This window comes from Cnephaeus nilssonii (assembly GCF_951640355.1).
Source record: "Cnephaeus nilssonii genome assembly, chromosome: 6".
Lineage (NCBI taxonomy): Eukaryota > Metazoa > Chordata > Mammalia > Chiroptera > Vespertilionidae > Cnephaeus > Cnephaeus nilssonii.
This window is the reverse complement of record NC_137077.1, coordinates 47889222-48030639: the sequence shown is the minus strand read 5'-3', so window position 1 is coordinate 48030639 and position 141418 is coordinate 47889222. Positions and strand designations below refer to the sequence as shown.

The window sequence follows — 141418 nt, the reverse complement described above, 5'->3', positions numbered from 1 at the left end:
AATATAATTTGTTTTCATATGTATACATCATCCCTGTCTCTCTTTCCAGGCCGGGCATTTATATATATGGTCAGTATATTTTCTTAATTATTGGCACTTGGCATCTCCTTTCCCTGCTCCAGAATGGTCTTTTCTGATAAAACTCACAAGCTTTGCATTCCCACAAGCTCTGCTGCTAGAAGAGTGAATCACAAGAACATTGTATGCTGGGGGTGGTCTGTGTGTGTCTGTGTTGATGTGCATATATTCTAATGAGCATCCGGTTTTAGACTAGTGTACAAATATTTAACTCTGAGGTATGTGTCCACAAAGCTGCTTTTGTCGTTTCACAAGTCAGTGGGTTTTGCTTGTGAGAATTAGGGGGTTGATTTGATCTGAGGCCTCTTAAAAGAAATTTATTTTTCACATTCCAAGTTTACTTAATAGATGTGACGTGAAGAGAATAGTGAGAATTTATTTCATTTTATTATTTTGAAAATTTTAAAAAAAAATTCACAGACTATTTTTATTTTCTAGAATGAATTGAGAGCCAATGGCAGTGAAGTCAAAATTCATAAGTTGGAACAGAAGGAGAACGTGCCCCCAGGTCCTGAGGTCTGTATCTCCCATCAAGATGGAGAAAAGGTGGGTTTAAAAGTCTAATGTCCAGTTGCCAAAGAAGCATGTGTTCTAAATTAGATGCTTAAAATTAGAAACCACTCTGACTCTGGGCTGTAGAGTGTCTGGGAATTTGGTAACAGCTGCCAAGACAGATTGTTGTTTTTGCAGGTCACATAATTTTGGTTGGGGAGCTCTGTAACTTATAGCTGACCAAATAATGAACCTTCATTGGAAAATTCTTTTGCTCAGCAAATGCTTAAAGGGCATAGAGCTAAAGTGATTTTTGAAAATCTGTTTTGATTAGAAATATTATCTTCAAAGTATTTGTATATTATTAACTCATTTTGTGCAATAAAATTTCATTCTTTCACTCAGTATTTTGAAAGGTGGGCACTATGCTAAGCATGGGAAATACTAAGCTTAAAAACTAAATATGAACATACCATTCTATGTGGTCTTTATCTGCAAGGAAGCTAACAGTAGAAGGGAGATGAGTAACAGGTTGGCCATCATAAAGCAGTGTGACCTCTGCTGTTAGAGGGCTATTCAGGGCTGTGGAAGCTGAGACTAAGGACACTTGCCCTAACTTCCTCAGGAAGGTCATGTCTGAGCCAAGTCCTGAAAAATGTGTGGAAATAGGCAAAATGAATAAGGAGAAGTTTGAGTAAAGAAAGAGAAGGGTATTCCAGACATAACAGAGGTTGGAAATTGGAGATCTAAACTAAGATGACTTGGCTGAGCAGGGGAGGTACATACAGGCCATGATGAGAGACAAGTGGAGGGAGAGGGCCAGGGTGGGTCTTGAAGAGCTTTGTATGCTACCCTTAAGAGTTTGGGATGTAGGCCTGCAGTGGTGGAAAGCCAGTGTAATTTAAGCAAATTAGATTTGTATGTTATGCATTTATTGTTAGATGAATAGCTTAGTTGGAATAAGTAACAATATGCCTATCAGGTGAATTTATCATTTTCTTTTCCAATCCATTACCCAATCCCTTTTATCTTTTGGTCAATATTATAGTGAAATGTTAAGTTAGTTAAGGAGAAAGAGCTTTCAAATCTATTACAGTAATTAATCTTAGGAGAAAAACCATTGTTTCTGTTGTACATATTGACACCTGGAAGCCATTCTTCCAAAAGGTGAAGATATCATTAAAATAGTTCTCAAACTTATTTCACTCCAACAGACTTTATTTTTTAAATATATTTTTATTGATTTCAGAGAGGAAGGGAGAAAGATAGAAACATCAATGATGAGAGAGAATCATTGATCAGCTGCCTCCTGCACTCCCCGCACTGGGGATGGAGCCCACAACCTGTGCATGTGCCCTGAAGGGGAATGGTTCATAGGTCGATACTCAACCACTGAGCCATATCGGCTGGGCCCTCTAAAGTTTGCTGTATTGACAGAACAGCAAACTTTACAGGAACTCATGAAATACACTACACACTTGGTTGGACCAAAGTAGTCACACAGAAAAATGATCTCAGATTAATGGCTACATAAGTTGAATCATAAAATAGAACAGGAAAAAAAATTTAGAAAAATTAAATCACTTTACTTTACAAAAAATCACAAATATATGTTGAAATAATAAGACAAAATACTTGGCAGTAATGTGTTTCATAATCATAAAATTACCACATAAATTACATACATCCTTGCAACAGTGGGCTCAGGCATCAGTCACATGAGTCACATGTCCTGTATCAAGTGAGTTCTCTCATAAGGCTGCCTGGGTTTCTCATTTTTTAAGTGGAAGATTATGTCTTAAGAATAACAAAGTAAATATGTTTGGAATTTTTTCTTATGGCTTATAAAAAAAGACATTTAAAGGAAAAATATTCCCAGCATTGAAATCCCCAGTGTACCCTAGGAGCATAGTTTGAGAAATGATCCTCTGGAAAACAACACATGGATTGTCCCTATATCTAATTTCATGTTTTCTTCTTGATTGGATTCATGCTGGTTTGAAACTGGAACTCTGAGCTGAACTGGAGGATCAGAACATTTTAATTATAACCTAAAAGAGCTTCAGTGCAACTGAATCACGAATTGGGGAGTGGGTGGGGAAGAAAGGTGTTAAAGATAGGCCATCGTCTTTAAGCACACACTGTAGGTTCATCAACGCTTGGCTGCCTTAAAATTCATAACATTTTTCAGAGCCTCAGCTATCCTTTTGGTTGTTTGCCTAGTTTTGGTTAACCAATACCTAAGAACTATTTGAACTTTGATTTGTTACAAAAGGACATTAGTGTGAGGGCAAACTTGCCTCAAATAGAATATTTTGTAAAGGCATTGTTCTTCCCTTTCTTGTCCTGTGAATGAATTTGTACTTTCCTTTAATGAAATGTTTGAGCAAAATCTCACGTGCTCTCTCCTGGCTGTTCCTGCAGTGAAGTCATCTGGTTGGACATGTACAATGATGTCATGATTGGCATTAGCTTTACCTTTTAGGTTCAAGGTGAGCAAATTAGAGGAGAAAAGAAGAACATCCTGGGATAGATACACCCACTAATTAGCAAGAATTGAAGAGCTTTTTATGGCCATGCATGACTTTCAGAAATTTTATTTCATATCATTAAATGAAATAATGCATGTAAGGTGATCATTTCAGTGAGCATAGTAAACACTCAGTAAATATTGGCTGTTATTATACTGGTTCACTTTATACCGTGTCAGAATTCCTGTAATGAAAAGAGAGTAGTGGGGAAGAACCAACCATGCTGAAATTCAGGTGCAGTCAGGCAACAATTTAATGTCCAATATTTTATCATCATAAATGTATTCAGTATGTTAGGCAGCCTGGTATAAACTCTCAGCATCGCACGTAAAGTCCCTGACATCCGAGTGAAAGAATTATTACAGATAGAGCCCATACTCGGTCCCTCATTATTTTGAGTGTGGAGGAAGACACCAGAAAGGCTGGGGACCAGGAGAAAGGACAGAGAAAGCTAGTAGAAAGTTCTTTATTTAACTTTGATGGTTTCTGGGGGGAAATATGCACCTACACATAAGATCTGTCATCTTGTTAAACACTGCTATTTTGAGACTGGGATTAAAAAGGGAAACTAACCTTGAAGGTAATACCAGAGGTTGGTTTTAGATACATTTGTTGTACAGCTATCAGAAAGTCTTCTGTGCTAGCAAGCTGGTTTCAGCAGCATGTATTTGGTTGGGAAATAAGGAATTAGGAAAATTAAAGAATAATAATAGTTTCTATATATAAAGACTTTATTTTGCCTTGGAGTGAGTTATGGTTTATGGTGAGGAGCTTTGCTCTCCATGATAGAGGGTTTGTTTGCCCCCGCCCACCCCCCCTACACCCCACCCCCCGCCCCAACCCGGCCCTTTTTGTTTTTTGAGAATTGAAAGATGTGGTTTAGAAGTTCTTTCATAAAGACAGATGATGCAGAATTTTGGCAGTGGAGTGCAGTCTGCTTCTGGCCTTACTCTGTAATTGAGAGGCATGTTAATATCCTCATAAAAGACATTTTGCTGCCTCTTGTTTAAATGCTCAGCTGTTCTGGGGCCCGTTATTTCCCCCAGGCAGCCAGTGACTGACTGGAGTCAGCAGGTTTCTATGGCACTAGCAGCAGCTTGTTCATTTATTTTTAATGTGATTCTTAATCCCACCCCTCTTTTTTTGTAGGTTTCTGCAACTGAGAATAGCCTGGCAGTCCGTTCCACCCCTGCTGAAGTTGACTACCGTAAGCATTCATTCTTAGATCTGGAGGGTGTCCCCATTGCTGTCAGTGCTGAGAAAGTAACATTAAATTCAGCCAATCAGATCTTTCCCTTGGTTTTAAGGAGTGATGCTTGAATACCCTTCACACATTTCATGGCTTAGGGAGAAGTTAAATTCAACTATATATTACTAACTTGGGGCAAACTGAACACTTTTTTTAAAAATATGGGAGAGGGTAGAGAGAAAGAAACATCAATGATAAAGAAACATGGATTGCTATCTCCTGCAAGTCCCATACCGGGGATCAGCCAGCAACCCAGGCATGTGCCCTGACCAGGAATAGAACCAGTGACCAGTCTCATTTCATGGGTTGACACTCAACCACTGAGCCACACCAGCCGGGCAAAAATCTTTTCAGGTTTAAAACTGTAAGAACTAATTTTGAAGTTTCATTTACAATATATATATAACATATTTTTATTGATTTCAGAGAGAAAGGGAGAGGGAGAGAGAGACAGAAACATCAATGATGAGAGATAATCACTGACTAGCTGCCTCCTGCATGCCCCGCTCTGGGGATCCATTGAGCCTGCAACCTGGGCATGTGCCACGACCTCCTGGTTCATAGGTTGATGCTCAACCACTGAGCCACGCTAGCTGGGCTGAAGTTTCATTTTAATAAAAGTTTAGCCAAAGATTTCATTCATTTACAGGGATAAAGAATTAGTATTTGAGTAACACATTAAATATCTTTCCCTACTTATCTAAATATGTACCATAGTCTACCCAGTCTAGACAGAGTCTAGAGATTTTCCTGTTTTGTTAAATTTCATCATCTTTTCATCCTATTTTGGAGTGATTTTGAGTTTCACTTTGCCCAAAGATAAAAAACTTTGGTTTTCTCTTTACTATATCCACTTGGACTCTGATCTGCAGTATTATATCTACACTAATAAAAGAGAAACATGCAAATTAACCATCACTCTGCTATGCCCACCAGCCAATCAGGAGGGAATATGCAAATTAGAAGGGCAAAGATGGCGGCCGCCCAGCTGCTCCAGGAGCAGGAGTGGCCGGGCGGGGCAGGATGCCTGCTATGTGAGGGAGGGCGGGGAGGGGGGGGCGAAGGGATCTACAGGAGGGCACTCCAGCTGCAGCAAAGACAAAGACTACAGACTCCAGCTGGAGTCTGCAGCGAAGCAGAGAAGACAAAGATGGCAGACTCCGGGCAGAGTCTGCAGCGAAGATGAAGATGGCAGACTCCGGCTGGAGTGAAGGCCTGGGTCCCCAGTGCCGGAGGAAACCCGGTGCTGGAAGCCAAGGGAAGGAAGGCCTATTGCACGAATCTCTTTGTGCAACGGGTCTCTAATATATACATATTTGGATTTCTACCTTCTCCCTGGTTAATTAGTTTATTAGACACTTAAAAACTCAGCAACTAAAGTAGAGCTAAACAAGTCTCTAGTAAGCCCTACCTTATAATTTTAGAGAGAAACTTTTGCTGCTTGAATCCAAGAATATTTATTTTGCAATCATTTTGCTTGTATAGAAATTTTTCCCAGGCTCAGTTGGTTGGGTGTTGGCCCATGCACCATAAAGGTTGCAGTTCAACTCTCGGTCAGGGCACATGCCCAGTTTGCTGGCTCAATCCCTGGTCGGGGGCGTATAGGAAGCAGCTGATCCAAATTTAGCTCTCACATAGATGTTCCTCTCTTTCCCTCTCCCTTCCTCTCTCTCTAAAAATTAATTTAAAATATTTAAAAATATTTTTCTGAGTTTTGACTAGGTTTGCAAAACATTTTTTTTAAAAAAATGAGCCTTAATCTTTTAGTACTTTGTTGACTTAACTCTATATTATTAAGAATTATTTTATGTTTCCTTAGTAGCTGTATAAATGGCTTTTCTGTGCCTCGTCTTAGTTTTCCACATTATGAATGTATTGGCAGGAAGTTAACTTATGCAGGTGACACGTCAGTGATTATGAAAAAAATTTCATGGAGCCTTTTTCCATAATCTTTAGCTATGGATATCTGCTATAGGACTAACCAAAAAGATAGTGTCAAATCTCTCTCTCATATACGTTTTGAAATTTCTGCTCTCAAGCACCCCAGAAGGAGTTAGTGGGAATGGTAACTACCAAAAAGTCATCAAAGTCTATAAACAGCCTTTAAAAATGACAGAAGTGCCCTGAGGTCCAGCACCCTGTCCATCCCAAGCCACTAAGTTGTTTGAGCATCATCCCCTGCACTTAAAAGTCACCAGTTCAATTCTGGGTCAGGGCACATGCCACCATTGTGGGCTTGATCTCCGGTAGAGGGTGTGCAGGGGCAGCTGATCAAAGTCTCGCTCTCACATTGATGTTTCTCTCTCTCCCTCTCCCTTGCTCTCTATCTAAAATATAAATATTTATTTATGTGTAAATATATATATAGAAAAATATATACACTGAGTGGCCAGATTATTATGATCTCTGAATGCATAATAATCTGGCCACTCAGTGTATATCCTATATAATAAAAGGCTAATATGCAAATTGTCCCCTTGACCAGGCTGGCCGGACACCACCCATGCACGAATTCATGTACCGGGCCTCTAATATATATATATATACTGAGTGGCCAGATTATTATGCATTCAGAGATCATAATAATCTGGCCACTCAGTGTATATTAAATATATATATGTCTTTTTTAAATGACCAAAGTTACAGGGCAGAAAGTTCCTTATATAGGGTGGTTTGGATTCTGGCTGTTTATGACAAAGGGTGAGAAAACCTCCTAGCTGAGAACCTGATTTGTGAGAGACCCTAAGACATAGCTTTTAGCATTAGAATATTCCATAGGAGAAAAGCAGTGTTTTTCCTGGTGTTGAAAGGACCTGTTTTAGTGAAGGTCCTTTCTTTGCTTTGGGGAGGAACGTTTTCTCTGACTTCCCATGAGGTCTACAAAATGTCTTCCTTTTGTAACTCAAGCAGGTAACTCCCAGGTTAAGAGTGAGGTCCAGCAACCTGTCCATCCCAAGCCACTAAGTCCAGATGCCAGAGCCTCCAGCCTTTCTGAGAGTTCTCCTCCCAAAGCAGTGAAGGTATGATGGCAATTTCTCTGTGAGCCTTTAGGCATTGGTTTTCTAGTGGAGTTCATTGCACCTCTATCATTATGTTCATTATAACCTGTTTTTACTTTCCAGGGGATAAAAATACCAAATAAGGATACACTTAAGGCCAGTCACTTTTCCTGGAAGTCTTGTTACTTCTGCTCAGATGTTTGGGTCAGGAGAGGGGGGGCTCACTAGTAGCACTCAGTTTGAAATCTGGAAAACTCATGAAAGTTTTAAGAAAACCTGAAGTTAAAGAAAATAAACTGATTTTTAAAGTCCAAATTAATGGGTAAAAGCTCACAAATGGAAAATATGAGAAATCCGTTAAACTAAAATCAGCCCATTGGACAGGAATGTGCAATGTCAACTTCAAAAGAGTGGCTCCCTGGTTTGGGGAACTTTACCATCACATGATTAGTGGTCAGCATATTTAAAGAAAGAATGTGTACATTCCAGAGGGGGTTGGCTAGCCCATTTGCTGTAAGAAAATGGACATTCAAGTAACACTTATGTTTTGCTATACTCTTATATGTAAAGGAATGTAGAAAATTTTTGTACTTCAAGAAAATTTTACTTGTCTATTCAACCTATGATCTCATTTTTACTCATCAATTTAAAAAAACCATCTTTTCCCTTTCTGCGAACAAATATATCTTATATAATAAAGAGCTAATCTGCAAATGGTCGTCATGCCCTCACGCCTTCACAGCTCAGACACTCAACCCTGGGGAGAGAGGAATGGGGACCAGCCAGGCACAAATAAGCTCGAGAGAGAGGAATGCGGACCAGCCAGGCTGTGGCCCAGGAGAGGGACAAGCCGCCCACCTCGCGGTCCAGGCACCAGTGGCTGTGGCTGTAGCCCGGGAGAAGGACAATTTGCACACCCCATGGTCCTGGGTCCCTGCAGCTGTGGCCCAGGTGAAGCCACCCACCCATGGTCCCCTGTGGCAAAGCCATCCCGGGTCCTGGGTGCCTGCAGCCGGCCAGAGGGAGGGAATCCTGGGTCCTGGGTGTGGGGCAAGGCAGAGGCGGTTAGGGGCGATTGGGCCAGCAGGGGAGCAGTTAGGAGCAATCAGGCCGGTAGGAGAGCAGTTAGGGGTGATCAGGCAGGCAGGCAGAGGTGGTTAGGGGCAATCAGGCAGGCAGAGGTGATTAGGGGCAATTAGGCAGAGGTGGTTAGGGGCGATCAGGCAGGCAGGTAGAGGGGTTAGGGGTGATCAGGCAGGCAGACGAGCGGTTAGGAGCCAGTGGTCCCGGATTGTGAGAGGCAGTCGGACATCCCCCGAGGGGTCCCGGATTGCAGACCGGGCTGAGGGACCCCCTCCCCATGCACGAATTTTGTGCACCGAGCCTCTAGTATTCTCATAAAAATAAACAAAGGTTTAAAAATATCCAACACCTATTGTGGGCTGATTATTATTAAAACTGACTTGTTTTCGTTGAATGCTTTGCCAATGTTGTGCTAATTGACTCATTGGGATTAATAAGCAAACATACCTACATTTCTTTAGAGTCTTTCTCCTCTGGTGCTCTCTTAAGTTTCATTTCAAAACTAAGTTTTGAGAGAAACTCAGCAGGCAGAATTAGTTTTCAGGTAGTTGAGGCTGCCCCATCCTCATGCGCACATCTGCTGTGCTTGTATCTCTCAACTGTGGGCATGATTGGTCCTTTAATGAAAGTTAGTGCACAAAAAGGATGAAGAGAAGAGGACACAGGTGAGGAAAAGGGAGAGTCCAGTATTTAAAGGGTGGGTTAAAAAGAGGGAGGATGGGTAAAGAAGATAAACATGAATGTTTAAAAGGAAGCAGAGATTCATGAGGACAGTAAGATGTATTGAAAAGGAGCAGAAGGTAAAGGAAGTAGCAAGAGAAAGTGAGTATAGGGAGAAAGAACTGAGTTATAGTGATCGAATCCGCACATGTATTTGACATGGCCCTCTTCTGTGCTGGCCTTAAAGATCTGCTCATGCGTCAGCACTTTCCTTTTTCCAGTATTTGGAGTCCAACAAAGTAGCAAATGCCACAGGGTTAATTTCCTCTTCAGTAGCAGCCCTGTCCAGATGTGAGTCCTTGGGTTATAGTTCTGGATTAAGAACAGCTAGCAAATCTGACTTGTCCGTGGGTTCTGTGTGACTGAGGGACTAGGGAAATTCTATGGCTAATGTAAGAACTGAAATCTGTTCTTGAATATTTTTGAATTCTCAATCCAGTCCTAAGTCCTTCCCTCAACTGCTAGATCAGCCTTCCTAGCTATTTCCTGATTCAAACTCCAGGGTCTGAGCTGATGAGCGATGAGCCATAAACATCTCACTTAGGTCTTCCTGGCATACCATGGAGAGGGGCTGGAGGTAAAGCTCCCTGGGCACCTTCCCCAGACCCATGCCTGCTGCTTTGGCCCTGGTCACTCAGCAGTAGAATGCAGACAGGCCTGCCTTCACCAGCCATATACTGCAGGTTCTGAACATTGTCTAAAGACAGGAGTAAACTGGCCCGCTGCCCATGTTTGCCCATGGATCAAAGCTCAAATGGTTATGGTGTACAGAGCCCGGGGTGAGACCCAACCACATCCCCACTTTTGTTTAAGAGCAGTTTGTTTTCTCTTCCTCAAAGGTACCCTTTACATTCTGCAGGCAAGTATTTAAACACTTTGGCATAACCTGTCTCACGGTTATAGACCATGAGACAGAAGGTGCTTCTCCATTTTGGGAAATTACATACAGCTAAGAATAAACTTGTTCACTCAGAATAGATTTTTGGGCCTCACGAAACCTGGAAAAACTCTTTCTTCGTGTCTTGTCGTTTATTGAAAATAGGACATCTAAGTCGAGGCTCGACTCATTTCAAATTTTAGCTTAATTTAAAAAACACACACAATACTGGTCTTTAAAAGTAAGGATTTTGTATCATTTGAACACTGGCTAAATAACTTAGTTGATGAGACTTGGTGCTAATAAAGTTGAAGTTGCAGATTCCTTCTCAAAAATGTGTTATTCTGGGTGCAGAGCTCAGTGGGCCCTGTGAGAAGGATCAGAACCTTTTGACTCAAGAGACCCAGAGGTCTCTTAAGCTTTATGTGTTCCCATTGAAAGAAGTTACCCCCTAATGTTCCCAGAGGGAAGAATAAGGGGGAAGTACAGGGCGTTGTAGCTGGCCCTGGAACACCTGCCTGCCCCACTGTGTCCGGGACAGCCCTGTGCCCGGCCTCCTTGGCTGCTCCCGCTGATGAGTGTGGAGAGAAAACATGGCAGACTGCAGGAGAGGGTGTGCACTATGGCACCCCCTCCCCGTGCCTGCCAGCTGACCCTTCCTCTACAGGCAGGGTCGGAGGTCTTAGGCTCTTTTATAGAGTGATCAGAATTACACTAGAAAGGCATCCAGACTCTTTTCTCATTATCTACATCATTACTGCTTCCTCAAAGCACTAACCTTTCCTATACATGTAGAGCAATCTGTTTAAGATGTGAATATCCCCAAAATGCTTTCAAAATGTTTCACAGAAAGCTAGGGGAATGGTTACGGCTGTATAGAACTGGCCCAATCATTTACTGTGTGGCTAAGAAGTTTAATTTAATTACCTAGCTGTTTTGCACAAATTGGAAGGAGGGAATGACAGGCATTTTGTGGTGTTTGGGGAACAGACATCTGACATCCATACAAAATTTCCTCCTGATTTCACTATGTCTAAAAGCTAATAGTTAGCTGTTGCCTCCCCCCACTACAGACACCCATATATAACCCCCAGTGGAAATATTAGACTAAGAAATATACTTAAGATAGGAGACTGAAAGCAGGTAGATGAAGTCATGCAAATTTGTTGGAAAAATCGCTTTAAGTAGATGCTGATTAGCAGAGGCCCTGTAAGATCCCTCAGGTGGGAAAGACATGACAGTGTTTATGAACATCAATTATGTATATATTACCTCATTCATTCCCAAATATCCTGAAGTTATTATCTACATAAGACTGTATTTTGTTCAAACTGCTGTAGTAAGATTATTTCCATTTGGGTTAGCATCTGCTCTCTTCTCCCAAAGAGTTTCCTTTAGTTATGGAAATTTAACAGTGCAGGAAAAATTTTAAAAAAAGCTTTGTGGGTTTGTGAGTCAGTAGCTCTGAGTTTTAATTTACTGACTGTGAGAACTTTGATAAGGCACCTGATATCCTGGCGAGTTAGTTTCTACATGAGAAAAAGGGTGAGGGGAGGGGAGATGGAAAAACATCTTACACGCTGAAAAAATATATATATTGTAAAGATTTTCAAACGTCTAACATTCTAATATTGGCAGTGTTTTAAATGTGGCTATGCCAAGTCCGGGCATGCCATGAAGGCACGGGCCGGATGTATGCCAGACCTACCATAATGGTAGAGATTTTTGGGCATTGACTACACTTCCTGTTGTCTGAATAGACATGGGGGCAATTACAGAAAAGTGGCTGAGAGCCCAGGACAGAGGAAATAAAGGGGAGGCACAGCCACAGCTACTCTGACTTGGCGTTATACCATGTTGCCATCCTCTTGTCTTTATGAAACTGGAAGGGCCCTTGGGCAGCTGCCAAATAAACCTTAAATAATATTTTAAAATAGGGTTTATGTAAAAAATGAATAGGAATCATGGGGATCTAGTAGGTCTGGTTAGTTAGAAGCTTGTGGTTAGTCAGATATTTGAGCAGCAATCTACAGACATACCTCGGAGATATTGTAGGTTCGGTTCCAGACCACCACAATAAAGTGAGTTGTAATTTTTTGCTGACGGAAGATTTTGCCTTTATTTTGTAAAAAAACACACAACATCTGTGAAGCGCAATAAAGTGCAATAAAACAAGGTATGCCTGTATGATTTTGATATTAAGGAGGAAGAATGATTTTTCACTTGGGTGGGTGAAGGCTCCGCTCCGTTCAAGGGAGAGCCATTGTGGGTCAAGGGTAGAAGGTAGTAAGACATTAAAGAATTGTTAATGAAACACTTCTTGTGTGGGTGAAGGCTCATGAAAGCCTCTCTCCTGAGCTGGGGCATGTGCCAGCCTCAGGTAGATATGGCTGAGGCTGATTTTGCCACGATTAGCAGAGTTCGTTGAAAAAGAAAGAAAACGCGGTCTTATTCGTGGATCTGAGTCTGTAACTGAGTTACAGCTCAGCCGCAGTAAAGCGCTCCAGGGCGCACCAAATGCTGTGTATTCATTGAAGGTTCCTGTTTGTCTCTTCCAGCTTCTGCTTCCTGCTCCCGGTACCTAATTTCTGCTCCTGCCTTCCACTTTCCTCCTAATGTGAGCTCAACTTTCAGCTTTCTCTCAGGTTCTCCCTTCTAGTCACTGGGCTGCACCCCTCTCCCACAGTGTGCCCTCTCTCTGTATGTACAGCAGAGGGGTGTTCTTTAACCTTTCATTCCACTTTAGCGGAATAATACCCATTTCCTCCTATACCATGGGGAATTTGTCTCCTGCTCTGTCTTTACTGACCAGAATGAATACTTACTTTTCTAAGCCAAGTGTTAAAAAAAAAAAAAAATACAGAATCCACCCAGCAGCTGAAAAATATTTTCAATCTGATAAATACATTTGTCCTATTACTTTCACATTATGTGAATTGTGAGTTGTACCAGCTCTCTCCAGTGGCTTCAACTGTACTATTATACTGAATCATTCTGCATTTTAATGTATCTCCTGCTTGCTAGATAAGGGCCTAGTCCTTTTAGAGAAACCTAATTAAACTATTCAAGGACACCTCCACTTAGGTCCTATCTTGTTAGAAGTGTTCATAAGAAAAAAATAATTCGGAGCTCCAAACAATGCCTTAATTACTTCCAATGGCATTCAATATCGCAACATTTGATCACATTTGAATACCTCCCTTATGCTTGGTAAACTAGGTTGTAGCCTGTGGTCTTTGATTCTTTAAGTTTTTCTTTGTAGGACTGTACCCCTAGGAATGGAGGGGGGGTTGTTATTAAGGAGCCATTTCCACTCAATTTTGCTCCTTCATTCTTAAATACTTTGGTGCTCTTTGGGAGTTTCCCACTAATTTTATTGAACTCCTTTTTACAGCTCTTCCCCTTTACTTTCATTTCATGCCCATTTTCTATTCTCGTTTCCTGTCCAAATCTGCTTGAAAAACCATTCCTACTTTTTGCCTTACCTCCTAGTGAATCATGTGACAAGTGAACCAGCAGTGTGAAATTTTTATGGGTCTATTTTCAGGTTTTTTAAATCAAAATTCTATCTTGCCCATACCGGGTTTGTTTTAAGCTTACCTTAACCATTCGGGTCCTGGACCTTGGAACTCATTTGCATTATTAACACCACACTGGTCTTGGCAGCAACGGGGCCACCCACGTGCCTGTGAGAGCCTCCTGGCCTCCTTAACCGAAGCTGCTTCTGCATTTACTGGTTGAGGTATTTCTGTTTGGGCAAGTGAAGGGTTACACACACCTAAGGACTTGGAACCCCCACCCCTAGGAGCCATGTAACCATTTTTTATTACGTAAAAACTTACAGTTTTGGATTTCTGGCTTTCATCAGTGCTTGAATACCAAGTATTTTATGCTCTTTAGAATTGGGTTTATTTACCGGCTAGAACACCTGTGCTCACCCCACCCTATTCCACACTTTACAAACAGTTCATGATTCTCACTCGGTTATGACTTCCCATTTTTTTAGTTTTATTCTCCATTGTTTTGTGTGGGGGTTTTTAAGGTGTTAGAACTTATAGCTTTATTGGGCTATGCTTTCTTCTGGAGTCCTAATAAAATAGTTTGTGGCTCTTTTAAATTGTCCCATTTATGTGTCAGTTTTGACTTAATTTAAAAAGATTGTGCCTCGTGAATTGAGCAAGTCAAGATTATAAGCAGAGGGAACTAAAAGATGCTTTATCAAAGTGTCTTTTCCTAATTCCCAAAGCCAAATGCTCTTCCTCTCCTTGAAAATTTTCCCCTTCAGAATTTGTTCTTATAAAGTCTGTCCTGTTTTCCCTTGGCACTTGAATGAAACCATCACACTTCTTCCTTCTTGTGTGTGATATTTTCTCCTAATTTCCTGTCTGCAGAAACATTTTGTATGTGCCATTTTGTGTGTTGTGGCCTGTCTAAGCCCTAGACCCACCCATCCTCAGTGGCTGCTACGCTTAGGGCAGCCAAACAGTCTGGGAAGGGGATTCAGGACAGCCTCTTGGCTTCAAAGAGCCAGCTGATACAATCACAGTGGACTTAGGGTTCCTGTGAGAATTAACAGGCCAGGTTAGGGAGCCCTTAGATAGCAAAGTAAATTTCAGGGCCCATCTCAGCAGAGTACTAACTCATCACTGCCTATGCTAAGTGAAAGTTGTCCTTTTCCTTTTCCTAGAAGTTTCAGATACCTGCAAGAGAGACCTGTGTGGAATGTCAGAAGACAGTCTACCCGATGGAGCGTCTCTTGGCCAACCAGCAGGTGTTTCATGTCAGCTGCTTCCGTTGCTCCTATTGCAACAACAAACTTAGGTAAGTGAGACTAAAGCAAGCCAACTCTCTGTATAGTTGGACCCCCCGGAAGGGAGTCTTTGGCTTTTAGAGTGCTGATACTAACAGCTATTGTGCTGATAGGGTGCTATTGGACGCCCCTGAAAAAAAGTAAAAAGTACTGTTTAGTGACAAGTATTTCATATCAAATGGTTGCGGTATTTGGAACTTCTTGGTGCATTGATGTATTAATTTACATGTTAGGACTGAAGCTTAAATAATAGAGTGGCAGGTAAGACCCCCTATGACCTAATTCAATAGAATGTTTTCCCTTTGTGTCATAGAATCATAAAGTTAAGGAATTTCAGGGGGATAATTATCTAAGCTCCCACTTCAGACTGTCCCGAGTGCTGTATAAATGGTAACAATAGCAATAATCATAGGCCCGGAAGAGCATGTATTTTTCTGTATGTTGCTTTGTTTTCTCTCTGAGAAAAATAGTCATTATGTGTATCATTTCTTCCAAGTAACTCAAAGTATGGATGTAAATGTGGCCAATTGGGGGAATATTCCATATTAACTCGTTGTAATTACGAAGCCAGGATGTCACTTCCTCCAGCTTTCCTTCCAGAGCAAGCCTCCCTTCTCAAATGCCCTTGGAAGGTGTCCTGGCATCTGCACGACAGCCAGTTCCAGTGTGAGATGGCTCTAGCTCGACAACATTCCTTCCACTGAGCCAGTGTGTGCCTCTCTAACTTCTACTCATTGGTCCCTTTTTTCCCACTTCATTTTTTTCCCCTCCAAAGCACATTTTTCTGAATTTTTTGAATTTTTATATTTCTCCTGTGGAAAGGCTGCTGTTTTTATACCTCCTTTAAAATGTCTCACCCTGTGAGAGACACCAAATCTCCTGCAGGCCTGTCCAGCACGGACATTATGTTAGACTTACTTCCCGGCAACTGCGCACTGTTCTCCTGTTAACTGTATTCAGTCACTCGTATCTGTTGAGTGCCAGCTTTTTGCAGCACATTGTACCCATTCCTGTAACAATGTGCTTTTAAATTATAACACAAATGGGAAACTAGGAAGAAGAAGATTCAACTTTTACAAAGGAATATCATTGTAAGTAGTTATAGGTTGTAAATACTTGGGAAATATGTGAGTGATCAGAGATATGTGGGATTACCTAGGCAAGAGTTCCTAGATAAAGTTCTGTTTTTGTTTTGTTTTTTTAACAGTTTTGACAAAGGGTAAGGAAATCATTTGAAAATGAAAAAATGTACCAGGTAGAAAGATGTCTTGTGAAGGTTCAGGTCTGGAAGGGGGCATGTTTTTTTTTTTTTTTAAATATATTTTATTGATTTTTTTTACAGAGAGGAAGAGAGAGGGATAGAGAGCTAGAAACATTGATGAGAGAGAAACATCGATCAGCTGCCTCTTGCACACCCCCTACTGGGGATGTGCCCGCAACCAAGGTACATGCCCTTGACCGGAATCAAACCTGGGACCCTTCAGTCCGCAGGCCAACGCTCTATCCACTGAGCCAAACCGGTTTCGGCAAGGGGCATGTTTTTTTATAAGGATAATAAAACTGTTATGCTTTAAAAGAGTAGAGAACCCAGCTGGTGTGGCTCAGTGGTTGAGCATCCACCTGTGAACCAGAAGGTTACAGTTCAATTCCTGGTCAGGGCACATGCCCGGGTTGCTGGCTTGGTTCCCAGTAGGGGGCATGCAGAAAGCAGCCGATCAATGATTCTCTCTCATCATTGATGTTTCTATCTTTCCCTCTCCCTTCCTCTCTGAAATTAATTTTAAAAAATATTTTCAAAAGAGTAGAGAAAAAAATAAATAAATAGACCTTATTGCTACAAAATATAAGTAAGTAAATAAATAAATAAATAAATAAAGCAGATAATCCTAGGTGATTGTTGTGTTTTTATATTTTTCTCACTTGTCATCTGAAAATACTGCAATTGCCAGATTTCAGCCTGCTGGTGTAAATAAGAACATACAGATTTGTTAACTTCATGCTCTTTTTCTTTTAACAACAGTCTTGGAACATATGCATCATTACATGGGAGAATCTATTGCAAGCCTCACTTCAATCAACTCTTTAAATCTAAAGGCAACTATGATGAAGGCTTTGGGCACAGACCACACAAAGATCTGTGGGCAAGCAAAAATGAAAATGAAGAGACACTGGAGAGACCAGCCCAACTTCCAAATGCAGGAGAGACCCCTCAGAGCTCAGGGGTAGAAGATGCCCCCATTGCCAAGGTGGGTGTGCTCACCGCAAGTATGGAAGCCAAGGCCTCCTCTCAGCCAGAGAAAGAAGACAGGCCAGCGGAAACCAAGAAGTTAAGGATCGCCTGGCCGCCCCCCACTGAACTTGGCAGTTCAGGAAGTACATTGGAGGAAGGAATAAAAGTATCCAAGCCCAAGTGGCCTCCTGAGGATGAAATCAGCAAGCCTGAAGCTCTGGAGGATGTAGATCTGGATCTGAAGAAGTTGAGACGATCTTCTTCACTGAAGGAAAGAAGCCGCCCATTCACTGTAGCAGCTTCATTTCGAACCACTTCCGTCAAGAGCCCCAAATCCTTGTCCCCACCTTTCAGGAAGGGCTGGAGCATGTCAGAGCAGAGTGAGGAGTTTGTAGGAGGAATAGCAGCAGGAAGGAAACAAGTGGAAAATGCCAATGCCTCTGAGAAGAATGGGAGTGTGGGAAAAACAACCTGGCAAAACAAGGAATCTAAAGGAGGGGAGACAGGGAGGAGGAGAAGTAAGGAAGTCTATGGTTTTGAGATGGGGAGTGAGAATCTTGTAGAAAATGGTGCAAACTTAGATGAAGATGATAGAAACCTTTTCAAACAGCAGTCTCCACTAGAACCCAAGTCTCCAAATTGGTCCAGCTTTGCAGACAACACCTCTCCTAAAGAATTCACTACTCAGAATCAGAAGTCCCAGGATGTGGGATTCTGGGAGGGAGACGTAGTCAAAGAGCTGTCTGTAGAGGAGCAGATAAAGAGAAATCGGTACTATGATGAGGATGAGGACGAGGATGAGGAATGATAAACTGCTGTGGTGCTGGGCCTTATCTTGTGCTAGTGTTAGTGAGCCACTGCCCTTTATCAGAGTGATGTATGTATACAGTTATCTTAGCATAAACTGTAATTTATGTGGAAGTAATTTGGGGAAACAGTTCTTGCTTCAAAAAAAAAAAAAAATCCCATACTGCAGCTTATCTCTAAATGCTAGAGATAACATTACCTAAATCCTCTATTTTAGCCATGATAATATACATAAGTGCTTTAAGATCTTATAAAAGAGAAGGGGAATATTCCAACTGAAATAGTCCAGATTCCACTGTATTCCCGAAAGGCAATATGAAATAGATAGATGATTAGTATAGTACATTGTTACACTAAAAATTGAATCATACAGAGGGATTTAGGGGCCTAAACAATATTACTGTATGCACTTTAGTATAAAGGGCACAGTTTGTATATTTTTAAATGAATACCAATTTAATTTAGTATTCAACTATTAAGAAATCAAATATTTAGTCTTTTTTAAAATTTTAGATTAACTACCTTACTCAGATATATATGGGGGATTTATTGCTTTGCACTCCTGCTCTTTAAACCACATCCTAAACTGGATTCTTGAGATATAACACAAACATCTTTCTGAAACACCTTTTAAGCACCTTCAGTGCTTGGAGAGATCCACTGTCTCCTAAGAAAACTATAGTATTTGCCAACAAGTGTGACTATACCCCAAGTGATTGCTTTCTTCTCTGTGGTATCTGTGCTTCTCATAATTTGCTAAAAGATACAATATTTTATTAAGATCTTTTATATTACTGTTTGCCATGATTCATGTTACAGCAAAATGAGTTTAAAGAAGGAATAACAGGGGGAGGGGGAAACTGCCTTAAACAACTTGAGCTCAGACCCCCAAACCATATATTTCACTTCAGATCCCCTTTTTGGGACACTAAGTTTTTAATTCCTATCAGCTCTGAAATGTATTGATTTTTATGGCAGACAGTATTCCCAGGGTGCAATTAAACCAATTATAGGCGTGTGTGTGTGTGTGTGTGTGTGTGTGTGTGTGTGTGTGTGTGTGTAGGGGCGGGGGGGGGGGGGGGTTCCTAGTGTTATGTTGTTGGAACATTATAAGCTTGAGTACATTTGTTGTACATAATTGATATTCCAAATTATATGTGGTGAAGGGAGGTGTTTTAAGCTATAGGCTTTTCTTTGTACTGCATTTTTAGAGATTTAGCTCTAATATTTTTTAGAGATGTAAAATGTTCTGCTTTCTTACAGTCTTGCTTAGTCTGAAACATTTTTATTCAATAAAGCTTTAAATTTACATTTGAACTTTTCAATGTTCCTTTTTCATTATTATTTTTTTACATTGTTACAGACTCTCCGGACCTACTTTTACCTTAGCAGTTTGGAAAGAAAAAGATCTGATGTGGGTTTAAGTGAAGTGCTATTAATATACCTCACCACTAGGTGGTGGTGTTGGGATGATTTTGGGGGCTTTCATCCTGAAGGTAGACAAATTTTTCTTGAAAATTGAAAGCAACTTGGCAAGAGAATTAATGTGTACATTCAAAATGGGCCGTTTGTTTTACCAATTCAGAATATAATGGTGGGTTTTTATTGTTAATTGTACTTAACATTAATAATTTACCTTACAATTAGGCCTAAAATGCCAAATGGAATTTCCAAATGCCTCTGCTGAAATGGACTTGTTTTCCACTCTGAGCAAAGGCATAGTTGGTTGTTTGATTTCCTTGCCTGCACAGGCAATCGACCCAATTGTTAAGGCACTTTTTTTTTTTTTAAATGGGAAGTGTGGATTTTCTTGGAGAGAGGCATGCTTTTTGAGTCATCTGTTATGTTTTCCAGGGGTACTGTGCGTTTCAGGGTTTTGCCTGGTTTTCTAACTACTTTTTGCTCTTGCTCCACCATAAGCTAAAGTCGGTTAGAAAGCCTTGTTCACTGAACAGTTATCCAGAAGCTCCTGTTGACCTTCATAAAATATCCAATCCTGGCTTCAGTTTAGCCACTCTTACTGTGACACACTGCTACTCTAACCTATCTACGTGATACAATATCTCCTGACTTTATACAATAAAGTCTGAGTGCCTATGGCTGGCATTTATGGCTATCAGTTGAGTATGTCACCATATATCAGGTACATGGGCACTGAGATTACACTTAGAACCCTTTTCTATGCCTTTCAAGGGCTAAGGCAGACATAGGTATAAAGAGTAGAAACAAGGACTAGCTCCATAATTAAAATAATAAAAGAGTCATTTTAAGAGAATGACCAGATAAACATTCTTAGAAAAAACAATAAACATTCTTAGAAAAACAAAAATGACAGCCAAATAAAAAGTGTTTATTGTTTATTCTCTCAGCTCTCCTGAATGAAGGCAACTTGTTTGGACTTGATATGTTGATGGTGGCAATAGGATGATGTTTCTCATTTGGTGAAGTGGGAAAAGGAGACTCTTCAACACCATTGTACTGGTGGGATCACTTCTGGACAAAGCTTTCATTACATATTTCATGAGCAATAAGTTTTGTAACAGCCAAGAGGTTGAGAAATAGTACAAATGTGTTTTTATTTATTTATTTATTTAAAAAATATTTTATTGATTCTAGAGAGGAAGGGAGAGGGAGAATCATTGATTAGCTGCCTCCTGCACAACCCTTACTGGGGATTGAGCCCGCAACCCAGGCATGTGCCCCTGACCGGAATCGAACCTGGGACCCCTCAGTCCACAGGCCGACGCGCTATCCACTGAGCCAAACCAGCCAGGGCTACAAATGTGTTTTTAAAACGTATATATATACGTTTTATATATGTGTATATATTTTTGTGTATATATGGTTGTGTTTTTTTAAGAGAGGGAGAGGGAAAGAGAAATACTGATGTGAGAAACATTGATCGGTTGCCTGCTGCACGCACCACCACTGGGGATCAAACCTGCAACCTGGGCATGTGCCCTGACTGGGAATTGAACCTGCAATTCTTTAGTGCATGGGACTATGCTCAACCAACTGAGCCACATGAGCTAGGGATGGGGATAGATCTTGAGACCAAAATCATTGTGTGTTCCTGCATGCCAAGTTAGCATGTTCTCTGTTCCTTGGGGCTCTGATTTGAATTACCATGGGATCATGGAGGACTTACTTCTTTTAAAATGTATCTTGAATATAGATAGGGTAGTTAACATTAAGCTATTGTTGGGTTTGGAGAAAAATGGTTTCAGGCACTGGTTCTCAGACCAACAGCAAAGGCATCACCTATGAGTTTTTTAGAAATTAGAAATGCAAATTCCTGGGCCCTACCCTGAACCTCCTGAATTAATCTCTTTGGATGGGCCTCAGGAAACTTTTAATGAACTCTCCATGTAGGAGATGGAACAAGCTAATGGCTGAGCTGGGGTGCACTAAAGTTTGAGAACCACTGAGTTAAAGCAAACCTAATGTACTCCTTAGAATGGCTGGAGTTTTGTTTTTTTCCTTTTCTCTCTTTGAAACCCTTTAACTGCTGCCATACTAGTGATAGTTACTTTATCTGTCCTTAGATAAGAGGTAGAGATTTAGATTTTTAACTTCTTTTAAAACCATTCTAGCTCGCCTCTGGTGGTGGAGAAGAGTAGGCGGGTCCAGCTCAGATGAGAGCGGGGAGTGGAGAGATGAGTACAGCCAGCCTGGGAACGGGAACGGGAACAGCTTTGAGTAGCCCGGGCTGAGAAAAAGGAATGTCCCTATTAGGGAGCTAGCCCCGAAATAAGGGGTGTGGCAGTAGGTGGACAGGCAAAAGAAGCGTGGCCGAAACTGATAGCAAAAGAGGGCGGGACCAGCGTTCTGAGGCCAGAGGGGGTGGGGCCAGGGCTGGGGGAGGCGGGGCTGGGTGAGGGGCGGGGCTCTGGCGGGGGCGGGGCTGAGGGAGGCTCGGGAAGGGGTGTGGCCAGTCTGGAGGGCGGGGTCCGCCACGAAGTCCGAGGAATCCGCGGCGAGCGAGGTGGGCGGGGAGGCGAGAGGGGCGTTGGAGAGGCCCGGCTTCGCGGAGGAGGCTCGGGAAGGGGTGTGACCCGGGCTGAGACGTGCGGGGAACGAGAAGGGGCCGGAAGGGGGCGGCCACCGGCCCGGCCCCGCCCCGGGGCCGCCTCCCCGCGGGTTCCGTTGGCTGTGGCGGCGGCTGAGGCTGTGGCGGCCGCGGGGCGGGCGTAAGATGGCGACAGCGGCGGCGGGCGCCCTGGGCCTGCTGTGGGGCTGGCTGTGGAGCGAGCGCTTCTGGATGCCCCAGAACGTGAGCTGGGCCGACCTCGAGGGCCCGGGCGACGGCTACGGCTACCCCCAGGCCCGGCACATCCTCTCGGTGTTCCCGCTGGCGGCGGGCGTATTCTCCGTGCGGTTGCTCTTCGAGCGGTGAGAGCCGGCGAGCGGGCGGCACGGGCGCCGGGGGCGCGGGCCGGGGGACGCCGAGGGCCGGAAGCAGAACTGCAGGGAAAGCCCGGAAGCAGGGGCTGGGGTGAGGGGTGCAGGGGGAGCCTGGGCCCCGGCGGGATGCGCGGAGGGTGGCGAGGTGGCCGGGGAGCCTTGGCACAGACAGGGAGCTTGGGGCGTGGACCATGCGAGAGCGAGAGCGAGAGCGAGGAGGATGCTGGGCCCATTCAATGTCAGGTTCCAGAGGCCTCTTGGCGGGGTGTCTTCCCGACCTCCAAGGATTCTCCAGACGGGGAAACTGAGCGTGAGCTGCGGCCGAGAACCCGAAGCGAAGGACAGGAAAAGGGCCACGGGAACCCGAGCTAGTTGGGGCCATGCAAGCTGAAGGGGCCAGCGCAAGAGCCAGACGTTCAAGCAAAAGGGGCGGATTCATGGGGATCTAAGATTTAGTTTCTGAGAGTTGACGGGAGCTGGATTATTCAGGCCCTAAGTGTTGGTTTGTCAGCTCTTGGACATGTGCTTGTGTTTCAATAATATTCCGCCAGGGCCCGTAAGAGAGTAGGGTGTGGTGGAGCCCGAGGCTTCCAAAGTATGGAAAGTTGTCAGCTTGTTGCTGATGGGGCCTTGGAGGCCAGGGATGGAAGGGGGAGTGGTCATCTTGAAAGGATGGAGAGCCCTAGGGCTCATGAGAGAAAACTGCTTGTATTGAGTCAAACTTCTGAGTTTAGCAGGATCACGACATCTTTGTTAGGCCATGATTTTGGAAAAGTGATTTCACCTTTCTTTGAGTGACTGGATTGTCTCTAACTGTCTAAGATGTGGTGATTTTATAAGGTGGACTTACAGCTGTGGGTGATTTTGACCAAGTCTACTCAGACTCTGGAAAGGAGACTTCTTTCCACTAGGTCTCTGGTAGTGAGGTGGCACTTTGACACCTTTTGTTCACTTGGGCTTTTATACAGAACATGGATGCCCTTTCTGGGATGCTATAGATAAAATAATCTGTTACTCTCTAAAAAATTAGTGTTATCTCTTTGATTTGCCTACTACTTATGACACAGAATCTTTCAAAAGTATTTGCTATGTAGCTAGCTAGTCATTAATCCATTTATTCATAGTGTTTGTATATTATCATCAAAGTGTTCTGCTAGATTTCAAGTGCAAAATATGACGCTTTTAAAAAATGTTTTTATTGATTTCAGAGAGAGGAAGGGAGAGAAAGAGGGATAGAAACATCAATGATGAGAAAGAATCACCTATCAGCTGCCTCCTGCACGCCCACCACCGGGGACTCAGCCGGAAAACCTGGCATGTACCCTGACCAGGAATCGAACCATGATCTTCTGGTTCATGGGTCATCGCTCAACCATTGAGTCACACTAGCTAGGCTGATGCTTTTAATTGTAGCAAATGAAACCCAGTTGCCTTTTATGGGTCCTCGGGAACTTAGTGGTGCAGTTTTTTTTTTTTTTTTTTTTAAATATATTTTATTGATTTTTTACAGAGAGGAAGGGAGAGGGACAGAGAGCTAGAAACATCGATGAGAGAGAAACATCGACCAGCTGCCTACTGCACACCCCCTACTGGGGATGTGCCCACAACCAAGGTACATGCCCTTGACCGGAATCGAACCTGGGACCCTTCAGTCCGCAGGCCGACGCTCTATCCACTGAGCCAAACCGGTTTCGGCAGCAGTTTTTAAAGTATAGTCATTTTATAAATGTTATTGGGATGGAGATACAAACCACTTATCTCTCTTAGGAGTAACCTAGATCAGGTTAGTATGTATATGAAGGCTGAAAAAAGAGGAAGACAATGTAATGACTAAAAAGGAAAATACATAATTTAAAACCTGCCAAAAAAATTCATTGTCCTAAGAAAAGATTCTGTGCTTCTTACATAAATATATACCAATATGGAAATATCTCCACATTAGTGGCTAGAGGAAATAGCTTGTTGCTTCTAAACACCCATTTTATATAAACTTACATTATCTTCAGATTTCCAGAAAGTTCCCCCAGGTGGCTGAAGACTATCTCCTGGCAGAGCCACTGGAAAAGATCCTTTACCTGTGGGAATTCTATCTGAATGTTTCTATGGTGCTCCAGTGTCAGGAGAGTAGGGGTGGATGGGAATACTGAGCTGAAAGCATCCTAGTATGATATTTCTTGGCTAGTATAGATCAGTACTTTGTTCATCTCATGTTTGATCTTAGGAAAGTTCAACCCTAGAAGCAGTCTTGCTATTTTGTTTCTCTTTTAAGACAATACTTTAGCAATAAAACTGACTGCTAGATTACCAGTTCCTCTAATTGCTCTGGTCTTTCATAAAGGTAATAAATAGAAGCCATTCTTATTGAGTATAGAAAAAAGATATATCAGAAATATTGGTGGTGTCGTTTTTCCTACATTTTCTCATTTCTCAAATCCTACCTACTTAGTTTCTAGAAGCAGTTCTGTAGTTACCATAGACTATAAGAGCTAGAATTCCAACCGCCTTTTGCAAATAAACTACGGCCACTTTTCAGAGGTTGCATACTCTCCTGGGGGAAGAGCTAGAACCAAGATGCAGATCATTTCCCCCAGCCCAGGGCTCTTGCCACTGTGTGTGTATAATGTGGCCATCTTTTCCTGTTCCTTAACCTCCTTTCAAGGGTTAAGATTTAAACTCCTGGTTCCTAGTATTCTAAGATTTGGAGAACAAATTCATGCTCATCTTATTCTTCATTATTTAATATAATGTGTTTGACTTGAATTTTGCAATTTTTTAATTGTTCTGCATATTTTAATGAACCTTACACTGTAACCCCTGATAAGTTATCTCTATTTGTGTTGTTTTAAGAATCTCCCAAAGAATAAATATAGAATTTACAATCTGTTCTCACTTTCTCTTCCTTGTCATCAACCACAGTGAGTATTTTATTTTTTTAAGTTCACACATTCCCTGGTGAACTGCAGCCCATCTGGTAAGGATGACTTGAAAAGCTACTCGACCATTTATGTAAAGTGTTTATTTTTTTTTAATTTCTTTATTAATTAAGGTATCACATATTTGTCCTCATCCCCCCATTCCCATCCCACACCCCTCCCCACGCATGCCCCCACCCCCCTGTTGTCCTTAACCACTGGTTAGGCTCATAAGCATGCACACAAGTCCTTTGGTTGATCTCTCCCCTTTACCCCCTCCCTCTCTTACCCTCCCTCTGAGGCCCGACAGTCTGATCCATGCCTCCTTGTTTCTGGGTCTGTTCTTGTTCATCAGTCTATGTTGTTCATTATTTATGTAAAGTGTTTATATCTAGCTAACTATTATGCTGAAGAACTACAGGTAGGAGAGAATTACCTACCACAGAACAAGAGGCTTTCCTTTGTGGGCCTCTGTTGACTGGTTGCATTGTTATGGCCCAGTACCTTGCAAAAATGCCTTGGGTGTAGCATGTGGTCAGTAAATACTTTTTGATAGTTTGAGAAGGGTCCACCCTCATCTCTCATTTGCCCAGAGGAGTAACTGGAATCTAAATCTTCAATCTGAAATAGATGTTTGGCTTGATTAAGAAAGGCAAAACTATAATTCCTTTGTTTCTATTGTTAAATTTTACCATACTATATTTGCATGTTGTATACCTTCCTACATCTTCTCTTTCTCCTCTCCCCCCATACACAAATTCATGCTACCCTGTACCTATTAAAAGAGAGATAAACTTTTCCACCTGTTTTTTTAAACTTATTTTAATATGTTGATGGTTGAGATCTGAAGGAAAAAGTGGTTCAAACTAGGTCTGCTATGCCTTACTTAAATTAGATCTTAAAGGTAAATTGTTTGAAATTTAATATCTAGTCCCTTGAGCACTAGATTTAATAATCTTGTTCCTTGGGATTAAGTAGGAGCTTGAGTCTTAATATTGACACCATCAGAGATATATAGGCTCATTATTTTGAATATGATACTGCAATAGGAGCTTTATGTTGCCAGAAGAAAATTTTATGAATTATACAGGAGGTAGATTAAAACTCTCCTTGCTGCTCATTCATTATTCCAATCCCCTCTTCTCTCCTGTTACTTCCTAGGCAACCTCACTAGGCTGTCTAAAGAGCCTTCTCAATATCATTCTCACTGGGGACTGAACATACTCATTTGCTGGCCGTCATGTAACTGGCAACAAAGAGTAGTGACTCTGTGTGTTTGTGTGTGTGTATGTGTACGTTTCTTAACCACTCATTTCATCTTCCTCTTGTAAACCTTGCTACCTCTGCTGTATACTGCCTTTGTTTTCCTGTTCTCCCCCACTTCCCCTAAGAAAAGGATGAACTTTTTTTCCTCTTCCCGACAGACCTGCTGTCCCCCTCCTAGAACCATAGCAGGTCACAGCATTGTGACCCAGTGTTAGTAGAGCCTCCAGATAGGGAAGAGAGGCTTTGGGAAGAATGGACTTAGCTGCTGACTAGGCTGTAAGGGAGACTGCCAATTCCACTGCATCCCTAAAGGTGTTCTGTTGGGTGTTATTGAATTGTAAATCACAGAATTAAATCAGGTTTGCAGATCCAGCAGAGCGAGATTGAAAAAGATGGTCACATGACCCTGCTCTTATCTAAGTATCCACCTCTTAATAAGCTCCAGATGGTCAAAAGCCTAATGTGTTCCTCCTCTCTATGGGAAAACTTCTTTCCCAAGCCCTTTCTGGGTAGTGGGTATTGATGCTCTGCAGATAACCCTGAATACTGTCATGCATGAGGTCAGGTTCCTGGCTTATCCCTAGAGACAATATATTCGCCACTGAAAAGAAACGTGCTAGATATTTTTGCTTTAGCCACTTCCTGAGTCAGAAAACTAGGGTTTCCTACATGAGTAAAGAAGAAATTAATGAAGGAAGAGACAGCAAATGAAATCTGTACACACACCCCTCCCTCATAGAGTGGGAACGGAGAAATAATAACCTATTTTGGCTTCCTCTCAGGGGTATTTTTAGGCAAATAAATGCTGCCTTCTAAAGAATTCACTAAGTTATGAGCTTTTTATACTGAATCCACTTCTACTTAATTGAGGTGTTACTGCAAAAGGAGTTAACCATAATCACTTCTAATTTTTAAAAAAATCTAAAACTTGTTTCCTTAGATATGAAGGCAGTTTTTCTAGCTGTGAAGGAGAATTCTCTCTGAATCGCCTAGGACTATGCTGTGCGGTACAGTAGTTAGTTAGTACAGTAGTTAGTACAATAGCTGCTAGCTTTTTGGCATTTCAGATGTGACTAGACAGAACTGAGATGTGTTCTAAGTGTAAAATAAAATACATACTGGATTTTGAAGGCTTGATACCAAAAAATAGTAAAATATCTTAATTTTTAACATTGATTACATATTGACATGCTAGTATTTTGTATATATCAACTTAAACAAGTAATTATCGAAATTAATTTCACCTTTCTTTTTTACTTTTTAAAATGTGGCTATTAGAAAATTTAAAATTAGCTATGTGGCTCACATATTTCTGTTGAGCAGTGCTGCTGATAGTGACTCAAAACAAATGTTAATAATCAAAAAGAGAATTATATAAATTCACATTTGATTCAGTTTTTTAGGACCAAAAGGTAATTAGTCCTACATATATCAGACTATGCTTTAAAAACACTGAGTCTTTCTAAAAAAATTATAGTAAAAATGGGATTTCTAAAATGTTAATAGTCTATTTTGAGATATCTTTGATTGACAGTGCCTTTAGCCAAGCATTGGTCTGTAGTTTTGCTTTTCTGCATATATCTTCTCAGTTGCGTAGATAATGAGCTGTAAACAAACAAGTTTGTCAAGTAGTTAAGTATACATGGGCTCTGCACAGCCTTGGTAAGACAGAGAATAATCACACTATTATATAGCTTCTCAAAATTATGGAGTTTCTGAAAAAGGGTATTGCAGTCTTTAGCTTTTAGGGTCAGCATTTGTAGGAAGTCTCTATTATAGGCACAGAGGGTCTCAAACTAAATCAGATTGCTAGATATCAAACGATGTGCCAAGGATAAAAAGGTGAATAAGTCATGATGTCTACCCTCAGAAAGAGAGTAAGAAAATCAGTGGTTAGAAGACAGTGTAATAAATGTATGCACAAGGGTAAGTTATGGGGGTTTGGAGGAGGTGGATTCAGTTCCTTTTTAACAGCTATTAACTTAAATATAGGTCTAATGTCTCGCTAACAACACCCCCTCCCCTGTATGTTGGACTATGAAGAATGGTAAGAACTTTTTGAGAAAGAGTTTTTTGTTAACCTTTTTCTCTAATTCACCTCTTATTTGACACCTGGGTTTGTGTGTTTCTACTTTAAGCAAATACATTAAGTTGTATAATCACTTATCCATTTAAAAATGATAAATATGTTTGGCCCTGGCCAGTGTGGTTCAATGGTTGTAGCATTGGCCATGCACTGAAGGATTGCAGGGTCGATTCCTGGTCAAAGGCAAGAACCACGATCCCTGGCTTTGGTCAGGCATGTGTGGGAAGCAACCAATCAATATGTCTCTCTCACATTGATGTTCTCTCTCTCTCTCTCTCTCTCTCTCTCTCTCTCTCTCTCTCTCCCTCTCTCTCCCTCCCTCCCTTCCTCCCTCTCTCTCCCTCTCCCTCTCCCTCTCCCTCTCCCTCTCCCTCTCCCTCTCCCTCTCCTCCTCTCTCCCTCTTCCCCTGTCCCCCTCTCTCCCTGTCCTCCTCTCCCCCCTCCCCCTCTCCCCCGTGCAATAAAACTAAAAGTTAGTCTTAAATTAGTTTGTATCTGAAGCATTTGAACATACTTACATACTCTTAAGTAATTCTTCTCTCAAGACTTAGTTCCCTTATAATAAGGTAAGGTATAAGCAGGATGCTGATCCTTTTTTCTCCTCATAGTACCAGTAGGTACATTAAGTGGCACAGGTATTAGTCATAATTCTGTAAGGCCCTGTTATAGGTCTAAGTGAAGATAACTGTGCTACAAGTGGATAAGGAATGAAGGATACTCTGGTATAAATCCACAATGTGTGCCTTATCATGATTTAGAATAGTATGTCATAGAGGTCCTTTTCCTTTTAGTCTGTTTGTGCTTTTTTGTTTGTTTTTATTAAATTTGTTGGGGTGACATTGGTTGACATGATCATATAGATTTCAGGTGTGGGTTTCTGTATTACAAGATACTGCATCATATGCCCACCACCCAAATGTTTCTGCTTTGTTTTAAGAACACATTTGCCAATTAAAAAAAAATAGTCCTCAAGCCCAGCCAGCGTGGCTCAGTGGTTGAGCATCAGCAGATGAACCAGGAAGTTGCACCTCAATTCCCAGTCAGGGCACATACCCGGTTTGTGAGATCAATCCCCATTGAGGGGTGTGCAGGAGACAGCCGATCAATGATTCTCTCTCATCAATGTTTCTATCTCTCTCCCTCTCTGAAATCAATAAAAAATATTTTTAAAATAAAAAAAATACTCCTCAAAATAAAATGAAAAAAATTACACACAGACAATGCAAGAAGTACTGGATTTGGTGGTATACGTGTCCGACAAGTGCAGCATTTTGTACATAACAAGCACATAATGTATACAACAATGTGTACAACACATTTGCTTATATATAGAAAAATCCTATCCTCTTAAGAACTTACTCAGAAAAAATACATTAACATGGATGCATGTGTATATGGAATATACAAGATAATGAATGGCTAGGAGTCACTCACACATACATGAATAGTGTTAGTATAATTTAGAAATTCTTAAATATTTTTTTGTCCTCAGCATTCCTTTTCATTCTTATAAATTATTGAGGATTCCAGAGGAGCGTTTGTTTATGTGTGGGTTACATATACCTATCAATTTTTTTCACATTTGAAATTAAAATTGAGAAATTTAAGAAATGTATTTATCATTTCATTAAAAATAATAACCTATTACATGTTAACATAAATAACATTTTTGAAAAAATAATTATTTTCAAAATAAAAAATATTTAGTGAGAAGAACAGCATTGATTTTACATTTCACAAATCTCTTTAATGTCTGGCTTAATAAAAGATAATTGGATTCTCTTCAGTGGCTTCTGCATTCACTCTCTTATGATACGTTGTTTTGGTTGAAGTACATAAATACATACTCTTAAGCTTCACATAGATATGTCATTGGTAAAAGGAAGTATTTTTTTTTCTTTTATACAACAAGTAGTGGTTTCTTAAAGGTTGGTTGTGTTATAGAATCTGAAACCATATCAATGAGCATTTTATTCATGTTAAAAATTTATTAGTCTGCCATACTTTAAATGGATATCATGTATTGCTCATTTGAAAAATACTGGTTCACTGAGTTATATAGCTCTGGCAAATGTTATTCATTATACAATATTTTAAAATCATATTAGTTAATCTCATAACCAGTATCATCAGAAAACTCAAAGTTTATCATCAAGTCCAAAGGTGGATATAAGTTCTCTAAAATTCTAATTTTTACTTGAAAGTTTGAATTTTATCATTGGCAACAATATTTGTTTCTTTTAAGTGACAGGCTTATTTCCTTCATTTTCAAAAAAAATGTTTTCTAAATACCTAGATCTGAATAACCTTAGTTTATCTGTTGGCCATTCTGTCAGGTAAAATTGCTGTTCAATGAAAAAAGTGATTTGGTTCAGCACACAACTCCGTCAACCAGGTGCATTTCCTTGAGAGAGCCATATATGTACTTTAGTGTGCAGCAAAAGTGCTTTCTGTGTACTTCCCATTTTATCACAGAATACTTTTTAGCAGTTTAGTCATTGGTTAAGATTAATAAAATTAATCATTTACATTATTTCATCAAGGACAGTCTTAAGTGAAACTAGGTTTGTTTCTTTTTTAGCTAAGAGGACACAGCAAGGAATAATATAACTACTATCCCAATTTGGTGTCATTGCTTAGATTTGTGCTCAGGTGCCATCATTGCAAATATCAAGACAGTAACAAAGGCAAATAATATATTAATATTATTATGAAAATAATTTTGACTTTATGGGCCCCCAGAGAGTATCTCAGGGACTCTCAGGGGTCTGTGGACCATCCTCTGCTGTAATTGAATGAGATCACCTAGGGTTAGTATGTAGAGTAAGAAAAAAACCTGCATAGAACCCTGAGGAAACACTTTATTTTAGGAAAAGGAAAAGGAAAACGAAACCCAAAAGGAGATAAGAGGTATGACAGCCATACAGTATTTTATCTTAGTTAGCATTTAATAAGTATTTACTTTGTCCCAGGCACTGTTCTAAGTGCTAAACATAGTAACTTTATGAGGTAGATAGATACTGTTGTTATCTTCATTTTACAGATGAATGAAAAACCTGAAGCACAGAGAAAGTTAAGTATCTTGTCCCAGGTGACTCAACTAGCAGTGCATACCAAGCAGTCTAGTTCTACTGCCAGAGAGATAGAGAAAACTGGGAAGAGTATAGCAATGAGGAAGCTAAGAAAAGAGCATTTCAAGAGGGAGGGCATGGCCAATATAAAATGGTGCTGCGTGTCAGGTAAGATATAGGACTGAAAAACACCTATTTGATTTCACAATAAGAAGATCATTGACAACTTTGGCAAGAGCAGTTTCAATGGAGTGTAGGGACAGAAGCCAGAAGAGAGAGGGAGGAGGGTTGAGGAATGAGTGGGAGAAGAGAAGTCGGGAGGAGAGAACTTCAGTTGTGAGGTAGGAAAGAACCAGAGGGTGTGAGGGACAGGGAGAGCCTTTTTAAGATGGGAAAGACTTTAGCATATTTAAGGTCTAAGGAGAAGAAATGAGGCTGAAATGAATAGGGGGAAAAAGAGGAATAAATAGAATGAACTTTCTGATCAATAAGAGAATGCATTTAAAGCACAAGAATATTAATTTTAGATAGAGTGGTTCTGCTGCAGGCATTTCCTTCTCAGCCCAGATTCTTGAGAGTCTTGGCTATTTTCACTTCTTTCATGCACCTCCTCATATCTTTCACTGCTATAACTCATTAATATCTCTTAGAGCCTCCATTTTACTTACAGGAATTTCTTTGGTAAAGATTACCCAAAATCTCCAAATTGCCAAAGCCAGTGGATATTGGATTTCTACCTTATTTGATGGGACTTCTGTCCCCTTGGTTCACCTTTTATGCTGGTTGTCAACCAGGATTCTGACCTTGTTTCTCTTTTCAATTTGTATTGCTTTCTTATGTAGTCACACCCACCCCCCACAATTTTAGCTACCACCTATATTCTTATTCTCTCACTCTCTTTTTCTTTCTCAGATGTGTGTGTATCTCAAGTCCCTTTTCCAAGTTTATTTGCCTACTAGACAGTGTCCCATTTCATCACACACAGCTCATTTGTCACTCCCAAATTTGTTATTACCTTATTCTGTACTTGGTTGAGACACCGTAATCAACTTAGTTTTTGCCCATTTCAGTGTCCCATTTCATCACACACAGCTCATTTGTCACTCCCAAATTTGCTATTACCTTATTCTGTACTTGGTTGAGACACCGTAATCAACTTAGTTTCCCAAGCCAGAAACATGAAAGGCATGCTTGACTCTTCCTTTTCTTTTGCCTCTTACGTCTATTCAGTCACCAAGTTCTATCAGTTTTACCTCCTTGGTATATTTTGAATCCATCCTTTCTATTTCTATAGTCTTAGTTCAATGTTTTATCATTTATAGCATGGATTTTTTACAATAGCCTTTAGGTGATGACAGTTCTTTATTAATATATAGATCCATTCATCTCTTCTCTAACCCCTCGCCCCCCTGTCTGAAGCCTTTCAGTGACTATCAAACTATACTAGTAGGATAAGGTTCACGCTTAACATAACATACAAGGCACCTGTGATCTGGCCCCTAATTACCTGTATAGTTTTTTTTCTCCTATCACTGTTGCCACTGCCACCCCTACCTCTAATGCATTCCATAATTCTCTAAGTAGACTTTGTTTCTTATATCTCTGTTTTAGTACATGCTGTTCCCTCTGCTTGAATGTCCTTTCTACGCTCTCCTGGTGTTTTTTTTTTTTTTTTAATATATTTTATTGATTTTTTACAGAGAGGAAGGGAGAGGGATAGAGAGTTAGAAACATTGATGAGAGAGAAACATCAATTAGCTGCCTCTTGCATACCTCCTACTGGGGATGTGCCCGCAACCAAGGTACATGCCCTTGACCGGAATCAAACCTGGGACCTTTCAGTCCACAGGCCGACGCTCTGTCCACTGAGCCAAACCGGTTTCGGCCTGAATCTGTTTTCTATGGGACTCTGCATTTGCCTCTTAAGGGGTACATATGTTTTGGGGGATGATTTTCAAATGCTGCTTTTGTACTTAAGGATTAAATTCTAAACTGACTTCATCTGGCCCTAAAAACCTTTATTTAATCATCACCTCAGCTATCTCCTTTGTTTCTCTGTCTCTCTCTGTCTCTCTCTCGTGTGTGTGTGTGTGTGTGTGTGTGTGTGTGTGTGTGTGTGTGTGTGTTTAGTGGGGAGTATTCAGATCAGATTCAGGTAATTTAGTTACTCGGTATTTTCACCTAATGATACACCATCCTCAGTCTATATAAGACCTTTTTCTTTTTATTGTATTTTCCCCTCCATCCCATTCCTTATTTGCATTTCTTTGATGGTTATTTTTATTTTTATATATTAATTTTGACAAGTCACAATGCTTCCCAACTCAACCATGTTGCTACACATCTATATAATAAAATCCTAAGCAACCGTTAGGATGGAAAGACCAGAACGACCAATCACTATGATGCGCACTGACCACCAAGGGGCAGACGCTCAAAACAGGAGCTTCCCTCTGGTGGTCAGTGTACTCCCACAGGGGGAGCGCTCAGCCAGAGCAGGCGGGTGGTAAGGAGCAAAGGGTCCCGACTGCAAGAAGGATGTCCATGGGGAGCAGGCCTAAGCCAGCAGGTGAGCAGGCGGACATCCCCCAAGGGGTCCCAGACTGCGAGAGGGTGCAGGCTGGTCTGAAGGGCCTCTCCCCACCCCCACCCCCTCCACCCCAGTGCACAAATTTCGTGCACCGGGCCTCTAGTGTAGAAAATAAAATGTGTGTTGCACAGTGGGGTATATGAGGCCAAGGCTACAGGCTAAGTGTTTATGGCTACTACAGGCCCCATGGACTACCCTGAGAACTGAGAGCAACATCTCAGTATAAGTATAGCCAATCTATGTTACTTGCCATGATACACCAGTTGAGAAGCTTGATCTAGACTTTCTAATATATTTGTGTAACGTTCATATCCATCAATGATGTTGCAATGAATCACAAAGAGCAGTGTTAAGTATAGCTCCTGTCTTTGATATGAACAAGCAAAGTAGTAATTTCATCTTAATTAACCCAGGCTTAGGTCAGCTGCTACCATATATCTGGAGGGCAGGGAAAGGGCAAATTGAAATGATCTCTGTAAAGCAAGACAGATATATTACGATCAGGTTGGATCATTAGACTCATCATGTTTCTAGAATGGCAGGTGGAAAGGAGTATCTTCACATTATAGACCACTAAATGCTCACTTATTCAGACTTGAAGGCAAAAGGAAGTCTAGTCTTACAGATTATTTTAAAACTTGGACAACAAATTGATCCTGGAGAGGACAGAAAATCACAAGAGGCCCTGGCCGGCTCCAATGAATGCATAAATAAGTGGAACAACAAATCAGTGTTTCTCTCTCTCTCTGTCCCTCCCTCCCTCCTTCTTCCTCTCTCTCTCCAAAATCAATAAATAAACAGAAAGAAAGAAAATCATGAGAAGTTTGATTTCTCAGTGTCTTCCAGCACAGCAGTTTGTTTGCAAACTATGTTGTCAGTAATCCTTTATACTCTTAAAAATTATCAAGGACCTCAGAGCGTTTTTGTTCATGTGAATAATATCTATTAACATGTACTGTTTTAAAAATTAAAATGGAAAATAATTTAACATTTTATTAATTCATTTACAGATAACAATACATTGATTATATTGATAATATAACTAACACTTTATAGAAAAAATTTCCAAAACAAAAAAACTGTGAGAAGAATCGCATTATTTTACATTTTTGTAAGTCTCTAATATCTGGCAGCTGTATTCTCATGTCACCTTCCGCTTTCAGCCTGTTGTCATATAACCTGTGGAAGATTCCACTGTATACTCATGAGAGAAAGTAATTATTATGAAGTTATAGAATTATTATGGGAATAATTTTAATCTTGCAGACCTCCTAAAAGGGTCCCTGAAAGTCTCCAGAGCACACTTAAAGAGGTGCCAATCTAGAAGAAAGGATGAATGCCAGGCTCTTTGTCTGGAGTTTGACTAAACTATATGTCCATTTTATAAATTACATACTAAATACCAGGTAGATGATATAGAATGAATACATGATTGAGTCCGAACTTCTTTAAAGTTCTACTTTAAAATAATTTCACTTTCTTCATTAAGGTTATTCATTAAATGCATAAATCTATTTATTTAATTTTTTTAATCAGAAAAATTCTTTTCCAACCATAAGTCCTTATATTTGGTTTTGGGCTTCATGCTATAGCACAAAATAGGTGCCCAATAAATATTTGTCAAATAAATAAATTTTCTTAGGGTCTGTACAGCTGTAACTAACTGGATGCCAGTAACTCTATGTCTCTCAATGAACTCTGTGAACTATTGAGGGCAGGATGTGAGCTAATGACAACTGTAGGATATCAAGTCCCCTCCAATGTCCAGATAATAATAAAAATTATCTTGGCTTCCCTCAGGTGAGGAGGCTACAAGCCTATCCCTGTTGTATGAAAGAAGATTTTTGCTCTTCTCGCCTTCTGCTAAAGGTACCATCAGGGTACCCAGACTGAACTATTAGTTTCTAGTAAAATAATAATAGCCTCCTTTTATTGAATGTTTACTAAGTGTCAGGTACTGTGCTAGGCATGCATCATGTCATTTCATCTTTAAAATGAATTTTCACAAAGTCTCTTAGCTGTTACAATCTGCCTAACTCCAGAGCCTTTAATCACCTGACTGCTTCTGGATTGAGGAAGAGACCTACATCAAGGGGTAAGAATAGGAATTTTAAAGGCTGTTTTTTGTTTTTGCATCTACCTCTTCATACATTAATGTAGATGAGAAGAAATGGAGGAGACAGACAGAGATAATTCAGTGCTTTTATTGCAGATATGGCACCAACTCAAAAGCAAAGAGTGACTGCCTTAATTACTTTTCTGGATGCTGATCAATGCTGGGTCCAAATTGAGCTCATAGGGCAAGAGTGGGATTCACTGAACCTCTCACAAAACCTATTGAGCACAGAATCTTGGTAAATAAAAAACAAACAAACACTATTTGCTGTGTATTCTTTGTTCATGATGAGTTTAAACAGGAGTGGGGTTTTTAAATATTTGTACACAGAATAATATACCAGGAAATATAAGTTAAAGTATCTACTAGTATTGACTTTTGAATGAAACTTTTGTGTCACCTGTGTAAAAGAGAGGAAAGAATGGGTTACAGATGTGGCTAACTTTGTGCTCTGAATAAATGTTTCCCCATGGCTCAGGAACTTTGGTGATAAGGGTAAAAGTTTTTATAGAAGATAAACAAAGTTTCTTATTCTCAGTCCCTCCTTTAGAGATAAATTCTGGATTCAAATGCAGACCAAGAAAATAGGTCAAGAACACTCCATCTTAGGCCTCCCAGTCATATTTTTATCGGACTCCCTAAAATGCTAAGAGAGCTAAAACTGGTTTTGATTTATTCTCAAAATGACTACATGGAGCTTTTCCTAGAGCTGATTAATACTCACAAAAATCTATGGTTTTGGAGAAGCAGGAGATCTTTCTTGAAGAAACAAGGACTAGTTTCTCAAATATCTAAAAATTAGGAATGAATTACAATTAATGATAATACTATGTAATCTTAGATATAGAACAAAAATCTTAGAAATCACCTCATATAACACCTTTTAGATGATAAAACCAAGACTCAAGATTTAAGTGACTTGGCCAAATTTATATGACTTATTAGTGGTATAATCTAGGGCAGGGATTGAATACTAATAGGTAATTTCTTTCTCACCCTAGTTTCCTTATTTCTTTCTTCCAAGTATTTCCATAATCTTTTTATTAGGCAGGAAGGTGACCATGACCCAGGATATTTGTAGTTAGGAAGAGCTCAGCCTCAGTTTTACTTTTCCCTCCAATTAAGATCTTCTTGATATAAAAAAAACAAAACAAAAAACACTACCATTTATTAAGCACCTCCCTGGTTCCAGGGTCTTCACATACATTATCTCATTGGATACTTACAAGATTCTTCTAACATTTTAATGGTCACATGAATCATTTGGGAATCTTGTTAATGGAGATTCTGATTATGCAGATTATTCTGGGATGGGGTTCAAGATTCTGCAGTTCTAAAAAGCTTCCAGGAAAAGCCATTAATGCTGTTGGTCTGTGGACTTTATATTGATAGCAAAGATGTTGGTTGATATTATCTTCATCTTATGGATGAAAAACTGAGCCTTACAGAGATTTAATAAACTGTCCAAGTTCATACAGGCAGTAAGTGGTAGACTAGTGATTTGACCTAGGTCTTTCTGGCTTTAAAGCTCTAGATGTGATGAGGGAAGCCAGGGAAAAAATGGAAAGAGAGCTTATGACCCAATATTTCTTAAACAGGTCACTTCTCAAGTAGGCCAGTGGCAAAATCCAGGATAAAATAAAAAAGTCCTGGCTCCCAGACAGCTGATTCTCCTTTTTCCTCCCCATCAGTCCCCTAATCAGGATCTTTCCTCCTGATTAGCAAACCATATTTAGATTTGGCTTTTGGGCTTTCTCCATTACAGGTTTATTGCCAAACCCTGTGCACTCCATGTTGGCATCCAGGACAGTGGTCCTTATCAGCCCCAACCCAATGCCATCCTTGAAAAGGTGTTCATATCTATTACTAAGGTAAGTGGGCAAAGAAACAGAGAGGATTCGTATGAGGGATTGCCCCATAGGGCAAGGGAAGATAGAGAACAAGTATCTCCCAAGTGTAAGGATAGGATGGGATGATCTTTCCCATTTGGGTAGTCCATATACTAGGTGTACCAGTTAATAATGTGGATTTTTTTCAATAGATGGAGTTACACATTGTTGATATATATGCGATTTGATATGTATGCTATTTTGTTGTATTGACAGCAAGCTTCAAAACTTCATATGTCAAATTTGCTGAAGGTGTTAACATCATAGATATTTTTACATTTAAAAATGTCAAATTTTGTGCCAAAAAAAGAGCATTTGTGGGAGTTTTAATTCATTACTTTATTTTGAAGAAAAAGTTATCGTATACTTCGGGAAACTTATGGTGAATGTGCTCCATCTCAAGATACTTGTGAACGCTGGTTTAAACGCTTTAAAAGTGATGATTTCGATGTGAAAGACAAAGAACGTCCAGGTCAACCGAAAAAGTTTGAAGACCAACAATTACAAGCATTATTAGATGAAGATGCGTGTCAAACTCAAAAACAACTTGCAGAAAGATTAAACATTGCTCAGCAAACAATTTCCAATTGTTTACAAGCAATGAGAAAGATTTTAAAGGAAGGAAAATGGGTGCCACATCAACTGAACAAAAGACAAATGGAAAACCGAAAAGTCATCAGTAAAATGTTGCTTTTGTGGCATGAAAGAAAGGCTTTTTTGCATTGAATTGTGACTGGCAATGAAAAATGGATTTATTTTGAGAATCCCAAATGCACAAAATCATGGGTTGATCCAAGTCAACCATCAACACTGCAAGGCCAAATCGCTTTGGAAAGAAGACAATGCTCTGCGTATGGTGGGATCAGGAAGGTGTGGTGTATTATGAGCATCTAAAACCAGGTGAAACCATTAATACTGATCGCTACTGACAACAAATAATCATTTTGAACCACGCTTTGATCGTGAAACGGCCAGAATGTGCCAGAAGACACGGCAAAGTAATTTTGCTTCATGATGGCGCACCATCACACACTTCAAAACCAGTTAAAGACATGTTAAAAGATCTTGCCTGGGAAGTATTAACCCACCTGCTGTATTCACCATACCTTGCTCCTTCAGATTACCACTTGTTCCGATCAATGGCACACGCACTTTCTGAGCAGCACTTGAAAACATATGAAGAAGTGGAAAATTGGGTCTCTGAATGGTTTGCCTCAGAACAAGAAAAGGGAGAAACCGAGATGGCGGCATAGGTAAACACCTGAAATTGGTGCCTCGCACAAATACTTCAAAACTACAACTAAAAGACAAAACAGACATCATCCAGAACCACAGGAAGGCTGGCTAAGTGGAAATTCTATAACTAGAAGGGAAGAGAAAAGCACACTGAGACTCAGAGGAGCTGCGGAAGTAAAGTGCAGAGGTACGGAGGTGCGTGGCGCACGGAAAGGGCTGCCAACTGAGTACGCGGCTGACTTTTTCAATCCGCAGGGAGACACAAGCTCCCAACTGCTCTGAACTCCAGTTCCAGGCGAGACTCTGGGGACCCAGACTCATACGGGGAGAAACTGGACTGTCTGGCATCGGGTGGAACTTGAGGGCGGCTTTCTCTCAGAGGTGCTTGCAGTGATTACCAAGGGACACTGAGACCCGGGGACCTCTTAGGGCAGGGCTGACGGGAAGCCATTGCTGTTTGCTCCACCCTGAGACTCTGACCCACCCAAGCTGTGCGCAAAGGCTTTTGCATATGAATGGCCTGTTCCTTGGAAATCTAAACTTACCTAACAAACTGCAGCTGAGTCAGAGAAACCCAGAACATCCAAAAGAAGGCCCAAGGTCCCACAGCAGCTTGCATTGCTTCACAGCTGGGCCTCATCTGGACCCCTCCAAAACTCAAACAAAAAAGAGGAATCTGCAGATCTCTCCATAGCTCCTGCTGGGTGGCCTCAGGCAGAGGCTAAATTAGCACCTCCTTGGAGATCCAAGAGCCAGTGTACCCATGGGTCAGAGTAGGACCATCCAGATTACAACTCCTCAGATCCATAAGGGACACACTCAGGGGGCAGACTCAGTGAGCACCAAAGCCCCACTAAAGCAAGTCTTGCTTCATGAGGGTGTCTCCAGCACAGAAGTTCTCCCATCGCAGACACAGCTGATCCTCACAGCGAATTGGCCTGGAGGTCAATTCCTCCCAGTGATACCAACAACAATCAAGGCTTAACTACAACAAGACTGTGCACACAGCCCACAAAGGGGTGCACCAAGAGTGTCCACCTCAGGTAACTGGGGAGGCTGAACCACTAGGCCCTATAGGAAACCTAGCACACAAAGCCACTCTATCAACTCAGGGAAGCAGCCAAACTGCAGAGACAAAGAAACAGGTCACAAATGACAGAAATGGAGGAAATCAAACGACTGGATATAGAGTTCAAAACCATGGTTATAAAGTTTTTCAAGAATTTTCTAGAAAAGGATGATAAATTTAGTGAGACCCTCGAGGATATGAAAAAGGACCAACTAGAAATTAAGCATACACTGACTGAAATAAAGAATAATATACAGAGATCCAACAGCAGACTAGAGGATCGCAAGAATAAAGTCAAAGATTTGAAATACAAAGAAGCAAAAACACCCAACCGGAAAAGCAAAAAAAAAATAATTCAAAAATATGAAGATAGTGTAAGGAGAATCTGGGACAACTTCAAGCTTACCAACATCCGAATTATGGGGGTGCCAGAAGAAGAGAGAGAGCAAGATACTGAAAACCTATTTGAAGAAATAATGACAGAAAACTTCCCCCACCTGGTGAAAGAAATAGACTTACAAGTCCAGAAAGTGCAGAGAACCCCAAACAAAAGGTATCCAAAGAGGACCACACCAAGACACATCATAATTAAAATTCCAAGAGCAAAAGACAAAGAGAATGTTAAAAGCAGCAAGAGAAAAAACAGTTAATTACCTACAAGGGAGTACCCATACGACTGTCAGCTGATTTCTCAACAGAAACTATGCAGGCCAGATGGGCGTGGCAAGAAATATTCAAAGTGATGAATAGCAAGAACCTACAACCAAGATTACTCTACCCAGCAAAGCTATCATTCAGAATTGAATGTCAGATAAAGAGCTTCACAGATAAGAAAAAGCTAAAGGAGTTCATCACCACCAAACCAGTATTATATGAAACTAGAAGCCCAGTGCACGAAATTCGTGCACGGAGAGGGGGTTGTCCCTCAGCCCAGCCTGTACCCTCTCCAATCTGGGACCCCTAGAGGGATGTCCGACTGCCCGTTTAGGCCTGATCCCACTGGGATCAGGCCTAAACGGGCAGTCGGACATCCCTCTCACAATCCAGGACTGCTGGCTCCCAACTGCTTGCCTGCCTGCCTTCCTGATTGCCCCTAACTGCTTCTGCCTGCCAGCCTGATCACCCCCTAACCACTCTGCTGCCAGCCTGGTTGATGCTTAACTGCTCCCCTGCCAGCCTGTTTGCGCCCAACTTCCCTCTGCCAGCCTGGTCACCCCTAACTGCCCTCTCCTGCAGGGTTGAGCACCTCCAACTGCCCTCCCTTGCAGGCCTGGTCCCTCTCAACTGCCCTCCCTTGCAGGCCGGGTGCCTCCCAACTGCCCTCTCCTGCTGGCCATCTTGTAGTGGCCATCTTGTGTCCACATGGGGGCAGGATCTTTGACCACATGGGGGCAGCTATATTGTGTGTTGCAGTGATGGTCAATCTGCATATTACTCTTTTATTAGATAGTATAGAGGCCTGGTGCAGGAGTGGGGGCCAGCTGGTTTGCCCTGAAGGGTGTCCCTGATCAGGGTGGGGTTCCCTTGGGGCATGGGGCAGCCTGAGCGAGGGGCCTGTGGTGGTTTGCAGGCCAGCCACGCCCCCTGGCAACGCAAGCGGAGGCCCTGGTATCTGGAATTTATTTTCCTTCTACAATTGAAACTTTGTAGCATGGAGCGGAGCCAAGCCTGGGGCTCCCTCTGAGGCCGGCAGCCATTTGTGTTGGGGTTATAATTGAAACTTTGTAGCCTTAAGCGGGTGGGCCGGGCCAGGGTGTGCGGAAAGCTTTGCTTCCCCTGTTGCTGGCAGCAACCCTGGCCTGCTCTCTCAAGCTCCATTCTGCCGCCATTTGTTTGAATTTGTTTACCTTCTATAATTGAAACTTTGTAGCTTGAGTGGAGGCTTAGGCCTGGCAAGGGCAGGCAGAAAGCTTGGCTTCCTCTGTTACCTAGGAAACCTTGCTCTCTGTGGCTGTAGCCATCTTGGTTTGGGTTAATTTGCATACTCACTCTAATTGGATGATGGGCATGGCTTATGGGTGTCGGAGGTATGGTCAATTTGCATATTTGTCTATTATTAGATAGGATGCTTGCTGAAAGGTATTCTTTAAGAAGAGGAAGAAGAAGAAAAAGGTAAAGATAAAAATTATGAATAACAAATACATATCTATCAACAAGTGAATCTAAAAATCAAGTGAATAAAAAATCTGATGAACAGAATAATCTGGTGAATATAATAGAATCAGGGGCATAGAAAGGGAGTGGACTGACAATCCTCAGGGGGGAAGGGGTGTGGGGGGTGCGAGAAGAGACTGGACAAAAACCACACACCTATGGATGAGGACATTGGGGGGGCGGGTAAGGGCATGGGGTGGGGTGGGAACTGGGGGGAGGGGAGCTATGGGGGGAGGGGAAAGAGGAACAACTGTAATAATGTGAACAATAAAGATTTAATAAAAAAAAACAACAAGAAAAGTTCTATTGGGATGGTATCCACAAATTACGTGAAATATGGGGAAATGTGTAGCTAACAATGGACATTACTTTGAATAAAGCACTTTTGATGTTTCTCTTGAAATTATCGTGTTTTCTTTGATTACAAAATCCACCATTATTAACCGGTACACCTAGTAGCTATGAGAAGAACTTTATCTTCTCAGAGAAATACCTTTGGGCCAGGTCTAAGTCAGGTTTACATAATTTGAGTTTTAGGCCTAGCAGCCACTACCACCCCTTGCTCCCAGACAAATCATATTTTAATTTTGTTTTTCCCTGCTCCAGCTTTTGTCAGTATCTAGTTACATAATTAAGATGGGGACCGATAGCCTTTGCAGTTTGGATTTTTAATATTTTTTTTACTCAGCTTGGGCTGGAGGGAGAAGACAAAACAAGGACATATATAGGTGAGTGATAAAGGTCCTTGATGTGTGAAATAGTACTTTTGTGATGTGTGAAAATGACTTTTTTTTAAATTGTTTTCAGAGAGGAAGGAAGAGGGAGAGAGAAACATCAGTAATGAGAGAGAATCACTGATTGGCTGGACACCCCACACTGGGGATCAAGCCCACAAACCGGGCATGTGCCCTAATTGGGAATCTAACCATGATCTCCTAGTTCATAGGTCGAAGCTCAACTACTGAGCTACGTCAGCCGGGCTGAAAATGACTTTTGAGATGAAACCTGGAAAGATAACATCACTTAAGCCACTATAGTTATCACCCCCTTTGCCACTGAACTAGTCAAGAGATTTAATGAGATGTTTGAAGAAAAAGGGATGTTCTGACTCTGGTCATATATCTACAGTATCCTGATGAGAAAAGGCTGGAGGGCCTGTCAAAGCAACTGGACTGGGATGTCCGAAAAATCCAATGCTGGTTTCGCCATCGGAGGAATCAGGACAAGCCCCCAACGCTCACTAAATTCTGTGAAAGCATGTAGGTGTGCAGAGGGAGGTGGGGAGTGAGGAGACGGGAGGAGTGTGAGTGGACTGAGGTTTTCTTTTTGGAAATTACTTGTATTATTAGGACAACAGTCGATGAATGTGCAGGGCTAACTATATTTATTATAGGCAGGAAAGAAGAGCACGGGGAGACTAGTCACCCTTTCTTGGACGTGCTTGCCACTAAGCTAAATGTAGTTCCCTTCCCCAAATACATAGATTGGGAGTGAATTCCTGTAACTGTACTTATGTCAGTAGACATGCACACCCTTGTACACCTTGATAGCAATAGTACCAGCTTGCTCTAAATGGACTTTTTGATGGGCAGCATCCCTTTTCTGGGCATACTATACTAATTTCACTGGGTTTTTACTAATTCCCTTCTGGATACAGAGCACTCTATTTATCGTTGTGCAAAGAAAATATTAGGCATTATCATCAAGGAGTATGATATGGAAGAAAAGTTGATTAAAGCCAGTATACACTTGTGGAAATCTATTTTAAACAGCCAAAAGATGTCTCCTTTGACTTTTGCGGTAACAGTATTTGTCCCTATTATGGGGACTTATCTTCTTTTTCACCAGTAACTATCTTATCTCCAAATCTGCTATCTTGACTTCTTTAGCCCCAAAGACTTTCTTTTGAGTGAATATTCATCTAACCTCTACTCTTTGCCCACCCAGGTGGAGATTCACTTTTTATTTATGTATATTCTGCTACGGAATTAGATTTCTTTGGTCGGTGAGTGTGAACTTCCTCTGATCTTCTTTTGGGTTCTAATCATGCCCACATCTCTAGAGAATAATTGGTATTGATTAAATCAGCATAAGCACAATGGTTTACAAAGCACTTGACAAAAAACCTTATTCTTCCAAGGAGGAGACGGTTACAGAAATGGAGTCAGTAACTCTTTAAAGTGGGTAAAATAGGTATAATTCCTGCTTTTCAGTTAGTTGCCAGAGTCAAGGAATTTCAGATTTTTTTATTTCAGATTACATGTTTTTTATTTCACAGCACCGCCCTATTTTTCTAAATGATATAATTAAGGTTTCAAAATATATGAAGCAAAAAGAGGCAGAACTAAAGGATGGGGATAGACAAATACACATCAGATTGTGTATACTTAAAGATTTTAATACTCTCATCAGTAGTTGACTAAATCACTAGACAAAAAATATCACTAAGGATATAGTTTTGTACAACACAGTCAAACAATTTGACCTAATTGACACTTAAGAAGAACATTACACCAACAGCTGAAGAACATATATAATTTTTAAGTGCACATGGGATGTCAACTAAGATAGACCATGTGATAGGCCAGATAATAAATCTCTGCCTCCTGGTGCTTACTATAGGCTGTGTTCTTACACTGACTGTGCAAAAAGAGGAAGCAGAGTAAACCCACCCCTTATGTACCTCAGCCTAGGCCCTTTGTCTGGTCTGTATTGTGACTGGAAGGGGGGCATGGAGAATGAATGAATGAATGAATCTCAGTAAATCTTAAAATACTGAATTCTTACAAAATATGTTCTCTGATCATAATAAAATTAAATTAGAAATCAATAATAATAATGAAATACCCATAAAATGTTTGGAAGTTAAACAATTCTGCTACATAATCCGTGGATCAAACAAGAAATCAGAAGGGAAATTTTTAAATGTTTTTAATTGAACGATGCTGAAATTACAACATGCCAAAATTTATGTGATGCAGCTAAAGTATGCTTAGAGAGAAATTTACAACTTTAAATGTTTATGTTAGAAAAAGAGAAAGCTTTAAAATCAGTGATCTAATAAGATCTGGAAAAAGAAGAACAAAGTTAAATCCAAAATAAGTTAAAGGAAAGAAATAATAAAAAAATAAGTAAAAATTAATGAAATAGGCATTAGACAAACAATGGAGGAAACTAATAAAACCAAAAGTTGGTTCTTTGAAACATTTGATTGAATTTGATAAACCCCTCGAAAAAAGAAAACAAATCAATATCAAGGAGAAAAAGGGATTATCTCTGTAGACACTGAAAGGATAATAAGACAAGATTATGAACGATTTAATAGTAACAAATTCAACAACTTAGATGAAATGGGCAAATTTCTTACAGGACATAATTAAAACTCCACTAGAAGTTACTACTTTTGTCTTTTGAATCTTTGACATAGAGATCTTTCTCTTGGTTAACAAATGGAATTATTATCTTCCTGTCTTCCTGTCTCCTCCTTCCCAGGTGATGATGCTTTCAAAAACTATCCTAGAGCTCTCCCTGCCCTTATTTACCTCAAAGCATGATTTTTCCATTTGTAATAACACTTTAAGTCCTAGAAGAGAAATCTAGATATTTATTTACCCTTCTAGGATTTCTAAATTCTGTCAAGAGGGATTACTTTTCACCCTATAGCATAGAGAGAACAGGATTATATAAGTGAGCCATGGGAGAATTCTGAAGACTGACCTGGATTATCTGTTTTTTCTTAGTCACCTTGGTTTTGGGACACCCGACAGTGCTGGCATAGCTATCCATATCAGGTAGGATCTGAGCATTTATGTATGTGTATAAAATAGAGTAGGGGACAGTGCAATCACAGGACAGATAGCACATTTCCTTGGTATTCTTAAGGGATTGGGGGCTGAGTCTCTTTGAGTCATATATAAAGGGTATCTATTCCTGGGGTCCCCATAGCTGTGAAATCCAGTGATCTTTTTGTTCCAGTTCCCCATTTTATTCAGTATATTCCCCTAATTGGGCTGGAAACAAAAGCAGCTTTCTGGCACTTAATGAAGTGCTTTCTGGTTCAGGTGTCATTTTTGAATCAAGGGTAACTTGGAGTCCCCTTCATCTATACTATAAAAAGGTCAGGAGTGGAAGAAGGAAAGGCCTAAGTATATTTAATCCCTTAAAAAGCATTAATTGCCCAGAATTCTAGATACACTAATTTGATTGCGCTGTAGTATGTATTAACTTAATCTGATCTCTAAAAGATGAGAGCTGAACATATATATCCTATATAATAAAAGCCTAATATGCGAAGTGTCCGACCTGTTGACCAGTCACTATGACGCTCACTGACCACCAGGGGGCAGACGCTCCAACTGCTGGGGTCCAGCCAATCGGGCCGAACATGCCCTGGAGCCCTCCCGCAGTCCCTCCCCAGTTCGATCATGCACCAGTGGGGTCCCTCGGCCTGTCCTGCACCCTCTCCCAATCCAGGACCCCTCAGGGAATATCAGAGAGTCGGTTTTGGCCCAGTCCCCTCAGGCCAGGCTGAGGGACCCCACTGATGCACCAGTCCATGCACCAGGTTTAAGTCTCCATACCAACCCAAAGCCTGTTGTTAGCTATTAAAGATCTTGGAAGATGATGAGGAGAAAAGACTTAAGTCATTTCTTAAGTTTTTTATGGCTATTGGTCCTCCAAGGCAGAGATAGTTGCAGACATAGAATGAATCTTTGACTAGCTGGTATTCTAACTACTTCTTTCTCTCTTTCAGCCTCTCACAAGTGGGCTTTATTACTATTATATCATGGAATTGGCCTTTTATTGGTCTCTAATGTTTTCTCAGTTTACAGACATTAAAAGAAAGGTAAGGACACTGGTTCCCTCGATTCCTCCTTATTGCATCCTCCTTCCTAGCAGCTACCGTTACTGCCATTGTGATGGATTCTCTGTCCTGACTGGGACCACAAAAGAGGGAGAAAGTAGGTTTGATGGGACTATTAGCTCTTTGTAATGTTCTCAGAAATGAGACTTGACTAATGAAGTATATTTGAGGCCTTCAGGGTAGCCAAGTTGAGAACAGTTAACAAGCTAAGTGTACCCTTTTCTTTATTTTTCTCCAAGGCGCTTACATGTGTAAAGCTCAGGAAACTAGTCAGAACTTAGGGATAGCAAGGCGTGATCCAGGACAGGCCAGAATCCATAAAGGCTAAATTTGGCTTTTGCTTGGCATTAGGGGCCCTTGTTCTCTTTCTGCTTTTCCTTCTTGGTGACCCCACTTACTCAAAGTATTTCAACAGGAAGGGGTTCTAGATTATTTTGTTTACCATTTCCTTGCTATTATTTAGGAAACAAAGATTCAGAAAAGTAAGTTGACTTGTCCACATAGTGACAAATTTGGAAATGACTTAAGTTTTTTATAAGTAGACAATTTTCACCTCTTATTGTTGTCCACCTGACATAATGTAGTTCCAGCAGCTCTAGTCCTAATCTGTTACTAACTTATGGTTATTTTTGGTGAGAAAACCAAAGTTAGCATTTATGGGAATGGACTGAAACTAATCTGGGTTGTTGATTGTTACATAACCTACAAGCTTGATACTCCAATCTGGTGCCTTTCACTCTCCTATGGTCAGGAGACACAGGTTCCCTTATTAATATTTTGTTTTAATTCATGACACAAATATAAAGGTTTAAAAATGTACTAGAATGTATACTTTTGAACCCATCCCCAACTCAAGAACTAGAATATATCACTGTATCTGTCTATGTGGAAAACATAACTTTTCATCCTTGTTTCTCCTGCCTTCTCCCACCTTCTGTCCCTCACTGGGCTAAGAAGTATTTATTAGCTATGTCTGATAACTCAGGTATTTAGAGATTTCTTCAGGTCAACCCTTGGCATTGGAATCCGAGAAGAAATTAGAGCTTTTTGTTGTTGTTTTTGTTAATCCTCACCAGAGATATTTTTCCCTTTGATTTTTTTTTTAGAGAGAGTGCAAGAGAGGGAGTGAGGGGGCGAAAGACAGAGAGAGAGAGAGAGAGAGAGTCTGTTAGAGACATCGATGTGATAGAGACACATCGACCAACCGGTTGCCTCCCCACACATGCCTCAACAGGGGCTGAGACTCAAACCTGCAACCTAGGTATGTGCCCATGACCAGGAATTGAGCTGACACCCTGGCCAGGACTAAATTAGAGCTTTTTAACCTGCTTTAAGCTATATTAACATAGATTATGGGTCACTGATGTAGAGAGTTTGGGTCAAATGCTAGGCAGCTTCTTTTTCTTCAATATATTTTATTGATTTTTTACAGAGAGGAAGGGAGAGGGATAGAGAGTTAGAAACGTCAATGAGAGAGAAACATCGATCAGCTACCTCCTGTACACGCCCTACTGGGGATGTGCCTGCAACCAAGGTACATGCCCTTGGCCAGAATCGAACCTGGGACCCTTCAGTCCAGTCCGCAGGCTGACGCTCTATCCCCTGAGCCAAACTGGTTAGGGCCTAGACAGCTTCTTAATGGAGAGTTTAAACAGAATGGAACTTCTAAGGCTGGGATAAGATCTTCAGAGAACAATGCAGGGCATTGAGTTGGCTAGCGTCTCTAATGGCCTTGCCTATACCTGCTGCTTCTATTTCCATTCCTTCCTAGGACTTCCTGATCATGTTTGTGCATCACTTGGCCACCATTGGGCTCATCACCTTCTCATATATCAACAACATGGTTCGGGTAGGAACTCTGGTCATGTGTCTACATGATGCCTCAGACTTCTTGCTGGAGGTAAGACCCCAATTCCTTTTCCCTTGTTATTCCTCTATTTCTCTCCTTTGCTTCCTGAGAACGGGCTTTCTCCTCAATTTAATTCTTCTTTTCTCCAGGCAGCCAAGCTGGCCAATTATGCCAAATATCAGCGTCTCTGTGACACCCTTTTTGTGATCTTCAGTGCTGTTTTTATGGTCACTCGTCTAGGAATCTACCCATTCTGGTAAGTGTTAGAGCTGCGGAGCTGTCGTAGGAATGTAGCTAATGATACCTTTTGTCAGTTTAGGGAGTAAACCACCAAGAACCTGATGCCCTGCTTTTTCCTTGACCTAACCTAACCTTTATGGATTCTCACAGGACCTCAGTTCCCTTGCATAGTATTTCTAGTGAGGCATAATCCAGACTCAGAGCATCCAACTCACTGGCTGTGGCTTTCCTGAATCATCTCTGAGGAACAGTCCTCATTTTATGCCTAAGTAATTCATTTGCTTTCTTTTGTGCTGATTACAAAATTCTCAGGCTTTTCTTGCTTGTTTTCCTACTCACACCCTCTCTCCCACCCTGATAACACATACACACACACACACGCCTCTCACTTCTACACTCACTACTTTATGGTACAAAGTCAGTGACTCTGTGGATTGGAGATCACGCTTAGTCTGAGGGAATCAGCTACCAACTATTCTATATGTGCCTGAGGATCTGAGTCCTAGGATCATGATTAAAATTGCTGTCCCAGTTTTGTGCATATTTGAAGTGATTAATAATATAACTTATTACATTAGTTCCTATGGTTTATACAGTGGAACCTTGATTCTTGAACTTAATTCTTCCAGAAGGCTGTTTGAGAAGTGGTTTATTCAAAAACCAAATCATTTTCCCCCATTTTTAAATTAGTAAATTGAATGAATTTGTTCCAGACCCCCAAATGATTCCCTCTTTTAACCTTTCTTATATGTAGTACATGTCTAATGTACTGTTTAATCTATAAACACTTTACAAACAAAAAGGACATGAAATGTAAATGAAAATTTAACAAAAAAGAAATGAAATGTACAGTAAAAAATAAAAATTTGCATAAATACTAGAACTTACCTTTAATGTTGAGATCTATTAATGACTGAATATGGAGAGGAGGGATGGAGGGATGTTATTGTTGGGAAGGGGAGTCCTTCCATAAAAAACTTATCTTTTGTCTCTTTGCTCCACTAGAACTTGCTTCAGGCTCCCTAGGCCTCTGTCTCACTAAAAACCTATTCAATGATGTTTGTTTTTATCTGCATTTTAACACTTGTCTGAAGTGAAACACTGCATTGTCATTGAACAAGTTTGTTGCATGATTTGCTGCTTCTTTGTCAGGGTGATATTTCTCAATAAAATTTTGCATTTCTCCTCATTTCCCAAGCATTTTCTTGATTAGTGAAGTAGGAATATCCCTTCCCTTCTTCTCTGAAGAGAGCTCTTCAGCTGCTGTATGTTGCTGTTCCCTCTGAAGGTCAGCTCAGTGTTGTGGTCCTCCACATCATCATTATCCACCTCCAAGCCATGGACTTGCCCAGAGACACATTATCCTCCACAACAGACATAGGCTTATCCTCAAAGCCCTCAAAGTCTCTTTCAGCAACAGACTCAGGCCACAATTTCAGGCCGATTGCATGGTCCTGGAAGACACTTCCCCCTATGCTTTGTCTGTGAGCCTCAAGCAAGTGAGAATGTTAAAATGTTCCTTCCAGAACGCCCCAAGAGTTAAATTAGTTTTAGACATCACCTCAAAACATCTCTGAAACAGTGCCTTTGTGTAGTTCTTAAAAATTAGAAATGACCTGCTGGTCCATGGGCTGGATAAGAGGAGTTGTGTTAGGTGGCAAGAACCTAACAGTGATGAAGCCGTACTCCTCCACCAACTCAGCCTCCAAGCCTGGAGGGAGGGAAGGAACACTGTCCACTACAAGAAGTGCCCTGAGTGGCAATTGTTTTTCCCAGAGGTATTTCTTCACACTTAGGGCAAACATTTCATGAATCCACTCAATAAAAAAAATTGCCTGGTTACCCAAGCTTTGCTATTAGCCCAGCACATCACATTCAACTTATTTTTCATGACATTATTTTTCTTGGAAACTCACGTTTTCAGAATGATAGACCAGTAGAGGCTTCAATTTAAAGTCCCTACTTGCATTCCCACACAACAAAAACGTCATCCGTCCTTCATTGGCTTGTGTCCTGGCAGTGACTTCTCCTGTGTGATGTAAGTCCTCTTTGGCATTTTCTTCCAGAAGAGGCTTGTCTCATCACAATTGAACACTTACTGGGGAACAAATCTCTTGGCCTCTACATATTCTTGAAATTCTGTCATGAAATTATCAGCATCTACTTTGTTAGAGCTATCAGCCTCCCTACGCCTGACTACACTATGAATGCCACTTATTTTCTTAAATTTATCGAACTACCCCCTACTAGCCTTAAATCACTTTCAACACTCATTCCAGGGATATCTTTTAGGAGGTCAGTATGCAGCATCTTCGCTTTTTCACATATCATTGTCTCCAAAATGCTACATCACTGGCTAATTGCTTTTCATTTATCAAAATCAACAACAATTTTTCTACTTATTCATTTGCCTGTGATCTTTGTTTCATGAGCACTGTCACATCTTTAGCAACATCAGCTCTCTTGGTGGCCTCTTTATGTTTTAAAATTGTACTAGTTATTGATTTCACCATGCCATACTTGGTAGCCAAATTAGACATGCAAATACCTCTCTCATACTTGGCAATTATTTCTTTTTTAAGCTCTATCGTTCTCACAACTTTCCTTTTCACTTTGCTACTATCACTAACCTTCTTAAGACCCACATGACTTACTGTAATATTTAATAATAATAAGCAGCAACAAAAGCCAAAAAAAAACCACAGGAAAATATTCATAGCACAATTTCCTGAAATGTTAACAATGTGAGGTTTAGTGGTAAACTGACTCATACTTGTGCATTCTCTCCTGTTTGTCACCTGGGAGACACGTGATTACATACATACATACAGGTATCAGCATGAAAGGGTTGTTGGGTCAAGAACCGAAGTTTTGTTTGACAGCCAAGACATTTTTTCCATGAACAACTTAGTCAAGTACCGAATTGTTCAAGATGGGAGACATTTGAGAACCGAGGTTTGAATGTATATCTTCCCTTACCCCTAAAGATAGAAAACTTCATAGGCTGCCTTCCTTTATTTTCTCATTGTGGATGAATATCCATGGAACTTCAACTGAGAGAAGGTACAGGGAGAAAACACAGGTTCTGCTTCTCAGGGAACTCAGTTTCATCCCTATCTGCCTGGCTTAGACTCTACAATCTGACCACTCGTCTCCTTCTTCTAGGATTCTGAACACAACCCTCTTTGAGAGTTGGGAGATGATTGGGCCCTATCCCTCCTGGTGGCTCTTCAATGGCCTTCTCCTGATCCTACAGGTTCTGCATGTCATCTGGTCCTACCTAATTGCACGAATTGCTTTCAAAGCCTTGATCCGAGGAAAGGTGAGGATGAAAGATGGCTTCTTTCTTTGGGGCTGAGTAGAAAGATGGATATTACTCAATAGACCTTCTCTTTCGATCTAACCTAGTGAGCCCCATCTACACAAGAAGACCCAGCAAAAAGCCTAGGGATCCATAGTTTCCACCTTTTCTATAAGTATGAGTGTTTAGCCTTTTAGGACATGACTTAGATGTAAGAGGAAGGATCTTCCTTCTTCCTATCCTTTAGAAATGACTGTTGTTAAATAATGAACAGGATTAAGTTTTAGAGAAGATCTCAACCATTTCCTACCCCTTACCTACCTACTTACCTACCTACTTGAAAAAAGGCTCCCCAGCCAAAAATAAAAAATATGAAATAGATTTCATATTTTTTATTTTTGGCTGGGGAGCCTTTTTTCAAGGAAATCATATGCAGAGCTCCAAGATAAAAACTGTAAAAGCAGAGATTGCCTAGGGAGTGGTGTTGGTTCACAAGCCACCTCAAGATGACCACACTGTGATGTTCAAGATATGGTTTATGTAAGAGACCAAGTACTGGCCTCACCCCACTGTTGTATGAGGCAAGGATCTTAAGTGAGGCTATTTAGGGTTTCAAATACCCATCTTCTGCCCAGAGCCCACAAGCACAGAGAGAAGTGTCATTTAATGATAAAATTCATAAGTGAATCCAAGTTCTAAAGCAGTCAGGCTTTAATCAGTCTAAGGGCTGGGGATTCAGCCTTCAGTAATACAGAATCCCAAGGTGAGGGGCGGGGGCTCTGCTAGAGGACACAGTGACTCTAGGACACAGGGATGGAATGTTACCTGGGCATATAGGACCTCTTATGTCTGTTCCTTATGGCTGCAATTGGTTACAGAACTTGCTCAGTGTGTCTATGCATCTTGCTGTAGCTACTAGACATCTCTTTTCTCCCCTGCTTTTCTTTCCTGACCAGGTGACTTATCCAGGAAGGATTACACCCAGATTCTATATTCTCCACTCTTTTCTCACCTCCTTCCTTTTTTCTATGCCTGGCGGGAGCTGGACAATTTCGTCTCTTGCATGTAAGTGTATCTGTGCTTCCAGTATTCAGTGAAGCATGTCTTTCTGAATGTGTTTCTTTTCCTTCATGCTTTCCTTCCTGTCCCCATGTTGTCTGAAAGCATGCCCACTCTCTTGACCTTGGTGGGGCCATTGTTGACTGGAGCTCAAGCTGCTGCCAGATTTTTCTAAGTAGAGGCAAGAATGGAGTCTACTCTTTTTTTTTTCCTTTCTGTTTTTTTTCCTTCCCCTCTCCCTTTTTGAGCCTCCCTTTACCTCAGATCTAGACACACTGTGCTCTCTGGTAGAAATTTTCTAAAGATCAGGAATCAATTAGTTATCTGGGTTTAGAAGTCAACAGCTATTATAAACCATAGGATCTTAGAGCTAACCAAAGCAAGTGCCCCACTTCTTGGAAACAACAATTGTACTTTTGTTTCCTTTTCACCTTTATTTACTTATTTAAAAAACAGCACATATTTATTATCCTTTAGTTCTGGAGGTCAGAAGTCTGTCATAGGTTTCATTGGGTTTCTCTCTTTTACTTCTAGGGTCCATTGTAGAGAATTTGAAATATTTTGTTTGATATGCAGGATAATTTAGATTTGAAAACACTGCTCTAATCCAAACTCTTCATTTGAAAATATAAAACAAAAAAGCTGAGGTTAAGCAGTCAAGATTCACAAATAGTAGCATGATTGGGACTGGGACTCTTTCTCCCTTGACTGCCAATCCACTTTTCACCATGTGGATCTTGGGAATGCCAAAGTTGCACAAGAGAAGTTATCTTGCTTCCAGGAAAAGGGAGAAGATTGGAGAAACGGTGTCATAGGATATTGCTAATTGCGCCCAGAATGAATAGAACTGAAAAAGGCCCAGTATGGATCAGTTTTGGAAACAGAACAAAACGCAGAATAACCAATATGAATAACTGCAATCACCATTACCACCAGAAGATAGACACAATGATGACAGTCATATGCATTATTTATGTTGGCCTTTTTCTACTTTTTGAGATGGAAGGAGAAAAAAGGTGTCTGGAGTGTCCCTCAAACCTAAATCAGAACTCAGGGAATGATTTCAGCTCTCTTAGGCTGGTCCTGAAAGATACACCCCTCAACCAAACCAGCTACTTATTCCGTAGAGAATAAAAACAGAAATGATGAGAGAGAAACCCAGGAAGCAGGCAAAGGATATTCACAACAGTAGCCATGGCCCAGATAATATTTTGAGTCAGGTGCCACCAGAAAGTAGGCCAAATTGGGAACAGTGCCCAAACATGGGCTCTGTGGGCTTTGTCTTAAGTTTCCAGAAAAGTTCTGTCCTCACCTTTCCTACCTTTGGCCCCATCCCACCTAGGTATCTAAGGATGATCGCAGTGATGTGGAGAGCAGCTCAGAGGAAGAAGATGTGACCACCAACGCAAAAAGCTTCTGTGGCAGCAGCTCCAGCAATGGTTCCAGTTGGGTGAATGGTCACATGGGAGGCAGCTACTGGGCTGAAGAGTAAAATGGTTGGTAAGGGGACTTAAGCACACATGGACTTGTAGGGCCACTGGCAACCTACTCTTCTTGGGCCTCCCCAAACCTGCACTCCTGTGACTAGGGGTCTGCAGGCACTGAGGAGAATCAAAGAAGCAAATATTTTCACTTTTTTAAAAACTCTGCCATTTTGTATTTAATAGCCTCCAGGTTCTTTCCATAATATTTGCTGTGTGTGTGTGTGTGTGTGTGTGTGTGTGTGTGTGCGCGCGCCTGCACATATGCATGAGTTTCATTGCCTGGGTTGGGGCACAATTCTGAACTGGGGCCTCTAGGCCTTACCTGGTCCACCTCAATCCCAGATTTGGCTGCATCTTGAATTATACTGGTTCTGGACTATCCCCTCCCTTCTTGTCCATGACTCTTGAGGCTCTGGCCATCTGAATGGAGCAGCCAAGTTGAGGTTTCTGTACTGTTCTTCCTTCAGAGCTGGAATATTTCACATGAAGTTGTGTAGAAACAGATAACCATGGATGAATGGCCAAGATTGCTGTGACCCCTAGCTACATCTCCTTCCTACCACCTGGTAGTGACAGGGACAGCTGCTGATAACCCTGCTCTTTACTCAATGGTACGCAGGGAATGGGGGTGGGAGAGGGTGAGCAGAGGGCTAGAGGAGGACAACAGCCACTGGGTGAGCTGTTAACAGTTTATACTATTGTTTACTCTTCTGTGATTAAAAGTGCTTCAACCCTCTTCTGCTATCTCAAACTCTTTAGTGACTCTATCCCCAATTCCCTGAATCCATAAGCCAATTAAGGATTTTTTTCAGGTCTGATTCTGAAGCCATTGGATACCAAATTTTTCTTTTCTATGCATGCTGGGAAGAGAGTGTCTACATGTTAGGACTTTATGTTTTAAGAAAAGATAAACATGTATAGTAGTCACAAGAAAAAATACTGAGCAGATTAAAGCATGTATATCACCAAACCAACAAAGACTTTGAAGAGCTAAGACACTTTTAGTTAAAAATACAGATACTGCCAGTTAACATTTTAAGATTATGGTAAGTGAATCTAAGCAGATGTTTTCTCTTTTAGCCCATGGAAAAACAGTCTTCCTAATCCAGGTTTTTCTCTAGTTGAGGTCTTGGCAAAATTACCAATAGTAATATTTATTCACTGGCTGGTATGGCTCGGTTGGATGTCATCCCATTTACCAAAAAGGTTGCTGGTTCGATTCCTGGTCAGGGCACATGCCCACATTGCGGTCTCAATCCCCAGTCGGCAGCTGATTGATGTTCTGCTCTCACATTGCTGTTTCTCTCTCTTTCTCTAAAAATTAATTTTTAAAAAAATTTTAAAGAATAGTAGTATTAATGTCTTAGGATAGTTTTCTGCTTAGTGAATATTCATATCAAAATATTTCCAGCCCTAGCTGGTTTGGCTCAGTGGATAGAGCGTCAGCCTGAGGACTGAGACCCGAACAAAACCAGCCAGGGCTCATCATTGATGTTTCTAACTCTTTCCTTTCCTCTCACTTCCTCTCTGAAATCAATAAAAATATTTTAAATATATATATACACTGAGTGGCCAGATTATTATGGTCTCGGAACGCATAATAATCTGGCCACTCGTGTGTGTGTGTGTGTGTGTGTGTGTGTGTGTGTGTGTGTGTGTGTGTGTGTATGTGTGTGTGTATATATATATATTAGAGGCCTGGTGCATGAATTCGTGCATGGATGGGGTCCGGCCGGCCAGCCTGCCCAGCCTGCCCAGCAGGAGGGGACATGGGCAGTTGGCCGGCCTCCCTGCTGGTCGAACTCCTGGTCGAGGAGACAATTTGCATATTAACCTTTTATTATATAGGATATACACTGAGTGGCCATATTATTATGCGTTCAGAGATCATAATAATCTGGCCACTCAGTGTATATATTTCCAGGTGCTCTGTGTACATTAAGACATGGAGTATTTCATTGTCAGGGAATTTCAAATTGAATGAAATAGGTTATTGTTCTAAGAATCAGATACTCACTTGATGTTCACTGACAATATAGGGATATTGACCCTACTAAACCTTACTGAGTGGCTGGATTTTAAAAAGACTTACTATGGGGTAGGGGGAAATTAAGTCCTAAAAAAAAATCTTACAAATTTAGTCATATCTAGTCAGTAGGAGTAAAAGATTAGCCCAGCCAGCTTGGGCGTTGAGCGTCAACCTATGAACCAGGAGGTCATAGTTCGATTCCCAGTTAGGGCACATGCCCAGGTTGCGGGCTCAATCCCTAGTGTGGGGCATGCTGAAGGCAGCTGATCAATGATTCTCTCTCATCATTGATGTTTCTATATCTCTCTCCGTTTCCCTTCCTCTCTGAAATAAATTAAAATATATATTTTTTTAAAGATTAAAACACTCAGGTCTTACACCTAGTTCCTCAACTTACCATATTGTTAAATAGACTAGTAATTGTAAAATATGAATGAAATGCTTTTGAAAGTCAGAGAAAATATGTATTTTGTTTCCCAGGGGAGAAAAAATAAGATTATTTACTAACCTGGCTAGAAGTTAGTGTTGCCAGTCTCTAGGAATTCAGTCAGGGCTGTCAACTAAGGCACCTGCACATGACCTTCTGAAATTTAAACAATTGTTTTGTAAAGATGCAACCGAGTGCATAGCTAAGACATAGCTTTTTATTATATGCCAGGCACTGTATAAAGCACTTTACTTATGATAAAAATGAAGCAAAAAGAGATTAACTTGCCAAAGGTCAGGCCAGCTAGTAAAAAGTCAAACACTGTGTCTCCATGCTTTTCTTTTTTAAAATATATTTTTATTGATTTCAGAGAGGAGAGAGAGATAGAAACAGCAATGATGAGAGAGAATCATTGATTGGCTGCCTCCTGCACGCCCCACCCTGGGGATGAGCCCACAACCTGGGCATGTGCACTTGACCGGAATCGAACCTGGGACCCATTAGTCTGCAGGCCAACACTCTCTCCACTGAGCCAAACCAAGTAGGGTCACCGTGTCTCTATTCTTAACCACTATACTTGACCACTTCCCAAAACTTCATAATGAGGAAGAATAGATGTTGAAGAAACATTTAGCCAGAGGCATAGACTGATTAGAGTTTGTCTTGGATAAGTAAATGGAGATTAGGGTCAATTATAAGAACAGGGTCTTGTTCTGAGAAGGAACTATGCATAAAGTGGGTGAGAGAAAGGGTGTTAGTGGGTGTGAATACTAGATGATAATAGTGTTATTGGGCAGCAAGACAGTCATGAGGCTAGTTTTATAGATGGACTGGGAAGTTTTCATGCCTGAGAGGAAGGACACAAATTGGTGAAAAGCTGGTTAGATGCAGACTCACATCATCCCTACCAGAGAACTAGGAATATTGGTGAGAGAAGCAAGGTATTACCTCTCCTCTGTTTAATATAAAAGGTTTTTAACTTCATTATTGAAAAAAATAACATCTGTGTAGTTGTACTACTTAGAAAATGATTTTACATACATCAAAAAGTGAACTTAAGAATACTTCTGAAAGGTAGGATTATCCTCATTCCACAAGTGAATAGTATGGTTGTTTATTACTATGTAACTAACCACCCTAAAATACAGTGGCTTAAAAGAACAGTTTATTATTTCTCATGGTTTGGTTGGTTGACTGAGCTCAGCTGGTGATATCCCATGTGACCCCAGTCTGATGGCAGCTGGGAATAGTCATTTGAAGACAACTGGGCTGGATGTTTAAGATCAGGGGTCCTCAAACTTTTTAAACAGGGGGCCAGTTCACTGTCCCTCAGACCGTTGGAGGGCCGGACTATAGTTTAAAAAAAACTATGAACAAATTCCTATGCACACTGCACATATCTTATTTTGAAGTAAAAAAACAAAACGGCAAAAACACCTGCATGTGGCCCACGGGCCGTAGTTTGAGGACGCCTGTTTAAGATGATTTACTATCCTGGCTAGAAGTTAGTGTTGGCCGATCCCTAGTAATTCAGTCAGGGCTGTCAAATAAGGTACCTGCACATAACCGCTCCATGTGTTGGGCTTTGCACAAGTGATTGTGTTCCAAGAGGCAGGAAGCAGAAGTTGCTAAGCCATTTAAGAGCGTCGTCCAGAACTGGCTCGTATCATTTCCACTGTATTATATTAAAGTAGTCACAGGGACCATCTAGATTCAAGGGATTGTGAGATAGACTCTACTTCTTGATGGAGGGGCATGGTCATTGCGAGAAGAGCGTGTGGAATGGGAGAGACAGTTGCATTCATCTTTGAAAAATTGAATCTGCCCAATGAGGAAACTAAGTATCAGGAGTTACTTAAAAAAACACAAACAGCCCTGGCCAGTTTAGCTCAGTGGATAGAGCATTGGCCTGTGGACTGAAGGGCCCCAGGTTCAATTCCAGTCAAAGGCACATGCCCGGGTTGTGGGCTTGATTCCCAGTGTGGGGCGTGCAGGAGGCAGCTGATCCATGATTCTCTCTCATCATTGATGTGTCTATCTCTCTCCTCCCTTCCTCTCTGAAATCAATTAAAAAACATATTTAAAAAAAATAAAAATTAAATAAAACAGGGTAGTGAGCACACAGTGCAATGTACAAATGATATATTATAGAATTATGTACTTGAAACAAAATGTTATTAACCAGTGTTACCCTGACAAATTTAATTTTTTTAAAATCCTCACCCAATAATTTTTTTAATTTTAGAGAGAGAGAGAAGCATCAATGTGCAAGAGAAACATCGATCCACCGCCTCTCCTATGCACTGACTGGGGATCCAGCCCATGATGTAGGCATGTGCCCTGACCAGGAATCAAACCTGCAACCTTTTTGGTATATAGGACTATACTCAACTAACTAAGCCACCTGGCCAGGCACAAATTTAATTTTTTTAAAAAAAACTTAGATTGCTCATCATGTATCATGAACTCTCACATTATCACAATCCTAAAAATAATTATATGAGTTTAGTGGGTGATAGTATGCTGGTTTTAAACCAAGTTATTCATACTTAATTTTTTTTTTAAGTTCTTCAGACTTTAAATCCATTATCTATGTAGGGGGATATTTTCAGTTCAATAAAACATTTATTAAGGGCCTACTTTATGATAGGCACTGTGGCCAAAGCTAGGGACACAAAGATGAACAAGATCTGGTTTCTACCCTCAAGGTGCTCATAACCCAGTAAGGGAAAAAGAGAAATGCGATAAGAACTATCTTAAATTATTCTTGGCAAGGTGGGAGAAAACTTGAAAGTGGCACTGGGCCATTGAAAATGAGTAGAGTTTTGCTTGGAAAACAGGAATGGAAAGGTATTATGTTTAGAAAAGATGCGAGAGTAAATGACAGATAGTTCTGGCTTAATGCATACTAAAATAGGCTGAGTGGCGGATAAGGTTTTTTTATATATAAAATTTTTTATTTATTTTCAGAGAAAGAGAAACATCGATTTTTTAATGCATAGCTGAGGTTCCAAGAAAAGGTCACAAAAGCCACAAAGAGAGGAATTGAAAGCTAGGGCAAAAGGCAAACAGCTGCAATTATTGGAGGGATAATGGGCATATAACTTAAGGACTTGGGTTTTCATGTTGACCACAAAAGAAGAGTCTGGCCCCATGCATAAAGCTGGAACTGAGACCTCCAGCTGGGGCTGAGACCCAGAAAAAGCAACAGACTTAGTGAAAGGGAGAAAACTAAAAAATTCACCCAGTTGGCAAAAGGAGAAAGCAAAGAAGTTCAAATACTTGGGCTTGTGGTTCAGGAGATGAAAGAATTTTCTCAAATTCTGGGCCCACATTTCATGTGAATTTGAGAATCTAAAGATACGTTTCCTATGTGGTCTGGGAAACATCTCAACCCACACCCAGTCCCAGGTAAGAACTTGCATGAAAATTGGTCTCAGATCAGTTATCCATGGGACTGCTCTCTGGAGAGACATGTACATGATGGTGCAGACAACATGGGATTCTTATACCATCACCACCACCCCCAAATAACAAAGATTATCTCAGCCCTGGCTGGTGTGGCTTGGTTGGAGCATCATCCCATACACCAGAAGGTGGGTTCAGTTCCCGGTCATGGCACGTACCCAGGTTTCAGGTTCAATTCCAGTGGGCGCATGTGTGGGAGACAACAGATTAATGTTTCTCTCCTTTCCTCTCTATAATTAATTTTTAAATTTTTTTAAAAAGATGATCTCAGCCTTAACTGGTTTGGCTCAGTGGATAGAGCATTGACCTGCGGACTGAAGGGTCCCAGGTTCGATTCTGGTCAAGGGCATGTACCTTGGCTGCCGGCACATCCTCAGCGGGGGGTATGCAGGAGGCAACTGATCGATGTTTCTTTCTCATCAATGTTTCTAGCTCTCTATCCCTCTCCCTTCCTCTCTGTAAAAAATCAATAAAATATGTTTTTAAAAATAAAAGATTATCTCAGTCAAAGTTGCAACACATAACTAACTAAATACTAATATCTAGAATATATTTAAATAAAGTCAACCCAATAACAAGAAAAGAGGAGGGGCTGTGGGTGCAGGAAGCACAGAATATGAATAGGCAGTTCCTAGAGGATGAATATGCTAATGGATTATAAATCAATAAAAAGGTGCTCAACCTACTGGAAATCAGTGATGTAAATTAAAATGAATAGAAACCACTTCACACCAACAGTGTGTGGAAGTATTGCTGGTGAGTGAAATTGATATACCCAAGCTACAATAACTAGTAAAGCTAAATAATTCCTCTTTTGGAGAAACTAGCACATGGGCCCAAGAAAACGTAAAAGGATACACATTGCATTGCTATTTATAAGGGGGGGGGGGAAGTGGAAATGGCCCATTGATCTTTCACTAGATGAATAGAATAAATTGATTTATTCATACAATTGGAATTACAATTGACTCTTGAACAACACAGGTTTGAACTGTGTGGGCCCACTTATATGCATATTTTTTTCAATAAATATGTAATTGACCCTTCATATCCCTAGGTTTCGCATCCATGGATTCAACCAACCACAGGTCAAAAATATTTTCAGTCCTCAGATGCAGAGGACTGACTGCATGCACTGTTCTACATCATTTTACATGAGACTTGAGCATTCACAGATTTTGGTATCTGGAAGGGGGGGTGTCCCAGAACCAGTACCCTGTGGACGACTGTAGTTAAGTTTTGGGGGAGTCAAAAGTTATACGTGGATTTTCAACTGGGGGCTTCGGCACCCCTAATCCCCACATTCAGGAACCAACTGTACAGCAATTAAAATGAAGAACTAAGTTTTCCTGTCAATATGGATGTGTTAGTCTGAACCAATAGGATATGTAAGTACATACAGATATATTTAAAATATAGCCCTAGCTGGTTTGGTTCAGTGGATAGAGTATTGACCTGCAGAATGAAGGGTCCCAGGTTCAATTCCATTCAGGGACATATTCCTGGGTTGCAGGCTAGATCCCCAGTGGGGGGTGTGCAAGAGGCAGCCGATTAATGATTCTCTCATCTATGTTTCTCTCCCTCTCCCTACTTCTCTGAAATAAAAATATTTTTTAAAAAAATAAAATATGTTCTTATATGTATCAGTCAAAAAAATTTTTTTAAATACATATTTTTAAAGATTTAGTATAAGGAACTGACTCACATGGATATGGAGGCTGAGAAACCCCAGGATTTGGAGACCCAGGAAGGCTGAGCATACTAGTATAGTTCCAAACAAAGTTTGAAGGCAGGGGAAGACCAGTGTCCCAGCTTGAAGACAGTCAAGTGGAGAGAAAGAATTCTCTCTTACTCCAATTTTTGTCCTATTCAGGTTTTCAATGGATTGAATGAGGCCCAACCACATTGGGGAAGGCAATCTGCTTTATTCATTCTACAGATACAAATGTTATTCTCAACCAGAAACACCCTCAGAGATGCACCAGGAATACTGTTTAACCGCTATCTGGGCAACCAATGGCCCAGTGAAGACAAAATTAACCAGTACAATGGATAAATATCAAAAAACAGTGTTGGGTGAAAAAAGTCAAGTTGCAAAAGAATATGTCTCAGTTGATGGAATTAATATTACCTTTTTAACCCCCAAATAATATTAAGGGTACTTCCATAGCAACAGTACAGAAATGTACAGCTACTGAAAGGTGGATAGTGTTTATCTTTGTGGAGGGAGGATGTAAGATGGGTTTATTTTTGGTGCTCTTCAATAAGTTAGGAATAATTTTAATGTAAAAAACAAGGTGCTCTTCAATATGTTTGGAATAATTTTAATGTAAAAACAAGTACATGGCAGTTTCAGGGAACTGTAATCTGTTAGGAGTTGTATCAAAGTGACAGGAGATGACAATAAGAAGGTGGTTTGGGGCAGATTGTGAAGAACCTTGACTAGCATGCTGAAGATTAAATTTTATTTATTTTTCTTATTATTTTTTTAATATATTTTTATTGATTTCAGAAAAGACAGGAGAGGGAAAGAAACATTAGTGATGAGAATCATCCATTGGCTGCCTCCTGCACGCCCCCCACTGGGGATCAAGCCTGCAAGCCGGGCATGTGCCCGTGACCGGAATCAAACCCGGGACCCTTCAGTCCACAGGCCGACTCTCTGTCCACTGAGCCAAACTGGCTCGGGCTAAAGATTAAATTTTAGATGATAGGTCTTGGGGGTCCCTGAAGATTTAAAGCAGTAAAATTAGTCCTGTAAAAGCAGTCATAGAGAGGGCTATAATAGAACTTGGGACTTGACCTTACAGAGGTATAAGAAATGGCTTTATAAAAGGGGGTAGGGAGGTGGCTGTGCTAGCCTGGCTGGTGTTGCTCAATGGTTGAGCATTGACCTATGAAGCAAGAGATCACAGTTCAACTCCCTGTCAGGGCACATGCCTGGGTTGCAGGCCTGATCCTCAGTAATGGGTGTGCAGGAGGCAGCCAATCGATGATTCTCCTCATTGATGTTTCTATCTCTCGCTCTCCCTTCTTCTCTGAAAAACAATAAATAATATTTTTTTAAGAAAGGGGTGGGGGGGCTATGAGTTGACATAGGCCAATATGTAGTAAGGATACATATTAAGGTTATCTGTACCACCTTCACCTCAGTCATCTGCATACATTTATTTTTCTTCTAGTTCAGTAAGGTCTCTGCTAGGGCAGGCCTCCAAGATTTTAACCACAGCCGCAGACCTACCAAAAAACAAATTTGGAATCTGCTTTCACTCAAATGAGTGCTCTGTGAAAGCCTCCTAGGAAACAATACTAAACTTTTTGGCAGCATCACCGCTTTACTATCTGGGGGTGATTTATTTGCTGTTTATTAGAAACTACATGATTTTTATTTTTTAGCCATTCTGTTACTAGGCTTTGTCTTTTAATGGGAGAATTCAGTTCATTGATATTTACTATAATAACCGAAGAACTTAATTATATTCATTTTAATTTGACAGCAAATATGTCTATTCTTTCTTACTAAATACAACTAGTTCATGCTCAGTAAATACTACACAACTGCTTGAGTTTAGGTTTTCACAAGCTATATTTGAAGTGACTGTAGGTGCTCTAAGTGAAAATGACTGTTAGATAATTGGAGGTGGGGGCAGACTGGAACCTAGGCCAGGAAACAAGATGACAGATACACACTGGCATTATCTGCTGTGTGAGAGTTCTCCAGAAAAACAGAACCAATAGGTTAGACTCACGGAGGTGCGGGGAACCATTTCTCTGCCAAAGGCCATTTGGATATTTATAACATCATTTGCAGGCCACACAAAATTATCACCTTAAAAATTAGCCTGCTATATTTGGTCAATCATTTAATTAACTCACCCCTAATGCCTTGGCAGGACCAGACCAAATGATTTCGAGGGCCTTCCTTATACATCCCTTGGGCTGGACATTCCCTACCCCTGGAGAGAGCAAGAATGACTGATTTCACCCAGCCGGTGTGACTCAGTGGTTGGGCATCGACCCATGAACCAGGAGGTCCCCGGTTCAATTCCCAGTTAGGGTACAGGCCAGGGTTGCAGGCTCGATCTCCAGTGGGGGGCATGTGGGAAGCAACTAATTGATGATTTTCTCTCAGCATTGATGTTTCTCTCTCTCTCCCTCTCCCTTTCTCTCTAAAAACCAATAAAAAACATTTTTAAAAAAAGAACGAGACTGATTTATTTTAAAGGCTTGCCTCATACAATTGTAGGGACTAGCAAGTCTGAAATTTGAAAAGCAGGTGGCAGGCTGGAAATTCAGGGAGGAATTGTGTTGCATCCAAGATCTATAGATTGGAACTTCACGCAGGGTTTCTGTGTTACAGTTTGATGCATAATTCCTTTCTTGGGAACCCTGTCTTTGCTCTCAAGGCCTTCAACTGATTGGGTGAGGCCCATTCACATTACAGAAAATAACTTGTTTTACTCAAAGTCTGTAGGTATGTATTTGGTCTTCATCCTAGGTTTTTGGCAAAGAACTTCTGAGACCTTGGAATCTCCAGAGTGAAGATTGTGTGTGTGTTTTTTGTATGCTAATGAGATGCCTCTTGGTGGGCCCCTAGATAATTTCAGAATTGGAGATGGTTGCCAGAGGAACCAGACCAAGGCAGGATTTGAGGGCTGGGATTTTCAGCCCCACCTGACTTCCAGGGAGGGGAGAGGGATAGGGGTTGAGTTAATTGCCAATGACCAGTTATTTAATCAACCATGCTTATGTGATGGAATCTCCATAAAAACACCAAACAAACAGGGTTCAGAGAGCTTCTGGATTGAATACTTTGAGGTGCTGATAGGGTGATGTGCCCTATACCTTGCCCTATGCATCTCTCTCTTCCACTTGACTGTTCCTGAGTGGCATCTTTTCTAATAAACCAGTAATAGTGAATGAAGTGTTTCCCTAAGTTCAGTTCTGTGAGCCATTATTGCAAATTATAAAACTTAAGGAGGTGGTTGTAGGCACCAATTTGTAGCCATGTCAGGCAGAAGTGTGGGTAACCTGGGGACCCACTGGTGAGAGGCATCTGAAGTGGAGGACAGTCTAGTGGGACTGAGCCCTTAACTTGTGGGGTCTGCACTACCCCGGGGTAGTTAGTGGCAGAATTGAGTTATAGGATACTCAGTTGGCATCCAGAGGTGGAGAATTGTTTGGTGCAGAGAAAACTCACACATTGGGTATCAGAAGTGTTGTGAGTAGAGGAAACAGTTTTCATTTAAGACCCATTTAACCTCTAACCTATACTCTACCTCACCCTACCCCCAATATAACAACTATTGTAAGTTTGGTATGTCCTTTCAATCCATTTTTTATACATGTTTTTTATACTTTCACCAACACATATGCATCCATAACATAGACTATGAATAACTACATTCTGTAATAATTTTCACCATGGATTTGTTATGTATCCTCTATCATATGCCATTTCTAATATATACATTGATCTGTTTATTATTCTATGCCACTGGTCTCTATGTCTACTCCTGCACTAATACCCCAACATTTAGATTACTATTAGCTTTCTACTGTGTCTTCATATCTGGTAGGCCCAATCCATCTTCTTTGTTCCTTTTCAAAATTATCTTAGCTACTTGTGCTTTTAAATTTTTTATTTTTTTATTTTTTATTTTTTTAGCCCTGGACAGGTAGCTCAGTTAGTTAGAGCATCATCCTAATACGCCAAGGTTGTGAGTTCAATCCCCAGGCAGGACATATGTAAGAATCAACCACTGAATGCATAAATAAGTGGAACAACAAGTCAGTGTGGATTTTTTTTCTCTCTCTCTAAAATCAATTTTAAAAAGATAATTTTTATATGAAAAGTGTTATCTTTTATAAACACTAGGCCCAGCATGGGAAGGGCAAGGGTCACAGAAACCTTTTTGGAAAAAGAGAGGATAGAGAGGTGGGTAGAGATGATGTTCTATTCAGAAAGAAAGCATGAACAGGCATGAAAACAAGAAACTGTGCAACCAGTCAGGCAGTTTAATATTACTAGAACAAAGGATGAGGTGGGAACATGAGGTGGGTCAGCTCTTAAGGACCTCATAAGCCATTCTAAGGAGTCTGGACTTGACCCTATAGGTCAGGGATTCTTTAACCTATTGTCTATGGTTGAGCTTCAGAGGCGATCTAAAGCAGGGAATGCCATAATTAAATTTGTTCCAAATAGATGTCTCTGATGGAAACGTGGCAAATAAATCTGATGAGGTCAAGACTGGAACCAAGACCACCAAAAACCTTCTGCAAAAGTATAGGCATCATCCCAATATGCCAAGGTTGTGGGTTCAATCCCTGGTCAGGGTACATATAAGAATCAACCAAGGAATGCATAAGTGGAAAAACAAATTGATGTTTCTCCTTTCCTCTCTTAAAAAAGAAAAAAGGGATAAGCAAGAAATTATAAGGGTAGAATTGATTAAATGGGTGTCTAAATGGTAAAAATTAATAAGACAGTACCTGGTTTGGATTAGAGTGCAGGGAATAGTCTAATAAATCTCCCTTACTTCTGACTTGGATGATAGTGTAATTAACTAAAATAGGGAGAAACCACAAGTAGGTCCTGGAGATGAGACGGAATGCTGTTAGTTGTGGACCTGTCAAGTTAGAACTATAGGAAATTCAAGTGGATACATCAAGCAATTGGATATACCTGAAACTCAAGTCAACCTGTAAGATACAGACTTGGAGGTCAGCAGCAGGCATTAATGGCTGATACTGTGTGCTTATCATGTGCCAGACAGAATGTTAAATACTTAATATGAATTATTTAATATTCAAACTAATCTTTTAAATTAGGAATTATTTTTTTATCCCCATTTGACAAAGGTAAACTGGGGAGTTAAGAGTTAATAACTGGCCTATTACAAGATAGCTATAATGGTGGAGCCAAGATACCAGCACTGAGCACTTAACTACGTTCTGTAATGTTAGAACCATTAATCACCTAGATTAACTGAGAAAATACAGAATAAGAGCAATAGGCCAAGAACAAAATTTTGTAACACATTGGTGTTTAAAGTGGGCAGAGGAAGTCAAAAGGAAAAATCAAAGTGGTAGAAGGGAACAAGATAGTGGTCCCTACCTGCAGCCAAAGTAGAGCTTCAGTGCCTCAGGAAACAGTAAGGGGAGGACTGAAATCATCAGTGGACGTGGCACAACGGAGGGGATGTCGACGGAATTTCAATGAAGTGGTGGAGGTGGAAGGAACTTCAAGTCTCAGAAGTGCTACCATGTGAGACTTCTCTTGAAATAATCTTCAGTTTGTTTTGGTAGGGGGTGGAGGGCCTTAAGCAAGTTTATATACTGAGAAGAGATAACTAAAGGAGCAAGGAGTAGAGTTAAGAAGGCTAAGGATGGAGGCAGAGACTGCAGGGAAGTTGTTTAGGGGACCAGCTATGGGCATAGGCTGGACAGGGAAGAAGTTTAGGCCAATAAGGGACTGAGAGATTGGAATAAAATTAAAGGAGTCAAACAATTTTAAGTCTCCAAGTTCTAGAATAGAATGGAAATGAGAATGTAAGAAATTGCCTCAAAAAAGACTGATTTTGTACTATTTTGAAAGTGGCACAGGGGACAGCTGAGAGAATGGTGACCCTAACTGTACAGGTGAGAAAGCAGAAGAGGCAGTAGAGTCCTGGGTTGATACACCAAGAGAGGATGGGAGCAAAAGAGATGAAAACGTAGAAAAGCTGGGTTGTTTTTTTATTGATTGACTTTAGAGAGGACGGGAGAAAGCAGCATTGATTTGTTGTTCCACATATTTATGCATTGCATTCATTGGTTGATATGTGTATGTGCCCTGATCAGAGATCAAACCCACAACCAGGAAGTACGGGACAACACTCTAACCAACTGAGCTACCTGGTCAGGGCTAAAACTGGGTTTTTGTTGTTGGTAATGCTCACCCAAGGATTTTTTCCATTGATTTTTAGAGAGATGTGAGAGACACATCAACTGGTTGCCTCCTGCATGGGCCCCAACTGGGTTAGAGCTTGCAATCCAAGTACATGACCTTGACTGGGAATCAAACCCAAGACCCTTCTGTACACAGGCTGATGCTCTAACCACTGTGAACACTGGCCAGGACTAAAGCTCAGTTTTTTTAATCATGGAAGAGGGCGTTCAGGTGAAAGGTTTAGGAGTAGAGGGACAAAGGTCAGAGCAGTATGCACAAAGAGTATGAAAAAGGAAGGAGGTTGATATTTGGGGTGATCACCAAGAAGGACATGAACTAGTAAATCTCAAAATGGAATGGTGGTAACAATACCTCTCTTCATAGTTGGGTTTTACCTTGAATACAGTTTTCTTTCAAATCCTCTTCACAGCTCTGTAATAAGACATGCAGGTTTGATTTCCTGTACAGTGGAACAGTGAGTAATCGACCCTTATGCTAACACTACACCCAATGAGCTTAAGGAGGTGAACTGTATTACTATAGACTGCCCAACAACCCTTCCTTTTGGGAATTGAGCCTCCTCCACTTGGCGCAATTTTGAGAGGACTGTTAAACAAGGGCCTCTGCCTTCCTTAAATGCTGACCAGAGTATCCCATTACCTGGACACAGTAATTGGTGCAGGAATGGTCATTGGACCAAAGAGCTCTGGTCTTTGGTCGAATTTTCAGGGGATTTATACAGCTGCTAGGACAGTCATTTCTATGATGTCATAAAAGTTGATATTACTCCTCCTAAAACTGTATAATACCCACTTCATGGGTATTAAGAGCTCAAGATAGTGGAAATCTAGTCTATGACTAGAAAACAGGTAGTTAAGGGCCCACCTCTGTGGTCGTAGCCTATTTAAATAAACAAAAACACCAAGACACAGACAGACATGACAAAATATTTAATGTCTGTGCATGTGCCTCCCCCTGCCCCAATTCCTGTTACAATTTGATAGCCGCCTTATACTGGCAATTCCAGAGAAAACATGGGCACTTATCCCCAGCAGGACTTGAAAACCATTAAGGCCCTGGTTCTCTTGATTTGGATGATTGTAGGTGAGCTCTTTCCATAGCATGCCTCAGGCCTCTCTGGTCAAGGAGAGGAGCCCCCCCAGTTCTACAGGTCTCCTGAGGTCTTCTGTTCTTCTGCAGCCTGGCGCCTGGAAATGCGCCGCTGGAAAAAGTGGTAGGCTCGAACACTGCAGAGGTAGCCCCCATACACAGTAAGGAGCATCATGGAGGTGGAGAAAGTCTTGTAGCCAATGTCAGCTAGTTGCTTGGCAGTTGGCATGTCGTCCCCTAAAAGAAAGACTGAATTTAGACACCAGGATAGGTCTCATGTGCCCAGCCCACTTCCCTGTTTAAAGCCATTCCATAACTTCTGCATCCTGCTTAGTCTGTCTTGGCCCCTACACAGATGCAGAGTCTTATAGTGGAAGACGACGTTTGGGAAGTCTAAGATTCAAAATAAATAAAATCTACACAAAACACAGACACACAGCTGGAAGCAGGTGAATCCGGATGACATCACAGCTAACACCTCACACTCCATGTTTTTGGGAAGAAGTGACTGGTACAGACCACCCAGAAATGTTAACTGGTACATTAAGCATGCATCCGTTTTTCTGGCTAACAGGCAATTAATGGAGGTAGCCAGGGATTAAACATTAGCAGTAAATTATTCTCTGTAGGAGATCAAATGGGAACCTTCTAGGCAATATCCAATTTATTTTCCCATAAAAACAATCTTATTCACGGTGGTTAGGTTCCCAGGTTAGCCCTCAAGCATCTGTTTAAGCCATAATATTCCTGAAATAGTGCCAACCTTCCACAGCATTAATTCTAAGTTCCAAACATAACACAAAGCACCTACCCCAACGGCTAAAAAGAAACGGAATCCCCAGCAAACTGTTAACTCACATTTGCATGAGATAAATTACTTCTAATTTAACCATTCCCTGGATATTCTGAGCTAGAGAACAAGAGAAAATCTAGCATGCCAATCTCTCATCCTAAACAAAACGTTCCTCAGTTTGGGACTATGAATGTGTTCTTAGACTCCTCTTTGTTGAGGGAACTGAAATTAAGAGACTAGCTGAGATTAGTGAGAATATGTTTCTTAAAAGTCAATGTGGAAGAAGAAAAGCTCAGGATTAGCTGGTTTAGGGAGTCAGGAGTAGGGTGAGGTAAGTGCTTCTCTGAGTTCTATGGGCTGAACATTTCCTTAGAGCCAGTCCTTGAAGGTGGACCCCAAGCTGAGCTGAGGCATAGCTTCCTTGAATTATAATTCCAAGTGACTTTAAATAAGGTCAGAGGAAGAAAACCAAATGGCACAACCTCAAGATGAGGTTATCTGAGCTTCAAAAGGACCCCAAGCTGTGAGACTGAAGAAAACACACACACAGAGCAGAATATTAAGAGACTTGCAGACCTTCAACCTCCCCCCTACTTCTTTCCCCTCATATTCCCCATAACCCTGGCCAGATGCTAACCACTTCTTTGAGGAGCTGAAGGAAGAAGGCTGGAAGCATTCACTAGCCAAGAAACAAAATGGTACAACTTGGCTAAAAGAGTGACAGAAGACTTAATAGACTTGATTTTGGTATCTAGAATCTCACTTCTCTTATCTAATCCAACCTAAGATTGTTCCTATTTTCAAATTTTAAAAAACTCTTCACATGCCCTGAGCTAATACAGGGTGTAGAAAAGAAGACAGATGCAGAAGTTCAGAGATTTATTAACTGAATGGATGAGGGCAAAGCTGAAAATATCTCCAAGTTAGGAAACTTTGTCCATTGGGGCACTTAATAGAAATAAGAAACAAGAAGAAACAGGTGTGTGCACCCAGGTGGTGGTCACACTGTCAGTCAAGATCTTGATCTGGGTTTTGGACATCTTAAAATTAAGATGCTCAACACAATATTCAGGTGATGATGTCTATCAGGCAGATGGGTATGCAAATCTGGACAGCTCTTGGGAGGTAACGAGTGACACCAAAGCAGAGGATAAGACCAGAGAGAGAAGCCAAGGAAACACAAGTATGAAGAAGCAAAATAATTAGGGTAAGAAAGCAGGTAGAGCATTCCAAATATTTCGGGGGGGGGGGGGCGCTTTTTCATTTAACTATATCCCTCTTCCTGGTTGAAAGTCTCTGCTGTACCAAGTCACTGCCACTGACGGAAGTGAGCTGCATTTTTCAGGTGTACTGGGCCAGAATGAGAACCGGGAACTACTACTGCAAAGTTATGTGCCTCGAAGATTGGTCATATGGGAATAGATGACTAGGTCACAGGTAAACCTAGGGCAGTGATGGCGAACCTACGACACGCATGTCGGCACTGACATGCGTAGCCATTTCTGATGACAAGTAGCCATGCCGAGGATGAAACATGTGCTGCTCCTGAGGATGAAACATTTGCGAAATAATGTTTTTTCCTCAAAGTGACACCCTACCCGAGTTATGCTCGGTTTTTTGGCGAAGTTTGACACACCAAGCTCAAAAGGTTGCCTGTCACTGACCTAGGGTAAAAATTTAGTGCACTGAACTGTAAGTCATTAAGTAAAAAGCAAATTCTTAGCCAGGGCCCCAGCAGGCCCACAAACCCTGACCTCCCCCCGGCCTCCCCGCCAAAGGTCAGAGCTACTAGAGTCAGAACTTGGAGGGCCAAGACGCCCGGCTGGAGTCAAGGTTTGACAGGAACCTACAGCTGCAAGGAGCTTGTTGAGCTGGACGCAGTGCAAATCGCGGCGTAGTCCGCGTGCAGGATACACCGGTGACTTCAAGGGCACGGAAGCCTGAAGACTGGGGCACGGGAGAATGCGGCCCAAATTGGCGCGCCTCAGCCCGCCCCAGCAGACGGCGTACCTGGATGTTGCAGCTCGCTCCCGTCCAACCCAGGCCTCCACTGGCAGCGTCTCGCCACCACAGCGCGCGCAGCCTGACACAGCACCTAACACCAGGGTGGCGGTCCAGGAACAACCTAGACACTGAGGTGCTATTGGTCAGGGAAGCCACCTTTTCTCCCTCCGCCCACCCGCCCCAATTACCCTCTAGGATACGACTCCCAACTCAGAGAGAGTGCACCGCGTGCCGGACACTGAGGCGGGAGCGCGCGCCGCCCGCAGCCCCGCCTGGTTGCCGTCCTTGAACTTCCGGCTTCCGGCCCAGCCACCCTTACTACGCATCCTCAGACGATCCTCCCTTTCCAGGAGGCCCATTGGATTCTGGGGGTTGTAGTCATTCTCCATTGAGCGAGGGTCTTTGGTGACTCAAACTCTAGAACTGGAACTTTTAAGTACCCAGTCACGAAAGAAAAGACGGTCTTTCTCGCGGACTCGGTCAATCAGCCCATCCCCAGCCTACGGCGCCGTGAAGTCTCCAGGTGCGAGGTAGGCTCCCCCGGCTCAGCCCTCTGGAGTTGAACCGCGCGCCCCCTCGAGCCTGGAGCTGCCCTCTACCCGGTGGCCCAGCTCAGGTAGGAAACGACCCGCCCCGTGAGGCCTGGACCGCCAAGGAGGCCGCAAGTCTGGCCATGGCCATGGAGTGGGCCCGAGGACTGTTTCTGTCCTGTGTGTGACCTCTCTGCTCGCAGGCGGCAGGATAAAGTCCCAAAGAAGCTCTGGGAAGGGGATGAGAGGGGCGTGCCCCGTGGGGGAGGAGAACTGCGTGGGCACTGCTAGGGGCTGGGAGCAGCTGGGAATGTCGAGGAGGGCTTTCTTTTTCTTCTTCTTCTTTTTAAATATATTTTTATTGATTTCAGAGAGGAAAGGTGAGGAAGAAAGAGATAGAAACATCAATAATGAGCGAGAATCATCATTATTGGTTGCCTCCTGCACGCCCCCCACTGAGCCCGCACCGGGGCGTGTGCCCTTACAGGAATCGAACTGTGACCTCCTGGTTCATAGGTGGATGCTCGACCACTGAGCCAGCCAGCTGGGCAAGGAGGGCTTTCTTTTTTCCCCTTTTCCTTGCGGTATAAATGAAAACACACCACAACATACAAACTGCCACAATGCACTGAAGCACCCTTCGCCAACTCGTTTCTGGAAAAACCACACTTTATTGTTTAGACAAATAGCCTGATTTGAAGGCCTTAGATTCAGTTAACTGTGGAGGGAACAAGAGTAGGCAAGTGTTTGACTATCTAAACAAGGTCACAGCTGCTGCTGAGGGAAGGGAACTGCCTTCCTGCCCTCACTTTGACCTCCTGTATTTAGCCAGTGCCCCTAACTGGGCCAGCCAGATCTGGGGTGACTTTTTTCACTGGAAAGAAAGTGAATTCTCAGCAGCCAGGTACTGAGAGGAGCCTGCCTGACTGGTTAGGCCGGGAATAAGAGAGGGTTAACATAGTGCTGGCCAGAGCCAGTTATATGCCAGATGCTGCCACACAGGAAGCTGAGACCCTTTGCTGAATTCTAGGAGCATCTTAGGCCCTCAGGGGCTATTTATAGCCAGGAGCCTAGGCTGCTGACCCGGGACATTCCCTCCCCATCCTGGAGCAAGGCCAGTGCAAAGCACACTCCTCTCCCTCCTCCCCTTCCTGTTCTTTCCTTACCCTAGGACAGCCGGGGTGCCACCGCAGGCACACTGGTGTGCTGCAAGGATTTTTCAAAACATGCAGTACCTGACTATTTAGTCAGTGCCACTGACCTCTTTTCCCTTAAGTTGTCAAATAAAAAAAAAAATGACAACAGCCAACACAACAATAGCTGTCCAGTGTGAATGATTTAAAACTATACCTTTTTTTTTTTCAGATTGGCAAAAAATGTATTTTTTCGTGTGCCACAGAATTTTAGTCATTAGTTTGTGTGTGCCATGAGATGAAAAAGGTTGAAAATCGCTGCTTTAGGGGTAGGGTGCTTTTCATTCTTTTCCTCCTCCCGTTTCCTAGCTCTTGTGAGAAGGCATATACATCAGATGACAGAGGGCTGGCCTTGGAATGTCAGGATCCACCAACATGGGACATGGTCACCCTTCCCTACCCCTGATCAGCTTTTGGGCCACTCTCTGGCCACCTGCCCTCTAGAGCAGCTGGTTAGCTGCTCTGGAGGCAGCTAAGAAATAGGTTCAGGTTTTGGGAGAAGGAAAGGGGTGGAGCCAAGGATGTCCTGGGGAGGTAGCAGGAGGATCCCAGCTGAAACCTCCCCTGTCACTGGAGCTCCTGAGAAGGGAGGTGGGGCAAATACAAAGGTCACAGGGAGCAGAGTGATCTGAGCCTGCTGTGAAAAGGTGTCGCTCTGTCAACAGATTAAGTTGTTGCTCCTCAAAGAGGGTGCTGGCGGGGCGGGGGAGGGAAGACTTGGAAAGGTCACGCACTGTGGGGAGGAGCTGGCAAAAAAACTAGGAACCAGGAAGTCCATGGGGACAATGACAAGCCCCAGGGCCCGAGATGCCAGCATGGTAGCAACTCTGGTGCCAGGGCAGCCTGGGGGAGGGGAAAGGGAATGACCAGAGGTTTCCGAGGACGCAGATGTTGCTAGGAGAAGCTAGAAGGGGGTTGAGATCTTTGTATTTTGTTAACAAACACTGAGATCCATTGATGCTGTGCAGGGCCTGGCAGAGGTCAGACAGAGCAAAGGAGTCCCTATGTCAGCTCAAAAGCCCAGATCCCTCCCTGACAGCCCTTGCCTCATCCCTCTTGTGGCTGAGATAGTTCTTTAGCTTCTTAACTGGGCTTGGGGACAGGATTCCTGTTCTGTGTGAAGCGGCAGTGGGCACCTATTGCCTTACTTCCTTCTCCCTCCACATACACACCCACAGTAGGCAGCACTGGGCCTTCCCAGAGGACAGGGAGGAAGCGAGCGCCACATCTGCAGAGGATCAAGGCCTCTCCATTTCTGCTGAGATACGGCAAGAGGCTGCAGGCTGCATGGTGGTTCAAGGTCTCCAGACAGGTCGCTGGGCCCTACAACTTCCTGTCGGGTGAAAAGCTGAGAAGAGGCTGTTCTGTGGGGGATCCCAAATATCTCGGTGGCCAGGTACACAAACTTCTGCCCGTCTCCACTGGGGTAAAGAAACTGCCTGGCCTGGGCCACGGCCCTGCTCACAGATGTTCTGGATGATTCTGCAGGCAGCGGATGAATTCGCCCACTGGCTGGCTCTCGTAGCATATTCTGTACACAGCCATGAACAGAGGGAACCTGGAATGGGGAGGGAGAGACCCAGCTTAGCCTCCTTGTACATCCTCTAGCCCCCACTCCACATCCCCTTCTAACCCTCCACTCTCCTACTCTCCCACCTTGGAGTTCGGGTAGTTTCTGGTTCTCAATTTCCAGTTGCTGAGAATTTTAACTTCCTAGCTCTGGGTTTTAGGGTCAGGTTGTTAATTGCCTTGCTCCCTATCATATTGAACTGGCCAACATGATTCCCTGAAATTGTTTTGATCCAAGTGGACAAACCACTTAACCTCTGTGAGCCTCGGTGTCGTCAACTGTAAAGTGGGGCCAATGTGACAGCGCTGAAGGGATTCTGTATCTATGAAGTGCTTCATAAATGCCAGTTTCCTTCTTCTCATCCTCTTGCCCAGGCTGTTTGCTTTACCAGGAGGCTTTACTCTGACCAGCCGTGAGCTGATCTTTTGAGCCTGTTTCATTCTCTCTTTTTCCAGGATTCTTTCTCGGCCAACAGAGCTCTGCTCTGATCAGCCCATCACCCACTCTTGTCTTTGTGCTTCACATAAAGCAACACCTTGACGTAGAGACTGTCCTCACACCTCAGCACCCAGGACAGAGGTCAGGGACAGAAGGTTGGCTTTAGGTGAGCAGCTTAGACTCGGGATGATAGACAGAAAAACAGGACAATCAGGTGAGCTTATTCGAGTTCCAACCCCCATAGCAGAGAATGAGGAAAGAATCGAGGGGGGCTATGCAGAGGGGTTGAAGCAATGTGGTATAAAGATCACTAGACTGGAAGGAGTTCAAAGACCATGAACTCCTAGTTGGGGGACAGTGGGCATCCAGACTCTTTCCAAGCTCTGGTCTCTGTGTCTGTTAACATAAGATAACATTTCCCTCTCCGCCCACTTCACTACGGATTGAGGAGGGTTCCAGAAGATGAAGAATGGGGAGAGCACTTCTGGCTGTGGTTCCCTCCACCAGTGGGGCTCTGGTTCCCTCCACCAGTGGGGCTGTGGGTCCCAGTGGGGCTGTGGTTCCCAATGGGGCTCTGGTTCCCTCCACCAGTGGGGCTGTGGGTCCCAGTGGGGCTGTGGTTCCCTCCACCAGTAGGGCTCTGGTTCCCAGTGGGGCTCTGGTTCCCAGTGGGGCTGTGGCTCCCAGTGGGGCTCTGGTTGCCAGTGGGGCTGTGGTTCCCAGTGGGGCTCTGGTTCCCAGTGGGGCTGTGGTTCCCTCCACCAGTGGGGCTGTGGTTCCCAGTGGGGCTGTGGCTCCCAGTGGGGCTGTGGTTCCCAGTGGGGCTGTGGTTCCCAGTGGGGCTGTGGTTCCCAGTGGGGCTGTGGCTCCCAGTGGGGCTGTGGTTCCCAGTGGGGCTGTGGCTCCCAGTGGGGCTCTGGTTCCCAGTGGGGCTGTGGCAGACACTTACTTATCTACCATGCCCTTTTGTTGGAGGATGCTGTGTAGCTCCCGGGCTGTCTGGGGCCCCTGTAGCTTCTGCCCATTCAGCATCTCTTTCTCCAGCTGCTCAATGGACTGTGAAGAAAACAGGACAGGTGGATGGAAATGAGAGAGGAGGATTAGTGTGAGGTTGAGAGTCGGGGGCTCTGATGAGAGGTGGAAGGTCAAGGAAAGAAAGGCTAGCAGTGTTTACAATAAGCTTAATGTTTGTGCTCAAGAGACACCTCAAGCCAGGTCCCTCTACCTTGACACCTCTAAGGCCCACCCTCTGTTCTCCATTCTCCCAGTGCCCACCTTTCCTGTGCGGGCAAAGGCCTCGGCCACCTTGCGGTTCCGCCCTCCGTAGCAGGTAGTGATGAGGTCAGCGACACCGCAGCTCTCCAAGAAGGTGGCAGAGGACACAGGGCCCCTGCAGAAGAGCTTGGCGAAGGCGATCATCTCCATGAGGCCCAGTCGGATCACCGCTGCCTTGGTGTTGTCGCCAAAGCCCAGCCCGTCGCAGAAGCCAGCCCCCACGGCCACTACATTCTTTGGAAAATGGAAGTCACAGATGAGACAGGATCCTCTTCTTCAGGCCCCACTTGGAGCCCTCGCCACCTGCCTCCTGCTGCTTCCATCAGCCATGATATGCCCACTGAATAAGTGAAGTATAGTGGGTGGCTCCGTGACTATTTCTACCTTGTGGTTCCCACTTACTGTACTCTCCTCTAGCCTGGGCTTATGCTTCCCATACTCCATCCTTGAGGAATTTACTGAAAATCAATCTTCCATCTGGCTGGCTCCCCCATCCAGGACTATCCCTGATATCCAGAGTTCTAGCCATCCGTCTGTCTGGGTGTTCTGGACATCTCCCATTAGCCTGAGCGCTCCCCCAGAGCATCTCCTCTTCTCCGTGGACCACCCCCTGGAGCCAGTGATAGGGATGTCCCTCAAGAGGCTATAGGGAGAAAGGAGGAAGGGGGCCCAGTGTCCGATGATGAGTAATCAGCAGGCCTAAATGATTTTGGCTTTGCTTCTGCAGTTCTTCCTATGTGTACAGGGTTTGGTGGGGAATGGGAGCAACTGCCTATGAGTGAGAGCCTGGAGTACCAGTAACGGGGTATAGCTAAGCCAGGCCCTCTTTCAGGATCTTCTCCCCACCCCCTAGCTGCTTCTACATCCCTCTCACCTTTAAGGCCCCACATATCTCTACTGTGTCCACCTCTTGCACCACCGTGATGCGGAAATTGGGTGTCTGCATTAGCTCTTTCAGAAGCAGTCCCTGGGCCTGGTCCTTGCAGCCTGAAATGGAGAGGGGCAAGGCTTGAACAGCGGACTCTTGACTCTTCTTTGCACACCTGCCCTAAGCAGGACCCGAAACCCTTTCCCTGGGGGGTCCCAACCTTCCCTCACCTCTGATGCTTGGGTCTTCTTCCTTTGTCTGCCTTATGGGGAGAAGGTGGCTAAGTGGGTTTGGGGGAGGGAGAGTGTGGAGCTGCTTTATGTACGTGGGTTGTGGTGGGGCTCTCACCAATGGTTGTCTCACAAAACTTCTCATCAGCCACCTCGTTGGCAATGTTGGCCCCCATCAACACATTCACAGGGATGCCAAGTCGCTCCCCAATCACTTCAGAGATGAGCTTCAGCCCGTTGGGGCCCTCGTCTATACCCTGGGCACAGGATGGAGCTCAGGCCAGGCGCTCTTTATGCCCACCGAGGGCTTCCCACCTAGAAATCCTACCCTTTCCAAATCCGCTGTTCATCAGTGTCCCCCTACCCCCCAAATGTCCTGCTGCCATCCCAACCCAGCCAAAGTTTGTTGTAAGGAGGGTGGATGGCATATGAAAATCCATCTGAAAACTCTCCTCCACATACCCTCAAATCAGCCTACCTCTCCAAGGCAATGTATCGCCTCCACATTCCTATACAACTCACTTCCAAGTTCCCCAAACCAACTTCTCTTTCACATTCCTCAAACCAGCCTGCTTCTCATACCCCCAGGTATCCTTTGGACACCTCCTAAACTCCCAGGTCATCTGCCTCCAAACCGATCTCTTGTCTACTCCTCAACCAACCTCCCCTTCCCAGTGGCCCCCAGCATCTCACTGTTTCTCAAGCCTCCCCAAAGCCACTCCTTTCCTCTTCCCAGAAAACTCTTAGCCTACTTTTGCCATATTCTCTTCTCCCCACTTTACCCACCCCGAGCCCCACAAGTTAGCTGCACCCCCATCCACATGGTGTCCCTGGCACCTTAATAAGAGATATCCCGATGGCGTTTGCCTTCAGGTGGCCCTTGAGCTGATCACAGAGCTTGCTGATGAACTGATGGGGCACCACAAAGATCAGGATGTCAGCATCCGCTGCAGCCTGGACCACATCTGGGACAGCCACCTGTGGGGTGACCAGTGTTCATGGGCCTGATAGACTTCTCCTAGCCCCTATGAAACCCCATTCAGTTCAGAAGATCTAAAAGCCAAAGAGTGAGGCTTGTGGGGGGGGGGAGGGGGAAAGACCAGTTTGGGGGTTGAATCTGGAAGGGCTGAACTTGGAGGAATACGACACTCTATTCCTTCTCCCATAGCCACCATTCCCTCTCTGCTCCAGTTTTCCTGGGCTCTTGACTCTTGGACACCTCCTCCCAGCACCCTCCTAGCCTTTGGCTGTGGGACAGTTAGAGGCCAAAGGAGGCCTGAGCTTGGCAGGAGGAAGAGGCCAAGTAATTTCATCACCCTGCTCCTTAGGGTCCCTAACGGGGAAGGGAAAGCGCCAGTTCTGCTGCTGTCTTCTCTGGGGAGTGAGCCACGTGGATTTGACCAAAGACCTTAAGTCCAAGGAGCATCGTCCAAGTCTGCTAATAACCCAGTGAATAAGTAACTGGATTAGAGCCTGAGGCAGGCACTACCTGAACCCCAGGACTGGGAGCCAGAGATCCTGTCTTTGGTTGCCACAGAAACCAACTTCCTGATCTTCTCTTAAAGGCCTGGGAGTCCATAAATGGGGGCTGGGGGGCATTCAGGTTCTCCTGTTCCAGAAAGTGCCCAGGAAAGCAGTTTGGGGGCTGTGCATAGGAGTGCCCGGTGCCTGGAACAGCCTTCCTGAGACACTTCCAAGTCCAGGTAGTACCAGAAATGTCCCCCTTCAGCAGGAGGCAAGCAAACTCCCCTATCCCTTCCTTGTAGGGTGTTGGGGCTCACCACATTGGAGGGAAGCTTGTGCCCTGGCAGGTATTTGACATTTTCATGCTGTGTGTTGATGATCTCTGTCAGCTTTCTGCCCCCGACGTCTTCCTCAAACACCCACATGGTCACCCGTGGGTCAAAATGTGCCAGCTTGGCTGCATTGCCACCCACAATCTTGGCGATGGCTGAACCCCTGGTAGGAGAGGGAGCACAGAAAGTGGGGTGTGATGGAGGAGTCGTGGCAGGGGAGGGGGCAGTGTTCCACCTCAGTATATCACAGCGGCCCACCAGATTATTTACCTTCTTTGTCACCCCCACCCCCAAACCCAAGCAGCTTTTAAGCAGAGAGCACTGGAGGCTCCCTTCCTGTGACGAACAGGTGCAGGGCCAGGGCCAGGCAGGGGCCAGGAGAGGTTTGGACACCATCTGTCCTCCGGGCGGGGGGGGGGGGGGGGGAGATAACAGCAGGGATGGAAGAGGAATCAGAGGGTATTTTCTACCCACTGTCTGCCTCCTGCCCACCTAGGCCTCTGTGTACTTGGGGGATCCCCCTTCCTCCCCATACCTCTTGACAGAGCCACTTACCAGTTGCCGGAGCCTAAAATGCAGACTTTCTTGCCAGCCATGGTGCTGCTTTTCTGCCTGAGCCAGCTGGTTCCACACTCCCGGCTCTTCTCTCGGCTAGGAGCATATAACTCTGCCACACGTGGGTGCAGCCAAGCCCCGCCCTCCAGGGGAGGCAGGCGCCTAGGGAGACAGTCTGGCCGAGCCAGGGACATGGGAGAAAGGAGTAGAGACAGGTGGGGAACTGGAACGGGGCACCGACCAAGCTCCCCTTTTCCTCAGGTTTGCCAGCTGATGGTGTTGGCAGCCTTCCTCTGGCCCCAGCTCCATCCCCCGTGCCCCCTGCAACGGTCTCATTCTGAGTCTGCCAAGCAATAGCCCAGATAGGAGCAAGTGACTGCCCCGTCACTCCCTCCTGTCTTGCAGCACTAGAATGTATTCTATGCAGCTCTAGTAGCAGATACAGGAATGTGTTCTTTTCCAGGGTATATGCCTAGTGTATCCTCCTGCCAGGACTCCAAAAAGTGCTCTACAGTTTTGTCCTCTAGCAGTGACAGGGACCTCATGTCACTGGCCCCACACTGGCTGCAGGGCTGTGTGGGTGGGGGTGGGCCCACTTTTAAAGCTAAGACCACAAAAAAGGTAAAGGCGTGCTTTGGGGACAACCCAGCCCAAGAATGAGAGACCCCGGGAGCCCTGACAGACAAGGTCATCTTGGTTACCCCCAGTCGTCATCTCAGGCACTCACCAGTGGGCCTCCTCACCTCAAAGTCTCCCCACCTGAATGTCTTCCAGGAAGGGAGGATGGGAAAGGTCAAAGTGAGAGGCTCTGATGCCCACAAGTTTCCTTTTGCGACTCTGGGCTTGAAGAAGACAGGAGAGAAAAGAAGGTGCCAGCGTGCTCTCTCCCTGAGAGGCTTTCAGCACCCTTCAGTTCTTTCTTGGGGTTTTAAACTACCACACTCGGGCTGCCTCAGGTTAGTGGCTAGTTTGCAGAAGCCAGAAAAGGGGAAAGGAGGCTGGATCGGGAGTAGCTGTGACCTTTGTGAGAGCTTGTTGGTCTCAGATGCTGTGATTGAGTAAGTGGGGTGTGATTGGGGGTGGGGGTGGGGGAGGAGAATGGAAGCAGCTCTTTCAGCAGTTCAGGGCTCTGTATCGCCCACAACCATCTGTTTGACTAAGAAGGGGAGCTCTGGTTTCTAGGCTGATCTGAAGAGTGAGGTAAAGGGCCCTAACACTCCAGCTGCCTGTGCACCTTGACCTAGAGGGCAGAGACCATTGTGTGCTCACGTGCTGACCTCCTGGGCTGGCAGACTCCTAAGTGGGTGTTTCCAATCCCCGGGGCCACTGTTGGCCGGCAACAGTGATAAACACTGGGCTAGAGGGGAATCTGTGCAACCACTGGGTAAGGGTAAGTGGGCACAAGGTCAAAAGCAATGGTTTCCAGCCCGGCCACTGTGTCTCAACTGAGCATCAACCCATGCACCAGGTCACGGTTCAATTCCCGGTCAGGGCACATGCCCAGGTGGTAGGCTCGATCCCCAAAAAGGGCATGCAGATCAATTTTTCTCTCTCACCCATGTTTCTATCTCCCTACCCCCTCCTCTCCAAAAATCAATAAAAAACGTGTTTTTTTTTAAAGAGCAATGTTCTATGGGCTGCCCAGAAAAAGCCCCCATATTCTCCTTCCATGGCCAGAGTTCCCATAGGAGAGAACATACACAAAATCAGTAGTTGTTTCCTCTACAGAGCCAGCCTTGCACAAATCACTCCAGTATGCACTGGCTCTGAGACAAGGCACCAGTGCCAGGCTGCCAGCTGGGAGAACTGATTATGGGTGATGGAATAGAAAGAATGCTTCTGTCCTTAACACATGATGGGAACCCCAAAGAATGGATATTTATGCATAAAATAACCCCATTGTTTTTCCCTAAATTCTTCCATCTCATTATGCTCCTGTAGTAATTTTTAGTGTGGAGACAAAGAATTTGTTCATTTATATAGGAATAAAGAGTGTGCAGAGATCCAGAACAGCTTGTCATAGGAAGTTATCTGTATCACTAGGCTCTTCCCAAGAGCAAACTGTAGATTTGCTTGAAATTAGTAAAGGTTCATCAGTTATTCATTACACATGTAATTAGCCTGGGTAAAAACAGATGCTATTTCAATGTCCTTGACATAAATTTTTTCCACTCCAAGTTATCACCCACACTCCTTTCTGCTTTCCCTACTGAAGTCTGATAAACCCCCAAGTTCCAGATTAGGAGGTGGTTTTCTCCTTGGTGGGTTTGACTGAAGACAGGGAATCCTCGAGTGTTCCCATCCCACTTTGGAATGTGCTTGTACGCATCCTATATTCTACACCACCTTCTTGTGTAGAACCAAGCAAGACAATGGCACAAAGGAGGAAAGTAATGAGCCACCAGCTGGGAAGCAGGTACATTATGCTGGAAACTGCTAATGGGAATATCAATCCTGAGCAAAATCTTCCAAGTCCTGCCAGTGAGGGGCTGGTTGTCTCTAGTGTGAGGATGACAACACAGCAAGCCTTTCCATGCTGGTCTAAGGAACTGAAATCTTATTCAAGGCTGTGCAAGTGGGACCGTCAAGAACGGTAGGCAGAGAACAAAACGGTTTTAGCTGCGCAGGCCCTGGCCCCAATCTAGACAGGAGCCCTGATAAGTGGAACTCCCTTGGAGGACGCTCAGGTTCATTAAGGGATCACAGGCACCCAAGGACAGTGCACGTGCACGAACACACTCAAGCCCTGGGAACTCAAAAGGACAAGGGAGATGTCAGTACTACTGTCTTGTTAGTACTTTCCCAACCGGAGCTGGAGACAGTGATGAAACCCAGTGACCCCACCAGCCTCTGGCCTGCTTGGACCCCTGGGGCTGACAGAGCGAGTTCTCAGGTGAGGACCTGAGGTCCACAAGGTAGAAACCTTTTTTCCTACCATATCCCCAGCACCTAGCAGGTGCTCCATAAATAGCTGTCAAATAAAATGCACAAACACCATAAGCATGGCTAAAAGCACTGGAGAGAAAAGCTGAGGGAAGAGCTCTCCCTCAGGAGGTAAGGGGACCCATCTTTCAGAAGATTCTTTTATTAAAACTGGGTGACATCGATAAGGGGACAGTACAAAAAAAATTTTGGTCCATGAAAAAAACATAATTCAGTTAATAAAAAGTTATCTTTTACAGGGACACTGTGTAGGAGTGCCGAGCTTCCTTCTCATGGTTCCAGCCCCAAGAACAGAGGTTGTCCAGTGTCACTGGGGAGCTTTCGAGGGAGGGGTGGGATAATAGCAGGAAGGAGACAGGAAGAAAATTGTCCCCAACGTGGAACAGGCAGGGATACCGGGCTGGGGAGGTGCTCGCAGGAGCCTGAGGAGAGGTGGGAAGCAGGGGCTTTGTCAGTTCTGTGGGTTGAGCCCATGCGAACGGAATCCCCCCTCGTGCCCAGCTGTCTCCCACCCTGCTGTGTTGAGTCTGCGAGCCTGGGATACACTAACTCGGGGTGATACACCTGGAAGAAGAATCTGAGGCTCTCATGGAAAGATGCAAAACCATCTCAGTCCCAAGGGGCCAAGATCACAAGGTCCTGCTGCTACCTGAGGGGCCTGAAGCTTTGAGGGCAGGGGCTGGGGAGTCACCATCCTGTGAGGCAGGGAGGAAGGAGTCACAAACCCAACTCAGAGCTCTTCTGCAGCCCTAGGCGCTTTCACTCCTCAGTGCCCCAGAAGTCACCAGCAGGCGTCAACTGGGCAGACAAGGGGCAGGAAGACAGGGGTGGCCCAGGGCTTTTACCCGTTTGACTTTAGGCCTGTTTCTCCATGAAGGGATGGGGGAGGCAGAATGGAGTAAATGAAAGCACACCTCCACGCAACAGCAGGAAGGACAGCCTCCACTAGTAATGACAGTGCCCAGGTTAGATTCCTGGGGCTCTGACGGGGAAAGGCAAGATTCCCCCACCCAAATACCCTGGGTTAGGACGCATAGGAGGGAGTCCTAAAAAGAGCAGCTACAAGGAGTATGCTGGGAGGGAGCAATCGTTAAAGAACAAACTCCAATACTGATGTGGACCCCCTACGAGGGAGTAAGAGAAGCACTGAGACAGCAGGCCAATCCAGAGACTGCAGACTGACCTGGGCCTCAGTGGAGCTTGAGAGCCAGGGTTCCTTTAGTACTAGAGGGCAACAAGTGAAGGGAGAGTTTGCTCCAAACCTGTGGAGGGAAGGAAGGACATTGGATTCTGTTATCAGGAGAGCCAAGATCAACTAGCTTATAGAGTGCCCCCAGGCCTGAGTCTTGGAGAAGGGAATGAGGGTCCCAACTCCTCGGTCTCTGAAGGGCAGAATCAGTGTAGCTGGTCCCCTTGAAGACCACCTGGCCTTGGGCCTAATCCATTCAATGCACTGATACCACTACAGGTTCTCTCTCTAATACTATCTAGAGGTCCTATGTAGACCAGGGGAGGGTAGAGGCACCCGGGAACTTTGTGGGGCAAAGGGAAGCTGGGGGTGGGGAGGGATGGGGTGGGAGAAGAGGGTCACAGGTATCTTGTAAGACAGAAATGTGAGACCCTCTTCATTCTGGTGTTGTCCTTCAACCAACAGCATCCCCTGGAAGGTCCCAAGCAAGACCAAGGCAGGTGCTATGAGGCAGGCAGAACGGGGCCCAAATAAAGAATCGGTGCAGCCAAATCAGGGCTGTGGGAGAGGCCCTATGTATTTCGGATTCCCAGGGCTTGCTCTAATTCTTGCCGTCTCTGCTGCACCTAAGGAGAAAACAGTGGAAGGAGTGGAAGATGAGACAAACCAGGAATAGGCAACTAATACCACTGACCCCGCCGGGGAACAGACCCCTTGCCTTTTGTCACTTTCCCCTGTGCAGCCCAGGCACCTACCTTGGAGTAGAAGTATCGGCACACGGCCTCCTGAGCCCAAGGCTGGAAGTAGAACTCAGCTCGGCGCTCTTCTTCTGGGTTGCCCACCACATCGGTCATGGTCTGAGGGAGAAGGCAGGGAGTAGAGAGAGAATAGATTTGTTTCCTTTCTTTATGCCTGTACAGATTGAATTGTATTCCCTCAAAAGATGTCAAAATCCTAACCCACCAGTACCTGTGAATCTGACTTTATTTAGAAATAGGGTCTCTGCAGATATCAAGTTAAGGTGAGATCATAGGGTAGGCCTAATCCAATATAACTGGTATCCTTATAAGGAGGAGAAATTTGGACACAGAGACAGAGATGCACAGAAGGAAGAAGTGAAGACAATTGGAGAATACCATCTGCACACCAAGTAATGCCTGAAGCTACCACAGTTAGGACAGGGGCCTGGAACAGACCCTCTTGCACAGCTCTCGAAGGAACCAACCCCTGTGGACACCATCTTGATTTCAGAACTGTGAAACAATAAATTCCTATTGTTTACACCCCATTTGTGGCAGTTTGCTACAGCAGTCCTAGCAAACCACTAATGTAATGCCCACAGTCACCCCTGCAATCATCAAGTCACTGCCTGGTTCAGGGATCCCTTCTGGAACTCTTGGTCCCTTGCTCAGCCTCTAAAAGAGTAGTCATAGTCACCACAGGATGGCGAGGACTAAGGGAACATTTCACACATTCTGTGCTTGTTCCTACCTTCTTGCCTCAGCCTCTGGTGCCCCCCTCGCTGGGAAATAACAAATTCTTCATGAAGCCTGGGCCAGCTATTTGAGTCTTATCAATCTCTCTTCTCCTTTTTATTATCTTACTGATATTGATGAGATCCAATAATGTCTGATATGGCTTATTACTTTTCAAATCACAGCCTAATTTACCCAAACCGAATGCATGCTGCTTTGAAGCAGAGATCTTTTCCCACCTGTATCCCCTATGATATGGTGCACAGTTACAACAAATACATGCAAGATAAACACTTGATGATTCTACCTCAATTTTCCTACTTAATTGTAAGACAGAGCCTAGAATGTGCTAAAGATAATCTGGTCCCTCACTAACCCTTCTGGCTTGTCTACCAGATGTCACAGAAATCATGCAAACATGTGCCTCACTGAACTGAGTCCCTTTGCCAATTTCCTAGGTATTTTTACCTTGAGGTCCCGGCACTGAGACTGAAGCCAATCATTAATGAAACCCTGAGGGTCTCTGGCAAAGCTCAGCATGAACTCCCGCTGAGTCTTCAGCTGATTGATAGTTTCTATTGTCTCATGGATCTGAAAGGAAGAAGGAAGCTCATAACATTTTCAAAATGGGGAAATGCAAAGGTAAATGGCAGACAGTGTGGACATCTCCTTGTGCCACTCTCAGCCTAGTACAGACCTGCCTAGAAATGACACCACTGCCCAGAGCTCCCACTGCTCTGGCCCTCACCTTTCTCTCAGGAGATAACTCGCACTGTGGCTCTATTTACCTGATGTGAGAGAAGTTTTCCTTTTAGTCTCCGGTGCCCATTCTGGGGGAAGCTACATGGTGAATACTTAACCCACAGCACAGATAGGTCTAAAAACACTCTTGGGTAGAGAAATAGTACAGAGGGCTGTCTCAAAAGTTAGGGTCCATGGATTTTTTTTTCTCTGCCTTCTCTTCTCATTCTCCATACTCTTCCTGGCAATTTCATCTACTCGCATGTGTTCCATTACCACTGACAGGGTAATGAGTCCCAGTCTGCAAACTAGAGTCCATTTCCTAAACTCCAACCAATCCAATGACTTGGATTGCACCTTAAACTCTGTAAAACTAAATTCACTACCTTTCCTCCAACACTTGCTTCTCCTCCTATTGCCAGTCTGAGTGAATACTACTACCCGCCCAAACTAGAACCCTGGGAGTCATCCTAATGCCTCCTTCTCCCTCACATCTCACCCACCATCCCCATCTGAAGAGTCCAAATCCCTTCAACTCTACTTTGACACATCTCAAGTCTGTCTACTTATTTCCATCCTCACTGTCTGTACCCTAAGTTTAGACCCTCCATATATCTCACATGAATTACCGCACCGGCTTCCTAACTGGGCTTCCTGCCTCCAAATCTGCCTCTTAAAATCTGCTCTCCACCATCCTGACGGTGATCCCTCAAAATGCAAACAGCATCAGCCCCTCCAGTCTTCAGTATTAACAGGTGTTTCCTGCACCAAAGCTTCTTCGTGATTATGCTCCACTTTCCTATCCAGTTTCCTTTCCCAAACGTCCCATCACAGGCACCTGGAGCTGTATCTAGCACACAAATGACATACTTCTTGAAAATGCTAGGCTCATCTTTGGACCTGTACACACCCTGCTCCCTTTCTGGAATGTCCTCTGCCTCCTACACCCTAAGCATCACTCTCTTTTCTCCCCCACTGTTAATTTCCACTCTGTCGTTCAAGATTTTGTTGAGGCATCAACTCTTCTGGGAAAGCCTCCCTGTTCTCCCCTTTTTGGCTTTACTTGTAGGAACTATGTCTAATAAGGTTAAAGATAATCCTACCTAATAAAATAGTAATATGCAAATTGACTGCACCTGTGCTACGCACAAGCCATGCCCATCCACCAAAGCCACACCCATCAGCCAATCAGGGTGAGTATGCAAATTATCCAACCAAGATGGCGGTTAATTTGCATACACTGAGAGAGGGAGGAGTGAAGACTGAAGACAACTTAGAAGGAAGAGGGAGAAAAAGCGGAAAGCAAGGTGGCTGCCAAAGGGAAAGCCCGGGCAGGGCGGAGCGGGGTGGGCGGCAGTGGCGAGCGGGTGCAGGCACGGTGGCCGTAAAGGTGGCGGCAGCGGCAGCAGCAGCGCACGCGGCCGCAACAGCCGCTTGCAGGATTTTCCTGCAAATGGGCTACTAGTAGTAAGATAATAACAACAGTAGCAGCAATTGTCATTTGTTTATATGTGCCAGGCACAATGTCATGCCTCTACATCAGTTGTCTCATTTAATCCTTACAGCAAGCTTATAAATAGTCTTTATTTCACATATCAGAAACTGAGGCTCAGAGCTATTAGAAGGTATAGCCAGAATCAGAACTCATGTATGTCTGGCTCTAACCAGCACCAACCACAGTGCCTGACACATACGGGGTGTCAATACATTTTTGAATACCAAGGATCAAAAGGCAGCCTAGAAGCTGTGATAGAGGGCTGGCAGCACCCAAACTACCCAGGTAGAAGCACCTACCTTGTTGTCTAGAGTAGCAATCTCCTGCTGGCTGGCAGTAGACAGCAGAAAAGAATTCATCTGGGTCTTCAAGGTATCATCCACTTCCACATCAATGTCATAACAAGCCGTCTTTTTCTGATCATTTGGGTCAACACTGGGGAGGAAATCAAAGGGGCCTGGTAAAGGGCTTGTCCCCTAGGACCTAATTACACAGGGTAAAAAAGATGGCTCAAGAAGGAAGGGAAAGAAGTTGATTGCAAAATTCCTTTTGGGTGTGACAGAAATGTTCTGTATCTTTCTTGTGGTAGTAGCTACAGGGTATAACACATTTCCCCAAAGTCATCAAACTATACTTTGAACAGGTACAATTTATTGTATACATATAAATCTCAATAAAGTTGGTTTGTTTAAAAAGTCAATGGTAAAAATTTAAGTGTAACAAAAGATATCCAGTGAAAGTAAGTTTCTCCCTCCCCAAAGAAAACCACTACTGTAGTATCTTATATTATCTTTCTGCCTGTTAAAACTAAAATTGACCCTGAAAATAAATTCAAATAAAACACACACCACACAAAATAAGTGCTCTAACTTTAATTACAGGAATATAGAACAGACCAACTTCTACTAACCCAAAGTACAGGTAACAGGAGTTCCTACTGGCTGAGTGATGGCTCACAGTCTAAAGAAAGGAAGGCCTTTATTGGAATTAATACAGAGTAAGGCTAAGAAGGCAGAGACTATATCCAACCACAGAGACATGCTGCTTTGAGGAGGAAGTACCTTCCATCATGTTATATGTGCCTAAATGCCTTGCTCATCCATCTTCTGAACAAAAAAGTAGATGGAGGTAATGGAGGTGGAATGTCAGACTGGAATGCCCTACCATCCAGAGAAAAGATGGTAGCCTATCAGCGATGAACTGGTACATGTCTAAAAACAGATTCTCCAAAGGAGAGGAGAAAAGCCCTGATTTGTAGCATCTGCCAATTTCTGTGGTTTAAATATTCCCAACATGGTTGATTTCAAGCTGCCAATATTACATCACTGATCAAGGAGTTGGGAAGAGCTGTGCAGTTACACAGCGTTATATAGTACTTCCACCATACAGACACAACAGACACAAGTAACCTTGAAAACACAGATACTAATAAAATAATTAGGAAATGAACTTTTGAGTAAGATTACCCTCATTTTAACATAATACATTTAATTCTAAGTTTATATAATTTAATTTTAAATAACAGCTATGTTTAACAACCTGCTTGCAAAATTCCTGAAAATTTGACAGTTGGCTTGTGCAAGCTAGTACAAGCCAGCACCAGTACACCACTACCTCCCATACACATGCTTACCTGATGACATGATTAATGATGATGGGTTCTGGTGGCATAAGCAAGGCGTGGAGCCTTTGGGGGATCTCTGAAAATTTCATACGTTGAGACTCAAAGATCTGTGGAAAAGGGGAAGGGGTAAGAAGTTGGCATTTTGGGTACAACTAGGGCTTCAAAGGACTCTAGCAAAAGAATGGGTCCTTTTCTTACCTGCTGGAGGTACTTGTCACAGATGACAAACTCCCGCTCATGAGGGTCCTGGAGCTTATGTGTCTTTATATACTGCCACAGTGCTTGAATGATCACTGGACGGGTCTGGGTGTGGATGCCCAGGAGCCTAGCCAGGCGAGGGTCTAATTTAAACTGGGGAGGCTGCAGAAAATCAAAGAATATAGAGATGAAGTAAGTGAGCTGGGTCTATATGCATTTTGGGGTGTTTAGCATGACCATACATTCGAGTCATTCAACAAGTAGTATAGTAGTGTTTTCTCTGGGACAAACACTAGGAGAAGTTCAGAAATGACTAAGACCCTGTTCCTATATCTAGGGAACTTAAAGTCTGGTGTAATTATCCACAACTAAAACTTTAAAATGTCAGACTGCTGCCCTAGTTGGTTTGGCTTAGTGGATAGAGCGTCAGACTGAAGGGTCCTGGGTTTGATTCCGGTCAAGGGCACGTACCTTGGTTGCAGGATCGATCCCTGGCCCTGTTTGGGGCTCATGTGGGAGGCAACCAATCGATTGATGTTTCTCTCTATGCCTTCCACTCTCTCTAAAAATCAATTGGAAAATATCCTCAGGTGAGGATTAACCAACCAAACAAACAAATAAAAACAAACAAAAATGTCAGACTGCTGATGATGTGGCTGTGAAAGCCAGACCCCCTCACGTCACCATAGCATACCTGGTAATCCAGCATCAGTAGGACAGTACACCGCACATTCACATCTCCTGGCCGCTTCACCTGGAAGCCATCCGTCTCCTGGGTAGTGGCGGTCCTGTGCCACTACAGAGAGGAAGATGTCAGGGGGTGCTCTCCCAGAGGAAGAGCTGGGGTGGGAGGGAAGAGCTTCTGTAATGACTGAATTCAACTTTGATTACTGAGGCTACTGGAAAAGAGCAATAGCATGAGAGTTTATTTGTTTTTTAATTGCTTATGATTTTGGGATTATTGTCTGTTTAAGTAGATTAACCTTTTAATTCTTACTGCTCAGGGTCACGTTTAAATTAGCCTAAATTTCCAGTGATGATTTTATCTATACAATGGGTAATACACATATGCATAGTAAAATAACACAACTATCATTTACTGAATACGTACTATGTGTGAGAGTATTCTAAGACATTTACTTGGATTATATCATTAATTCCCACAACACCCATACCAGATAGGCACAGATCAGCCTATTTTGCAGACGAGAAAACTACTGCTTAGAAGAATGAAGTCTGTCTAAGGTCAAATAGCCAGTAAGGAGTGGAGCTGTGATTTGAGCTCTGGTGTGTCTAACTCTACAGTCCACATTCCTAGTCACCACCATGCTTTAGTTAAGCATATTTACAAATTTCTATGGATTCTATGACTTACTTCCCTTATTAGATGCTAAAGACCTTCCCATGTCTCTTAATGGTTGAAGTTAAGGGGCTGCAGCTACACTGGCAAAAAAAAGGAGCAGGTTAAGTTCACTTGGAATGTTGGACTGCCTCATTCTGGTTTTGACTGTATCCCAAAGAACACCGTTGCTAACACGGCTTTCAGAACATTGCATGATCAGGCATTATAACAAATTCTTAATTTTGGAATGCGAATCTAAACAGAGCAGGGATCAAAAGGAAGTCCCAGATCTATAACAGTAACCTTGGCAAAGACTAGAATCCTAACAGTTAGCCCGCCTAATTATAGAATCTGCTACCATGAAAAAGTATGAATAGTGTATGGTTAACTATGTCTCAACCTTATTAATAAGCAAGATACAGATGGCATGTGAAAGAGGCCTCCATTAGAATTTCCCTTGAAAGTGGAGGGAGCAACCAGATACTGTAGTAACATTAAAAAGGTGAGACAAGTCAGACTGCAAGAACTATTGGGTCCAAACAGCTAGTGCCACCTGGAGGTCAATGTGCAAACTACAAGGGTGGTACTGTACCCCTAGGGTAAGTCTTTATTTTTTATTTATATCTTCCCCTCTCCCTAGACATTAAAATTTGACTCCCAAGTCCATCATCCTTCAGTCATAGAATCAAAGTCTAGAGGGCAGAACTACTCACTTCTACCAGATGGTTGTCTGGCCCATACAGGTCTTTGTCCAGTTCGATCACCAAGGATTTAAAAAAGGAAGAGAACTTCCTCTTTTGTTTTGTGGCATCATATTTGGACAAGGCTGACTAGAGGAGAGAAACAAAAGGTCATGTTAGAGAAGCCCAGAAAAAATTCCTTGAGACAAAGTCCCATAAAAAAAAAAAAGGGGGACCCAAACAGCAATGGGAAAACTCAAAAATGTCTTTTGAGCCTGGCTGGCATGGCTCAGTGGTTGAGTGTCGAACTATGAACCAGGAGGTCACGGTTCAATTCCCGGTCAAGGCACATGCCTGGGATGTGGGCTTGGTCCCTAGAGGGGGGGGGGGGGGGGGAGGGGGGAGGGGAGGGGAGGCAGCTGATCAACAATTCTTTCTCATCATTGATGTTTCTGTCTCTCCATCTCCCTCCCTCTCTGAAATCAATAAAAATACATTTTTAAAAAATGCCTTTTGAATATCTCTTAGGAAATAGAAAGGTAGGTGTCTGTGAGTATTAAACAAGTCACAGAACCCTGAAGCAGCAGCCTATATTATGTAGAGGGTCACTGACTTAACTTTGTCAAGTTAAGCCAAACCATTACACATAAAGCGAGTCTAAACAGAGAAAAGTCTGACTCTAGAGGGGAAATGAATCACAGGCAATGAACAGCCAGAACAAAAACAGCTTTATTTGGATAGAATGACAGCACCAGCACATGGGCTGGATCTATAAAGAGAAGGAGGCTCTGACACTGAACCCTGGTTCTCCTGCAAAAATGCGTTCACATTAGCTTGCCTGTGAACAGCTAAAAATAGAGAGTCAGAGAGTATAAGGGAAACGTGAGCTTCCCCAAGGAGCTTCTGGGGTAGGAAGTTTGGGGGCTATCACCTGTCAGCTGATGCTCCCCATGAAGCAATCAAGGGCCTGTCAGATAAATCTGTTCCACTTAAACTGTGAGATGTCTCCAATGAACATTGGGAAGATAGAGATGCCACAATGGGAATCAAGGACCTTAAGAACTCAGCGGAAAATATGGCCTCAAATTCTAAGGGCAAGCTCACTTGAACACACACACACACACACACACACACACACACACACACCCCAGAATACTCTGCACATACTGCTAAATTCAATGGCCAGTAGAGCAAGGAGGAAGGTAAATAACAAATCTAATCCCAGGACAATAAGGTTCTCGATATGACACCACAGTGAGGGCCAAGCTGTGGGAGCCAACACAAAGAACCATTGTCTTTAGCACAGGGAACACAGTGACCCATCCCCCGCTGTTCCCAACAGGAGCTGTGAGCACCAGTCAGGCTTCCTGCCAACCAGACAACACTGCTTGTTCCCCGCAGCTCCCACCCGAGATGCAGACCCACGGTGGACCTTGAACTCACATCCTCCAGGAGCCGTCCTTCTACCCGAAGCTCCCAGGAAGCCACCGTCCCTTCCCCATCCTCGGCATCTGACTTAGCCGGGTTGAAAGTGTTAGAAATGAAAATTCGCAGCTTCCGTTTTTGCTGAGGAAGGTAGAAACAGGATTGATGGTGGGGCTTCAGTGGTTTGATCTTGAAGACAGCGTCTCCCCAAACCCCATTATTCCTAACAGACTGGCTTAGTGTTTATCCAGTCCCTAGGGTGGGTGGACAGAGATTCCATCTAGGAGTACAGGCCATTGGTCTGAGTGCAAATGTATATACTGAGATGCCAGTATATACTGAGATGCAAGGTGCCAGTTCCTAAGGTGGCAGAGTAGTTGTAGCAAAAACATGGACAAGGTATAGTATATTTCTGGTGCAAGAGATATCAAAAATCCCTCCCCTTTTGCAGTTTTGTTTTTATGTTCCTAATGTAAGTCTAGTTCACAGGTAGATGGGAAAGATGTCACTTAAATGCCAAGGAGAGCTGTGTTGCGCCTTTGATTTCTCATCCTAAGCCTGTTGCAGGTTCCCGAATCCTCTCCTTTGGTTCTCTGCCTAGTGCACTCCTGTGTTACCTTGATGGGACGTTTCAAGGCCTCCTGTATATCTAGCCGCTTCCTCATGATAGTCTGGTCCAGTTTCCTTTCAAAAGCCAAGAGATCCATATAGGCCTGGGATTCTGGTACCAGTTCACGAATCTTAGAAACAGAAAAATATCATGTGGATACAGAGCTGACCATCTCTATTCTCAAACTCACCACACCCTCAGGAAGACCTACAGCCTGGACTCACCCTTTGAGGTAGAATTTTGTCAGCCATCTTCTTTTTCTTTGCACTGTTCAAAAGAAATACTGTTATCAGGTTGGGATGGAACTAACCAGAACATGAAGACAGGGTGTCAGCACCCCCATTTATAGTAAAGTGAAGGGACTGCAAAGATTTTCTCAAATCAAAGACATTCCCTCAACCCCCCACCCAACACGAGGTATTCTCAAGAATAAGCACCATCTGCTGACACAGCACCACCATTTCTTGGTTCAGATACTCCCACCACCTGAGTTCTCATAGGTTCCCTCCCTCCGTCCCTCCCTGCCCCCCATGGTCATCTTACTTGTGGTTTCGATTTTGGACCGCCTGCTGCTGGACCTGCTGGATCTGCTGAGGAGCAGGTCTCTTGCGGGACTGGTCCATCCCTGACTGAGCCAGGCCAGGTCGGACTGAAGGGTTCCCCCCGTAGCCAGGGGGTCCCATGGAAGGTCCCTGAGGTGTCATTCGGCTGCCTGGCAGCATACCTGGTCTCTATAGAGGGGAGAGGACCCAGAGATGTCATAGCTTCCCCTACTTAGCCCACGAAGAAAGGACACGTGGGGGATTCTTGAGTTCTTTGAATGAAACAAGGCCAGTGGGGGGAGGGCTGGGGATGGAGTACAATAGAGAGCCCTCGGCCTCTTTGAAATGCAAATCACTGGAGCTTCCTCTGCTCCAGTCGTGATTCGTAAGAAAATATCGCTCCAAAATAAGTATCAGATTATACTCAAATCCTCCCTAGTCTACTTTGTATCTGTCACACTGGACATCTCTAGTTCAGACAGTGCTGTCAGCTACTCCCTCCTTGGAGGCTGGTCCCTCTGGCATGGAGCTGCCCACGCCCTCATGCCCTCCAGGTCTCAGGTGCCCACACCGGCCCACTTCACCCACCGGACCCACATCCTGACCCCACCCCACGGAAACCATGCCCCCAGGAGCAGGGAGCGATGCTAACTGCCTCCCCACCCTCACTCAGGGCCCAAATCCTGCCAGGGAGCCCCTCCTCCTCCTCGCCCCGCCGCTGTCACTCCCAGGCCCCCGCTCGGCTCCGCCCCGGCCCGCGCGCCCCTCCTCCAGCCCCACTCACCGGATAGGCCGCCCCGGGCATCGGGGAGCGGTACAGCCCCTGACCCGGCGCCGGGCCCATTCGCACGGGAGGCCCCGGAGTCCCGCCCGGGCCCAGGGCAGCCGCCGCGCCCGCCCCTCCTGAGGCTCCGGCACCGCCGCTCGGAGCCACAGACTGGAAACCCGCCCGGGCCGCCATCTTCCCCGGAGCCGCTGCTGCAGCTGCACAAAGAACCGGAACCGGAACTCCCCCCGCCCCCCGCGCGCCCCCCGCGCGCTCGCCTGTCCGCCCGGCCGGCCGGCCGGCACGGGAGGCTCAGGGCAGCGAGACTGTGGGCTAGAGGGGGCAACTAGCGGAAAAGGTGTTGGCCACGCCCTCCCGCCTTCGCGGTCCGGGAGAGGAAACCATAGAGAAGGGCTCTGGGATAGAGAGGCCCTGGGAGCGGGCGCCCCCAGGCGACGGGAGGAACACAGGCGCTGGAAAGGAGGACCCGGCCCCAGCCCAGCGCTCTGATGGGGACGGTGGTGATGGAACGGCTTCTTCTGGGCGCAGTGTGTTCAACTTTCCAAAGCGCTTGGGTTGTTCGTTCCCTTCTCTTACTGCTGTAGAAGTCCGAGGGACTGAAGAGGAGAACGCACTGTTTATTCTATTTTACAGACGGGAAAGCTGACCTCAGAGTAATTGACTTGGCAAAGGTCATTAGGTTAGCAGCAAAGCCAAAGCCCAGAATCCACATCTTCTGGCTTATACATTACCTGCGGCTCATTCCACAGAAAAAGTGCCTCAGTAACAACCTCATTAGAACGTCAACCCAACTAATTCCCTGACTTTTAACCTAACCTGCTTCCAAAGTTTAAGTTTATCTTAAAATTTGACCCTGCCTCCTCTCCAAAGCATCCTTTGTGCAAGGACTTCTCTTTGGGATCTCTGTTGCCTTAGGCCCCGCCCTCTTTCCCTGTCCAGTGGTTCAAACCATTCCTGGTGTGATGGCCAGCCAGTCTCATCCCAGGAGGATCAGGGTCTCCCTGCTCAAGCCTCCTTATTCCTCCCCTGATTGTTTGGCCCTAAACCAAGCTTAGCTCTAGGCACTTAATGGGAAGGCTTAAATGCTATTCCGATAAGAGAAGAAGACACTGACGAGGAGTGGTTGAAACCCAGTTTATTAGACCAGAGGCATGCGACACCCGTAGCCCTGCCTGCTGTTCTCTATCCCGTGCACACCCCCAGGCCTTGCTCCTGCTTCCCTCTGGAGAGATCTGCTCTCTAAGGAATTACTAGGAACTAAACTTCCCAAAGATCCTATAGCCTCACCCTCCAGCTCCAGGTCAATGCACAGGTGACCTGCCACAGGTCCTGTTCTGGGGTTGGAGACCAAGAGATAGCTGGGCAGAGAAGGCCTGGGGAGGGGCAGGGCCCTGGCCTGGGAGGACCGCCTAATGGAAGGGGCACAGCAGGCTCTCCATCTCACTCCATTTCTCTTTAAGGTCGGAATAGCGCTCAACTTCCCCTCTCTTTCCTCCCACTGCCAAACCATACCTCACCAGAAAATACAAGTGATGGGTTTGGGTATCAGATGAGGAAAGGGGACTGGGCCCTGGAAGGAGGGAAAGGCCACTGAGGGAAGACCTCCGCTCTGCCTGTCAGCACCCCACTGCTCCATCACAGGAGTCACTGATCCATAGCTCGCTCTCTCTTTGAAGCCCTTGGCTTGGTGTGCAGAGCAGACCTCCCTCCCTTGGGTGGGGGCTGTCTCTGTATCAGTTCCTTCCCGTGGGAGGCCACAGGCAGCCTTGCAGAGGACGCTGGGGTGGGAGGAGCAGGGGAGGGAACGTTAAGGCTACAGGGAGGACAGAGAATGCCCGGGTTAGGGGGAGAGGGGGAGGCCAGAAAGAGGCAGAGCTTGTGATTCACAGCTTCCTTTATGTCGCCACCGAGACAGTGCGAAGGTTACAATGCGCGTGTCGTCTCCTTGTGCTTCTCAGAGGGATGTGTGTACACAGTACAGACACCAGGGGAGAGAGTCCAACTCTTTATACAGGTGAAGGCATTCAGAGACCAGGGAGGGAGCAGAAACATGGGAAGGGGTACTTGGGGTGGGAGGATGGTTCTTAGAGACAAGAGGGGATGGGGCAGAGACAGACAGAGTTAGGGGAAAGTATATACAGAGATATAGCAATATAGAGTCTGTATCATATAGAAATAGAAAATGCAGATGAGGTTGTTGAGAGAAGCAAATGAAGTTGGGAAAAGAGGACTTGGGAGAATTCCATAAGAAAATTTATGGATGTGGCCCTCTGCAGGGGCCCCTGGGAGCGGGACCAGTGCCCCTCTCCCTGAGCTGGAAGCCAACCAGCTGGATCTTTTAGGGGATAGTAGAGGAGGCTGCCTCTTGGGATTTCTGTCTAGCAGCTCTGGGGTGGGGGTGAACTTGTAGGTATCAGGATGTGGCCTACAGCACCAGGGCCACATCTTGTCCCCATCTCCACTTCTTCAGGGGATCCTTACCCCCACCTCCCTAGTGACTTCACATGGTGTATGTGTGGGGGTGGGGGGCGGGACTTAGTTCCTGCCTGGAGACTTGGGGCTGGGAGGCGGTCACTGGGCTGAGAGGGTCTCTTAAGGCTGGGGAAGCCCCCCACCACCACTATCCCTCCCCTTCAAGGTACATTCTCTGGTTTAGGGCCAAGTTCCAGATCCGAATGATCCCCTCCTCCCCACCCCACTAGGAGGGGGCTTTGGTGACTGGTGGCAGCAGAATGTAAGTGGACACTCAGATGACAGACAGCCAGACAGACAGAATCCAGGCTGGGCGCTGGGGGAGGCAGCATGGAGCAGAGAGGGGCAGCCTGAGGTCACTTGCCCAGTTCTCTCTTTTTAGTTTCTTTTTTAGATTAGTTTTGTTAAAAATAAAAAGAATAGGGTAGAGACAGGGAGAGTACTCTATGGTCAAGACTCCTTCCTCACCACAGACAAGAGGAAAGGACTGCCCAGGAGTGGGGGGCTGCCTTGGGAGGGGGAGGGTGTCCCCAGGGCAGATGTGGGGGGGCACTTGAGGGCCCCCTTGCTCTTCTAGCCCTCCTCATCTAGGCCTTTGGTACAGTGGCCTGCAGGGCTCAGCAGGTAAAGTCCTCAAAAGTGCCGCGGGCCGGATGGTGAGGTAGGATGTTGGCAGCATACGTCATCCCAGCAGGATGGCCCCGCAGGCTCTCACATGGGTTCTGGAGGAACGGCACAAGACAGGGACTGGTTATTGACAGGTGGTACTAGGGCATGGGGAGGCAAAGGAGAAAGGGTAGGAAGGGGTGGTCCGGGGGTGATGGGGAAGGGGCAGGGTGGGGGGGCACCCATCTCTCGCTCCCTCACGTGTCTTTTGACGTCATCCAGGCTGAGGGCCACACCCTTGTCTGCGCTGCTCCTTTTGGCCTCCTTCTGGCACTTGCCTCGTCTGCACAACTTGTGCTTAATGACCTGGGACATGTGGGGTGGTGAGTGGGTGTGTGGGTGGCCTGGAACCCCGCTCCTTCCATGGCCCCTGCCTGGCACGCCCCTCCCCCCTCTCTCCCCTTCCCCCCTCCCCCGCTTACCTCATAGGCGTAGTCAAAGAGCTCCAGCACCGTGAGGATGCTGGCGCCAATGAACAGCCCCATCTGGCCCCCAATGTCACCTGCAGGGGGGCACAGGGAGGTCAGTAGGGTCAAGACACCATGGGAGCAGCAGAGCCCACTGGGACAGGGGCAGGCAAGTCAGAATTGCGGAAGGATAGATAGCCTTTGCACAGAAGGAGCACAGAGTGATTCTGATGGGGGCATTTATTTTCTCCTGCATGCCTTTCTGTGTGTGTTTTTTTCCCTACTTTTCTTAAAATGAATAGGTGTTTTTCAGAAAAAAAATTGTTTATAAAATACCCCCAACCCTCTTATTCTCTAGGCAAATGTTCAAGGGTGTATGAAATAGTTCCCCATTCATGACCAGGCCTATCTCTTCCTATTTGCCCTAAGAGGAGGCTCAGCCCCCGCCCTCCACCACATACCAAGACAACAACATTTGGGGAAAGGCCCCGGGGATGGCTGAGGAGGAAGAGCTCATGGGACAGAGGTGCGCAGCCTGCTTTGGGTGGGAGGGTGTCACACCAGGCCCCTGACATGGGAAGGGGACAGGTGCCATCAGCAGCTCACCCAGGAGTCCTGCAATCTCATAGGCCTTCTTCTGTTCAATGGTCTCATAGTTGAGAACTTCAAAGAAAATGTCCAGCACCAGGATGTTCTCCCTGCAAAGGGGTTGGGGGAGGAGACCTAGGTTCAAGTCACATCTCTGTCCCTTCCTAGCTAGGTAACTTTCGTAAGTTATCCTCCGAGTCCCAGTCTCCATAGCCACCAAATGAGATGCTGATGGGGATACCTGCCTTTTAGGGTTGTTGTGAGGATTAAATGGGATGGCATAAACAAAAAGATGCTCCATACACTAGCAAGTGCGAGGCGATCCCAGATACGGCAAGGAGAATGACAACAGAGGATGAGGTGAGGAGGAAGGAGAAAGAGGCACTTTCCCTGCTTGTTCTGACTTGATCTTTCCTCACCCCAGATTCAACTTCCTCCCGTCTGCTGGCCCCCACCAAAGCCTGCTGACACCCCTCACAGTCCCAGCCCAAGAGCCCCCACCCTGCAGTGCCAGAGCCCTTACCCTATGTATTGCTCAGACTTGTTGAACTTCTTGGCCAGGTATTTGGCTGATGCTTTGCTGGGGATCTTGACCATGGACAGCTCCTTGGCATAGCGGGTCAGATTGCAGGGCATTTCACACACACAGTACTCCTGGTCCTTCTCCACCAGGAAGTCTGTGCCCAGCCAGGTGAGAGGCGCCAGTTGAGTGGTGCCTTTCTGCCAGCACCTTCCCACACGCACATCCTGGCCTTGCCCAAAGGAACCCTGAGCCCCCTTCTCTTTCTTCACCTCGGCCCTGTGCCCTCCCTCACCAGCCTCCCAGGGGTATTTCCTCGTCCTGTATCTCATTCCCTCAGAGGCCTTGGGAGTCAACCAGCTGAGCTGCTGAGGAGAGAGAGTGAGGGCCCCTCCCAGGTGACCCTGGTCCATTTTTCACGGGGGCCTTTAGAGGTGCGATTCCCAGCCTTGCTAAAGTCAGACACGGGAGCTTTCAGGTGAAGCTTGATCCAGGAGTTATGTGCAGTTTCTGGGAGCTTGGCCTGAAACCCCTGTGCATCTGGCTGGCAGCCCCTCCTCCCCTCCCCCAGACTGCCCAGGGCAGGGTCGCTCACCCAGAGCAGGATCCGCACACTCCTTGTACTGCTCTGGAGTGCAGTATGGGGCGTCCCCTACAGAGCAGAAAAGACAGTGGTGTAGGATGAATATTAAAGGGCTCCGTGACAGTGGTTGTAACACAGGTCTAGAAGCTGGAAGAGGGGAGGGTGGGACTAGCTAGCCCCCAGTCTGTCCTGGAGGTGACCCACCCCACAGTCCACTCCTCCTGGACCCTTCCCACCCATCTCTATGGGAACAGGCAGGAAATACGGTACGAGACGTATGGGTATGGGATGGACGTCTCATTTATGAGAATGAGGGCTGGAACTGGGGGAGGGAGACGCCAGCTGGTCTTCCTCCCGTGGTGGTAGGAGGTTGGTGTGCATGGGGAGCTGGTGAGGGGCAGGGTAGGCCGAGGGGCCCAGGCCTGTGTCTGGGGCTTTGGGGCCTGACCTGGCATGTGCACCATGCGGCAGTTACAGTTCTCCACCAGGTAGCGGGTCTCACAGTCGATGCGGCAGGCGGTAATGCTGTAGGAGTCGAAGAAATCCGAGTCCATGGTAACAGCTTTGCAGGTGCCCCAGGGCGGGGGCAGGTAGATGAGCTGCTGGGAGAGCCGGGGAGCTGGGGGGTGTGGAGACTTCTCCCCCAGTCACCTTGCTGGGTTCTCTAACAGGATGCAGAACTCGGGCATCCTGCCCCGCTCCCTCCAAAGCCTCTGAGCGTCTTAAGAGTTTAGAGAACATCCCAGTGTATCAGCTCATTCGTGCTTCTCACTAGTCAGATCGCTACCCAGGCTCTCGCTCATCTGCCCCTCCTGTTAGTGACGGCCCCCCGCTCCATCCTGAGCACCCCACCCCAGGCCCATCCTCCTGTGGCCTCTCACCCTCTGCTCCTGGCAGGCCACAAAGGTCTGGAACCCCGGGGCCACACCAAAGCCCAGCTGGTCGATGAAGGGAGGTTCATCCTGACTGTGGATCTGCACTTTGATGCCAGCTTCGAAGGACGTCTCGTCTAAGGGAACGAGGGGGGCGGGTGTTGAGAAGGCTTCTGATCCCCTAACCTCCTCCAGAGCTGGGACATCCTGCCTCTCCGGGGAATAAGCACAGCACACACTGGGACCGGGGGGGGGGGTCGTTTATGGGACCCCAGCCCATCCCTAGCTTCCCTCTGGGTTCACCAGCCCCAGGCTGCCCTGATGACTCCTGCATCCTGCACGCTTTTTTCATACCTGGCTTCGGCTATGCCCATTGGTGTTTCTCAGATGCTCTCCATTTCTCCCCCTCCTTTCCTCCCTTCTCCCCCATCTCTCTCTGCCCCAAGGCCCCTGAGACCAGACAGACAAGAGGCAGCCCAAGAGAGGGAGTTATTTATAGAGCGAGTGGCAGCCACTGATGGAGAGGGATGGCTGGTTACCTTGGAGAGCAACTGAGCCAGGAAGGGGGAGCTGGAGAAATGTGAGTGTGGCAGTCAGTCAGGTGGCATCGGAGAAGGCGACGGGGAGATGCTGGGAGGAAGGGAGGAGAGCCCGGGGCCTGCCTCAGGTCCCACAGTGGAGCCCAGGAGGCCCCTGGCAGAGGCTGAGGCCTGGGACGGTGGGGAGGGGCCCCTGAGGGGTCACATACCAGTCTCCCCCCAGACAGGCAGGTACTCGTCCTGCTGGATGTCCAGCATGATCTCCAGTCCATTGCCCGTCCCACCCTTCATGGTCTTCAGCGGTGGACGCCCGTCTCGGCCAGAGTTGAACGTGTAGCACTTTCCGTACCGTGTGAAGACCTGGCAGGGCGGGTGAAGAGCCTGAGAGCCCTGCCCGCACCCCCTGCCCACCCAGGGCTGTCCCCGGCTGCCCCCAGCCGCTGGAATCGCAGTGCCCTTCAGGACCGGCTCCTCCTGTGCGGCCCGTTCGCCACTCGCCTTTGTCCCCACCCATCCTCTCCCTCCTTTGCCCTGTGGGGGCTCCTCTGCTACCTGGATAGGTTTCCGGTTGGCTTTGGCCAATGGGTGCATCGGTACGGGATCAGCGGGCAGAAGGAGGGAGAGACGGGGCACCTCTCCTTCCCGGCCCCTCATGTTGCCGCCTGTGCTCCCTCGGCCGGCGGCCGGCGTGGGACAATGGCCCACTACAGCCGGCCGGGGGCCTCGGGCCCCTTGCTGGTTTCCTTACCTCGGCCCAACGCTCTGTGAACAGGCCTCATTAAAGTCTTTTCGGTTGAACTATCTGAGTGGCCATCTTATTCCTGCGGGGACGCTGACACAGACACCTCAACATCGGGGTCCCACCCCTGCCTTACCCTGGGGTTCCATCCCAGCCATCTGAGGGGCCCTCTCCCCAAGACCCTCCTCCAAACCAAGTGAAGCTTTTTAGTGTCCTCAGGCCATCAGCCCCTCGTGTTCATCACTGTCCCATTATCTCCAGACCCTGAAAGGAAACCCAGCTGCCATGCCAAGGACCGGGCTCACCCAGCCCCAGCAGCTCTTCTCTCAGCGCCGGGCACGTTGGGCAATGCCCGTGCAGGACTGCCAGGGCCTCCGGACAGATCTCCGCCCGCCGGGGGACAGCCTCTCCACTCCACCCCCAAGAGCAGCCCTTATCCGCCAGAGAGGAGTGAGCCAGTTCTCTGTGGCCCTTTCCCCACAGCTTCCCTGAATGCCCCCAGGTTCCCACAGATGGAGTGAGTGTGTTTTACGACTCCCGGCGCGTTGTAGGTGAGTACAGGCACAGCCCAGAGAACGAGAGAGACAGAGCGTCTGGCCAGACTGGAGCGGCAGGGGGAGCGGGGCTACTCGGAGCAGAGTCCTGGCCCCTCCCGCCTTCCTAGCACAACCTCCTCCTCCCCCTCCAGAGAAGAAAACATGCTGTCCCCCATTTGGGGAGCGAGGTCCCAAGATGAGGTGGAAAGAGAACTCTGACCGCTCCTCACCTCCCAGCCCGCTACTGGGTTCCGCGGCATTCAGCCGGACACACACCGCCTGCCCTCCAGCTGGGGATGTGAGGAGCGCCCAGGGGCCTGGCGCGCTGGTCCAGCCTGGCCCTGGCTCAGAGCTGTGCTGCGGGCTGGCGGACCGCTGCTGCCATCTTGTGGTTCTGGGTGAGAAGGGTCTGTTCTACCCTTCGGTTCAGAGGAAGGAGGCCAAGTGGACCCCTTCCTCGGCCCGGCCCGTGTGCTGCTAGACCTCCTGGCTGCCTGAGGCCCCGCGGACCAATCTGTCCGCAGTCACTCTGCGATGCACCGATATGATGACACCCACCTGCTCCTGAACTAGGACGGAGGTTGGGGACCGAGGAGGAGGGGGGTGGGGAGGGAGGGCGTGGCACCTGGTCAGACAGAACTGGAAGCTGAACTGGGGAAAAGATGGGCTTCCTCCGCAGGAAAGGCCTCAGACTCCAGAATGGAAGGAGGCTGATCCTCCCAATGAGGGCTTCCCGGAGAAGAGGGTCCCTGGCCACGTGGAGCTGGGGGTGGGGTGGGGGGATTTAAAGGAGGCCTGTTATCCCCCCTCAGAATAACATGTGCATGCACACGCACACGCACACACACACACACACTGTAGGAGGAACACAGGAAGACCAGGGAGGATGCAGTGAAGTCCCTGCAGGGGAGCTGCGGTGAGGGTTTGGCGGGGTGGAGGTGAGGGCTGTTCCCACGCTCCGCCTCCCTTCCACGCTCTTCCACCTCCAGAAACCAGTGGCACCTGCCCCAGCTCCAGTCCAGGGATGCCAGTCAAAACTGTTACTGCCTGGCCCAGGCACCCACCTGCTGGGCAGCAACTAATTACCAACTAGCACGATAGACTTTAATATTTTAACAGGAAGAGCGGTACTGAGATTAGAAACCCAGCTCCAGACCCAGGGGCTCCTGGGGGAGCCCTGGCCAGGCCTCTCTGAGACCCGTCGCAGAGGGCGGGTGGTCCAGGTGAGGTGGGGGAGGAGCAGGACCCGCCAGCCCCAGCCCCAGAGGGTTAGGGTGAGCCAAGGCAGACACGCTCGGGGTGCCAGGCCAGGCGTGGGTCTCCACTCACCACTGAGAAGTTGTGAGGGCCGCAGGGCCCCCCACAGTAGGAGCAATAGAGCAGCATGTCCTCCAGCCGGTGGCAGGAGCGATTGTAGAAGCGGTGCAGGTTAAAAGGCTCCCCAGAGAAGGCCTCGGGCCCTGGGGGGGCAAGGGGCACCCCAGGGTCGTCACTTTCGTCCATCCCCAGCATCGGGGCCAGGTAGAGCAGGTCAGGGTAGCTGAGCTGGGACAGCCGCACGGCATTGGTGTTGCAGAGGGTGACCGCCGGGAAGGCCAGCTCCGAGGTGGCCACCTCGTCCAGCAGAGTCACGTGAGGGTAGCTGAGGTAATAGGCAACTCGGTCTCCTACCTGGCACAGGAAGGCCCCCAGTGCCAGGACAAAGGCCACTGCCCACAGGGCCTGCCTCGGCCCTGGACCCCCTTCCACAAATATGTGGTTGGCACCATGGAGGGTGCAGCTGCTGGCGAAGGCCACCAAGTCCTCGGGCAAATCCCCCTCTCTGGCCTCCTTCCTGGGTGCTTCCTTTTCCTTCTCTTCTTCCTCTTCTTCGGACTCTGAGCTGTCTCGCTGCTGCTGCTGCTGCTGCTGCTGCTGCTGGGGACCCTGAACATCTCCCAAGGGCCCGGGGGCCTCCTTTCCAGAGGAGAATGACACAGAGCAGAAGATCTGGATTGGCATCTTCACCAGGGGCTTCCTGGCACCAGGGGATTGGCAGGAGGAAGGTGAAGGAGATGTGATCCCAGGCAGGGTCTGGCAGGGCCAGCCACCAGCCCTCCTGCCAGGTCTCCGCCAAGGGCTGGCCCCAGCCGTGTCCTTCCTCATCAGGGCCTGTGTGGCAGTGTGGCTGAGCTGGGGCGGGGCATGGAGAGAGGATCGGCCTGCCCTGCCAGGGAGGGCGGGTGTCTGGGCTGATGAATAATTGAAGGCAGAGTGAAAGGGAGGCTGATGGAGAGGAGGGGGCCCGGAGCCCCTTTTTTATCACCGGCTCCAGCAGGAAGGAGAGGGTTGAAGACAGAATGGAAATCTGGAAAATCCTAGGGGCTCCTGGTAGCCACCTCTCCAGGTGAGACGGGACCTAGATAGTCCCTTGCTCTCTCTGCCAAGCCAGCAAAAGTCCCTGCTCCTCCCCGTCACACACACACACACACACGCACACACACACACTTTCAAGCTCCCTCTCATCCTCCAATCTGTTCCTCAGCATCCCCTCAGCCTTCCCATCCCAATTCAGGGTCCTCTCCCTCATCCCTCCCCCCGTCCAGCCAGGCCTCTGGCATATCTGAGCCCCCACACTCTCTTGGCAGTCTCTCAGACCTCTAATCCCCCTGACTCACAATCCCCCTAATTATTTCATTGGCTCCCCAATTCTCCCAATACACCGTTCTACCCCAGTTCTCTTCTACTTATTCCTTTTGATTCTCCGTTTCCTTTCAATCACTGTCCTGACCCCAATTTACTTTCAGTTATTTCCTGAACCCCCTATTCTCCTGCAATCACGCTCCCTTGACTTCCAATTTCCCTCCAGCCAGTCCCTGACCCCATTTCTCCTCCGCTCCGTCCCCTCACCCATCTCTGCTTCAGGTCAGCACCCCCCCCTCCCCGACGCTGAGCTGTACTTAGGTCACTTCCCCCTCTTCCATTCCCTCTGTGGCTTGGGGGGCAGCCCAGGTTCCATTAGCACAGGTCTCTCACTGACCACAGACTCATTTATGGCCAGCTCCCAGCACTAGGGGGAGGGACCCCATCTCTTGCAGCTGAAAAGCTTCCTAATAGATCACCCCTCCCCCTCCCGGCTTGCCCACCGCCCAACAGTCCAGGAGAGGAGTTCTAGGAATTCTCTTCTGGTGGGTGGAAGAAACTGAGATCAGAGCCGAGACTGGGTCCTGGATCAGGTGGGGCGTGTTGGGAACCAACCTGGGTAACCCCCAAAACCCTCAGCCTCACAGATGCCCCCAGCCCCTCAGTCTCTGAGGCCCCTGTTGTCCTCAATTTCTCATTCCCTTCCCCCAGGCCCCCGGCCCCTCTGTGGGCTCTGATTACTCAGGGCCACTGGTTGAGGAACTTGAGCCACCAGCCAAGTCTCCAGGGCCTAGAAGGTGACCTGAGGAGGGGAGGGAGGGAGGTGACGCATATTAACCCTTCCTCTGCAGGGCCAGAGGAGGAGCATGGGGGTAGGACAAGTCTACTTGGGCCTTACCACTCCTTAACTGACCCACAGCCCCAGGCCTCGTTCCCTGCCCCCCTCCCCTGCCCTCCCTCCCTGCTCCCACACATCTTCCCTTCTCCATTTGCATGCAGAGACCCTGGAGTGTGCTGGGTATGGAAGGCGGGGTGCCAAGTTCTAGCAGAACTGACTGATGTGGGACCTTTAGCCTCAGCTTTGCTGCCAGGGACACAGAGGCCCCAGAGAAGAGCAGCCTTTGAGATCTGGCCCCTCTCCATCCTTATGCCATTGCCCTCAGACTGGCCTCCTCCTCTTTTGCCCAAACAACAGCCCTTCAATGGGTCTTCCCCCAATCCCCATCCCTGCAGTGTTGCCCCATTTTCAGTCCATGCTATGTAACTGTGACCATTCTCCTGCTTAAAGACCCTCTCTCATTCCTTAGTGCCTCTTGGTAAAAGTCAACCCAACCCCACAGGCCTTTGCAATTTACCTTCCATCCTCACCTCCCCTTCACCCCAGTGCATCGTCCCGCCACCATGCCCTTCTCCCATTCTGCAGACACACCAGGCTTATCCATAGTTCCATGCCTTCTCTGGACTCCATCTGAAGAACTACTCATATTTCCAGACCCTACTCATACATTACCTCCCCCAGGAAGCCTTCCCTGACTCCACAGGGCGTAGTCAGTGCCCACCCAGGGAACAGACTAGAAGGTCCGTTTTGCTCAAGGCCCTTCAGGCACGATAGTGAACAGCATGTTCAGAGGGGCTATGAGAATGACAGAGCAGGACCCAAGGACCAAGTGGAGAAACGGGAACCAAGAAAGACCAGGAACACGCTGGGCAACCAGAGATAGATACAGAGAGACCCTCACCTCCAGCTGTTGTCCTCATGCTTCTGTGTGCAGCCATGGGCTCCTTCTCTGTTTCCTGCCCTGAGCGCATTTTCATCCTGCCCACCAGACCTCAGCTGTCTGTTGGACTTTGCATGTCCTCAGGCTGGGTTTGAGAGGTGGGCTCCAGCCTTGGGCTGGAGGAGGGGCAGCCTAGGTTGAGGCTTGGCTGGCCATATGTTCCACACCCACTAGAGGGCAGTGTCCCCGCCTTCAGATGTCCTGGCTGGGGAGGTAGATTGGACTTCCAAAAGGAGGAAACGAAGGCAGGGGAAGCTTCCAGTGTGGGGGCCTCATCAGGGAGAAGGGCGTGCACACAGAGCAGCTTCGGAGGACCGCCAATCTGGCATGGCCAGACCCTGCTTCCCCACACCCCTACAGAGACCCACTGCGCACACCCACACACCTCTACGTATAGACACACAGCCCTCTGGCGGACAACGAACGTAACACACACCCTAACTGCTCTTCCTCGTCCATCTTCTAACGTCCTCTCCGATCTCAGCTAGTCCCAGTAGACAAATCCAAATGTCTCACAACAATGGGAGGTGAGGCAAGCAGCACACACAGACCCCCAAGCATGCACAGAGGGCCCCAGAGCGGTGGCCAGGCAGACACACATGCAGAACAGCACTCAATTCTGAACGCTCTGTCCACGGAGGCGGCCCTTCCCCACGCCACTCCCACGCCAGTCTCTCTTAGGCTGTGAGTTCTGCCTTTCTCTACATCTCTCTCTGAACTCCAACCACCCCTCACATCTGTGGAATGTTTCATGCTTTTCAAATGATAGCTCACGGGATCCTTACACAACCCAGTGAAATAAGCAGGTTGAGTAACTTCACCCCCATTTGACAAATGAGGAAACTGAGGCATAGTGACCTCTTCAAGACTCATGGAGAGCAAGTAGAGGGCTTGAGACTAGAATTAAGTTCTTCTTCTCCAAAGCCCTTTCTTCTCTGTCCTTCCATTTACCCATCAAATATTTCCTGAGGGTCTGTGTGCTGAGGACACAGGGAGAACAGATAAAGGACCGGGATCCTGCCGTCAATGAGCTTACTGTCTAATGGGGGAGACCGACATCAGTTTTTTTAAATCACAAAAATGAATATGAATTAAAAGCTATGATAAGTTATGAAAAACTGATTTTATGAGGGTGAATGATAAGGAATCTGACCAAGACAGGTAATCAAGAAAGGTCTCTCTGAAGAAGTGACGTTTGAATTGCAATCTAAAGAATAAGAAGGAATGTCTGGCTGGTGTTGCTCAGTGGTTGAGCATCAACCTATGAACCAGGAGGTCATGGGTTTGATTCCAGGTAGGGGCACATGCCCAGGTTGCGAGCTCAACCCCCAGTAGGGGTGTGCAGGAGGCAGCCGGTCAATGACTTTCTCTCATCATTGATGTTTCTCTCTCTCTCTCTCTCACTTTCTGTCTCTGAAATCAATTTTTAAAAATCTTATTTTAAAAAATAAAATGTGGTAGATTTGTATAATGCGATACTACACAGCACTGAAAAAGAACTACTGCAACACACAACAATGACACTGAATGTCACAGACACAATTATAAGGAGAAAAAAAAAAACAGACATAAGAGGGAATACACTGTATAAGTTCAAGACCAGGTGACAAGTCTCTATACTGACAGCAGTCAGAATAAAGGTTAATTTTTATGCAGCAGCATTGACTAGGGAAGGATCTGGAGGAACTTCCTGGGGTGCTGGAAATGTCCTACACTTTTAAACCAATGTAAACACACACCAATGAAATATATAAAATATTACATTGTAAGATACAGCAACATAAAAAAATACTAATGAAAAATTCATCGTTCTACCATTAAATCATACCACCTCATGATTTTAAAGAAGAGGAAGGCTTGGGACTGAGACTTGAGTAGTGCCAACATTTAATGGTCAAACAGGAGAATGAACTGGCAGAGAGACAGAAGGAGTGGCTAGACAAAGGAGGAAGACTGAGAGAGTATGGTTGACAGGAAAGAGAATAGTTGAAAAAAAAAAGAGGTGATGGTCAACCTTTTTGAATGTTATTGAGAGATCAAGGATAAAAAAAAATGTTTGTGGGATTTGGCAACATGAGGATCACTTAGCTAGAACCATTTTGGTGAAGTGCTGGGGCAGGAGAGAGGCAGCCTGGTGTGGATTGGAGAGTGAGTTAGAGAAGAAAAAACGAAGACAGCGGAATACATACATCACTTTTAAGAATTTTGCCTGTGAAAGGAAGCAGAGGCATAGTGTAGGTGGGAGTTAGAAGGGGCTGTGGCGTGCAGACATCTGTATTTTGGTTTTTATCTTAACCTTACAGCCCGATGCACAGTAAGTGCTCAGTAAATGTTAGTGTCACAGCGATATAATTCAAGATGGGAGAATCGTAAGCATGTTTCACCACCAATGGGAAGGTTCCCCTGGAGAGGGAGAGCCTGGCTGGAGAGGAGGAGAGGCAGCATCTTCAGGGAGAAGGAGAGCAGAGGGAAAGACCGGGTGGCGAGTTCAGCCTAGATAAGACGGATGCTCCCCTCGGGGGTTGGTTCCCAGAGAAAGCAGGAGACCTTGTCAGAGGCTTCCATCATCTCGGTGAAGCGGGAGCCAAGGTCATCTGCTGAAGGTGAGAGGGGGCCGGAAGGTGGCTATTTGAGAAGAGTCTAGAAGTTTGCAGTAATCACTGGGGAGAGCACGTTGACCAGGAAAACACAGTGGGGTTGCCAGGCAGCACTGCAGCCCATTTGAGGGTGTTGGTCATGAACACAACGCGCTTCCAAGCTGGTCTGCTGTGTGACTTCCTCTGGGAGAGCCCGGCCATCTGGGGCTGCCCTGGGGCAAGCAGCGGTGGGCTCGTCTAAGGCTGGACTTGGTCAAGGGGAGCAGGGAAAAGGCAGAGGAATCAAAAGACTTGGTGTGCCCAGCTTGAGGCCGGGATTCCTTTCCCTTCCTGCTGCACCACAGCTTCTTCCCAGAGCGGGCACGGCAGGGGTGCCTGGAGCACTCTTCACCACACACCACACTCTGGCTCCTAGGGTCACACACAAAGAACCTGGACTTCGAAGATCTGAAGTCAAGGTCCTGCTCTGTCACCTACTGGCTGCATGACCTGGAGCAAGCACCGAATACCTCGGAGCCTCAGTTTCCCCATCTTTCAAAGGAAGGGATTAAAATGTTCCTGCCTCCCAGGTTTATGAGGGTCACTTGAGCTAAAGTAAAGGGAATCTGTTCATTGCAAAGTGAGACGGAAAGAGATGATTAATTTTGCTGGTATGTGCTCTGCATGCAACCAGAGGTTTTCCACACACAAGCTCCCTCCCACAGCCACACAAAGTGAGCTGCACGCCTCCATGCACATCCTCACACATCCTCTTCACACCCCAATCTGCATCCACAGTCTCCCACTCAGACATGCACACTGAGGTGCACATGTGTGCTTGCACACTCGGGGCACACAGGCAGGGAGCCTGAGTTGGCTGCTGTCCATGGTCAAAGCCACTGCAGCAGTCTCTCCCCCGGGGACATTCCCAGGCTGGCACGATGATGTGACACACCAACTGGACACACACACACACACACACACACACACACACACACACACAGCCCAACCTCCCAGGCCCCCAGGACTGTCAGAGGCATTGAGAGGATGCAGATGAGAGGGGCGGGAAAGGATTTTCTTTCCAAGAACTCGGGAGTTCAGAAAAATCACAAGTTGCCCTCCCTCTGCCTTGGGACTGCCTGGGGTAGCAGAGTCTCTGTCTGGTAGTTTGTTAAGGGAACTTGCCCTCAAGGTGAATACACAGTAGTTTCATACTCATTTAAACATTTTCCATGAGGAAGAGGTCTGTTCCATGTGCCCAAGACAGTCGGTACTGCACATCCATTCTACACACGGGCCGGCATGGGCTTAGCCAGAGTCCCAGAGGCTGAAGGAGGGGCGGCCCCCTGGCAAAGACCAATTTCACAGTCTACAGGAAAGTGGCCCTAGAAGCTCCGAAATGGAGCGTATGAAACTATTCCCAAAGCATACCCCAGGAATGCCAATACCCAGCCTCACCCTCCACCCGAACCAGGTACCACTTCTCATTCTTGCAGTCTGCTTCCCAGTGTGCCTCCCAGAATTCCCACGCAAAGGTCCTGACTGGAAGGTTCTCAGTCAGAGGGCAGCGGCTCCTGGGGCAGCCACCTCAGACATACAGCGAGGGAAGGCTTGTGCCTAAGGGGCCCGGCAATGCCCCTTGCTGGGGGGGACTGGGCTGGCCATCAGCTGGGCTGGCGTGGGGAGAAGCCACACGTTCTACTAACCCGGAGCTTCTCAATAGCTGAGCTGGGCTGGGCAGGCTGGAAGGACTCCACCCCGACGTTGAGGAGCCTTTCCTCCCTGGCGCGCTACTCCTTGCTCCCAAGGCTTCTGTCAGCGCTGCCCACCCGCTCCGCTCTGAGCCTGCCTGGGCCCTGCCCTTCACCCTAAGCTCCCTGAGGGCAGGGCCAGGCTCTGCCTGTTCACCACCCAGCGGGAGCCTGGCACTCAGAAGGGGCTCTGTCACAGAATAAATCAAGTGGAGACTGACACACCTCCTGCCTAATAGTCAGCCTCCCTCACCATCCCCCAGAATTAGAACTGTCTTCCACGAAGTTGGATCATGCTCAGAAGCAACTCCCACCCACAACAGAACCATCGCCCTCGCTGTGGGCTTCCCGGACACGCACCAGGGGGGCAGCAGAGCCACACCCTGCAGTTGCCCAAAGGCTGGGGCAGGAGGAAGGCGCTTGGAGGTGCTGCTTCCCGCCCCGCCCCCCCCCTTCCTGCTCTGCCCCCAGAGGCACTCAGTAACTCACATCAATTCCCTATTACTTTAGCCAACAGCCAGGAGATCGATTAACTTAGAGCAGCCTCTTAGCTGACAATAATCTGGGAGAGGGGTGGAGTCAGAAATGCTAGGGGAGGGTAGAGGTGAGAGAGGAAACTAAGTTAGCCAAGGGGATGTGTAAGTGTAGGGGAGAGAGAGAGAGAGAGAGAGAGAGAGAGAGAGAGAGAGAGAGAGAGAGAGGCCCTCCAATCTAGGGTCCCCTGGATTCTTGCAACTGGCTGTACTTGTCTCTTCCCAACTCAGGGAGGGAAGGAGAGAAGGGGAGGATAAGGGAAGGTTAAGCTGGAGGAAGTTCCGAGAACCCCTAGGTCCGGAGTGCCTCTCCTCCGAAGGTAACCTCTCCATTCCAGGCTCTCCTGTCCCGCTGCAATCCGTGCATGCTGCCCTGTCGGAGCCCCTTTCACCCATAAAGACCGCCAGGCCTCTCGGGGGAGTCGCCCATGACCCCCCCTTTCTGTGTGTGTGTGGCAGTCTGGGCAGCCTTCCCCCTCAGCAGCCCCTCCACTCCCTACCTAGCTGGAGGGAGCAGACCCAGGTAGTAAGGGGGGGCCCTCCCCTGGTCTGAGCTGCTGAGGGCTGGGGTGTGTGAGTGTGAGGGGTGTCAGTGAAGGGGCAGAGCCAACCCTGGGGATAAGGTAGCTCCCTGCTAGTCCTGGCTTTCCTGGGCCCCGTGATCCAGCTCCGCTTGCTGTGAGAGGACTTCTCCCTCCCCTCTGGGTCCCCAAATCACCCACCTCCACCCACCCCTTCTACCAGCATCTCACCCCACAGGTGCTCCGGGAGGTTCCTGTCCTCCGGAACCCCAGGGGGATTTCTGTGTGCATCCTCTTCTCTCCACCGCTCCTCTGGGGGATTCCTGCCTCCTCCAGAGTCCTGGGGGCCCCTCAGGGGCCCCTCATGGATCCCTGTCCCCCAATCCTTTGTGCCCCAATTCCATCCCCTCCTGAGGGAGCATACTATCCCCACTACACACCCACCCTAGGATTTCCAGTCTCTGCCCTCCCTTTCCTTCTGTTCCAGGGTTCAGCAATGAATTCCGTTTCTCTCTCCCCCAGGCAGAGGCTCTGGGTCTCAGCTGGCGGAGGGGGTGGCCTAGGGCAGACTGGGCAGCCATCTGCCAGCCCCCTCCCCTTGGTGCTGCTCAGCATTCCAGCCACATTGCCGCTCCCAATGCCAGGGACAGATAAGGTGCAGCTGGAGGCTGGCACCAGCTGCGACTGTGCTCACTCCCCCAGCCCAACCCAGACACTGCCAGACAGCTGCGCCCCCGGGCCCCCTCCATGGAACCCCTGCCCTGCCTTGGCCTGGGTGGCATCGAGGTGGGGTGGGAGAGTAGAGCCCTTGTTGCCCTAGCAACCAAGCACCCCACCATGAAGGGAGGAGGTGGCCGGGGCAGAGAGAGTCTTGTGGGCGGGCCTCTGGTTGCTCTTTTGGTAGCTCAGGAGAGAGCTCCTGAGGCCCACCCACCCACTGCTGTGGGGATATCTCCCCACTGCCCTCTGCCCTTCAGTCTCAAAGCGTTTCCAACCTGTTCCTCCCGATTTAGCCCAGGTTTCCCATTATCACCCCACTCTCCCAAGCGGACTCAGCCCAGCTGGGGATGGACCTGTCAAACACTCTGTGACCACCAGTCTGTCCCCTGAGGTTGAGCTGGGATGTTTGAGAGTATGCCATTCCCATGGCCCCCGAACTGTCCTCCAGAGCAGACACACCCTCACAGACCCTCACACACACCCTCACAGACCCCCACACACACCTTCACAGACCCCCACACACACCCTCACAGACCCCCACACACACTCACACACACCCTCACAGACCCTCACACACATTCTCACACACACACACCCTCACAGACCCTCACACACACTCACACACACCCTCACAGACCCCACAGACCCTCACATACACTCTCACACACACACCATCACAGACCCTCACACACACATTCACACACCCTCACACACACTCACAGACACTCATACACACTCACACACACCCTCACACACTCTCTCACACACACCCTCACAGACCCTCACACACACACACCATCACAGACCCTCACACACACTCACACACACCCTCACACACCCTCACAGAACCTCACACACACCCTCACAGACCCTCACACACACACACCCTCACAGACCCTCACACACACTCTCACACACAGTCACACAGACCCTCACACAGTCTCTCACACACAAACCCTCACATACAACCTTATAGGTTGGATGAGGGTTGCCCTTTGAAACCTGCAAAGGAGTTCACCTGGTGTCCATGCACACTGTATTTTGCAGACACTGTGAGCCAGGGCTTGGACCCCCCCAGTTAAGAACCTCTGCTCTTGAGGTGGTAGAGGTGCCAAGATGTCTCTCCTAAGCTCTAACCCGATACAGATGTTTCCTGTCAGTGTCACATCTGCCCAGTGGGTAGATACACCCCTTTTGGTCTAGCAGGGACTGGCAAGAATGAAAAGGCAGCTGTTCACTATGAGACCAGGAGAGAAGAGAGAAGGTAGAGTCCTGGCTGGTGTTGTTCAATGGTTAGAACATCAGCCTGCACACCCACAGAGGAGTCAACGGTTCGACTCCCTGTCAAAGGCGCATACCTGGGTTGCAGGTTTGATCCCTGACACCAGTAGGAGCACGTGTGGGAGGCAACCAATCTATGTGTCTCTCTCGCACCAATGTTTCTCTTTCTCCCCCCTCCCTCCCTCCCTTCCACTTTCTCTAATGAGGATTAACAAAGAGAAAGAGAGAGAGAGAAAGAGAGTGAGAGAGTAGAGCAGAGCATCAGGCAAGGAGTGTCTGCATCCCTTAGAACCAGGGAGCTGGAGGAGTGCCAGGCCCTTCTCCACCAGGGAGATGTCAGGCATGGACTCACAACATGGGTCCATCCATTAGGAGCATCCCAATGGGCAGAAGTGGTAGGGTTCCTGACATAGAAAGGGTCCGGCAGTGGGGTCAACCAGAGAGGGTAGAAGAAGGGGCTGAGAGGTTTGGGTTCAGCCAGATTAAGGGTCAGGCCTTCTTTGATAAGGGCTCAGAAACAGCAAAAACCTGGTCTGCCTGACAACCCAGACCAAGAAGTGCCTGCAAGCTTCTGGCCTGTATCTTTCTTCCCAGGACAAGGAAGAACTCAGATTACTCCAGAATTTTCTGAACCAGTCATATCTCCGTCTGACAACCCAGAATTGTCCCCTCAGACAAAATAGAATGACCACATTCCAGTAATTTCATTTCCATAAACCAAACATGTCTTAGCATCACCACTTGGAATCTCTCTGGACGTGAGAGACGAATGGAGCAATGGAACACTCTCTATGGACTAACTGTACCCTCATTTTATGCCTTGGCACCTTCCCAGGTTGAGCCAAGCAATTCCCTCCCTCCTCCAACACCACAAACCATCCACAGAGGGATGGTTTTTCTCTTCCTTGGTGGTCCCTTCTGCTTGTGTGTTGGGAGGAAGGCCTTGGCTTTCACTTTCACCTTCACCAACAGTTCTATTCTCTTGGGAGCATAGTTGGTGAGCCTGGGAACCCTTAGGTCAAGGGCTCTGGGGAATCCAGGACTCTCCTGTTTTGAGGAAGGAAAAGAGGGTAGAAAGTGGTTCTTGCATCACATTAAGCTCCCCATCAGCTTGGCTCAGCAAGTTGTATGATCATGTAACTTTTGTCTGGTAGGATTGACAAAGGCTCATAAAACCAGTCTGTAGAGCAGGTCTTTAAACGATTGGGAAGTCTGCTTGGTGGGTGTGGCTCAGTAGTTGAGCATTGACCTATGCACCAAGAGGACTCTGATTGGATTCTGGGTTAGGACACATGCCTGAATTTTGGGGCCAATTGCCCTATCCCTGGTAGGGGGCGTGCAGGAGGCAGCCAATCAATTGATCGATCGATTGATCGATGTTCTCTCTCTCTCTCCCTTTCTCTCTAAAATAAATAAAAGCATATTTTTTTTTAAAAAAAACTTAATTTCATTTAAAAAATTGGGAAGTCTTGTGTAACCTCAGTAAGAAAAAACAAGCATGACCTTTCTACAGGCTCAACGTTTCTACACAAACAAATGCAGTTCATGCTCCCATAATGCTAGGAGGAAGCAAGCAAGTAGGGGAGAAAATGGGCAGGGAGAAAGGGGAGGTTCTGAGAGTGGAGAATTGGGGGCAGGCATGGAGAGCAAGGGGCTCCTAGGGGAGGTTGGGTTTTCAAAGAGCAGTGGCCAGAATTGGAAGTAGATACGCTGACTCCAGGGTCAGCAGTGTTAACAAAAAGAGCACACTGCATTGGGACTTAAGGAGACACGTTCTAATCCTGAATCTGTAACTAACCAGCTATGTGAGCTCGGGGCAGCTCATTCTCCCTCTCAGTTTGTGCATTCATAAAATAGAGATAATATGGCTATTTATCTAGGGGATTGCAGGAGTCTAGAAAGCATTCTGAAGAATTACCAGCATCGTCCTCTCATTCAGTGTTATTTTTCATACACGGCTCCAGGCCCTCTGGTCCCTTTCCAGCCTCTTTCTGATTCTATGCCCTCAGGAACCTGTATGACTTGCTTAGGATCACCCGGGACAGAGAGTGCCCCTAACCCTCTCTGGGGTGCTGGCTCTAAGACAGCCCACCTATGGGGCATCTCCATTTTAAGAAGCAAAAGGAGCTTGCTGTTCAGCCATGACTGTGTAGCCCAAATCATCTCTCCTTCCTCAGACCTTATGGCTCTGTGGCTCTTGGTGGCAAGGGGGTAACCCAATTGGACAGTGTACGTGTATGTGGTGTGTGTGTGTGTGTGTGTGTGTGTGTGTGTGTGTGTAGTGGCATGGAGAGAATTACCTATCTGGCCATTTAACAGAAAGCTTCCCTTACTTTTCATGTTTCACAGTGCTTCTCAAACTTGAATTCAAGTCACCTAGGGATCTTGTTAAAATGCAGATTCTGAATCAGGAGGTGGGGTGGTAAAGTCTGCATTTCTTTCCAGCTCCCAGGGGATGGTCCTCGGCCCCTACCCCCCAGCTCTGACACCTGTGGCGCAGAAGGTAAGCTTGATGGGGTCAAGGCCATGCCAGGCTGTGCGTGTGCCTGTGCGTGTTGTGCGCTGTGGGTTCTCTTTGTTGCCATATCATGGACACAAGGCTGAGGCTCCAGCACTCACACAGAACAAATGCACCCCATGCTGAACAAAATCCCTGCGAGCCCCAGGGACACATAGCGTCCTCTCCCAGTGGAGCAAGCAGGATGACAGGACTGCCTGCTCCCAGTCTCCTCCTCCTCGGGGGGCCGGCTGACTCACACTCCGCCCGCTCCGCCCCAGGGGACTCACTCACCACCTTGAAGTCTTCGGCACTGCACACCTCCCCCCGGAACTGGCAGGAGAGCAGCATGTCTCGAATGTCGTGCCCCGCACGGTCGTAGAACTCGCGCATGTTGAAGGGCTTGGGCTTGAAGCTGCGGAAGTTGGCCTTGTCCTGCAGTATCTCCAGCTGCTTCTCATCTGCCATCTGTGTGTCCGGTATCTCATACCTGGAGCCCGGGGGCGATCCGCGCATGGATCAGCATGATTTTCGGTTCCTGCCTCTGGCCTCCAGTGTCAACCCAACCTCCAGGGAATGGGGGGAGGGCAGCATCCAGCCCTGTGGGTAGGTCTGGGCACAGGCATAGAATAGAGCAGGGCGTGTCCAGAGGACCTGCCCCATAGGTTCTGAGAAGGCAGAAGGATCTGTAGTGGCTGCCTGGGGGCTGGGCATCTCAGCACAGCAGTAAGGGTGGGGTGACAGAGAGATCAAAGCTGGAGCTATGGCTTTTATAGTCTCTACCTGTTAAAGATGATCTGTCCCCATCCCCTAAGTGAGAAGATCAAGACATAGTGGCAGGAAGGTGGGGAAAGGTCACTCCAAAGAGGGTGGTGATGTCTTACAGCTCAGGCTGGGGAGGGGCAGGGCTGGGCTGGACTACGCTGGGATCAAAGATTGTGTGCCCTTAATTGAGTGCTCAGCAGTACCCCAGTTCCTTTGCAGTGAGTGGCAGGTTTGATGGGGGTTGGAGGGCGAGGTTGTCTGGGTTTTATGGAGTTAGGGAATGGGGGCCTGGGAGCTGGGATGCATGCAACTCTGGGAGCCCGGCTGGGGGATGGGTGAGAGCCACCCACCTGTTGTTGAGCAGGGCCAGTAGCTCCCCAGCATGGTACAGGTCATTCTTGGAGACTTGGCTAAAACGGAACTCATTGAGGTTGCACAGCGTGATGGCAGGAAAGGTGAGCTGGGAGGCAGCCACCTCGTCAAGCTTGGTGACGTGGTGGTAGTTGAAGTAGTACTGCACACGCTCCGTGCACACACACAGCAGCACAGCCAGTGAGCCCAGGAAGCACAGGGCCCAGAGCGCCCGCTTTAGTGACAGCCGCTCGTAGGAGAAGATGTGGGCCAGGCCGTGCAGCGTGGAGCTGCTTGCGAAGGCCTGGATGCTCACCGGCTGGACTCCACCCACCTCTTCCTCCTCAGCCTTCAGTTCCATCCTGGCCAAGGGGATCCTGAGGGAAGGGGAGGGAGGGAGTCTGGCATTATCCTGGGGTGAAAGTACATATAGGGTCCCTCCAAATGTGTGCATCTGAAGTTCCCATCTCCAGAGGTCACTGCCCTTCACAGTAGACTCCCTGGTGGGCTAGCCCGGAGGTGGCTGGCCCAGGGACACACTCCCAGCAGAGGGTTCCTCCAGATGCAGGGGCTGGGGGTCAGCTCAGGCCAGGAGAATGCTCTCCCAGAGAAGCTTCCCAGGCAGGGGAGACGGCAGACAGTCATCCGAGGGCGGGCGAGAGGGAAGTCCCAGTGTTCCCACAGGCAGACACAGAGTTCCCTCCAGATGTGGGGTCACTCTGGGACAGGAATGTCCACCCCATCCTGGAGATGAAGACTCCCTCAGAGGGGCTGAACCCGGGGTCAGGAGCTCCTGGTCAAGGGTGTCCCCAGGGCTGGGCTCCCCCCTCCTTCCTGAGCTAAACCTGGGCCAGAACCCCCCCAGGGAGGTGGGAAGCGGCCCAGGCTGAGTGCTCACCTGCAGACATCTCTAGTTCTCATAACCCGCAGGCTGTATATGTGTATGTTTGGGGAGGGGAGAGGGCCACCCGCGGTGGATACATGGGGGGGTTCCCTAAGACAGCGAGCTGTCCGCGCCCCGGACGCAGCACCCCCACTCCTCCAGTCCAGCTTCTCGATGCAGCCAGATCCCCTATTCGGCCCCCGCCCCCCTCCCCATCCACCAAGCCGCCCCAGGAGCTGGGGAAAGCGAGAAGGGAGCAAAGTCCTGGCTTCGTAAGCCAAAGGCAGGGGGATAAGAGACCCACCTGGAGGGGCTTCGGGAACCCGGCAATCCTGGGGTACCGGGCCGGACGCGGGCTCAGCGCCGAGCCGCGGAGGGGCGCATGGCCCGGAGCGGGAGCCGGCGGCCGCCGCGGCACGCCGCGCAGAGCCCTGCAGGGAGCGGCCCGCTCGGCCCGGCCCGGCTCGGTCCGCCCGCCCGCGCGCACTCGCTCGCTCGCTCGCTTGGCTCCGTCCGCCGGGGCTCGGCGCGGTGCGCGGCGCGCTGTGCTCTCAGCCCCGGGATCTGCAGGGATCCATCGTCCGGCCGGGAGGCGGCGGGAGGAGAGGCGAGGGGGAGGGGAGAGGGTGCGCGTGCGCGCCTACGAGTGTCTGCGAGGGTGTCTCCGGGCTGGTGTGCGCGCCAGGCCCCCGGACCTGGGACCGAGACCCAGGGCTCCCGGCTGCCTCGCCCCCTCTTCCCGGTCACTCTCGGCGGCTCCGGGACCGGAGCCGGGTCCTTCCTGCGAGGCCCTACGGTTTGTGTGTGACTGTGGTGTGTGTGTGTGTGTGTGTGTGTGTGTGTGTTCGCGCGCGCGCGCGCGTGCTCGCGGGAGGGAGGGTGTCTGCCCCCAGCGTCCCCCTCCCCGCTCCGTCTCCTTCGGATCGATGCTCCTGCCTCTTGCTGCTGCCTCCTCTGGTGGCACACACGCGCGTGCACACACACACACACACACACACACACCCCGAGTCACACTTGACTGATTCAAGCACTTGCCGGTGTGGAGACACAGGCACACATACAGACCAGAGTCACACCACACCACTCACACCCACACATCCCAGGCCTGACCCACAGGGAAGGCACTCAGGAGCTTACACATACTCATCTGTGCCTATCCCTGCTCCCCATGTACATGTGACATGTACACAACATACACATATATAAACAAACACACAGCTTTGGCCACCCAAGCCCCATCCTTATAGTTCTGGGGAGCATGTTTGCAACCCCTCAATGCCACATCTAAAGAAGAGCAGAGAGAGGGAAGGAGAAATAGCCAGAGATCAAGGGAATTTGGACAGAAGTCAAGAAACAAGGAAACAGAATAGAGGGGGGTTGGGGAGGGTGGAGGGTTAGGTGGGTGGGGGTGGACAGGGCAAGGAAGGGATAGAAGGGGGAGCTGTACTCAGGGGACAGAGCAGAATTCTGGGGCACTGAGCCCAGGCCTCGGGCTGCTCCTGTAGCTCTCACATCTTTCCTTCTCTCCCTCCCTCTTCCTCTCTGAGAGGTCTTGGGGTGGGGGTGAGGGGGCTCCTATCCAATTAACAGAGAAGGAGCAATCAAAGGGAAGTTGTTAATTTGCTGATGCTCATTAGGGGCTCTTAGCACAGAGACTGTTGAGTTCTGATGGTGTCAGATGATGAGGAGAGGGGTGTGGGGGACCAGAATTCTATCTCTAGCAGCTCCTTCACTCCACGTGTAGGCTGGCACAGCTCTGGGAGAAAGGAGGTGAGAGGTGTGTTCTCAGGGCTTTAAGGATGGAGAAAGGGCTGGCACAGTGGATGAGAAGTTGTGAGGGGTTGGGGGCAGGGGACACATGGGAAGTCAGGGGGAGAGCTGGAGATCCCTAGAGGAACTGCGGGCTTAGGACTGTGGAGGAGGAAGAATGGGATTCGTTTACTAGGGGCCTGGATTTGGCGCTGCCAAAAGGAAGAGAGGATTTTGGGTTCTGGTCTCGAGTTGGGGAGCTGTCCAGCAGCACCAGGCGGCCTCAGAGGGCTGCCATGTCCCTGGGCAACCACTGGGTGGCAGCACTCTCACAGATACTTAGAATCAACCCAGTGAGGCTTCTGGGAGTGGGAATTCCGCTTGGGAGTGCCCCAAACAGGGAGCCAAGAAGAATTGGACAGTCCGATTCCTGAATTCTTAGTGTCCTCAGGGGATGAGAAGACCATCTTGAAGCATCTGCAATTCCCTTAGTTCCCCACCCTCGCAGGCTGAGTGACTGACATATAAGAGCTTCTTGAAATGGCTGCAGATTGCTTCAGTCACCTGGGATGTTACTGAGGGAGCAGCGTGGGTGGAAGGAAGGTGATGAGGTGAGGTGGAGGCAGGCAAGGACTGATTGAGGCCAATGAGCAGCCTCAGGAGGAGTCTGGGGGAAGATAAAAGATGTGACTCGGGGAATTTCAGTTTCCAGATCTGGTCCTGCCATTCATTAACCCCGGGCAGGACCTTTCTGACTCAGTTTCCTCATCTGTAAGATGGGAATAATATTTATTTCACAGGAGTTACTGAGGATTACATGAGATAATGCATAGAAAGTGCTTGGCACATTAGCTTGTACTTAGTGAATCCTCAAAAAGTAATATTAGCCTTGATGTTTGGGTCCAGTGGTAAACCACCAGTGCAGCTAAATCGGGGCAGAATCTGACAATGGTTCAACCCAGGCTGCACATTTGAATCAACTGGGGAGCTTCTTAAAATGCTGATGCTGTGGCCCCATTGGAGACCAATTAAATCAGAATCTGGGGGTGGGGCCCAGATTTCTCAACCGTTCAAGACCTTTAATATACAGCAGCCAGTCTGGAGAAACCGTGATCTTCAGAATCTATGGGTCTGAATCAAGGCTTCAGCATAATTCTCCAGCCTTCAAAGTTCTTTCTTCTTTTTAATTTGAGAGAGAGAGAGAGAGAGAGAGAGAGAGAGAGAGAGAGAGAGAGAAAGAGAGAGAGAGAGAGAGAGAGAGAGAGAGAGAGAGATTTGTTTATGCATTCATTGGTTGATTCTGTATGTACCCTGATCAGATCAAACCCGGAGCCTTGGTATATTGGGATGACTGTCTAACCAACTGAGCTACCTGGGTAGGGCTCAAAGTTCTTTCTTATGGAAAACCTAGGTCCCTCATGCTGTTGCTTCCTCTTCATTGGAGGTGAGGCGAATCCCCGAACACATTTCCCATCCCTGCCCTATACATTTCAGCAACCCTCCACCGAGGCGTTTCCTGTGTCAAGCCCCAGGACTGGCCCTGGGGACATGGTAAGGAGTGGCATCGTCCCTGCCTTCAAAATTTCCTAGTGTCAAAGGAGAGATGAACGTGTTGAACTGACTCTAGTGCAAAGGCCAAGAGTGGAAATGAGGACTGGGAGAGGGGCAAGCCAGCCTGAGGGTTTGTGGAGCAGAGATGAAGAAGGGGAAACGGGCTTCAGAAAGACAACACTTGAGAGACCCAAGGACTGTGATTAGTGTCCCACTGCTCCTTTCTGCTTCTCTGGGTCACTTACCTCCTGTTCAGACTGTGACATTCCAGCTCCTTCAGCCTCCCCTCAGCCTCTTGTCCACACGTCCCTCCTCTCTGGCCCCTGCAGTTCCTACACCTCAGTACCCTTTCTCTCCTGGGGCTGAGAGAGAACAGGCCTGGAGATATTCCTCCCTCCACTGGCATGAGGCCAGGACCCACTCAGGGCTTTGGCATCCTGCTGACCTGGATTCAAATTCCATCTCTGTCACACCATCGCTGTGTGATCCTGGGCAAGTTACTTAACCTGTCTGAGCCTCACTTTCTCCACAAACCATAAAATCTGGCTAATGCCCGCAGTGATGAAACATGTATGCCTAATAAACAGTAGGTGTTCCATCAATAGTGGCGAGTATTGTTTTCATCTCAGAAAGGCTGATGGGGGCAAATTCCCCATGGACACTTCCCTTGCAGATGGTCCCATCTGCTCTGGGTTCAGAAGCACCCTGCAGCCTCCCAGAGACAGGGAGGAGGGAGGAGGGCAAAGAGGGGGGCGAGGCCCCCTGGGACTCCCAGGCAGCTCTTCTCTGCTCCCCCATGCGTGAAATCACAGGCGCCCCCATCTGTCTGCATCCACTTCATCTGCTAGCTCAGCAAATGCAGAGACAATTAAGGAGTTAATTAGCAGGCGGGTGGGAAGGGCTGCGGACCTGAGGCTGATGGGACCCAACCACTCCCCCCTTCCCATCCCTCCAGGCTCCGTGTTGAAACGGTGACCCTCATCTTCTCTCCCTGTTTCTTTTCTGGTCCAAATGCTCCTCTTACCCTCTTTCCTAATTTTTTTGCTACACTTGTCCTTTCCCCCAACCTTGTGCTGGCCGCCTCTTCTTCCCCATTTCTCTCTCTAATCTCCCTCCTTCCTCATTTAGCTTCCCCCCCCCGCTCCCCCCCTCCCCCGCTTTCCACCCAAGTCACTGCCTTCTCCATCCTTCGGGGGGCTAACCCATTCCTCCTCCCCATGCCCTCTTCTCATTCTGGCCCCTCTTCACTCCCCACTCTTCCCCCCGCCAATCACCCATCCTTCTCCAACTTGAATGGGGGTCTCAGAACATGTGCCTTGTTTGCTGGTTCATGAGTATGGGGTTCACTATTTGCTACAGGAGGCAGCAGGATCCAGGTTGCCTGCCAGACTGGGTCCCCACCTCTGCTCACCCTCTCCCAGCACCTCCCCCTCCTGGCTCTCTGGTGTCTCTTCTGCCGGTGCGTCTCAGGGGGTCCCACCCCGTACCACTGCTGCTCCTCTCTCGGGGTCTGGCGGTTCACCCGCACATCCAGGACGATGCTGGAGCCTTCTCTTTCCGCTCTTCCTATTGGGGACCAGCACATGTCCACCTTTCTTCCATCACACATCCCAATTTGTGTCATCATGTCACATGCTTACAGAGAAAAACACAGGGAGACTGAGAGACAGAAAGGCACAGAGCAAGAGCGAGGTGGAGAAATCGGGGCCAAGGCAGAGATTAAAAGGGCAGATGTCTGGGAGGGAGGAGGAAGTGGAGGGGGGGAGGATGGGGAGAGAGGGTACAGAGAGCTGTAGACACAGAGATGGGGAAGAGAGTTAAGGTCCCTCCCTGCTTTAAAACCCTGGGCCTTTGAGGAGAAGAGTGAACAAAGGAGAAACTAAAGGCCCACAGAGTGCCTGGGGCTGTTCCTTTCCCAGAAACTTCCCTGGTGAATCCCTTACCTCGCACGGGCCTCCTGTCCCTCCTGGACCAGCTGCCCTGGTCTCTCTGTCTTGTGGGCTCTAGCTGCCCTGGGAGTAGGTCTGTCCTCTGCCCTCCCCTCGCACACCCTCCCCAGGCGGGGTGCTCCCCCAGGGTGGGCAGCAGCGGTCTTGACCTCTGGAGGAGAGGGGAGGGGAAGGGCTGTGGACAAGGACACCCCTCCTCCCCCAGGCTGCGCTCCTCCCACACTCAGTGCATTGGATCCGGGGCGCGTTGAGGGCAGGGACAGCTGCTCAACAGTGTTCAGTGCGTTGCCTAAAAGAAAAGCACCCGAGCGGGCATGCTTGGGCCTGGAGTTCCCTAGGCTCGGAGACACTGTCCTTCCTCTGTATCAGTTGGCCCTGCAGGGCGCTTGTGCCTCTGAGCTGTCCCCCAGCTCAGCACAGTCCTCCCCCTTCCCATCTCTCCCTCCGTGAACCCCTCTACAGCCTTCCCCTATGGACCCTGGCCCCTCTGGAAGGCGCAATCTCAGCGGCCTCTGAGCGGGAGGAGGCAGGGCCGGTGAATAATTCATGGGGCTGGGAGGCCCTTATCTCCCAGGCCGGCCCCACCCGGGGCCCCTGCGCTGGGCTGCTGTCCCGCGGCTGCCCGCTTTATCTCGGCGCCCAGCTTGTAATGCAGCCCGCCATATCACAGGCAGAAGGGGAGATTAATTTTCTGGTTTTGCATGGGCGGGAGGGGAGGGGGCGTGGGGAGGTGCCGGGGAGCAGAAGCTGGGATCTTTCCGATTTCAGACTCCAGCGGCTTAATCCTCTCCGGGCCTGCAGGAAGGGGAGGAGGGGGTGTTGCCAGCCAAATTTCATCATCGCGGCAGCCTCAACAGAGGGCGGAGGCGGCGAGGGGCAAACAGACGGGAGAGGCAGCGGCGCTGGCGCCGAGAGGGGAGTTGTTTGGAAACAGGGTGGAAGGCGGCCCTCTCAGCCCGGGCGCACAGGCGTCTGCTCGGCTTGTCAGCAGCTGGGGCCGCGTGGGGTGAACACAGGAGCTCCGCGCACAGGGGCTCACCTCGTAGGGAAGTGGCACCGGCCTTGGTGTCTGCCACACCTCACACAGGGCCTGGCACAGAAGAGTCTAGAAAAATGTGGCCTGACTGTGGGCTGGATGTGTGTGTGTGTGTGTGTGTGTGTGTGTGTGTGTGTGTGTGTGGCAGGGAGGGGGGAGGGGGGGCGCGTGCAGATGAGCTGAGCAGACAGCTCCACAGGCTCCCGGAATCTGGCCCTGCCATCTTTCCATCTGCTCCGTGGGCCCTGGCACACACACGCACACTGCTGGCTCCCTTGGTTTCCTGGGTCGGCGAGGGTGGGGACACTGGCCTGGGGAGCCTGCAGGTCCCTGATGCTTCTGCTTCGATGACACAACTACCTAGAGCTGGAGGAACCTCCACCTGTTAGCGGAGCACCTGTTACGCAGCAGGGCGAGGGCAGGGCAGCCGTGTGTTCCTCAAGATCAATTAGAAGTGAGTCTTGCCTTCAAGGAGCTTATGGCCCAATTGGGATAACCAGACAGTTAGGTAATTGACTGATGCATGACAGAGCGTCATGCTTGCCAGGGAAGAGCTACTAATTAAGTTCTCCCGGGGAGGAGAGAGCTGGTGATGACCAGGAAAGTATCTTGGAAGATGTAGCATTTGAGATGGGTTTTGAAGGATAGGTAGGAGTTTGAATTGGCTTGTAATGGCATGGGAGAGAGGCAAGGCATTTCAAGAGGAGGAATAGTACAGAAGAAATGATGATATGAGAGCAGTGTGAAACAAGGAGATAGTAATTTTGTCTGTCTGGTGGGTGAAGGGGCAATAGTGAGGGTCAGGGCTGGGCGGCAGGCAGAGAGAGGTGAGGACATAAAGGTGCCTGACGTTGTGTGGTTGAGCGTGCATTTGTCTTGGATTATTGGGAAGCAACTGGAGGACTTTGTGCAGGAGGTGGCATGATCAAAATATTGGGGGAAGATAACGATAGCCAGCATTATCAAGCATTTGGGTGCTGGGTATTGCTGTAAGTGCTATGGAAGGAATTCTCTCATTAAATCCTCACAACCACACTCCTAGAAGGTGATAATATCATCCCATTTTACAGATGGGGAAATGGGGTCACAGAGGTGTTGGAAATAGAAGGGGGATTAATTAAAGAGAGCAGAAATCACAGATGGGAAGTTTAGGATAATAAATTCTTTAATGTCTCATGTACTTTGGGGCATGGAGAGAAAGGAATACTCATTTTTTTCTACTTTGATGTCCAATTTATCAATCTTTATTTAATTATTAACATTTCCCTAAATATTCTCTAAATATACTACTTATACAACCAATAAATCAAAAACTTATGAATTTAGCAAATTATATTTCCCCAAATATATAAACATTGATTTCAAGTGGAATCAATTAAACCTCAGAAATCAGGTTTTCTTAAAAGCTTTAAACATCCTAAAAAGCAGACAAAACAAACAATATTACAATGACTGTCCAAAAAATGCCCATTATAAAAGCAGCATCATGAATTTAAATGTCTTTGATCCATATTTCCAATACTACTATTTTTATTCTTACTCTCTTTTCTTCCTGGGATAGTATTTTTTCTGACTTAAATTCAAGAGTTGAGTGTACCTGCCCCAGCAGGCGGAGGCTGCAGTCTGGGGTGAAGGGGCAAAGGTCCTGGCAGGGTGGGGCTTCCAGGGAGAGTCTCCTGACTTCATTTTGCAGCCCTTCACCTATTCATCAGGAACTCTCCTCTTTACACTTGGACCAATCACAGATTCTGAATTTTTGCGTGTGACCCTAATCTTTTCCCCCAAATGATTCTAGTTCTGAGTACCTTATCTTTACAGTGCAGCTCCCTGTGTTCTGAGTGGGGCCTGGTCTGGTTCAGTTAAATCTAAAGCCCTTGGTCAATTGGTTAACTGGAACTACGTCCATCCCTTCCTTCTCATCGGCTGCTAAGACCTACACTATTGTCAGCTGAGGCGCTGAAGCACGTGTCTAAGATGAGGCATTAAGAGCTGAATTAGGGCAGTGGCAATGGAAATAAAAAAGGAAAGGACAGTTTTCTGAGACTCCATGAAGGCAAAATTGACTTCTATTAAATGGGAGAGAATAGTTTACTTATAGAATCAAATGAAAACACATGTGAAGGTCCTTTATACCATATAAGCACCGTTAAATCCTGGTTGTTTTGCTTTCTTTCTTTCTTTTTAATCTTTATTGTTCAGATTATTACAGATGTTCCTCTTTTTTCCCCCCATAGTTCCCCTCCACCCAGTTCCCACCCCACTCCAGGCTCCCCCCCCCTGCCCTGCCCGCCCACTGACCTCATCCATAGGTGTAAGCTCTTTGTCCAGTCTCTTCCTGCACCCCCCACAACCCCTTCCCCCCGAGAATTGTCAGTCTGCTCCCTTTCCATGCCCCTGATTCTATTACATTCACCAGTCTGTTCTGTTCATCAGGTTTTTTATTCATTTAATTTTTAGGTTCACTTGTTGATAGATATGTATTTGTTGTCACTTTGTTGTTCATAATTTTTTTTATCTTTACCTTTTTCTTCTTCTTCCTCTTCTTAGAGAATACCCTTCACCATTTCATATAATACTGGTTTGGTGGTGATGAACTCCTTTAGCTTTTTCTTGTCTCTGAAGCTGTTTATCTGACCTTCAATTCTAAATGATAGCTTTGCTGGGTAGAGTAATCTTGGTTGTAGGTTCTTGCTATTCATCACTTTGAATATTTCTTGCCACTCCCTTCTGGCCTGCATAGTTTCTGTTGAGAAATCAGCTGACAGTCGTATGGGTACTCCCTTGTAGGTAACTAACTGTTTTTCTGTTGCTGCTTTTAACCCTTTGCACTCGCTTGCTTTTTTCTTGATTCCTTTATTCTAATGCTAACCATGTCGAGTCACACTCGACATCCGAGGGCAAAAGGTTGAGATTCTCTCTTTGTCTTTTGCCCTTGGCATTTTAATTATGATGTGTCTTGGTGTGGTCCTCTTTGGATTCCTCTTGTTTGGGGTTCTCTGTGCGTCCTGGACTTGTAAGTCTATTTCTTTCACCAGGTGGGGGAAGTTTTCTGTCATTATTCTTCAAATAGGTTTTTAATATCGTGCTCTCTCTCTTCTTCTGGCACCCCCATAATTCGGATGTTGGTACGCTTGAAGTTGTCCCAGAGTTTCCTTACATTATCTTCATATTTTTGGATTCTTTTTTTCTTTTTGCTTTTCCAGTTGGGTGTTTTTTGCTTCTTTGTACTTCAAATCTTTGACTTGATTCTTGGGATCCTCTAGTCCGCTGTTGAATCTCTGTATATTATTCTTTATTTCAGTCAGTGTATGCTTAATTTCTAGTTGGTCCTTTTTCATATTCTTGAGGGTCTCACTAAATCTCTTGGAGGTTTCTAGAAGATTCTGGAGTAACCTTGTAACTGTGGTTTTAAACTCTACATCCAGTAGTTTGCTTTCATCCATTTCTTTCATTTGTGACATGTTTCATTGTCTCTGCATTTTGGCTGCTTCCCTGTGTTTGTTTCTATGTACTGGGTAGCTGTTAAGTCTCCTTGAGTTGATAGAGTGGCCTTGTGTGGTAGGTGTCCTATAGGGCCCAGTGGCTCAGCCTCCTCAGTCACCTGAGGTGGACACTCTTGGTGCACCCCTTCGTGGGCTGTTTCCACAGTCTTGTTGTAGTTAACCCTTGATTGCTGTTGGTATCACTGGGAGGAATTGACTTCCAGGCCAATTGGCTGTGATGACCAGCTGTGTCTACACTAGGAGATCTGTTGCACAGGAAACACCCTTATGGGGCAGGACTTGCTTCAGTGGGGCTTTGGTGCTCACTGAGTCTGCCCCTGAGTGTGTCTCTTATGGATGTGAAGAGTTGTAATCTGGTATGGTCTCACTCTGACCACTGGGTACACTGGCTTTTGGATCTCCAAGGAGGTGCAAGGTCAGGCACTGTCTGAGGCTGCCCAGCAGGAGCTACAGAGACATCTGCAGATTCCTCCTCTTTGGGGTTTGGAAGTGCCCAGACGAGGCCCAGCTGTGAAGCAAGGCAGGCTGCTGCTGCTGGGCCTTGGGCCTCCTTTTGGAAGTTCTGGGGCTCTCTGACCCAGCTGCAGTTTGACAGGTTTTAGGTGGAGAAAGGACAGGCCATTCATATGCAAAAGCCTATGTGCACAGCTTGGGTGGGGTTGTAAAATGGGTGGGGAGGGGTCTCTGGGAATCACCAGGGCGGTGCAAACAGCAATGGCTTCCAGTCAGCCCTGCACCAGAGAGGTCCCTGGATCTCCGCGTCCCACACCCCCATGCAGGAACAATGATTGCTGTGAGCACCTCTGAGAGAAAGCCACACTCGCGTTCCTGTCCCGATGCCAGACAGTCCAGTTTCTCCCCGAATGTGTCTGTGTCCCCCAGAGTCTCGCCCGGAACTGGAGTTCAGAGCAAGCAGGAGCTTGTATCTCCCTCCCGATTAAAAGAGAAGCACATCCAGGTGCCAGCACTTTCCACGCCTCCACACCTCTTACCAGTCTCAATGCGCTTTCTTCACCTCTCTAGTTGTGGAAATTCCACTCAGCCAGCTTTCCTGTGGTTCTGGGTGGTAGTTGTTCTGGCTTTTAGTTGTAGTTTTGATGTGGTTGTGGGAGGCAGCAAGTATAGGTGTTTACCTATGCCACCATCTTGGTTCTCCCCTGGTTGTTTTGCTTTTGATGTTACGTTATGGCCAAGGACAAAATCCAGGGAGTTCACCCAAAGGAGAGGAGGCAGGAAAGGAGGCTGAAAGACAAAGGGAACTGAGAAAGAGTGGTCAACAACAAGAACCAGGAGAGAGGTGCCATGTAGACCAAGGGGGTGGGAGGCATGAGGACATTTAGGTGAGTTTTATGGAGGTCCAAGAGAGAGGAGGTAAAGATCCAAATTAGGGTATGGACAGTACGGGTGTGTTGCCAGGGAGACAGGAAATAAAGGAGGTGTGTGATATCTTAGATAGAAGTGGCAGATGATAACTGCCTGGTGTGCTGATGAAGGCCAGGGGGGACACTGGTGATTCTAAGGTCATGTACCTGGGGATGCAGGGCCTGGGCAGGTGCAGGTAAGGAAGGTTGGGTGGTTCTAGATTCCTACAAGTGACAGAACAGAGGATTCCCACTGTGACCGGGTTTGGCTATCCTTTGCAAAGAGAAACTATTCACTGGCCATGTGGTCCTCAGCCTTCTATCAGAGCTATCACCTTCCACTCAACCTCCACTCTTCTCATGGAAACAGAATCAGAGAAGTTTAGAACTGGCAGGGTCTCTACAGGTCCTCTAATCCACCCTCCACCTTCAACTACCACCACTGAACAGATGAGGCTGGAGAGCAGAAGTGGCATGACGAGTGAGTGACAAAGCTGGGATTAGAATCCTGGTGTCCTGATACCCAATCTAATATATTTTTTTCCCCTGTCACTCAACCTGGTGATCCTACTGCCAGAGGACTTGGACCATGACATCCAATCTCACCTGCCTGCCTAAAGAGTCTTTTCCAGATAAGTGGGCTTTATTTTGGCTTGCCAGACCTAAAAGCCCTGGCATTGGGGTAGGGTTGGGGGGCTTGGTGATGGTCATTGAAAGTATGAGACATCAGAAAAGATAAATCCTATCTGTGTTTAAAAGAACAGGGATGTTAGTTGGGAGATTTAAAGAAAGAACAGGTCATCAGAAGTGGGAAGAGCCCTAGCCAGTTTGGCTCAGTGGATAGATTATCGGCCTGTGGGCTGAAGGGCCCTGGGTTTGATTCCCGTCAGGGGCATGAACCTCAGTTGCAAATCAGCCTGGTTGGAGCGTGTGTGGGAGGCAACCAATGGATGTCTTTCTCTCATATCTATGTCTCTCTCTCTCTCTCTCTCTCTCTCTCTCTCTCTCTCTCTCCCCATCCCCCTCTACTCTTTCTAAAAATCAATGGAAAAATACCCTCGGGTGAGGATTAATTAAAAATTTTATTTTAAAAAAGGGAAAAGATTAGGGGCAGGAGATGGAGGTAGGGGGACACTAAAGAATGGGATCCCTTGGGCTCAACGAAGCTCTTGCCTAAAGCCCATGTGAACTGAATAATTGCCAGAGGGAACATAAAGTGGCGGTGTCCTCTGGGGATGGGTAGCTGGAGACCAAGGACTTGAGGTCTCAGCATAGGATAGGGTGAATGTCTTTATCAAACTTGAAAGAAACAGAGCCCAGCCTCCAAACTGGCAGCACCTCTCTATCTCCCCTGGGCCTCTGACCACTCTCTTTTCCCTCCTCCCTTTGATTGCTGGTGGTAATTGCTCTCCATTTGGCGATTACTTAGCTCATTGATTGCCTAAAGGAGAGTATCAGCCTAGGGTGGGGGTGATTGGCAAAGAAAGTAATGGGGAGGGAGGACTCCAGGGGAATGGATATGGACCTGGACCTGAAATGGGGGGGCTGGAGTGTGATGGAGGAGGGTGGTCTTGTGTCTATCTGGACCTAGTCAGCTGGATTGCTCTGCTCAGACCTAGTTTGGAAGAATCACTTTTCAAATCTAATATGGACACCAATATTTTCATTCTCAGATACCCTACCACATCGGATCCAATTGCACTCTCCAACTTTCCACCTCTATCATCACCACCACCACCATCACCCTTGGGGTAGGTAGCCTTTAAGGTGACTCCCAGTGACCCCTGACTCCTAATATTCATGTCCTGGTGAAATCATATCCCTTCAAGTATGGGCTGTACTTCATGGCTCTAGTGAATATAGTTCAGTGGAGATGATGGGATGTTATTCAGGATGAGGTGACAAAAAGACTGTGGCTTCCATCTTGGACAGTCTCTCAGCTGCACCGAGGAAAGCCAGCTGCCACGCCATCAGCCACCCTATGGAGAGGCCCACATGGCAAGGAGCAGTACCCAGCCAGGTCCAAGGCCCAGGAGGCCTGAATCCTGCCAACAACTGTGTAAGTGAGCTTGGAAGCAGATCCTCCTCCTGTGGAGATTACAGGTGAGTTTGCACCCCCAGCTGACACCTTGGTTGCAACCATGTAAGAGACATTGAGCCAGAGGCAGCCAGCTAAGCCGTGCCTAGATCCCTGGCCCACAGAAACATGGGATACTAGATGCGTGTTGTTTTGAGCCATTAAGTTTTGGGGGTAATTTGTTATGCAGCAATAGGTAATTATTACAGCCACCATCACTGTCATTACCACCATCACAACCAACACCACCATGCTCTCAAACTCCCACCGTAACTGCTACCACAGCCATCACCACTGTTGCCACCATCCCCACCTCTACTTTAAACTCAAATATAAACGCTCTCATGAGCACCAGCACCTCAATCATCACCCCCAGCTGCGAAAGTCTTTCTAACACCCAATCTGTACCAGGCTTCATGCAAGATTACAAACAGGTAGGAAACACAGCTGTGCCCTCAGAGAATCAGTTGGGAACCCTCTTGGGGAATCAGGACAGGTTCATAAAATGTGAAAGGCAGTCCAAAAAGTCTATGCTATTGCCACTTGGGTAGTAAGGAAGACTTCATGGGAGAGGGGCCCCAATCTAGGCCTCAAAGGATCCGTGAGATCTGGATAGGCAGAGGGGGAGGGGGAGATATGAAACAGCTTGATGTGTCAGGTGAACACTGAAGTGAGGAGGTCTGGCGGGAGGGGAGGACCATGCAGGGGAGTGGTGGGAAATTAGGTTGGAACCAGAAAAAAAAACCACATGGAGGGTTAATGCTTTTGCTCAGGGCTCTCCACTTCCCAGAGCATTCTCTGTGCTGAGTTGGTTAAGTAGCACCATCCTCCTAAAGATCTGCCCAGTTTTCCAGCTCAGCTGTAGGAAGCCAGATCTAGGATTGAAGGCTTTACCTTCTGCTCCAGTGGGAGGCAGTGTGGAGTGTTGGGACCCAGCCAACCTGAGTCACAATTCTTTCCAACTGCTAGCAACAGGTAAATTATTCAACTTCCCTGTCTATCACACCTCCCTCTCAGGCTGTTGTATAGACCAGATATCATATGAGAAACACTGCATGTGTTTCCAGGCACACGGCAGCTCGGAAACAAATGTTAATTCTATCTTCTAGCCCCCCTGCACCTTCTCCCACCCAGCATCTGTCATTCACCTGGAGGCTGGGCTGAAGTTCATCCAGGCAGACAGACCAGCCACACTGCCTGACTCCTGGGGCCCCATTCACATATGGAGATGAGGTTGGAGGAATTAGGAGGGAGACCCTGTTGATCAGGATTGGTCCAGGAGAGCTGACTCCTCAGTTCAGGCCCGTGTGACCAAGAAATCACCTCATCTGCCTTTCCCAGAGTCCCCCACCATCAAGGAGGGCAGAGCCCAGAGACAGGATTCCAGGGCCAGGAGGGAACCTCTTAAAGCTTCTAGATCAGTGATGGGCAACCTTTTGAGCTTGGTGTGTCACACTTCGCCAAAAAACTGAGCATAACTCGGGTAGTGTGTCACTTTGAGGAAAAAACTAACTCCAAGACTCTAGTCGCAAATGTTTCATCCTCGGCATGCGGCCGCGTGTCATCAGAAATGGCTACGCGTGTCAGTGCTGACACTCGTGTCATAGGTTCGCCATCACTGTTCTAGATGAACCTTAGGCTCATCCTCCAGCCAGGGAACCTGCCACGAATCCCACATGACAACAAGACAATGCCATCCTGACAATTGTTTACAGCGTTCATGTCCGTAGCTTTGTGAGTGTCACCAATACCCTAGGACACAGGCCTCGATATTGCTTCACCCCACTTTATAGATAAATAAATGGGAACGCAGAGAGGTTAAGTGATGCTTCACCCCACTTTATAGATAAATAAATGGGAACGCAGAGAGGTTAAGTGATGTTGCCCAAGACCACTGAAGTGGTGAGTGGCTGAGCTGACCCCAGGTCTCAGGATGCTAAATGCTGTGTTTCTCCCCAGCCCACACTGCCCTAAGGCTCAGAGCGGCTCAGTGACTTGCATGAAGTCCCTGGGCTTGGAGGCTTGGACGCAGTAGGGGGGTTACAACCCAGGCCTCATCTCCAGCCCCTAGAGCAGTGTTCTTTCTGCTCCATCACCCTGCACTGGGAGAAAAACTGCTTCTGGGAAACAAGTTTGGCAGTGGAAAGGGAGAAATGAAATGATGGCAGGGGAGGGAGGAGGGAGCTGGAACCCTGCGGTGACTGTGGAGGATGGGGTCGATAAGGAGATGGGAGGGCTGGGATGCCAGGGTCCCTGGTTGGCTGGGGCTGGGAACAGCCCTCCCCACTCTGTAAGGCCTGGGGCTGCAGGCTGCTAGTGCTCCTCCATCAAGACCCCCAAGAGCCTGAAATCAAATATTCCTCCTCCCCTGCTCAGGCAGCCTTATTGCCTCTGACAGCAAATGTATTGCTCTAATCTTTTCTCATTTTGCCAGAATGGGCTCCATTCTGACCTCCCTCTCAGCCTTGAAGGCTTCACAGAGGTGGGAGGGATGCACCGAGGTGGGAGGGAAGCGCAGGGGTTGGGCTGTAACTGGGGCAGCTTCGGTGATCCCGGCTTTGATATGGCCTGGTCTCTAGAAGGCTAACAGAGACTGGGGCATTTGGTGATCTCTGGGGGAACCCGTGACTGAGAAAGCAGATGGAAAAGGCTTGGTGGGCAATGAAGAAGCCGGCCCAGGGCCCCAGGGAGACAGACTCCTGCAGAGCAGACAGACCTGGTGTGTGTGTGTGTGTGTGTGTGTGTGTGTGTGTGTGTGTGTGTGTTAGAGCCAAAATTTTAAGTTTGGGAGATGGTCCTGTTGAGATGGGGGGAAGGTGGGGTGTTCCCACCCTCTCCAGAGTGACTGGCATGGCCCCCTTTCCTGCTGTCCACTCTGCTGCCTAGAGAAGCCTCGCTGATATGATGCCCCCTGCTGCTCTGGCTGCCTCTCCTTCTGGTCTTCCCTGATTAGATGAGCCCTCAGGCTTGGCAAACCTCCGAAAGGCATCATGGGAGGGCCAGAGAGGTGTGGGGGTGTGGGAGGAGCAGGGTTTGGGAGGCACTCTTTTTGGGAGTCAGGGCTGGTGCCCAGAACCCCAGGCAGAGGGTGATTGTGGGAAGGAATGCAATGCTCAGGGACAGCTGGGGGTCCATGAGAAGGGCAGAGCAGACGAGTGGATCTTGGCCAGGGAGAAGGGCGAGGCACATCTAGAGCAACAGTTAGGCAGGCGGGGGAGCGGGGTGTCCAGTGCTCTGGTCTGAGGAGGCTGGAAGGACGTGTGTGTGTGTGTGTGTGTGTGTGTGTGTGTGTGTGTGTGGTCTGTCTGTCGTAGGATCCCCGTGTCCCATCGAGGTGAGCACCTGTCTGTAGGCACCTTCAGGTTGGGCTGGAAAGTTTTGGGGATCCTGACAGTTTGTGAAAGGGAATGTGGTAGGACCTCAGCCTCTGGAGTATGTGTGTGGGAGCCCGCTTCTCTCTCCTTGAGGTTCTCTGGCTCTTGCCAGGGAGAAACTCAGGACTGAAGAGGCTGAGCTGGGCCAGAGCTCCGCCCAGGGTTCAGCAGGGTTAGAGTGGGTGTGTGAGGAGGTAAGACAGAGTGGAGAGGGTGTCACTGCTCCTGCCTCCCCTCTGGCCATCAGTTGCTGCCTCCTCCTGCCAGGCAAGGCAGGCCCACATCTTAGCATAGATCTTCTCACAACTATTCCCTTTCTACACAGAACCCCCCCCCCCCCCCCCCCCTGCCTGGACTGACCTTCCTGCTCCTTTCTGATTGTCATCAACTCCACCCTCACAAAGCCTTCCCCGCCTCTTCCACAGGTCTCCATTCATTCTCTGAACTCCCCAGGTTCATGCCAAAGCCACTCACTTGGGATGGCCATCAAGCCTTGCCGGAGGACAGCAGAGGGGAGGTGTGAGAAACTTTCTACATGGCAGGTCAGGAATAGAGCTCAGTCCCAACCAGCAGGAATTATCACTCACTACCACACGCACACAGGTGTATGCACAGTGCGGAGTGACCTGGGACAGGTCCCTGTCCCCTCCAGGTCCCGCACAGCCCCCTGCTCTGGAGATACTAGTACACCTCCTTTACAGAGCCTCATGGTCACAGGTCTCAGTTGTGCTCAACAGACCCAGGACTGGAACGTTGGCCCCACCCCTCTCCCTGTGAGGAGCAGCCTTCTGCCCAGGGGGCCTCAGTTTCCACAATGCACAGGGCTGCAGCGCCCCCTGGTGGCCTATCACCCTTTCTCTGGTGTAGCTGTGTAGGATGCAACGGTAAGAGGCTTCAGAAGACATATAGACCACAGATCTCTAACCTTTTCAATTAAAAAAAATTGATAGCTGTTGATTGAAAAATGCATAACAACTGAGCTGGATAACATCATTAACATTACTTTGTATTTTATTCACCCTCTCCCACCCCCCTCGGCAATCCCAGTTACACATAGTCTTTATGGAGCCAGGGGCTGAATCTCCTGTGATCACTCCACGGCTGCGACAATTTGGGAACTATAGATTTAAACCACTCATATCACAGATGAGGAGACAGTCCTAGATTGGCTGCCTCCCACACCCTTCTGGGGATCAGGGATTGAGCCCACAACCCAGGCATCCTACCTGAAATCCAACCTCCGGGCAACTCCCAACCAACGGAGCCGCACCACCAGGACCAGAATTTGAATTCTAGATGGATATTTGCCCCAGGCCTGCCATCAGTCCTATGTAGGGAAGAAGTGGCAGGCAGTGTTGGCTGGAGGGGCAGGAGAGCAGGACCATCTGTGAGAGGTGCAGGGAGCCCCCACTCTATCTTCTTATTCAGATTCGGGTAAAACATGCTTAAGAGGAGCTGCAAAAGGGAGCTAAGGGGAGGAAATGGCAGGAGAATAGAGGAGGACAGCCAGCTCTGCTTCCAGCCCTTTCCCACCTATGTCCAGACTGCACAGACTCTAAGCAAGTCATTTAACTTCTCTGAGACGCAGCTTTCTCCTCTGTAAAATGGGAGGAAATTAGCAGTTGAATATTCCCCTCCCTGTGGGAATAATGCCTTTCTTACCCCACAGGACTATTAGGAGAATCTAATAAAATGTGTGTGGAAGTTATGGGTAAATTGTGAAGTGACTGAGGAAGGGGATTTTGCATCCATAATCTCCTTATTAATCCTCAAATCAGCCCTGTGAAGTAGATTCCATTATTCTCCTTTAACACTGGAGATTACAGAAGTTGATCAGAGAGGGGGAGAGCACAGATTTGACTCCAGGTCTGCCTCCTCTGAGAACTGGCTCTTGGCTTGACTTTTAGGATCAACAATTAGTAGAAGTGTTACTTGTTACAAATGACATAAATCTCCAGTCTTTTTAAAGAACCAGCTACTTTCCTCTCCCTCCTCTCAGCCTGTCTCCCTACAGTTCCAGCCACCTTGAACCCAGAGTCCTCTGAGTAAAATGCAGGCAGGCAGGCGGTGGCCTTTGCTTGGCGCAGGGTTAGCCGAGGTGGACACAATGAGGAGGGGATACAGGAGTGTGTAGGGGAGGGCGGGGCAACAGAAGGCGAATGGATCCTAAACCTGTTTGCACCTCAGAATCACCTGGGAAGTTTTTAAAAAGTCCCTGAGTCTCACCCTTCATGAGTCTAAACCTTGGATCCATATTTTGGATGTTGGATGCGCCTGACCAGCAGGGCTTGGGGAGGGGATGGTGAGAATACCTTCTTGGATATAGCCTTTCAATAGTTAGTATAGAGCAGTGGTCCTACCCACCCAGATAGTAGCATCAGCATCACCTAGAAATGTGTTAGAAATGCAAATTCTCAGGCCACACCAAAGACCTACTGAATTAGAAACTCTAAAATTGGGGCCCACCAACCCGTGTTTTAGCAAGAGCGCTTAGGGGATTCTAGTGCACACTAACATTTGAGAACCTCTGGTATAGAGCAGGGACCTACTGAAGGCCAGGATGTTGGTAGAGATGGTTCGAGGTGCGGTGAATGAGCTGTGGCCTGTTTTGAAAGAGACTAGAATCTGGTGGAGATGAGCTTAGTACCTCAGTAACTATACCCTCTCCCTCAAGAAAGGCTCCTCGGAGCGTGGGCACCTGGGAGGGGCACATGTGTGTTTCTGAAGGGACTTGGTTCTGTTAGAGTCTGATTTATTTCAATACTCTATTCATTGTAAGAGGGTGATTTCTAGGCATGGAGCGGGAAATAATGGATTTGGGAAGTTTGTTTTTGTGCTTTTTTTTTTTTTTGAGGCGAGAGAAAAGGATCATCAGAAGAAAGATAGCTCAGTTGGTTAGAGTATCATCCAGTTATGACAAGTTTGGGGGTTCGATTTCCAGTCAGGGCACATATAAGAATCAACCAGTGAATGTATAAATAAGTGAAACAACAAAGCGATATTTCTCTCTTTCTTTCTCTCTCTCTAATCAATTTTAAAGAAGAAAGGAAAAGAATAGACAGGAAGGCAGAGAGACACAAAATAATAAGAACTACTATTATGGAGTACTTACTATGTGCCAGGCACTGCCTCATTTAATCTTCCCAACAGCCCTTTACACTATAATGATCACCCTCACTTAATAGGTAGGGAAATACAGGCACAAAGAATTCAAGGTTCCATCACGAAGGTCATAAGTGATGGAAGTAGATCTTGAACCAGGGCCCATCTAACTCCAGAGCCCATGCATTTAACCACATGCTTTGCTGCTTCTCTTAGAAACATAGGAAGTACCGAGCTGTCACTTGCTCAGAAACCTTCAGTGGCTCACTAGTATCTCCAGAATTATATAGTATTCAAGGTTTCTCCCACTGTGGCCTCAAAATTCTTTGCAGTCTTACTCCCCCCCCCCCTCCCCCCAAATCAGGCAGGACTTAGCACTGCAGCCACACTGGATTTTCTCCATTTTACTTCCTGACCACTTCACTTCCCACTCCCCTCCCCACTGGGACCCTATCCATCTGTCAAAGCTTAGCTCAAAGGCCTCTTCTTCCAGGTGGACGCTCCAGATTCCCAGGCAGAAATAGCCTCGCTCTCCCGGAACCCCCAGAACACAACCCCCACCTCCGCACTCTGCTGTTTGTCCCCACCCCACCCGCTTCGTGCTCAGCACCCTGCCTGGCATGCAGAAGTGCTCCAAACATCCTGGTTTAATTGATAGAGGAAAGAATAATTCTCCTATGGAGGTAGCGAGTGAGGTCTCTGGAGCTGGAGATAAATGAGGAGGAACTGGGACGCAGAAACCAAGGGGGAGTGCAGAGAGGATGAAGTCCAACGTTAGGCGGG

The 141418-nt window shown here is 46.6% G+C and overlaps 6 protein-coding genes across 13 annotated transcripts in view; 2 read left to right on the top strand and 4 right to left on the bottom strand.

Moving 5' to 3' along the window:
* The window catches only part of LIMA1 (LIM domain and actin binding 1), an 89605-nt gene extending 70426 nt beyond the window's left edge, over positions 1–19179 (top strand). For 2 of the 3 annotated variants that reach the window (XM_079773723.1, XM_079773724.1), the window contains exons 7-11: positions 517–624; positions 4251–4308; positions 7258–7370; positions 14717–14850; positions 16860–19179. In XM_079773723.1, coding sequence (XP_079629849.1) covers positions 517–624; positions 4251–4308; positions 7258–7370; positions 14717–14850; positions 16860–17877 — 1431 coding nt within the window. In that variant the 3' untranslated portion in view covers positions 17878–19179. The remainder of the gene's footprint in view (positions 1–516; positions 625–4250; positions 4309–7257; positions 7371–14716; positions 14851–16859) is intronic. The other variant, XM_079773725.1, reaches the window with a different exon arrangement.
* Positions 19180–21918: 2739 nt separating this feature from the next.
* CERS5 (ceramide synthase 5) lies at positions 21919–57332 on the top strand. Of its 2 annotated transcripts, none has more exons than XM_079774342.1 (10): positions 21919–22268; positions 38087–38192; positions 43798–43928; positions 44617–44674; positions 46410–46460; positions 47423–47515; positions 49305–49433; positions 49532–49638; positions 52788–52944; positions 53880–54325. In XM_079774342.1, the coding sequence occupies exons 1-10, from the start codon at positions 22072–22074 to the stop codon at positions 54018–54020; spliced, it is 1170 nt and encodes a 389-aa protein (XP_079630468.1). In that variant the 5' UTR covers positions 21919–22071; the 3' UTR covers positions 54021–54325. The 2 variants fall into 2 exon arrangements, with proteins under 2 accessions (XP_079630468.1, XP_079630467.1); XM_079774341.1 differs by lacking the exon at positions 53880–54325 and adding an exon at positions 55325–57332 and having other exon boundaries at positions 21924–22268.
* Positions 57333–70255: 12923 nt separating this feature from the next.
* On the bottom strand, positions 70256–73524 carry COX14 (cytochrome c oxidase assembly factor COX14). 3 transcript variants are annotated; one of them, XM_079775233.1, is made up of 2 exons: positions 73416–73524; positions 70256–70667 (listed from the first exon to the last, which is right to left on the bottom strand). In XM_079775233.1, the coding sequence occupies exon 2, from the start codon at positions 70657–70659 to the stop codon at positions 70486–70488; it is 174 nt and encodes a 57-aa protein (XP_079631359.1). In that variant the 5' UTR covers positions 70660–70667; positions 73416–73524; the 3' UTR covers positions 70256–70485. The 3 variants fall into 3 exon arrangements, with proteins under 3 accessions (XP_079631359.1, XP_079631360.1, XP_079631358.1); XM_079775234.1 differs by lacking the exon at positions 73416–73524 and adding an exon at positions 73074–73404; XM_079775232.1 differs by lacking the exon at positions 73416–73524 and adding an exon at positions 73234–73374.
* A 670-nt stretch (positions 73525–74194) lies between these two features.
* On the bottom strand, positions 74195–85919 carry GPD1 (glycerol-3-phosphate dehydrogenase 1). The gene is made up of 9 exons (XM_079775627.1): positions 85809–85919; positions 81683–81857; positions 81113–81290; positions 80169–80309; positions 79450–79588; positions 79108–79220; positions 78234–78467; positions 77908–78014; positions 74195–76508 (listed from the first exon to the last, which is right to left on the bottom strand). The coding sequence occupies exons 2-9, from the start codon at positions 81721–81723 to the stop codon at positions 76412–76414; spliced, it is 1050 nt and encodes a 349-aa protein (XP_079631753.1). The 5' UTR covers positions 81724–81857; positions 85809–85919; the 3' UTR covers positions 74195–76411.
* On the bottom strand, positions 81865–97036 carry SMARCD1 (SWI/SNF related BAF chromatin remodeling complex subunit D1). Its single transcript, XM_079775626.1, has 13 exons — positions 96731–97036; positions 95948–96135; positions 95629–95671; positions 95412–95534; positions 94813–94935; positions 93403–93519; positions 92042–92143; positions 91348–91509; positions 91159–91256; positions 89825–89960; positions 87758–87880; positions 86570–86671; positions 81865–86440 (listed from the first exon to the last, which is right to left on the bottom strand). Exons 1-13 carry the CDS (start codon positions 96905–96907, stop codon positions 86387–86389), a joined length of 1548 nt encoding a protein of 515 aa, XP_079631752.1. The 5' UTR covers positions 96908–97036; the 3' UTR covers positions 81865–86386.
* Positions 97037–99822: 2786 nt separating this feature from the next.
* Positions 99823–126260, bottom strand: ASIC1 (acid sensing ion channel subunit 1; the record flags this gene model as incomplete). Of its 3 annotated transcripts, XM_079775924.1 has the most annotated exons (12): positions 99823–99927; positions 100073–100177; positions 100294–100373; positions 100885–100976; positions 101390–101543; positions 101982–102038; positions 102418–102571; positions 102851–102978; positions 103590–103740; positions 119229–119424; positions 120050–120427; positions 126177–126260. In XM_079775924.1, 11 exons carry the CDS (start codon positions 120409–120411, stop codon positions 99823–99825), a joined length of 1584 nt encoding a protein of 527 aa, XP_079632050.1. The 3 variants fall into 3 exon arrangements, with proteins under 3 accessions (XP_079632050.1, XP_079632048.1, XP_079632049.1); XM_079775922.1 differs by lacking the exons at positions 119229–119424; positions 120050–120427; positions 126177–126260 and adding an exon at positions 105985–106656; XM_079775923.1 differs by lacking the exons at positions 119229–119424; positions 120050–120427; positions 126177–126260 and adding an exon at positions 105985–106656 and having other exon boundaries at positions 102418–102568.
* Positions 126261–141418: the final 15158 nt, after the last annotated feature.

Bases quoted from the DNA above. Each gene is read 5' to 3' on its own strand.
- CERS5 (XM_079774341.1), top strand. From the start codon at position 22,072: ATGGCGACAGCGGCGGCGGGCGCCCTGGGCCTGCTGTGGGGCTGGCTG. The intron at 22,269-38,086 runs GTGAGAGCCGGC...TCTCCATTACAG, and splicing joins GTGCGGTTGCTCTTCGAGCG to GTTTATTGCCAAACCCTGTG. The intron at 49,639-52,787 runs GTAAGTGTTAGA...TCCTTCTTCTAG, and splicing joins CTAGGAATCTACCCATTCTG to GATTCTGAACACAACCCTCT.
- COX14 (XM_079775233.1), bottom strand. From the start codon at position 70,659: ATGCCAACTGCCAAGCAACTAGCTGACATTGGCTACAAGACTTTCTCC.
- GPD1 (XM_079775627.1), bottom strand. From the start codon at position 81,723: ATGGCTGGCAAGAAAGTCTGCATTTTAGGCTCCGGCAACTG. The intron at 79,221-79,449 runs GTGAGAGCCCCA...TCTCCATTTCAG, and splicing joins GTTTTGTGAGACAACCATTG to GCTGCAAGGACCAGGCCCAG. The intron at 76,509-77,907 runs GTAAGTGTCTGC...TCCCCATTCCAG, and splicing joins CAAAAGGGCATGGTAGATAA to GTTCCCTCTGTTCATGGCTG.
- SMARCD1 (XM_079775626.1), bottom strand. From the start codon at position 96,907: ATGGCGGCCCGGGCGGGTTTCCAGTCTGTGGCTCCGAGCGGCGGTGCC. The intron at 93,520-94,812 runs GTGAGTTCAAGG...TCTCTCCTCTAG, and splicing joins AAGGACGGCTCCTGGAGGAT to TCAGCCTTGTCCAAATATGA. The intron at 91,510-92,041 runs GTATGCTATGGT...GATTTTCTGCAG, and splicing joins TACTGATGCTGGATTACCAG to CCTCCCCAGTTTAAATTAGA.